General features: G+C 38.8%; 1 protein-coding gene across 1 annotated transcript; it reads right to left on the bottom strand.

The window, feature by feature from the left end:
• Positions 1–13,941: 13,941 nt before the first annotated feature.
• On the bottom strand, positions 13,942–85,969 carry sptlc3 (serine palmitoyltransferase, long chain base subunit 3). Its single transcript, XM_034017622.3, has 12 exons — positions 85,587–85,969; positions 69,234–69,425; positions 68,614–68,768; positions 67,441–67,589; positions 58,482–58,606; positions 54,491–54,584; positions 46,737–46,842; positions 45,664–45,883; positions 38,595–38,721; positions 20,191–20,326; positions 17,200–17,329; positions 13,942–17,086 (listed from the first exon to the last, which is right to left on the bottom strand). Exons 1-12 carry the CDS (start codon positions 85,701–85,703, stop codon positions 16,976–16,978), a joined length of 1,662 nt encoding a protein of 553 aa, XP_033873513.3. The 5' UTR covers positions 85,704–85,969; the 3' UTR covers positions 13,942–16,975.
• Positions 85,970–113,320: the final 27,351 nt, after the last annotated feature.

Below are 113,320 nucleotides of genomic sequence, written 5' to 3'. Positions count from 1 at the left end.
TTTTTTAGATATTTTCTTTAATTTAATTTTTTAAAGCACGGTTTAACCTACTGTAAGAGGATGTTTATAAACATTCTTCAAAAACAGTCCATAAAACTGTTTTGTTTTTTAATAGGTTACCAAAGATTACGTGTTATGTGAATAATGAACATTGCCATTCTATAATGTGAACACATGATCTTTGCTCCAGTGCACGAGTTTATATTTTTTAAATCCCCCTTAGAAAACAATATAGGGGGAAAAAAACTGGGAAAAGGCTAAACATGAGTGATCTCTTATAGTGACCATTATGCAAAACAATGCAACAATTAACTACAATGTCATTATATTGTGTTTGAGGGAAGTATGCCACTGTAAAGTGTATAAAGGACACAGGTTTTGTAAAGGGTGCAATATAATGTAATGTCCCTTTCTGTTACCCTTTCTATAGAATGAGCCAAAATATATTGTAAAATCTAAAGGTGACAGGGAAAGGCAGTGTTAACTGCCCCCATTTGGGCAGGATGCCGGATTAATCTAGCCACTTACCTCTTGATCAGTCATGATGGAGTGTTAACCATGAGGTCAGTGCCACCTTCTTGTGAGCTTCCATGGTGATAGATCTGGCATGACACAGTGGTGGAAGATCAAAGGCCCCTGTCTGATCAAGGTTGCCTGAATCATACGAGGCTGCATATCTAGCACACCAACTGGCATTTTAGTGCCAAAACTGCGCTGGTGTGAAAAGAGCTTTGTAATTCCCTTTACCACATGCTATCTTGCCAGACACTGCTAACAGGGACACAGCTGCATTACCTTGTGCTGGTCTCAGTGTGATTCATTGCCCAGATTTGTTTCCTTTTGGTCACCACAGATTTCGTACTATCACTCAGTCAGCTACAGTTTATAAACTGATTTTATCCAACCAGGGCCGGATTAACCTACTGTATATGCAAATTATGCTATAGGATAGGGCGTCCAGCAGAACTGGGGCTCACATAAGGTCGCTGTGTGTTTGGGACATTGTACAAAAACTGCATGGAGGCAGGCGGGCCCACACACACAGGAAGAGAGGTGCACAGAAGCTTGCTTTTGGTTAATTTTGTTCTTTTATGAAGGCTATGTATTTCTTTCTCGATTACAGCATACCTGGTCTCTGAGTCTCTCACGCAACAGCTTCCTGCTAATGTACAATACCAAATGCCCCACTCCCTCTACCTCCTGGGAGAGACCCGTCCCTACTCCTACTACAACAGGGGCATCAGTCTGCAGGATGAAATGTATGAATCAGGATCAATTTACATATTGATTTATTTCAGTTTTAAGGCCAATTTAAAAACCTGTCCTGTCTCAAAGGTGCACAGTACGCCTCTTTACATTTTATAAATGTTCCTTGTTCATTTAGGGTTTGGAATTTTAGAATACAAGGCGGGTAAAGGTAAACGTGTACAATGCGGGAGGCTGAAGGAAATTCAAATGTGGATGTCTGCAGCAGGCAAGAACGTTTTAAGTCCATAGTGTTTGTCTCTCGCTACAAAAGAAAACCCCAAAAGAAGTAAAGAACAGAAAAGTTATTACATTTTTTTGTTAAACTACATTGTTTTGTTCTGTTGAATGCAATGCTACTACTGGTCCGTAGAAGGAATCTACGAGGTTTGGAAAAAAAAACAACAACATTGTTTTTGTTTTGTTATATATATATATATATATATATATATACAGACGTGCTCAAATTTGTTGGTACCCTTACAGCTCATTGAAATAATGCTTCATTCCTCCTGAAAAGTGATGAAATTAAAAGCTATTTTATCATGTATACTTGCATGCCTTTGGTATGTCATAGAATAAAGCAAAGAAGCTGTGAAAAGAGATGAATTATTGCTTATTCTACAAAGATATTCTAAAATGGCCTGGACATATTTGTTGGTACCCCTTAGAAAAGATAATAAATAATTGGATTATAGTGATATTTCAAACTAATTAGTTTCTTTAATTAGTATCACACATGTCTCCAATCTTGTAATCAGTCATTCAGCCTATTTAAATGGAGAAAAGTAGTCACTGTGCTGTTTGGTTTCATTGTGTGCACCACACTGAACATGGACCAGAGAAAGCAAAGGAGAGAGTTGTCTGAGGAGATCAGAAAGAAAATAATAGACAAGCATGGTAAAGGTAAGGCTACAAGACCATCTCCAAGCAGCTTGATGTTCCTGTGACAACAGCTGCAAATATTATTAAGAAGTTTAAGGTCCGTGGAACTGTAGCCAACCTCCCTGGGCGTGGCCGCAAGAGGAAAATCGACCCCAGATTGAACAGAAGGATAGTGCGAATGGTAGAAAAAGAACCAAGGATAACTGCCAAAGAGATACAAGCTGAACTCCAAGGTGAAGGTACGTCAGTTTCTGATCGCACCATCCGTCGCTTTTTGAGCGAAAGTGGGCTCCATGGAAGAAGACCCAGGAGGACTCCAGTTTTGAAAGAAAAACATAAACAAGCCAGACTGGAATTTGCTAAAATGCATATTGACAAGCCACAATCCTTCTGGGAGAATGTCCTTTGGACAGATGAGTCAAAACTGGAGCTTTTTGGCAAGTCACATCAGCTCTATGTTCACAGACGAAAAAATGAAGCTTTCAAAGAAAACAACACCATACCTACAATGAAACATGGAGGAGGCTCGGTTATGTTTTGGGGCTGCTTTGCTGCGCCTGGCACAGGGTGCCTTGAATCTGTGCAGGGCACAATGAAATCTCAAGACTATCAAGGCATTCTGGAGCGAAACGTACTGCCCAGTGTCAGAAAGCTCTGTCTCAGTCGCAGGTCATGGGTCCTCCAACAGGATGACCCAAAACATACAGCTAAAAGCACCCAAGAAGGGATAAGATCAAAACATTGGACTATTCTGAAGTGGCCTTCTATGAGTCCTGATCTGAATCCTATCGAACATCTATGGAAAGAGCTGAAACTTGCAGTCTGGAGAAGGCACCCATCAAACCTGAGACAGCTGGAGCAGTTTGCTCAGGAAGAGTGGGCCAAACTACCTGTTAACAGGTGCAGAAGTCTCATTGAGAGCTACAGAAAACATTTGATTGCAGTGATTGCCTCTAAAGGTTGTGCAACAAAATATTAGGTTAGCGGTCCCATCATTTTTGTCCATGCCATTTTCATTTGTTTTCTTATTTACAATATTATGTTGAATAAAAAATCAAAAGCAAAGTCTGATTTCTATTAAATATGGAATAAACAATGGTGGATGCCAATTACTTTTGTCAGTTTCAAGTTATTTCAGAGAAAATTGTGCATTCTTCATTTTATGTGGAGGGGTACCAACAAATTTGAGCACGTCTGTATATATATATATATATATATATATATATATATATATATATATATATATATATATATATAATTCTGCTGCTATTGTATATATTAGCTGCTGGACTTTCTGGTAAACTAACAAAACCACTGACACATTAACCTCAGTGGATTGTTATATTATGCACTTGAAAATGCTTTTGTACTTTACTGCCTGGGACTGAAGCTTTTTTTAGTCTGTCATATTGCATTTTGTGTTCTATGTTCCCACGGATGTTTGAATGTTAATTAAAATGATCATTAATAACAGTGAGATTTAATTATTATCACTTGCATGTGATTTCTGTCGTATGGTACAAGGCAATAAAGGCATACACAGTTTAACAAGCCTCATGCCCAGCAAAGAAAAAAGCCGACATAAAGTGTTCAGGTAAGTTATCTAATTCAGTTCGAAGACGCTTCCTCAGATATTATTGATTGGTACTGAAAAAATGTGTGAACTGAAAATAAAGTAACAGTTAGGAAATATCATCTTGCAATTAACAGGTTCCTATGATGTCGTGTGCGGTGTACTCACCTGTTTCAAACTTTGCATATGATTCATATCAAATTAGCTTTTATGCTGGGCTTGTTTGTAACTAAATATCTGATAGGGAGCTCAAAGCAAACCATGAACACATATGAGTGAGTCTCTATGGGGCTGACGGACCACCCTGTAGTATATGAACTATCCTTAAGAGTGCAGAAAATATAAACCGTGTTCACGCTGTATTGGTGCCTAACTGTAGAACTGTATAAAAACAATATAGGCTATGTAATAACAGCAGACAGATGGGCACACGGATAACATTTCTCACATTTTTATATGGCAGCTCCACAACCGGGAGAATATATATTTTTCCCTCCATAAAGAATTATAAAGTGCAACACCAATCACATTGAATGTAAAAGCTTTTTTTTTTTTTAAATGCAATTCTCAAGTCTGCCTATTTTTGGTTTGAAACTGGAAAATGAATGGTTACCATGCACAGGCATGATGGAAAATGCTAGTAAATCTACTCCTGGTGGCTCCGCCTGTGCTGCTGCCTATCTAACCCTGCTCTGTGGATCTGGCTCTGGTTGGGAATCCACTTCCTGGAAAAAGTTATCTAGTTTGCTATTTTTTAATGGATTTTCCCTCATACTTTTAATTGTCAAGACACAATTCTCAATTGCTGCAACAGCTTGGGAAAGAATGAGACTATTTTGGAGTGTAAGGCTAAGCTTTGACACCTCTGGGAAGAGATCATGTAAAAAAATTGCAAAACCCTACAAAAGCAAGTTTTTCCACTTTCTGTACAACATGCTTTGCTCTTAATGTCTGTGTTTTTGGAAGTGGAAGCAAGGTACTCCATGTGGTGATGCACAGCAGTATATTGTCCCTGCCCAGTAGCAAGATTCTCATCATTTGATTGCAAAAAAAAAAGACAATGCACGAGAAACGTGAGGCAGCCAGAGCTGTGTCTTTACAGCCAAAGGTGTCTTAATTTATAGCCTAACTTGGCACCAATTGCTTTCAACTCACACTTACTTTCTGGATTGAAATGGTATGTTTTTCACACCAACTGCAGAAGGTCATACACTTTCTCAATCATTGAAACTGATCTTTGAGTACTTAACATTGCTAATTCAAGCCTATGGGGCAAGCAATTAAATTATATAATATGCTGTCCAATCTCACTTTTCAAGAGAGCACCTACCCCCCTGTAGCGCCCATATTGACACTGGCACCATCAGCTCCAAAAGCACCAGGCTTGTCTCGTCACCAATCTGAACATTCATTGTCAACAAGCAAATTCTTGGTTGAACATTCATTGTCAAGCAAATTCTTGGTTGCGTTTAAGATTCCTTGTGCATGACAGTGAACTAGTTCAGCTAAGCCTACAAGACGATTCACTACCACACCTGCAAAAACATGCCTACAGTCCACCATTACATTATCTCTCCCAGCTACATCTGTTGCACAGTCAGTCAGAATGGAAATGTAATTTGCACTGTTAACCCCTTTCTATTTAATAAGCAATGACCGCAATTAACTCAGCACATTCTGTATCATTGTCATGTTTTAGATACTTCCAAACCATTCCTCCTGATTAGCACAATCTGAGAGTGACATTTAGTGAATGGCAGTTCTTCTACTGCTATCATATAAGCTGCATTGAATTTCATTTTGAATTCCCTGTATGTTTTTTCTGCATTCAATTCAGCAGCATGAACCATTGCTCTGGCTATCGGTGTCTTGGTTGGTGTACACTTTGCAATAACGCAGTCCCTAGCATTTGTGTGCTTTCACTGTGTTTTTTCACAATCTCTTTGGTAATTTTTTGGAGTCCTCCCACGCAAGTTATTACGGTCTAAACTTGGTACAAAAAGCAAAAATACACATCATACACATGGGAGGAGTCATACACAAAAAAACACTCATTATTATAATAGATGTATCCCGCCCAACTCAACACAATGCGACCACCATGACAGTAAAAATAGACATAATGAAGCATTCTTACGTTTGTATAAGTTAGTGATCAGCAGATGTGTCAGCCGCATGAAGAGCACAGCGTGTGGTTTTCACTAACTCTACTGTGCAGAATAATTGATTTTTTTTCCTATGGGTAAATATCGAGACTTTGTTCCTGTGCATCAAGACGTGGAACATTTGCTAGGAAATCGGGACTGTCCTGACCATATAAGACTGTTGGCATGTATGTTAGTCGGGCTTAATGCGTCCACACACTATTAGAATAGTTTGGTTAGAGTTCCTAGCAGTGCAATTAACAGTGGAAATTAATACCCCACCATGCACTGTATTTTATTTTAAAATAATGTGTTATGTTTCATATTAAAGATGCATATTGCTAAAAAGAAATAAAAAAAGTAAATGCGTAAAAACATTTTCAGGTTTTATTTTTAATCAGGTGACATTAGCACTTTTAAGCAAGTTTAAAGGCAACTAATACGATTTAAAGGCATAAATCGTGTGGACAGGGCCTTAGATCGCATCAGGTAGTGTGGTTTGTCAGAAGTGTGGGCGCTTTAATACCAAACTAAATTTTTTGTGTATCCTCCAATATCCCAAAATACTTTCTGACATGTTTTGGTGCAGGGACTGTAATACAGTACTCAGAACAGGCGCCTGAAGGAATTGAGAACGACTATCAATACTGTTGTACCATATACAATTTCTGAGGCTTGTTGTAAAATGGTGGATCATGGAGCGAAGTGATCAGATGCAGAAATCAAGACACATTGATATCTGGGGCGATGAAATCGGTCAAGGAGAACTTCAGAGTTAAAAATGAAATGCACACATTATGATCAGACGTACATTGTGTTTTTAAGAAACAAAGCCATTACATTCATGCTAAGAAGTGTTATGTCTCTGTCGGCATGGGTTCCATATTTGTAGGATAATGTCATACTATGTCCCACAATCCATTGCGCTGCTAGGAACTGTAAGCTGACTTTAATAGTGTTAAGCCCAACTAAACAATGAAAAGGTACTTTAGTGTGGACTTTAGGGCCTAAGTCTTTCATATTCGATCAGATTGACCTTCTCACACTAGCTTAAAAGGCATGCGCTGGCTTCATAGCGCATTCATATGTATTCCATTCATACTTAGTGCACATAAAAAATAATGTGGCGTCACATATTAAAACACATGAGACACAGTACATATTCTAACTAATTATAAACAAGTTCTTGTGTCATGTTTTGTTTCTGCGTGCTTGCTGAAAATGTCTCCACCCTTTGAAAATTAAATGCCCGTCTCAGTGATGTCACACCAAAAAAATATGAATAATTAAGTTGTGAAGATGTCACTCGCATTAAAAGATTGATGAAAATTAACCTTAAAATTAACAAAAGTACCATCTTATAGACTCTTATTCTTTATTGAATTTTGTTGGAGGGGTATGTAAAACAATTCAGGCAACAAATAACTACAATGTCATCATCTTAATTTTTAAATCAATATAAGCTCCCTTTATCCTTCCTGCAGAATGAGTCATAATATACTGTACAGGGTTACATAGACTGCAGTCTGACTACTACTGATGCTAAATCTAGACAAGTGTGTTTACATGGCCAGTAATATTCCACTAGTATTTGGAATACTGAATAATCTGAATATACTGTATATTCCGCCATGTAAACAGCATATTTGGAATATGAAGAGGAATATTCCACCTCTGCATATTCGGAATATTGGAGGTGGAATATTCCACTAGTATGCGGAATACTAGTGAAATATAAAGCCATGTAAACAGCATGTTCCGACTATGACTCGTAACCCACAACAGACACGTGCAATAACAATTACTCACAGCAGTAAACATGATGGCACGTGTGAGAAAACAGCTACTTTTGGTCTGACGAGGAGACATCACGTTTATTAAGAAACAGAAATGTGCAGAAGTGTTTAAAAGGATGGTGAGAAAAATCATGAAGGGGGATTTGTGAGAACAGTGGATCAAGTTCGTCATTGATGTAAAGTTTTAAAAGCACAGTACTATAAAGCAGAAAGCAAAAAACAACAAAAAAACAGAAGTGGGGCGAATCTATCACATTTTCATTACTTCAACCTTATGAATGACATATTGGGTAATCACCCTGTGTCTTCACCGACCCGGTGTAGCATGCGAAAGTGCATCCCGTGAGGGGTCCAGGTTGCCAGATGCTACTCATAATATCCCCCTATTGGTGAACCAATTTCCCCCCATTTTCAGACATTTCTTCCCATTTGCACAATACCCATATTGGAAAGGGGGAGATGCATAGATAGTATCTGTCATCCTAGGATTCAAAAATAATTCAGGTATTGCTGTAATTAATTAAAATATTAAGCATCACTAAGAAGGTTTTCAAGGCAGTCCTTGCTGCTAGAAATGCTGTAAATTGTGAATTTCTGGAGTATATATGTGGTTGGCAGAAAGCTCCTGCAATCTTGTCCCCTCCACTGCAAGCCATATTTAACACCCAGGAGGCTTCCCAGTGTTTTAACTGGAAATTCTACATAACGTAGTACATCATTTCTCTGAAAATATTTTCTGTAAATCAAGAGCCATACAAAATGTACATGTTACCTATCTACTATATTCAATGCAGTGGAGGAGTGTGCGTGTGTGGATGGGGGAGGAGTCAAGTGTAAGGCGGGACTTATGGTAAAAGCCATGTATTATTGATTATTACAGGAGGCCATCACTGTCAGAAGGCAGGGTTCATATTTTTAAAAGATCATGAGCACTATAGGAAAGTACTAAGGAGCTCACCACAGAGGACATACAATCCCCCATTTTTAGCTGAAGCCCCCTATTTGAAAAATATTTCCCCCCACGCAACATTTCCCCCTATTTTTCCCCCAATGGCTTTGATTTCCCCCTACAAATCTGTCAGCCCTGGAGGGGTCATACTAAAAGGAAGATCGGGATGATTGGATGACTGGGATGATTGCCTGCAATTACGCTGACAGACACTAGAGGCCACTACAATAATGTCTACACTTTATTTACTGTAGTATGTTACTGTGTTTTGGTAGACACCTCTTTTAATCGATCTGTAATTGTGAAATACGCAGTTGAATATACATTTTCAGGAGAAATACTGTTATTAATACAGTCTGCAGTGGGAAAATGGCAAAAAACACAACAGGCTATTTTCTGCCAGTTCTTACTGATATGATGGATATTAAAATATATTTAAGTAATATAGCAAATCACACACATCACTGTTTTCTATCTATTTTTACTGGGAAGGTGGCTATTATTGATGTTTTTATTAGGGAACATGGCCAAGAAACCCTATCTAGTTATTCATATCACTGTCTTCTAGCAATTCTTACTGGGAAGATGTATAACAAAAGTTTTTATTAGGGAAGATGGCCAAGAAACACTGTCAAGTTACTCATATCTCTGCTTTCTAGCTGTTTTTAGTTGGACGATGGCTCTTATAAAATGTTTTGTTGAGGAAGATGCCAAACATATACTTTCTAGTTATTTAGCTCTCTCAAGTCATATCTGTTTGTTTTCACCTCCCTCTCAACACCACCCTCTCCCATAACCATTTACACTCCCTCTCCTCTACTCTCCCGACCATGACTAACTTTAATATCCCTGTAATCCTCTCCTCCCGCTACAAATCTAACTCCTCTAACCTGATCTCCCTCCCTCTCCCCCTTCCTCTGGAACAGGACTGCTCTCTCCCTCACTGCTCTTTTCTGTCCCCCTGCTCTCTCCTGTCTCTCTGTTAGCACCTTTGAGTTTCATGCTGTTGAACTCACCTACTTATATGCTCCTACTTCCACTCTATCATTCAGTCTTCTACTAACAATCCCTGTAAATGTTTCTCTACCTTCTCCTCCCCCCTTAGCCATCCCCCCTTCCACCCTTCTCTATCTCAGCTGATGACTTTGTCTCCTTCTTCTCCAAAATCACCAACATCCACAAACGCTTCAACACCTCACCTCTTTCTCCACCCACCCCCTGTCCTCTGCTCACTCATCCCCATCATTCTTCTCTTTCTCACCCCTCTTTGCTCCTTGCTCCAGAGCCATAAACCCACCATGTGTGCTCTGGACTCCCTTCCCACTCACCAGGCTGCTGTCCCTGCTCTGTTCCCTTTCATTTCCTCTCTTCTCAACACCTCTCTGCTCTCTGGCTGTTTCCCCTCTGCCTTCAAACATGTTTGCATCACCCCCATCTTAAAAAAAAAACCCTCCCTTGATCCCTCCAGAACTACCATCCTGTCTCCCTTCTCCCTTTCCTCTCTAAAACCCTTGAGCAAGCGGTACATCAACAGCTCTGCTTTCTTGTCAACACGATCTCTGCTCGACCCCCTCCAATCTGGTTTTCGCCAGGCACACGCCACTGAAACTGCTCTTCTCTCCGTCACTAACTCTCTACTCTCTGCCAGTGCTGCCTCCCTCTCATCTGTCTTAATTCTCCTTGACTTCTCTGCTGCTTTTGACACAGGTGACCACTCTATTCTCCTTTCCTCCCTCACTGACCTGGGAATCTCCAACACTGCTCTTGCCTGGTTCTCCTCCTATCTCTCCGATCACAAGTACAGGGTGTCCTGGTGTGGCTTACACTGCCCCTTGCTCTCTTTCAACAGGTGTCCCCCAAGGTTCACCCCTCCTGTTGTCTCTCTACACCCGCTCTGTGTCCCCACATCTCCTCCCATGGCTTCTTGTATCATTTATATGCTGATGATGCCCAGATCACCCTCTCTTTTTCCCCCTCTGACTCCGACATTTCCTCCCATATCTCTACCTGGCTCTTGGCCATCTCCTCCTGGATGCACTTGCATTATCTTAAACTCAACCTCTCCAAATAAGATCTCCTTTTCTTCCCCCATCTTCCTCCCGCACTGCTGATCTTTCTATCTCTATTCCTCTTGAATCCACCAATAACGTCTTTGTCACCCTCGACCCCTCCCTCTCCTACTCTCAGCACATCTCTACTCTGGTGTGCTCCTGTCGCTTGTTCCTCAGCAACATATGCAGAATTTGCCGCTTCCTCACAGACTACTCCACACAGTTCAGGCCCTGGTACTGTCCTGCCTTGATTACTGCAACTCCCTCCTGGGAGGCCTGCCTGCCTCTGCTATTCATCCACTCCAGCTCAGCCAAAACTGCTGCCTGCCTTGTCTTTTCCCTTCCTCGTTTCACCCACACTACAACCCTGCTCCGTTCTCTCCACTGACTCCCTATCGCTGCTCACATTCAATTCAAAACTCTTGTACTCGCCTAGCGCTGTCTCGACTTTTCTGCTCCCTCCTATCTCCAGACTATTATTTCTCCCTAAACCCCCTCTTGCCCCCTCTGCTCTTCCGCCACCGGCAGATTAGCTGTACTCCCCTCCCGTCCTCCAATTCCAGAGCCCGCTCCTTCTCCTCCCTTGCCCTTTAGTGGTGGAACAACCTACCCACGGATATCAGGACTGCTCAGACCCTGACCACCTTCCGGCGCCTCCTCAAGACACACCTGTTCCGACAGCATCTGTAAACCTTACAACTCTCGACTGTTCTGGACTATAAGGCACCGAATTGTACCAGTACTTGCATCAGCTTGTACTTGCACTGAACTGCTCCATACCTTGCCGTATTCTACTACTGCTCTTAATTATAACTATTCACTGTATCTTGTATTTGATTTTTTCATCTTAGATATCCATATTCAAGTTTTTGGTAACTGCTCTTATTTGAAATTGTTCTTATCCATTTATCGTACTTACTATGTGCTCTTAATGTGATTTTCTGCACTGTGATATTTTGGAAGGTGATACTTTGTACAATACTCACCATATTGCCCAGACAACCTTATGGTCATAATTTGCAGAAAGATCAGGTGCAGCACCTTATTGTTGCTGAATTCTGCATATGCTGCACTTTAGTGGCACTTGTGTCTCTGTTCAGATTAGGTTGAAGAGGTGAGTTTTAATAGTTGAGAATGCAGACTGCGTGTCCCTATGGTAGCTGGTACATGCACCTGTAATAGCCATCTTCCCCCTAAGAACTGCTAGAAAAGAGTGATATGAGTAACTGACAGTGTTTCTTAGCAATCTTCCCTGATAAAAACTTTTGTAATAGCCATCTTCTCACAAATTTTTTTTTTTCCCCCCAGTTTGCCTCATAAAACAATTTATAATACCCATCTTCCCAGCAAACAAGCTGGCAAATTCCCACATAAAATCAAAACATAATAAAAAATGAAATTAAAAACAAAAATCTTATACCCATGTTCCTAGTAAAAATAGCTAGAAAACACTGTTTTCAGTAGCTGTAGTGTTCTTTAGCATAAAACAGAAACTAGGCATTGCCATCTAGTGTATGGAGGATGTATTGCAGGCAATCATCTTCCCAATCCTCCTTTTAGTACAACCCTCCCGTGGGATAGTGCACCCCTTCAGCACAGCAGTGTGCCTTTAGCATGTGCACATCATGCGATGTAAGGGGAGACGATGGGAGTTTAACATTTTAAAACTAGAAGAAACAAGCACATATTGTACATTTTCCTCTTTGCAAGCTTTTCCCACAGCTGTACTTTTGCTATAGGTGTGTTTATTCACATGTTTTACTTGTATTACAAAATTGATGATAAGTATATAAAAAACTAGATGTTGTATTCAATGTTTTATTAAGTGTAGTGTTGTATATAACTAGTAAGTAGCAAAAATTACAAAACACAAAGGAAAAATGTATTTATTATGTAAGGGGTGCACTATCTCACAGGATGCACTTTTGCACTGGCGTGTTGTGGACATCGGGTTTGAAGAAGAAAGTTACCCTGACCAGCTGACTGACGAGACTGAAGGAAAATAATTCTATCAGTATGTCATCACATTATATTAGCCATCACATACATATTATCTATTTATTTATTTTTCAAAATTTCTAATACATAAACAAATATCAATACATGCTAGATCTGCAAATATACAACTAAATGTAAAAACAGCATACATTTATGTATTTATTTATATACAATTACAGCTCTCCATAACAGAAATGTAATCAAATGCTCTTTGAAATAGCAACTATACATATGATGACATAATGATGTATATACACACACAGTATTTGCTTTATTTATTTACTATGGTTATTATTCTACTGTACATTTGTTTACTGTAGGCTCTGTTGACAATGTGCTTGGCTAAACAGGAGCAACTCATCTTCAATCTCCTTAACTATATTAATAAAGACATAAGCGTGCATGTCTGCGTGAACACATTGCACTGAATTAAGACCCAAGCATCTACACAATCTCAAAATATCAGATTCCATATCTGAAAAAACAAATAACAGAAATATACATCCAAACCACCAGCTAAAACAACAAACAACTCTACTACAATCAGCACTCCTTTGGTTTGCAGTGGGAAGAAAAACATTCATGTGTTAATGGCATAAAAGGAATACAGTCAGCACTCGCACATCCAACCCTATAAAAATTTGACTTCAGTGACGGTTAAACGAGTGTGATGCATATCTTATCATTTCATCTGATTTGACGTGTATGTTGGTGAGCACGTTGTAACCTGCCCCCTACCACCCAAACAACCCCCCTGCCCTGCACACACACGTTTGAATTCCTTTATTTGTGGGGACTCTCACTATATTTTTATTGACTATTTCTAACTCCAGTCAAACAAAACTCCACACAGGGTGAAAGTCGACAACAAACTTAAATATTTTGGCACTTTTATTTTAGTTTTTGAAGGCATATTTAGTTCTTAAAAAGGTGTTTTACAAGGTGGGGACGTCCCCACAACATTGTTTTTTCAGGAGTTACTGTCTTTGTGGGGACATTTTATCAAATTTTGTCTGCACATTGATAGTAATACATGCCCCCCCCCCCCCCCCCACACACACACAGAGTATTCCATTGGTTTGTAAACAATGCCCGTGCTGATATTTATTTGAAAACAACATGTTGTACTTTTTAACTATTAGACAAAATATTTACAGAATACTTTAAAACTGCTGTTATAATCATGATTCACTTATTATTATTAGCGTTATTAAATGATACCAAATCAGTTTTTTTATTTACAATGAAGGTAATCTATACTGTGTCACCCAAAAAAATAACTAACAACTACAAACACAAATGATGCTTCAAACGTATTTATTTATAGCCTACAATCGTACATAATAAAATACATGCAAAAGTAGACAAAATAAATGTCAACCAATACAGCTTACCTCTGCCCCATCCAAAAAACAAATCAGCACTGTATATGTGAAGTTATCAAAATAAATGTACATTCTGCATGACAAAATGCACAATTTTAAAGAAGTTCACAAATTATACACAAAATAGATATTCACATTATTTCTGATGTAATTTCCATTTGGCTGCTGCTCGCAGGTGAGACAGCCGTCTCGCTGGACACTAGTAGTTTCCATAACAGAGAATTAAGCTTCCATTTATTTTTCTTGATCTCCTGAGACAGGAAGTGATGTACGTGACCTGCAACAATTAAGCTTTTTAATGAGAAATGCGGTCATAAATGACCTCATCGACTCAATTTCAAAGCATTAATGGATTGATTTAATTAACAAGTTTCGTTTGAAAATCACTTGCTACTAAAGCTCTTGTTAATATACCACAAGTATGATACAATAACACTGTTTTTTAAAAATCCTGCCCATAATGTTTAATTGGCACTGGGATGCTTCTATATCCTTTTATATAGTGCAGATGCAACTTTATGTAAAGCCTGTATGCACAGCACCCCATCTGGGTAATATAGGAAGTTGTGACAATTTAGAACACATCACATGCTGTTTAAACAAAGTTAACATGCTCAATATTGACACTCAGTGACTACATGTACAATGAAAATAGTGCACTATGACTGGCGTGCTATTATTCCTGAAAAGAAAATCTCTTGACTGTCCTTTTTTATTTTGACCCTTTCCTTTTTTATATCACAAGAACAGACCAATTATTAAATGTGCATTGCATTAAAAAGGGTGTTTACAACGACTTGTATGAAGGGTTCCAATTTTACTTACCTAATCGTGACCAACTGGGTTTACAACTGATGAAACTGGATCATTCTACTGATTATCTGGGTTTTTTTTTTAATCATCACTGAGGATGATTAAATATTTCCATTAATATTCCCTCATAGAACAAAAGGGATTCCTTAATGTGTTAAAGTTGTGCCAGCATGTTACCGCTACTACTAATTAAATTATGTTTATTTTCTACGTAACATAATATGTGCTTTCTGTTTTGGTTATTCAGAATTGCGACTATCAGAATTGCTACACTGTAGCATGAACTTCATTAAAAAAAACAAAAATGTGTCTGACAAAATGTGTACGATTCTTCACTTTAAATTAATTAATTTACAAGGGGAGGCTATAACTATTATTATACAGTGCCATGAAAAAGTGTTTGCCCCCTGTCTGATTTTCAGCATTTTTGCATATTTTTGACACTGAATGTTATCAGATCTTCAGCCAAAACCTAATATTAGATAAAAGGGACCCTGAGTGAACAAATAACACAAAAAATTGATACATATTTCATTTATTTATTAAAGAAAGTTATTCAACACCCAATGCCCCCGTGTGAAAAAGTAATCGCCCCCTGAGACTCAATAACTGGTTACGCCACCTTTAGCAGCAATAACAACCAAACGCTTCCTGTAGTTATTGATTAGTCTCTCACAGCGCCGTGGAGGAATTTTGGCCCACTCCTCCATGCAGAACTGCTTCAACTCAGTGACAAATGAAAGAATAACTTTTTTTCTCTCAGACTCTCTCTATATACTACTACAACCCACAAACAAATCTGACCAAATACAATGTGAAAAATGTGCAAAAATGCAGAAAATCAGACAGGGGGCAAATACTTTTTCACGGCACTGTAAGTTAACTATTTTGTATTAAATTTTTTCAACAGCAGGATCTGAGTCAATGACCTTAAGATCGTAAGCTAAGGGTTTATTGATTGATCTAAACAGAGAGCTGAACTTGTTGCTGAGACTTCAGTTATCCTTACTTTATCTCTTGAATTAGACAAATTTTTTATTGAACAATGTTAGTTGTACCAAATTGGCACTGGACTAACCCCTCCAGCCATTCCATTTCTAAAATTTAAAAAACTGTAGTACGATGACATAAAAATTATAGAAAACGAATGTTCCATTCTGGGTGCCATAAGTCATTGTAAACATAGCCAATTATACATTTCTGCAGGGAAAGCCAAATGCAACTTAATGTAAATTAGGTATGCACAGCACATACAACATTGAAACCTGTTCTAGAGCATCTCAAGTTTCTCAGAACACACATAAGATAACAAACTGAACCATTATTTATTATTATTATTATTATTATTATTATTATTATTATTATTATTTATTTCTTAGCAGACGCCCTTATCCAGGGCGACTTACAATCGCAAGCAAAAACATTTCAAGTGTTACAATACAAGTAATACAATAAGTACTTCCAGAACAGAACATAATCTTTGTTTATTTAATGGTATAGTGTTTTTAAACCACTAGTTTAAGCTTTACTCACAAAAAAAGATAATCACAGTGGAAGGTGAGTAAACAATCTTTAACTCATGAGTGAACGTTTTGTTAGCAAAGGCTTACCCATTTATATTCTAGCCTCTAAATTCTTAATTTTACCTTTCATTTTTCAAAAAAGGCACATTTATCATAAAGGCACAAACCTCAGAGACATATCAAATTGTCTTTGAGCATAGATATACATCTACATTTTAACAAAATTATTAAAATATGTCAAAAACAAACCATAAACCTGCAGTGTTTCAAGTCATAAAAATATTTGTTCTGTGCAGTTTCTGACGATTAAGCACGTCTTGTTTTTATGTGTACAGCCTAAAAAGGGCCCATCCCAGGCTTATATTTTATTCCTCTTTCCTGAAAGAGCCACACAACATAGATGTTTTTACAGAACTCCAAAATTCCATATGGATATTTCTGTGCAGCATATCCATTTATGACACATATACAGTATAATGTTGTGTTGCAGCCTTATTCCATTCAAGAGATGAGTTGATAAAAAAATATACAAATTCCCAAAAGCAGGAAGAAAACCATATTCAAATTCCTTCAGTCTTAGTTTTTCCCTGTGCTCCAAAAAAAATGGCGTCGTTTAATGATTAATCACTGAGTTTTGTCTTAGAGTTCTGTCCTGGGTTGACCTGCTATGGCGGGAATACTTCAGCGATAGGTAATCACCCAGATCATCCAGAGTGTTTAAAACCTGCAAACAAGGGGGGACTATATTAGTAGATTCTAAGAAAATGTTACATGTTTATAATCAAGCTTGACTGCCAACAGCAATTAAAACTTAGTATGCTGGTTTGTTAAACTCACCTTGTCCAGCATCCCGCGGGTATGAGCAGCAGACAAACAGAATCGAGCCCTGGACTCTGTTATGGGAGTGGCTGGGAACCCCACCACCACCACCCCAATGTTCTTCTTCAACATCTCCCTTGCAAAGGCCCTGAAAGGAATCCAAAATAAAACATATGATTGGTCACAATTGTAGAAATGGAAGACTGAACAAAACTTCCATGTCACAAAGTAAGGCAGGTCCCCTGGTTTAATACTTTAGTTTGACTTCCAGACCAAAGTGGCTCATATACAAAAGCAAGGACTGGGGTATAGAACTGTTATGTGGTCACTTGGACTGTCAACAGCAATTTCTTATTCTGATATCAGGCAGATCACCAAGACTTACTGTGTTTCTATATTGGTGCTGCATTAGCACTATGCCTGGGAGACACATTTAAAAAAAAAAAAAAAACATTTTGGCTGTATTACGAATAACAGAGCCCCGGCCTATATGCAGTGTACTGAATGCAAGTATAAGATTCTGTTGGGGTTCTTTTTCCTGTGATTTTTAACATTTTTATATTTCCTTTTTTCCAGGACAGCCCTGGAAAGCAGACTTTACTCTCAAAGATTCTTTCCAAGAAAACATTTATAACAGACAAACAAATAAATATTGAAAATAGCACAGGATAACTTTACCTGGGTGTCCTTAGTCACTAATCACTAACCAACAACCTGTCAGTCTGACAAGTAAGAATTAAGTATCAGTGGGTCACAGTTATACATGTGTAGCGTCAACTAATAAAGCACTCCCACATCGCTAACTGAAATCTAAACACAAGCTGCCACTTGTTGACCCTTCCTTTCATTTGTTTGTCTGTAGGCAGAAGATGTGGGTGTTAAAACAGTTGGTGGTGTACAAATGTAATGATGTCAGAAAGCCACAGTAAAGTATCCTAGTTTAATTCCATGGTAACTTCCCAGCTTGCGTTTTTTTTTAATTAATATTACAGTTTAAATTGGTATAGTTGGCTAAACTAAGCTGCAAGGGCCTAATGCTGTTTATAGCTGCCAAAGACTACATTTGTTTTTTGTGGGCCATTGCAACTGTCTTATTTAATCAAAACATTAAAATGGTCTATTGCTAATCATTCAAAAGACAGGCCTCTTTTGTCTCATGCCTCTACTGTACCACGTTTTGTGCAGATTAATGATGATATGCAGGTTCAAAAGTAACAGTGTACGTAATGGAAACAGATCTTAAATCTTAATACGCTGAAGGTATTAAAATAGACTACAACACATAGTTCACAAATAAAGGTTCAAACCAAGTGTTGCTTATATAGTTTCCAATTAAGTTTGTCTTACATTTTTAGTATATACAGTATCATTAGAATCCAAAATGAGAGGAAAAAAAAAAATGTTCAAAATGTGCTGCTACTCAAAAGTCAATGAAACATTTTGCTACACAACAAGGGCAAAAAGAGCTACTGTATTCGGCAGCTGCTTTAAAATTATTTAAAGACATAGGGCTTTGGTCATACTGTTTTGTACCCATTCCAGCATTCTGAAGTTTATATTAAAAACAGTTTAATCCATTCTAACACAACAGCTGCATAACGATATTTAAAACATACCGCTGAGAGAGAGTGGATGAGAAAAAGTAGAAGCTTCCAGTTTTGAAAGAAGAAAACAACAGCAAACAATGCGTACTGCAATCTTAAAATCCTGCAGCTGCTGTTACTTTTGCCTAACTTAAAAGTCTTTGAGGTGGTGAAATAACCAATTTTATCTGGGGGTCGACATCTGAACATGCATGCACATAAAATGAAGAGTCCTGGTGCTTTGATGACAAAGAACACTTTTTGTGAGGATTGCTGCCAAGACACATGAAGATTATTAATTGCAGGGTCTAGGTGGCACAGGAGAAATGAGTTTGGGGATCTTAACCTAGTCCCCAGAGGATATTAGCCCACAACATACAATTACCACCCAATTTGGTTTGAGAGACCCATAACTGTATGGCAAAGGGAGTTCAGGATAGGGAGGTGAAGGAAAGTGCTGCCAGCACCGTTTGACAGATTTCTACTATAGGCAGTTTACCCTGGGATATTACAACAACTTCTCTGTTTTTCTCTCCAGATATGCCCATTTATGGCGCCAGAACATAGCAGTCCATCATTTCCATTTGAGTGTTAAGTACAAAGGTCATGCTTTGGTCAGAAGAAGTCATCAGGAGTTACCTTCAGGCACATTCCCATTCCACATGTGCAAGCACCCACTGTCTATTATTGCTGCTTCTTGTGCTACCAAATTATAACCCTTTTTTAGTAAAAAATAATGACATTGGGGTATATTTAATTGATCTTAAACGTGGCAGATCTAAATCATTGTTTAAATCATTAAAATCATCTCACAAAGTGTGTGTGTGTGTGTGTTTTTGTCTTTAAGAAAGTAGAAATGACAGGTTTTGTACTATTTTGAATATTTAAACTAGAGGCAGTATTTAGATCTGCCACTGCTGAGATAAATAGAATATACTTATCAAACAATATAGTACCAGTAGCTAGTACTAGTGTGAACAACGTCTTTGGCAACTCACAGCAAAGCAACGTTCGATGTCCATGGCATGTTGCACTATCAACTAGATTAACCCTTTGCGGTCCATTTATTCACACGCGCAGTTTATATAGACGTGCTGTTTAAAAGTATTTTTTCACAGTAAAACAGGTTTAATACTATTACAATACCTGTTTTCCATTAAGATACGCTTTCCCCCATAGTCAACCACAATAATAACTGGACGGTCCACTCTATTTCTTAGGGTCGTATTCATAAGTGAATAGAATGCCAATAAATGCATTGACTAAAATTCACAAAAACATGCTACTGATTATTCAATATCATGTCTTTTAATGGACTTCCCTCCAAAACACACTATATTGAGATAATGCATTCCCTCTGATCTTCAATTCTAGAGGCCAGTTACACCAGCATCATTAATCCCTGAAGGGAAAGTTAAACACCTACCCTACTTTCCCAGGCATGTAGAGCAGCAGTGGAACCACAGGAGAGTCTTCATTCCCATATATGATGAAGCCCATCTCCTGAAGCCTCTGTCTGAAGTACCTTATATTTTCTGCTAGCTGGCGCACTCTCTGGATACCTGGAAAAGATAAGTCTTGAATTAAAAACAGAACCCATGGTGTGGCTAACATTGACGATGTGGATGAAAGAAAACCTTTGACATTTGAAAGAAATCCAGTTAAAGATATAACTGAGAACTACCTTCATGTACATTTTATATAGACTACACTCTTGTTGACTTCAGTATTGGGACACTATTCACAGCAGTTTACTCCAGCCTTTAATCAAAAAAGTTTTTTTTTTGTTTTCTTGCTTTTGTTATAAACTGAACACATATTTTTCTCCATTAAATAAATCAGACTAAAAATACAGACTAGATTACAAATTCTTGGCCACCCCGTCTCTCGTACTCACTGTAACATAAGCAGCACAGCTTAACAAAATAATAGAAGTGCACATTAGGCCAAGTCAAGCTTTGTTCAATGTTTTAAGATATTCCTATGGTAACCAGTTTAGAAGAAGCCTAGAACAACACTGATGATGGTTAGATTGAGAGGAGTGGGGGATCAGACAGGTTTTGGAACTGCCCAGCAGTTATCCTATTCCTGCTTCAACATGCCTGTGCTACAGCAATGATTTCCAGCTCACAATGCCATCATTCTCTCATCTTGGGAAAGCACCAAATCCCTTTCCCTCCAAAGCATGGCTTTATAAAGTAACACATTATTACACTTTCCATTTGAAGTTTGGACTTGATCCATGGCTGCAATGGCTCCTGCATTGTGGTATTAGAGGTAGCAATGCTTGTGTGAAAATGTAATAAAAAGAAGATGCTGAATGCAGTCACTTCAATCAAGCATACAATAAGCAGTGTGAGCTCGGCTTTCCAAAGTTATTATCAGTTCAAGCTGATTTAAAAACCAATATTTCTTTAAAATGAGCTTCTAACATTACTAAGGAAAATCTCAGTAGCATTTATGTAGATCAGACACAGTATTATCCTGTTGTATGCTATTGATTTTGGGATCTATTCATAAAAGTACTTGCCGATTTTCCTAGTTAAATCACATTTTGTTTAAAACTAACGAAAGTCATCCATATTGATATTTATAAAATCATCTGTGCAAAGGGGAGACTGTCACCAAGCAATTTATGAATGGGCATATAGTCGTTCAAGTACGAAATCTGCCTCCTTTTTATGACATCATCAGTTCCCCACCTTTTTAGAACTGGGGACTGACTTACAACATTTCAGTGGACTGGTTGTGTACAAGGATATCTGTATATAGTTTAATTGAGTTGTCTTCCATTTTACAATGTGTATTTTTCTATTACATCTTTAACAGCACAGAAGTAAGAACATTTTAAGAGCAGTATAACTACATGCATTAACTTTTTGTGCTGTCTACAGCAACACATAATTTAAATAATTTTGTATACATACAGTACTGTGCAAAAGTTTTAGGCAGGTGTGAAAAAATGCTGTAAAGTAAGAATGCTTTCAAAAATAGACATGTTAATAGATTATATTTATCAATTAACTAAATGCAAAGTGAGTGAACAGAAGTAAAATCTAAATCAAATCCATATTTGGTGTGACCACCCTTTGCCTTCAAAACAGCATCAATTCTTCTAGGTACACTTGCACAAAGTCAGGGATTTTGTAGGCATATAGTCAGGTGTATGATTAAACAATTATACCAAACAGGTGCTAATGATCATCAATTCAATATGTAGGTTGAAACACAATCATTAACTGAAACAGAAACAGCTGTGTAGGAGGAATAAAACTGGGTGAGGAACAGCCAAACTCAGCTAACAAGGTGAGGTTGCTGAAGACAGTTTACTGTCAAAAGTCATACACCATGGAAAGACTGAGCACAGCAACAAGACACAAGGTAGTTATACTGCATCAGCAAGGTCTCTCCCAGGCAGAAATTTCAAGGCAGACAGGGGTTTCCAGATGTGCTGTCCAAGCTCTTTTGAAGAAGCACAAAGAAACGGGCAACGTTGAGGACCGTAGACGCAGTGGTCGGCCAAGGAAACTTACTTCAGCAGATGAAAGACACATCATGCTTACTTCCCTTCGCAATCGGAAGATGTCCAGCAATGCCATCAGCTCAGAATTGGCAGAAAACAGTGGGACCCTGGTACACCCATCTACTGTCTGGAGAAGTCTGGTCAGAAGTGGCCTTCATGGAAGACTTGCGGCCAAAAAGCCATACCTCTGACGTGGAAACAAGGCCAAGCGACTTAACTATGCACGAAAACACAGGAACTGGGGTGCAGAAAAATGGCAGCAGGAGCTCTGGACTGATGAGTCAAAATTTGAAATATTTGGCTGTAGCAGAAGGCAGTTTGTTCGCCGAAGGGCTGGAGAGCGGTACACGAATGAGTGTCTGCAGGCAACAGTGAAGCATGGTGGAGGTTCCTTGCAAGTTTGGGGCTGCATTTCTGCAAATGGAGTTGGGGATTTGGTCAGAATTAATGGTCTCCTCAATGCTGAGAAGTACAGGCAGATACTTATCCATCATGCAATACCATCAGGGAGGCATCTGATTGGCCCCAAATTTATTCTGCAGCATGACAACGACCCCAAACATACAGCGAAAGTCATTAAGAACTATCTTCAGCGTAAAGAAGAACAAGGAGTCCTGGAAGTGATGGTATGGCCCCCACAGAGCCCTGATCTCAACATCATCGAGTCTGTCTGGGATTACATGAAGAGAGAGAAGCAACTGAGGCTGCCTAAATCCACAGAAGAACTGTGGTTAGTTATCCAAGATGTTTGGGCCAACCTACCTGCCGAGTTCCTTCAAAAACTGTGTGCAAGTGTACCTAGAAGAATTGATGCTGTTTTGAAGGCAAAGGGTGGTCACACCAAATATTGATTTGATGTAGATTTTTCTTCTGTTCACTCACTTTGCATTTTGTTAACTGATAAATATAAACTATTAACATGTCTATTTTTGAAAGCATTCTTACTTTACAGCATTTTTTCACACCTGCCTAAAACTTTTGCACAGTACTGTACATATATACAATAGTTTGTAGAATATATACGTATTTCCTGTATAAAGTTGTATTAGACTTATGGCAAATTATGAAAGAGGAAAGACAGTTATATTGCACACCTTTAACAATGGTAACTTTAATCGGTTTGGAAAATATTACCTTAAAATCACAGGAAGAGAAAAACAAAAATGTTTTGAACACACTAGTTTCTTGCAACATTATCCATTGTGGGTGTCAGTGGGAGGCTTGCGCTCGTTTGAGACCAGTCTCCTTAACTATGCCCAACAGTAATACTGTACATCTGGCACTTAATACTTTATGTAGCTCATCAGCGTTCATGTAATGTGATGAGCAAATTTAAAAGTAAGGATCACATTTCAATCAAAGAATGCTTGGAAAAGCAAAATTAATAACCACTTTAGCTCATTTAGACAGATTTCCAATTTCCTGCTTGACTCCCACTGTAGAGCAGCCAGCTTTTATCCTTAGTTAGGCACCCGAAAAAAGAAAAAGACAAACTTTGATAGTACGGAGCCATATGGAACTTTAAACTTGTAGTCAAAAATAAAAGAAAAACAAAGCACATGCCAAACACTAAAGGAGGAAAGCACACTTCAGTGTTACTGAAATTATAAAGGTATAGTAAATGGCTCTCTCACACGCATAGTAAATGGCAAGCAAAACTGACAAAAATAAAATAAATAGCCTAAATAAAACAAATCACACGTGCGATTATAAGTGTGATTATAAAGAGGACCTTTTTTAAATGTTCATATTACTTGTTTTGACAATGGGGATCACTTTACATTTTTAAATGAGGTCCGCACCAAGCCTTCAATAACACCTAGTTCTCGACAGCATTTTGCTGTCGTTCAGATTTATGATTAGCAGGTTGACGTTCAGAACCGATGAAAAACTTTATGCTAATGAGGTATTTGTTAACCATTATCTCAATTTGTTTAAAAAGTTCCATCGGGAAAGAATGTCCTTAGGGCTTAACGACACATGTCAGCTGTCCCTTATGAATAGCAATGGTTGTTAAAGCAGCTATGGCTGAAATCCGATCATGTACTGCTGTTTTCTAATTACGACAGCTGTTAACCCTTTATCAATAGACTCCTTAGAATTTTAATAATAATAGGTTTCAGCACTGCATGGATTAGTGAGGGTATATTACTTTATGGGTTACAATAAAATTCTAATTGAGCCTGGCATACAGTATGCCTGGCACAATAAAGCGAGATATGGAAAGCTGTGTTACTAGTTTACAGGCAGATTTAAGTAATTTACCGAAATACATATTCATGATATTTTTGACCAAAACAATTGTATTCATTTTAGCACATATGTGCAACAACACAACAAAGCCATGGAGTGGATTAAAACATTTTTTTTAGGATCTAAATTTGTGTCAGCTCAGGCCACAAGTAGCTTTTTAACTGCAGTAATATAACAATAACATCTGTGCCAGATACCATAAAACAGACACAGCAAGTTCAAACAGCCCAGTGATGGTACACCAATTTATAGAAAGAACAATGAACAAGATATTTTACAATTTAAGAACACAAGGGTCTAATCCAGTGATCTAAACAGTAACATATCTAAATACCTTTCCCTGCGTTTTACAACTGATACAGAGATACACCAATGAGACTCACTACACATATGTTAGATGTTTTCATTACCTTGGTACACAAAGAAACATATTTAAATATGTTTAACATTTGTGCTATTTTTATCTGATATTGTCTAAATCAACTGAAAAACCCCATTAAAAGTGAAGTGCTTGATATGGTTTCAAAAACATATAATTTTTTATATTTACCATAGATGTTTCCTTTATCAGTATTAAAAAAAAAACATAAGTCTTTTAAGTGGATGGTATCATACATTTAAAAATTATTATTATTATTTTTATATAATTGGAGGCAGGAGCAACAGTGGCAATACTGGCAGAGGAAGTGCTGCCAGTGGCAATGCTGATAGCAGCCAGGCTGGCTCCTCCAACACTGAAAGACCCCTGGGCGGTGACAAACAGGCATCCCCGGGCTGTGACAAACAGGCATCCCCGACTGGTGCGGGACAGGGAACCCGGGGCACTACAGACATGGCAGCCCTAGGCGTTGCAGGCTTGGTATCCCCAGGCGATGCAGGCTTGGCAGCCCTAGGCGTTACAGGCTTGGCAGCCCTAGGCGTTGCAGGCTTGGTATCCCCAGGCGTTGCAGGCTTGGTATCCCCAGGCATTGCAGGCTTGGCATCCCCAGGCATTGCAGGCTTGGCAGCCCTAGGCGTTGCAGGCTTGGTATCCCCAGGCGTTGCAGGCTTTGCATCCCCAGGCATTGCAGGCTTGGCATCCCCAGGCATTGCAGGCTTGGCAGCCCTAGGTGTTACAGGCTTGGCAGCCCTAGGTGTTGCAGGCTTGGTATCCCCAGGCATTGCAGGCTTGGCAGCCCTAGGCATTGCAGGCTTGGTATCCCCAGGCATTGCAAGCTTGGTATCCCCAGGCATTGCAGGCTTGGCATCCCCAGGCATTGCAGGCTTGGCAGCCCTAGGCGTTACAGGCTTGGCAGCCCTAGGCGTTACAGGCTTGGCAGCCCTAGGTGTTGCAGGCTTGGCAGCCCTAGGCGTTGCAGGTTTGGTATCCCCAGGCATTGCAGGCTTGGCAGCCCTAGGCGGTGCAGACTTGGCAGCCCTAGGTGGTGCAGGACAGGGCAGGAGCGGTCCCTCGGGAGGCGACGACAGGAGCTGACCCTCGGGATGCGACGGTTGGAGCTGACCCTCGGGAGGTGACGGCAGGGGCTGACCCTCGGGAGGTAGCTTCAGGTCCTCTGGTGGTGAGGCAGGAGCAACAGGTGGTCTCCCTCTGGCGGTGGAGGTGGGAGCAGCAGGTTCCCCCTGGTGGTGGAGACGGGAGCAGCAGGTAGTCTCCCCCTGGCAGAGGGGGTGGGAGCAGTGGGTAGTCTCCCTCTAACACTAGAGACTGGTGCATCTCTCCCTCGGTCGCTGGGGACTGGTGCGGCTCTCCTCTGGGCTCTGGCGTTGGACACGCCTACTGCCTGTGGAGCAGGAGTAGGTGTGGCTCCTCCAAATGGGATTGGAGATGTTGGGGCTCCTCCCATATTTGCAGCCAGATAGTCGAGGACCATGGCTGTGATGTCTAGGAGGGACTCTGGGCGATGTTGCTGCTCCCCGGCATCCCATTGCTCCCCATCTCTAGCCCACAGCAGGTCGACCGCCACAGGGAGGGCCTCCTTGCGGTTCCCCTCAGGATTCAGCAGCCAGCCCCATATCTCTCTTGAGGGTATTGGACACTCGGGCTCTCCCCTCATGGGTGCTGGAGCTTGCACTGGCTTCTTCCTCTTCTTCCAGGGACGGCCGTTCTTCCCCTTCTTAGTCTTCGCCGCAGGTGGCTGAAGGGGCCCGTGAACAAGGACGCACATGGTGGAGTGCTCTGGCTCGGCCCAGGCAAAGCACCACTCTTCCTATTAATTAGTGGCGTCATATTAAATTTGACAGTATCTTTAATATTTTTTTAAATTTTAATACCTTGTGCAGGCCATCTGAAGGGATAGTTTTGGTACTCTGTACTAAAACAATTTTTAGACAGGGGGATAGTTCCTGATTTTAACCAATTTACTTTATATCGTGAAACTTCACTGTATTGGTTTATTATCTCCATGAGGCATGGTAGGGAGAAACTAGGGTTCTTACAAGTAACTAAAATGTAATCTGCATATAGCATTACTTTACTTTTCACATTTTTATAACCAATTCCCTGGATACCTTCAGTTTCGTGATGAATATTTTTATCGATAACCTTTTGAAGTCTAATAGTTAAAAATGTTTATAGAATTTTGCAATCCGTTTGGATAAGTGAGACTGGACGATAGCTGCTACACTGTGAAGGGTCTTTATCTTGTTTTAGAATAAGACATATATGCTATTTTCCTTATTTAAAAAGGCATAGTTGAAAACATCTAGAAGAAACAGGGTTAATATATCCTTATGAGACTTAAACTCAGAACTAAAACCATCTTCTCCTGGCACTTTATTACTGGGTAAAGAGTTAATGGCTTCTTTTATTTCTGTAGATATAATCTGAGAATCTAGTAAAGTGGGCGCTGCCTAATCAGCATACTGACAATTGGGATTCTGCTTAAACGGGATACAACTGTGGGAGATGGTTCTTCCCAATGCTATTTATATCATTTAATTGGAACGTCACCTCATTTAATTGGGATACAGTATGTTCTAATGATGAACAGGAGATCGCTTTTTAGAGCAAGACAGTGCAGTGATTACGTGATTACGCTGTGACTTGCATAAATTGTGTAAACCATGTTGAACTCCTGAAGGAGCTGGAGTCTCCTGTGGTTTCTCAGGCTGCTGTTGCAAAGAAAGTTGGTGTGTCAACATCGCAGCTGCCTCGCCTTGTGATAAGATGTGATTTCATTGAAATGTATTTGCTTACGATTGTAAGTCGCCCTGGATAAGGGCGTCTGCTAAGAAATAAATAATAATAATAATAATAATTCTTTTTCATTTCATGTAGAAATAAAAAACAATGATTAATTTTATTTAGGAATAAAAAAAAAAAACAATTCAGATTTTAAATGATGTATTTAACATTTAATCATAATGTGATGTGATTTTATTATTTTTCTTTTCATTTAGAAACAAAAAAGTGTGACTAAGGTGGTCTCAACTGCCTCTCATTTAATTTGGACAGCCGTTTATTCTGGATATTTTTACTTCTCCCGAGGCTTCCCGATAAAGTGCAGCCAACTGTATTTTTTTTATGTAATGGCTAACTGTTTTAGATTAATTTTTTTCCAAGAAAATATATATTTCATCAATAGATTAGTTGGAGGAATATAATTTTTTAATAAGAGGCAAAGGTAATTTCAGGGTTGGTGATCATTTCTCCTGTTTCTATTCTAATTGCAGGAACTATATGGGAGTCATTAATTTTCTTAAGTGTATATGCTGAGACCTTACCTGACTTTTCACCATGTTCATGGTATTTCCTTCCAATTCTATTAATTTTGAATACTACTTTGTCAGATAGAATTTTATTTAGTTGATATTTGAGTTTAATAATTTCAGCATATGTTTTTGCAGAATATTTATTCTTCTTTGTTTATCCACTATTTTTATTTGATCTTCTAAAGTTAAAACTTTACCCATGTGTTCTTGTGCAGAAGTATATGATATAATTCTACCCAAGCTTTAAAAACATCCCATAGACTATTTGGATTAACTTCACCATTGTTATTTATTTTAATATATTCTTTCATTTCTTTTATCATATAGGAATTAAAGTTATTATCTTTGGTGAGAGAATTATTAAACCACCATCTCGCAAGTTTTATTTATATGAGCAGATGTGTAACAGTAATAGGGGTGTGATCCGCAAAATGTATGGTCTCAATAGTTGCATTAGCAACATCTTTAATTAATGATTTAGAAATTTTTAAATAATCAGTTCTAGAAAAGGTTTTATGTACAGCAGAAAAATATTTAAAATCTCTGCCTGTTGGATTTTTTATTCTCCACACATCTCCAACACACCTCTTCAGACAGGTTGTTCAATGCCAGAGTGGAGTTAGTGAAACATTTTTTTTAAGTTCTGTCGAGATAATTATCCATAACAGCATTACAGTCTCCACCAATAACTAGTGGAAAATTGTTCCATTTGGACAATTCATTAATTAAATAACTAAAAAAATCAGACTGACTGGAATTTGGGGCATACACACTGGCCAAGACATACTCACTTCCTCCAATTTTAATGGCCAAGAATCTTCCCTCTGTATCTTGAACGGTATAAATAAATCAATTTAATCTTGTAGTAATTAACATTAGAAATATTTACCATATAGAGTTATAACGTTAACTGTATGTATTCATCTTGTTTCAAAATTAAACAAAGCAGACGATAACTTAGAATGATCCCTACACCCAAATAAAATGAGATCTCAGAACACTGGGAATTCGTAACAACACTGAACACAAAATACACAAAAAACTGTGTCATAAATTCTAATTTAGTTAGTTTACCAGTTCCCGCTAGTTGAGACACCCTGCTACAGCTGAATCCTAATAACCTACGTTTTGCTGCTCTCTCCACTAGAAAAACTGGACAGCTGCTAGAAACCATGACAACACACCTTACATTTCACTGCTTTGAAAATAAAGAAGCAGTCCAATTAATACATTCTGTATGTTTCAGCTTTCTCCTACTCCAAAACAAAGTTATAGGGTAACCACTAGCTCTGGGGTCCAATAATGGCCTTGCAAGTGTTATTGTCTGGAGGGATGCCACGTATACCCTGGAGCACATCCAGTGTTCCAGAGGAGCTAACTCTGAACTTTATTGGAATGCAAGGGGGCTGTCCAAGAACAAATCCACCTGCTTTAATCTTTACCACCTGTTCCTCCAATGCCACTTTTGGCAACATAGCGAAGCTTTTGTGTATATATATATGTATGTATATATATATATATATTATATATATATATATATATAAAGGGTTAATTACACAGTTTTTGCCCCTAAAGCACTACGAACTAATGTGCGCGTGTTTGTGGCTGTAGGTCGAAATAATCAAGTTATAAGATCGTTGTACGTCATGGCCGGAGCAGGGGAGAAGGGAAGGGAATGCAAGCCAGCTGACCGCACGCATTTCTGTGTGTTCTGCTTTCACATTTTTTAAATGGTCAGTTTGAGAAATAAACTTTGTTCAACAGCTGGCCCTCCTTTAGTACAAAGCTCACGCTACATACTGTTTTACATAATGGTAACGTTGCTCTAAAATTACTGTGGCTGATTCTTTGGCTGGAGAGATATTATCAGCTCATCATCCAACCATGGAATCTTGTGCAATTAAATCACTTAAACTCCTGACGGTAAACAAGGTAACAAAATCTACTGGGATGCAAAGCGCAGGAGACGAAAAAAATCTATTCGTGTTGACTCAAAACTTTATTTAGGCACGCTACGATTTGACTGGCGAAAGATAACATTGGTTTACAATGCAGAATTTTTATGCCTAACCCTTGAAAAAGTTGTCAAAATGTTTTTGTTTTTTTTGTTTTTTGCATTTCTTACAATTTCACAGTCTGGATTATAATTCTCTGCATTATAATTTTTAATTTCTCTGAGCTTCAGTTGTACAAACAGATTGATACACGATGGTGTGATTGACAGAGCATTGTGTTTTGAGGAATCATATCATCATAAAGAACTGTCGACACGTACCCGTGGCAAGCCTGTCGCATATCAGTAAAGGTACGCGTACCAGAGGTTGAAAACCACTGATCTAGCCGGTCAAGTCAAGTGGCTCCGCTAAAACAGGTCGCATGGAAAACATTCGATTTTAGCAAAAAGGGATTCGAAGAGGAATCGAATCCTGAAAATGGATTCGGCTAATATCTGACCAGTGTGGTGAGTTATGGCCACCCGACCCCCCCCCCCCCCATGATGAAAGCACAGACAAAAACATGGCCCTCATTCCCCGGAGGCTGGATTGCTGCCAACCAAGCGCAGGGGCCGGTTAGGCATGAAGACAGAGGGTGCTAAGAATCACGGGTTACGATTTTAGGCTGTCAGAAAACACTGACCCTGGCCAACTGCAGATCTCTTTCAGGTGAAGCAAGACTTCAAGAGTTGGAAGAACTTGGTATAATCAAGTGGGACATCGTAGGACTAAGCGAAGTATGGCGAAAAGATGAAGGACTACTAGAACTCAAGAGTGGACATCTTCTCATCTACCGAGGCACTACAGTTGGATGAACAGGAGGCGTTGCATTCATTGTCCATAAGAGAATCAAGAATAATATAGTAGAGATTGACAGCATGTCAGAGAGGTCCGCAAGACTGATAATGAAAGTTTCAAGGAAGTATGAACTTCAGGTCATCTAAGTATATGCACCAACAAAAAGTTGAAGATTTTTATGAAGTACAAGAACTACACAAAAATGGGAAAAGCCACTTTAAGTTCATCATCGGTGACTTCAACGGCAAAATAGGAGCCCAGCAAGAAGACGAGAATTCAGTCTGCAAATTTGGACATGGTGACAGGAAGGAGAGGGGCCACAGACTAATTGAATTTGCAGAGAGAAATAACTTATTCATCATGAACACCTTCTTCCAGAAGAAACCCATCAGGAAATGGACATGGAGAGGACCCAGTGGAGTTAAGAATGAAACTGACTACATACTCACCAACAAGAAGCACACCGTACAAGATGTCTCAGTACTAAACAATTTTAACACAGGAAGTGACCACAGACTCGTAAGATGCAAAATATACCTAAACACAGAGAGCGAAATCCAACACAATCAATGTAGAAATGCTCCAGAAACAAAGCCTGGTGTTTCAACTGAAACTGAAGAATAGATTCAGCACTCTTCAAGATCTGCAAAAAGATGAAGCAATTGAGGTAAACAAAATCTATGAGGAAGTGACGCAAGTAATTGCAGAAACAGTAAAAAAAACTTTGCTGGAACACAGAGTACAAAATGCAACCAGAAGATCACGCAAGTGATAAAAGACCTCATGAAGAAAATAAGAGAAATGAAATAAACAGCAGCTTTTAAGTCAAAGATTCAATACACTGAGCTCTGCAAGTAAGAAAGCGCATTACTGAGGATACACGAGAGGATACAGGATGCAAGAGAGAACCAAATGTGTGAAATCAACAGAAGAGCAAAAATGGGCTGGAGTGCCTTTGGAAGATTAAGCATGGTTCTGAAAAGTGCTAAATTATGGATGCGAGACCTGGAACCGTGCAAAAATGACTAAAAAATGACAAACTACTCAACAAAGTATGGAAAGATGCATGCTGGGAATAACAAGAAGAGACAGGAAAAGAAAGGCATGTATAAGAGCGCAAACAAAAGTATGCAATGTTATTATAAGAGTGAAAAAACTGAAATGGCAGTGGGCTGGACATGTAGCAAGTAGAAAAGACCATTGCTGGACCAAGGAGATACTAGACATATCTCCCAAGAGATATAAAGCGACCAAGAAGACGACCTCCAGGAAGACGGCAAGATGAAATTAGGAAACACGCTTGTTTGTTCTTATTAGACGGCTAACACGTACTGGGAGCTGTCGCTTAAGGCCAGCACGAACCCGGATAACACTTCACCACTGTACACTAATAAATTGTATTTCACCACTTGCACATTAGCACTCACTCTGGACTTGATCGTGTGTGAGTCTTTGTGTGTGTTATACTGTGTTTATTATTTTGTCACTGTAACCCTTGTTTGGAACAGTGCAATACACATTGCTGTATATTGCTTGGGATTATTCTTTGCGGTCGCTGTGAACTTTGTTGTCTGTCTTCTGTCTTTCGTAATCACATCACCTCTACACCTGCGCACTGCAAACCACTTTGTCACAACCTGTCATACAGTAAGAGAAATAAGTTGTCAAAGTAAGGTAAAAATGTCCTTCTCCTTCTTTTTCTCCCAATGTATTTTTTATTTTTCTATTTAGTAGTCGCCAATTGTTTGTTTTTATTTTTAGGCTCAGCTCACCGCTACCACCCCTGCGCTGACTCGGGAGCGGCAAAGACGAACACACACTGTCCTCCAAAGTGTGTGCGGTCAGCTGACCGCTTCTTTTACACACTGCAGGTCCACCATGCAGCCACCTCAGAGCTACAGCGTCGGAGGACAACACAGCTCTGGGCAGCTTACAGGCAAGCCCGCTGGCGCCCGGCCAGACCACAAGGGTCGCTGGTGCGCGGTGAGCCGAGGACACCCTGGCCAACCTAACCCCTCTGCCCCCCCGCCCCCCGTTGGCGCGCGGCCAATTGTGTGCCGCCCAGTGGGTACTCCTGTCCGTGGTCGGCAGTGGAATAGCCCAGACTCGAACCGGCGATGTCCAGGCTATAAGGCGCATCCTATAGCCCTCAATGTATTTTTTTTGCAGACCCTACGCACATTTATCCACACATATGTATATTACAGGACATATGAGTTTAATGACAATTAACTTGTTTTGTCAACATGGAAAAATACTAGGGAACGCATTTATTTTGATGTCTGTATTAGGGGGGTACGTAGAGCCATTATCTGTATCTGTATTCGTGCCCATGCTATTAATATTCATATTTGTATTAGTTTATGATTTCGGGTATGTATTTGTTAAACCGGAAGTGGGCGGGGGCAGAAGTTGTTTAAACTTGTTTATTTACACTTATTTACACTGTAAAAATGTCCTGAGTGACAAAAAAATGCAACAATGTGCAGTTTTCTATGCAACACACATGCAAACTTCACTTATACTGTGTATGATATAATAGAGTTTTAATGACAATTAACTTGTTTTGTCAACATGGAAATATATTCTAGAGAACGCACTTATTGTGATATTGTGACTTATTTTATATTAAATGATTTATTTCTGTTTTAAAATGGAACATTTGACTACAAAATATATATATATATATATATATATATATATATATATATATATATTTTTTATATAAATATAAAAAAGGTCAGTGCTCCACGATTAGTTAAGACAAGCAGTATTTTGAAAGATGAAGTTAGCCAGCTGAGAATTCTTGGGACTTTGTTATATTATATAGATATTTTTCGAGTCACTTATCTTCATCATCATCATCATCATCATCATCATCATCATCATCATCATATCATTCTGAGATTCTGATCTTGAGCTCTGAAAAATTTTGCTAGAGTGCAACGCTCATTGTGGTCCCTATTGGCGCAAGGAAGTACGGTTCCTCTCGATACTGGTTGATGATTGATAGGAGGCTGTGTGGTCCAGTGATTAAAGAAAAGGGCTTGTAACCAGGAGGTCCCCGGTTCAAATCTCACCTCAGCAACTGACTCATTGTGTGACCCTGAGTAAGTCACTTAACCTACTTTTGCTCCGTCTTTCGGGTGAGACGTAGTTGTAAGTGATTCTGCAGCTGATGCATAGTTCACACACCTCTCTGTAAGTCTCTGTAAGTCGCCTTGGATAAAGGCGTCTGCTAAATAAATAAATAAATAAATAAATAAATAAATAACTAAATAATAATAATAATAATAATAATAATGAGAGTAACGCTATTCGTGGTCCCCACTGGACAAAAAGGAACGTACATTTTTCTGAGAATTAGGTATGCAGGTTAGCCTATATATTTGGTAAAAGTAAAACATTAATAAATATTGAAATAAATGAATACATAAATCAATAGTTAGACATTTATTTATTTATTTATCTATCTTGATATTTATTAATTTCTTTTTCACTATCATATAAACACTGCCATTTAATACTGTAGGAAACAAAAATAAATACTCAGCAATTCTTGTTCAATTGTATATTAGTGAAGATTTTTGTAAATAAAGGTCGTCATGCTTTCATATATTTTTACTTTCAAATTAAAAAATATATTGTAACGACCCGAAAAATTGCTTTGTTGCAGGACTTGTTGTTTGTTCAGTTTGTCTTGTCTGTCTTTTATATGTTAAATGTATTGTAAGGGGAACTGGTCACGTCGGTTCTTGGGAAGGGGGAGTGAGTAAATTGTGGGGAGAATGTGTGTTGCTGTTTTTGGGGGTTGCAGAGCATGGATGTGACTGGTTGATGAGCCGGACAGCGGCGGGAAACAACGGGAGGTTATATAAGGGGGTGCATGAGCCTGGGGACTGGAGACAGTCCAGCGCTGAACTTGAATGAGAAACTGTGGGTGCGACTGAGTGAGCGTGTGAGCTGTGACAGGAGACAATATGCAGTGAAAGTGCCAAGACTAAAACGTAGGGTTTTTATTTTGGTGCCGTAAATTCCAGCACTTGACAGGAATTCTCTGTAGTTTCAAATAAAACAAACACTTTGAGAGTTCAACACAGTCTCCCTGAGTACTACTTCCTAAACATGAAAACTTTACAATATATTAAATTAACGGATCAAGCTTATTATGATAGTTCGTAAAATCAGATGAAAGCTTTCAATATAAATCGGGATAATACAATCATTATTTACAAAATCTTGTTCGTCTCGGATTTGAACCCTAACTAGTCATACTTTCACTTCAACTACACAACCGCTATGCTACACAGATTCACATCTTAACCCTTTCAACAGACTACGGTACTATTTACATTTACCGTAAATAAACGGCAATACATTGCCTCAATATAGGTTGAACACTTTTATGTAATGTGTGTGTGTGTGTGTGTGTGTGTGTGTTAAGTGAAAAAAATAAGTGATATCTGAAACAAAAAAAAAAAACATTGGAAATGTGAAAAAAGCCAAGTTATCAAAGTGCCCAGCCATTTAAAATGGAGATATCAAAAACACAAGCCAAGTTTCAAGAAACCATTGGGGCAACCTTGGCAAGCACCAAGCAAATAGGCACAACTGTAAGTGGTGGGGGTCAAGGTTGCCCCAATGGTTTCTTGAAACTTGGCTTGTGTTTTTGATATCTCCACTTTAAAGAGCTGGGTACTTTTGATAATGTGTTTTTTTTCACATTTCCAATGTTTTTGTTTCAGATGATAATAAACACTGTAATACAATATAGAATAGTATTTCCTGCTATTCTGGTTTCGTTGTGGTAAAAATAATGATAATAAAATAAGGGGATAATGGCAATTGAAACATATTAAAGTTAGTTACAGTAAATCTTTTTTTTTTTAAACCTGAAAGAAAATCACTTGTATCGTACTTTCTAAACTACTGACCTGACAAAATGATCCGGTTTTGCACATTTGATTTGCAGATGTGCAAGGCTTTGTACTTCTTTTTTTTTTTTTTTTACTCTTTTCTGAGATGGCATTATTACGCATGGTAGAAATCCATGTGCTTGAAAGGGTAGTGTTTGCTGTTTCTTGTTTTTTTTTCCCCCGCTAATACGATTTAACCGCGAAATCATGTTAATGTTTGGATCCAAATCCAAACACTTCCTACAGGCATCTCTGCTGTAGCTGAAAGGGGACTGTGGACATAATTGCCGTGAATAGACATACATTTTGAGGGGCATTGCAGCAACTGAGAAGAGCATCCACGGCAATTGTAGCCATTAATCTCGAGCCCTGTAGTATATACAATAGATAGAAAGACAGACAGACAGATAGAGGTGGGATAAAAGTGTCCTGCAAAAACCTGGGTTGTCAGTTACTTAATGTATTTGTTATGATGCGAGGGTTAGAATGTAAATTGCTTGAATCCATAAATTAAGTTTGAATTTAAATAGTTATACATAGCATCACTAATTATACTCCCAACTTTCTGCAAATCTTTATCCGATATACTTCCTTCTAACAAGCATTAGGACACTTAGGATACATGGAGAAAGTGTGGGGCATGTGCTCCCTGTTTTACCTCACTCAGACCTCTTGCTAACCAAAAATAAATCTTATAATGTACAAAACCAGTAACAAATGACTTTGGCACACTTTGCAGTCCTCAAATAATCCTGCCAATTTTTGTAATGTTAAAAAAAAGCTTAATTTTACTTTACGCCAAAATGCAATTTGGTGTAAAGTAACACATTTCTGTCAAACAAATCCAGCCCTAAATATCTTGATAGATGAGAAAAGATAACTGTTCCTTCTTCCATACACAGAAAAATAATGAGAAATACGTTCCAATCCTAGTTGGACACCCCCCAAAAATATATTTTTGTGATGTATTGGGTCTAATGACTGTATGGCATACAAATGATTAATCACTGGCTGCCTTCATTACTCTGGGTTCTGGTAGAAGAACAGGGAAATCTGTTTTAAGGACTTGGCATGATACGTCCTTGGAAACGTATTGCTTTTGTCTTGATTACCTGGTAAAATACTGGCAGGTATTTCAAACAACACAAAAAAGACCTTATCTCAGCAAAACTATTCACGCAAGTTAGTGTTATTTGGATGAACTATCTATAAAAATAAAAGACTTTAATGTGTTTTACAAATAATTGTACAATAAATGTGTGAACAGGTGAAGCTGGCCTCAAATGAATCCACATGTGTTTAAGCCATGTATTGTTTTGTTGCCTGGTTGTTAATTGCCTGAATGTGTTTCTCTTTTATTAGAAGAAAACAAAACAAAACAAAACAAAACTGACAGCATTTATGAGTACCATGCTGAGGACCCAGTACTATTACCATGCTATAAAATAATTACATTTTCTGAACCTAAAAGCTACCATTATTTAAATTAGGACATATTTTAAAATCACAAGTAAAGGAATTACAATTATAATATTGTCAAACTGGGGCACTATGATGTTCATTTTTACCCCACAAGATGAACCACAGCTGGATCATTTTTAGACCATTTTACAGTACAAGGGAATCTACCTGGATTGTATCAAACACTTATTTATTTGTTTATTACGCCTTTATCCATAAATAAATATATTATATATAAATTAATATAATCTATTGATTTATGTATTCATTTATTTCAATATTTATTATCCTTAGTGGGTTCGGTCCAATGTGTCCTCACTATAAAAAAGTAGTTATCCATGACATTATGAAAAACTCTTTGTAACAAATGTCTTTGCAAAGTTTCAGAAAGTACTAATACAGACTTCAAAAGCTCAGCCAATCAGGTTTTTAAAATCTCACTGCCCATGTAGGGCTGAACAGGGTTGATTTGTAAGCAGTTCTAAAGATAACACCTTGAATTGTCCAACCACCTAGAAACCAGGACATGGACAGAAGATTTTGAAGGAATGTTACTTTGTTTCCTCACAAAATCGATGAGTGGTTCACAGACTGAAAATGCATGCTTGACATGATTAGATATAGACCTACGGAAGCCTCTGCTAAATTAATTCACTTTATTTATCCAGGAATCCAGCTGAGATTAAAATATCTTCAAGGGGGATATATATCAGTGTATGTTATATGGCTTGCGTGCAATCTCATTTTGACATTATTCAACCATAAATTAAGCAATATACCCTGATGAACTAAAGTTTCCAGTCCTGGACTTTCTGTTGACAGTGTGTTTTTCCCTATGTGATACACAACTAACTTAAAAAAAAAAAACGACTGGCTCTCAAAATGATTAAGGCACTAGCTCAATGACTGAACCTATTACAGCTGGTGAAATCCAGGTCTCCACGGATACATCTGAAACTTATTCTGAAGGCATTAGAGGTCACGTGTGCTGTGAATTAAACATTAGCCCATTCTCTGGAGTGTAAGAGTACACTTCAACAAGGGCTGTATTAACTTGCAATTTTCAAAGGGTCTATTTTCAAAATACTCCACTGATTTAATATCACCTCAAGGGTTTGTCTGAGCTCAGATCAGGCTTTGTTCAAGGCAAGTAACAACTGTTTTGAATTCTTACCCATTGTCGTTCCATCCTGTCCCATGATGCACTTCAAGACCCTCAGAATCTGTTTGGTGACAGGTGGCGACATGGAGGTAGCATAGACAGAGCTGTGTGAATGGGCACGCAAAAAGTCTACCAGCTCCTGCAAAAAAATAAATACATGTAATTGTTTATCTCTTTCATTTAAAGCTGTCAAGAGCACATGGCTGGATTAGTGTTTTGCCTTTTGCACAACTCTGGACAACAAATAGATTTACTTGAATCCTGCTATTTCAGGAACATTAAAAGAATGTCCAGCCTTTTAAGACTGCCAAAATATGTTTTACAGTTTTAGTTGCAAACAGTTACAAAACGAATTATGTGTATTCTGTGAAAGTCTGAAGCATGTCCAACTTTGTGAGCTGGTTCTGTTCATTGGGTGCATGTACATGCCTAGTTTGTCAGTTTATTATTAAAGAAAATAACAACTTTCAGGTGACAGTACTGCATGTGCATTTGGTCTGTAGAGCAGTTTAAGGATTATCCTTTTGAACTTGGAGAGCAATTTCCTAATTCCTTTTTCTGTGTTTATTGCATAGCTTATTCTGTGTCACAATGTCAGTGAAAACGTTTGTAGTGACAGCTTTATAAATGAATAAATTATGGCCACCTGAATATTACGTTTATTAAACATTAAATGTACATAGCTACAATCCCTTACCTTTCTAGACAATCAATTTAAATAGTTGTGTTGCTCTAATATTTAGATGTTTTCTCTTTCTAACTGGCTGCTCTCTTGTTTGCAAGGTTAATGTTTCAAAAGCAGAAACTGTAAAAAATGATTTTATTGTGAATATATACAAATGTAAATCCAGTCGATGGACAAGAATAAAGGGAGAGGGAATGACACCTCTGAAATGACACTTCTGATATGATATGAGGTAAAAACAAAACACATACAGCCCATTTACCTCTTAGACGTATGTAAAAAAAAATGAGCTGCGCTTAGATTCTGTGGTTATTTTTAGTCACTTATTCATAAAGCATGTTTATCTCTGGACATGGTTAAATAAAGTACAATATAATTTGTTAAGCAAGAGTAGGGCTTGTTTAAGTCTTGTTTTAAGCTCTTTCTGTAACATTTACGCAGAGCTAAAACAAACACTCTAACATTTTCTATAATGCTGCTTTTTTTTTTTTTTTTTTTTTTAGTAATTTAATAGTAAATTAACCCTTTGTCAGCAGCTGCATCCTTTACACCATACTTCTTATTACCTGCTACAGTACAGTGTTCAAAAATAGGATTTTATCATTTTTTCCATCTTTCGAGAGTTGTAAAAAAGGTGCAAGGAGAGATGTAGAAAAGGTATATCGCTTCTAAAATGATTGATATAGCCCGATACGGTCAATTTCCAACTTGAGAAGGATACACATATGAAACTGTATGGCAATATGTGTGTATAATACATTAGTTTTGTTTCTGTGTTCTTTACAGTATCCTGATTATTAACAGCTTCAGTACAGTACTGGAAAAATATGATTATTTTGTATTGTTTGTCTTCTGTGTGTTGCAAAAAAGAAGAGCAGCTCCTGTCGACTTGCTGAACTGCTGGCTTAGAAAGACAGCAGGCAATTTGGAGTAATGTTCCCTGTTCTACAGGACTTCAGGGTTGAAAAACCCCAGGCCACCTGTCTTGCAGATGCTACTGTGCCCTTAACGATAAGGACTGGTTGCGCTGCTAGCAGACTAGATCACTTGTGCGCACTGGGTGATCCGTTTTAAGCACTTTGAGAGGCTGAAACGTTAAAATATTGAATGTGCGTGGAAATTACCAAACTGAAATGGATGATGAAGATGAAAAAGAAAGTAGAAAATGAAAAAGAGCAACCTGATATAGTCAACGAAGAGCAACTTGTAGAAAGTGAATTGGAAGAAACGCAAGAGGGGCCAGTGAATAAAAAAAAGAAACGCTGTGATAGTGGGTATGTGGGGGGATATGTGGGGGGAAAAATGGCAATGGCTTTTTTTACAGCAAGAAATTGGGTGGTATGATGTGCAAGCTCAGCCAGAAACACAGAAAAGATCAGGGAGTAAATGGAGCAGTGCAGCCTGTGGATTAGGGTGGATTATTATTCAATATAAAACGGAATGCTTGGATCCTGCACGCTGATTCCTTTCGTCACATTTTATCTTTTTGGAGGCGTGACAGTAGTAAAGTGGCTAGAATTACAAGCAAAACATCCATTAAAAAAAAAAAATACAATTTTACAAAAGCAAGAGACACAAAGATCTATCAAGTCAACAACTTAATGAAATCGAAGAAAACCAAAATGCTTGGGCAGCTGGTGTTTTTATTGATTGGATGGAACATAAAGAAATGGTAAATCGACTTAAAAACAGTTTGTCTTAAAAAAGTGAGGGGGAACTCGCCTCCAATTTTATGCTGTAAGGGTCAAGCTCGAGGCCGCCCTTAGCACTCCAAACCCAGAGTTTTGTGGATCCATGACATTCAGTCTCTGACAGTTGCGCCCTGGAATAAAGCCCACGAAGTTGCCATGCCCTTGGTAGAATGGGCAGTGAGCTTCTCTGGAGGGGGCAAGTTGGCTTGTTCATATGCAGTCTGATCTGTATCTGTGATCCATCCTGATAGCCTCTGTTTAGACAGAGCTTTCCCATGGGACTTAGCCCCATAGATAAAAAAAACTGCTCAGACTGCCTCCAACTTTTGGTTTTGTCCACATAATACGCTAGTGCCCGCAGCTGGGGAGACTGAATCAATTTTAATATGACAAGCCAAAATGGCTGCCAAATAGACCTTTAATGTGGAGAGGGATTTCCCCTCATCAAATTTTTCTGTAAAAAATGCAGTACAACTGATATGGGACAGGTTGTAGGGTCTAATCCCTTAGGCAGGCATCACATTTGAAAAACGCCCCACTTGTACCCATACTGGGAACGTGTGGATTTGCGCTCTGGCATTCTGTAGAATGTCAATGACTCTATTAGAAAGCCCCAGACAGCTCAAATGGTGCCGTTCAGGGGCCACACCCAGAGCTGCAGGCGTTTCGGTAGACTCCACAGCTGGCCTCTCAGGAGCTGTATCAAGGTTGAAAACCACAGTCTCAAGGGCCAATAAGGGGCTATTAATAACACCCTGGCCCGGTCTTGCCTTATCTTTTCTAAGCACAGCGGGAGCATGGCGAGTGGAGGAAAGGCATACAGAAGCTGCCTCGGCCACTGGAACCAAAGGGAGCAATGGGTCGATTTTTGGGAGGCCGTCTGTGCTCTCCAGAACCGTTTCCAAATGAGGTTCACCTTGAAAGGGGACTGTCCTTGAAAGAAGGTCTGCTGCCCAATTTGTCACCCCGGGAAGATGTACTGCCCACAGTGAAAGGAGGTAATGGTGCACCCAAAGCAATAGCTTGCGGGCAACCCAGTGAAGACTGGGGGGCCTTAGGCCGCCCTGGTGGTTTATATATGCCCACCACAGTAGTGTTGTCCAACCGGACAAGCACTTGTCTGCCCTGCACCTCATGTAAAAAATTCTGCAAGGCTAGAAACATTGCCTGCAGTTCCAAAATATTTATATGGACACCCTGCCAAGGGGGTCTCCATACTCCTTGCGCTCCCCTGCCATTCCACATGGTGCCCTAGCCGAGACTGGACGCATCTGTCGTGACAGCCTCTCTCCTGGTAACACTGCCCAGCACTATGCCTAAGCATCGGTGAGCAGGCTGTGTCTACCAGGATAGTGCTTGCAGACAGTGCCGAGACAGCCGCGGTTCAATGTGGTTTGAAAAACCCTGCTCTTGAACAAGCCTTGGAGAGGGCACATGTGCTGAAAACCCAAGGGGAAGGTCTGGGAAGCTGCTGCCATCAAGCCCAGGAGCCGCTGAAACATCACTACTGTGAGCTTTTTGTTGAGCTGAAAAAGCTTCAGACAAGCGGCTATTCTCTGCACTCTGTCTTCCGACAGAGTGGACAACATGGTCCTGGAATCCAGACACAGTCTTAAATAGGAGGCTGTCTGTGAAGGTGTGAGCTGGCTTTTTGCATAGTTCACTGACAGACCTAACCGGAACAGATGATCTGTGACGAGTTTCGTGTGAGCCCTTGCCTGCGCTGGAGATTGAGCACAAATGAGCCAAGCTTCCAGGTAATTGAGCACTCTGATGCCTCGGAGCCTCAATGGGGCCGGAATAGCTTCCATGCACTTTGAAAATGCACGGTGGGCTAAAGAGAGGCTGAACGGTAGAACCTGAAACTTGTACGCTGTCCCTTGGAGAGTGAACCTGAGGTACTTCCTGTGCCCTGATTTTATTGTGATGTGAAAGTAAGCGTCTTTTAAATCCACCGTAGTGAACCAGCCACCTGGTCTTATTGACTGCAACAACTGCAGCATGGTTAACATTTTGAAACTCCGTCGACTCAGATAAGGGCTGACCTGTCTGAGATCGAGGATTGGTCTGAGGCCACCACCCCGTTTGGGCACCAGGAAGTATGTGGAGTAAATACCTTCTTCCAAGTGAAGAGGATGAACAGTGCAAATAGCCCCCCTAGTCACCTCCTGAGACAATACCAATGCATCTCACAGATCCATGACTATTGTTGTATTCATGCCCCGAAATGGAGGAGGACCGTGTTTGAATTGCAGAGAACAACCGGTCTGTACAGTATTGAGCACCCAGGTGTTCAAGGTGCACTGACGAGTGGCCCTGGGGCTGTGGCAGCAAATTTCTAGGGCTGCTGCTTTGCCTGAGGCTTAGCCTGAGGCTTTTGCCTTTGTACTTGATGGGTAAACTTGCTGAAGTTCCCCCTTTGCGCAGCCGTGGGTCGGTTGTGGAAACCCCCTCTGGCTTTAGCAGGAGACGGCTGTCAGTCTCTGACGCTGCTGGAACCTTGATCTCCAGTTTGGCACCGGTCTGCGTACTGGAGGCAGCCTCTTTGGAAGAAGGCGCACCAGTTCCTTCGTAGATTCCTGCGGCTGATGAGAGTGCTGCAGCATGTTATCTACCGCAGGAGTAATGGGAGCATCCAGCAATGGTGCCTTATCCCCATCCGCTATGCGTGCCTGAGACAACCAGAGCTGACATCCTGCAGCTACTAAAGCAGCCAGGTTTCTACACACTGCCTGCCCATTGAATTTTGAAATACAGAGCAGGTTCTTATTCACCAGCCAAAGTTCCTCGAGCTGCTGTGGTGTGGCTCGGCTCTATCTTTGTGAGCTGAAGAAGGGGGGGAGCCTTGTCCAGGTGGAATGGACAGAGAGAGCTCTACAGAGCTGCATGACTCTCGTTTCTCTAATGTACACTTAGAGAAGGACACACAAAACTCACAATAGTTGCGGTCGGCAAGTACCTCTTTAGCATGCTCTGGACCCAGACAAGCAGCACATCTGCCATGCCTGTTCTCTGTGGGGAGACCCGTCTTGCATACGTTGCAAGAATGAAACCCTGGCATAATGTAAGTGTAGTAGTGTGCAATGCAAACGATCTTTGATTGTAATTGCTATAACAGTATAGTATATATTACTAGTACCCAAAAGAGACTGTTGAACAACGCACAAAGCAATGTTACTATGCAGCTGGCAGGGCGACAACAGTGGTCAGTGACTCTAACCAGAGCTGACTAGATCAATGATGGTACAGTCTTGTATCGAATGCTTAGCACCTGCACTGTTTACTATAGTACAATGTACAGTACACACAGAACGTGTCTATAGTGCACAAAGCACAGTACACACAGTACAGTGCAACAGTATGGTCAGTGCACAGAGACGATGCATGGTATGCACAGTGTAGTACAGTATGGTGGGCAATGCACAGTTTACATAGTACAGTACAAACGGTATATAGTCAGTATATAGCGCACGGTACCTCTGATACTGTACGGTGTATGGTACAGTGCATGGTACGGTGTATGGTACAGTGTATGTACAGTGCACATGGTATGGTACGGTGCAGAGCAGGGTCCACTACCATTGCGGTAACCTCGTCACTAAGAACGGTGGTATATCAGTGACCTACAGTTACCGAAGAAGCAACATGCAGGGATGCCCACCTGTATAGTTTTTGGCTAAACACAACACAGCCCTAAGACTGGAGGAAGCCTGCTCCCGGCCATAATGCTCTGCCACCCAGCTATACAGAATTCCTGGGGAGAACCCTGGGACTTTGATAACTGCGCTAGTTGTATTGCCATTCTTTTTTTACTTTCCGAGGGTTTATACCTTTATTTTTTTATTATTGTGATAGGGAAGACCTGTGCTGGCTGTCAGGCGCATGCATGATCCTGCTGGGGGTGGTCGGGAGCCCTGTGGGATCCACCTGTCAATCACTGCAATGACACAGAGAGGTTGGGTGAGAGTGTGTCACGTCTCCCTCTCTCTGAGTGGTCGGGAGAAGGGTCTTGGGGGGTCGATCGACCAATAAAAATGACTCTTTGCTGTTCCTTCGCACTTGCCCGAGCTGCACCGGATAGCTGTGGGAAGCTGCAAGAAGCAGCACGTTTTGTTTGTAATTTTGTTATTGTGTTTTATTTTCCTTTTTCCTTTCGCCGTCTGTTTTGAATATTATTTTTAGCACCTGCGTGTGCACGATAAATAGTCTGACAACAGAAAGCATTGTCAGTATTTTTCAGCAAGCTGCCGTGGAAACGAACCTTACCACTGCTGGTATTGTTCGTCCGCGGTACAACAGTGCCCCCTTGTGCCTTAAATAAAAATTGGACGCCGGTGAGGCGATCTCTAAGAAACTTTGTCTCCTGTGTGTTCAGTGAAACCCCACACCCTTCCACAGTTAGGTATGCATGTTCTCTTAAAAGAGTACACATTTTCTCAGAAAAAATGTGGTAATGAGATATAAACTTTGCCAAACAAAAGTTTCGAAAATATGTCCTATAATATTTAAACTTTCAATCTCTTTTATATCGTTATATCAGATTTTCAATCACTGCATTTCCACTACTCATTTATACAATAAGTGGCACCTCTTAAATATCCAATTGATTTATTGTAGGATCACACTGCACTGAATAAATATAATTAAAATTTATTAAAGTAACATTTCATAAAACAAAGAAGACAAAAATACATTCAGGGATTACCTTTTTGCCAGCTATGTATCCCCCAGCTGCTCCAAAGCTCTTGGTGAAGGTACCCATCATTACGTCGATATCTGAAGGATCTAATCCAAAATATTCTGTGACCCCACGGCCCGTCTGCCCCACTGCCCCAATGCTGTGAGCCTCATCCAAGTACAGATAAGCTTTGTACTTCTTCTTTAAAGCTACGATCTCTGGCAGCCGCACAACCGAACCCTCCATGCTAGGAAAGCAATGAGAATTTCAGATAGCAACAATTAAACATGCTTTGTTGTTTGGGTTTTTATTTTGTTCTCTCAAGTATCTTCAAAGCCTTTTTCTCCATCTGTTTAGACAGATATAGTATTTTTGCAGACATGGAGAAGTCAGATCAAGTAAACTACCAAATTCCATCACCTAGCTAGCCAAATAATGGTAGATGTCTTCAACAAAGGACAGCTTTGAAGAGGAAGAGCATTTAACCATTGCCTCTTATGGTGGATGTTTTATGAAGGTTGTAACAGAAATTAAGTTTTTGACAAGCTAAATGTCAAACCACATAATGGTACACCATCTGTATTACTTCAAGAAAGCTCTCGCTAGAAGCCTTATTCAAGTAATAATATCCAATGCAGCAGGAGTTACCTGCAGCAAAATTAACGCTTTAATAGTGTATTTAAGGGTCGTTTATGTTTATTTACTGAACCACATTAGGCTGCTTGAAGCTAAGACAGTGTTTTCAAATTCTAAAGCCCCATTAGCTTTTGCAGTATACCTCTGAGGAAGCGACTGCTAAGCTCATGATGGGTTGTGAAATAACATGATGGGATTTATTCAGAGTTCAAAATCAATTTTATTTTCATACTACTCTTTCTAATTGTAGCAACTTGTTTTCAAAAATTGGGTATGCCTTAAAATTGGCCTCATTTACATGGTGGCTAACATATTATTACAACAATTCCACACTCCACAAAAGTATTATTTGTTGTAACATGCATAATAATTTACTGTTCAAAGTTTCTTTATAGTAGATCTATATTTTTTATAGTTTCACCTCAGCCGTTATGGCCGAGTGTTTAAAGTTGCAGTTGAATTACCTGTAAATGCCCTCAACTAGGATGAGGATTTTCTTCCATGGCCGGTGAGTTCGAGGCTGACCGTGCACAACGGCGTCTCGCAGTAACTTCTCTAGGCTCTGTATGTCTAAAGGAAATCAGAAAATGCTTCAGTACCATCAGGCAATCAGAAGCCCGCTGGAACATCACAGCAGCAACTGTGATTCAAACTTAAAATGAATCCATGCAATTACTGGCTTTTTCATTTTGACTTGCCATAATGAAAATTCATTTCACATCTATTGGACAACAAATACTAAGCAAAGACACTATTGGTTTCCAAATGTTGGCAAGTATGCTGAAGGTGTCAGGACTTTAGCACTAAATGCACTACAGACTAAAAAATAAAATAAATCTAGGAAATAGTACACAGCAACAGTGTTCCTGGTTTAGAGTGTACATGAGGTCGTAGTTATCATTATCGCACCAACGATACTGCAAAGCTTCATTGATCCTGGATTATACAGCTAATGCACTTCGGCCTGGTCTGACACATACACTTTCCACTCACCTATCCCCTAAGTAGTAAGGACTTTGAACTTTATGGTGACATAATGTCAACTTTCCTACATTGTGAAATGACAAGAACTGAAGTATTAATTTGAGTTGGTTCACACAGGTTTCATATTTTGCAATACTTTATTGCACAGCTATTAAGTTTATCATTACCTATCTGTAACTACTTGGGCTTGTTTCCAGTGCTGGTATTTAAGGTGTCTCTATACAGTAATTTACAATCAACAGAATGGAAACACCTTACAATGCGAGTAATCCTTTCCATTAACTTTCAAAGCTAATTTTCCTAACACTGCATTCTATGATCACAATCTTAAAATTACTGTTGTTTATTCTTAACAATAAAATATACAAATTTCTCTAGCTAAAATATTAACAAGAAATAAATAAGAACTTATGAGTCCGAGTAATGGATTTTCATAACAAAACAAAGACTACAGGTGTGACCAATTCCGGTCCTGGAGGGCTGTTCCACTCTTGGGTTATTGTGTTAAAATAGTCAGACTTTAAAGCAGTTAATAATTGATTGAATTAAATCATTTAGAATAATGTTAAAACAAAGACTTACACCTTTACCATGTGAGAGATTTGCAATTATTTTTTGATCCAGCAGATGGAGACATTTGAGCAATTTTGTCTGAAAGCATACATGTTGTTATGCACCAGTATTCTTGTCTTCAAAGCTTTAAAACTACATATTTTATCTACTTTGTGCTGTGTAAAAAATAACAATTATTTGTCTACTTCTGATACCCTCTACAGAGGCAGTTCAAGGAGGCATTTTTATCTTTCCCCTCTGTATTAAACTTCAGTTACCAAAAGTACATTTTTTTTTCTTTAAAAAAATACTTATGCAAGGCATACAGTGCCTTGCATAAGTATTCACCCCCCTTGGACTTTTCCACATTTTGTAGTGTTACAACCTGGATTTAAAATTGATTTAATTAGGATTTTTTGTCACTGATTAACACAAAATAGTCCATAATGTCGAAGTGGGGAAAAAGATCTACATATTTTTCAAAATTATTTACAAATAAAAAACTGAAAAGTCTTGACTGCATAAGTATTCATCACCTTTGCTGTGACACCCCTAAATAAGCTCTGGTGCAACCAATTGCCTTCAGAAGTCACATAATTAGTTGAATGGAGTCCACCTGTGTGCAATTAAAGTGTCACATGATCTCAGATTAAATACACCTGTTTCTGGAAGGCCCCAGAGTTTGTTAGCCCTTTGCAGTCCATTTATTAAGTGCGCGTAAGGCGCGTCAGGTCCAATTTATTTTCACACGCGCAGTTAATTTTAGACGCGCTGTTTAAAAGTATTTTTTTTTCACAGTCAAACGGGTTTAAAAGGCCCTGCATATCAACAAAGCACTCACTAGGCATCTCCAGCCCCACCCCACCCTTTCGTTCGCTATAGCTTTCACATATGCTAAGAAATAAATAATAATAATAATAATAATAATAATAATAATAATAATAATAGTCGTACATACCGATCAATCATCTCCTGATCACTCGTTTTATCACCAAACTCCTCAATAATGCAATCCAAGTCATTATTTTATTACTATAACATCTCAAAAAAGCTCTGCAAATGTCGGTGATAGTCTCTGTGCGCTGATTCAGTAACAGGCAGCTTGTTTCCTTATGGCCGCCCCTATATGATCCCAGGGGCAGGTATGACTAATCATGAGATACGCCTATTTTTTTTTTTATTTTTTTTTTTATCGGCTTGTCTCGGCTTCTGTTGCTCCCACTCGGCCATTGAATGGTTTTCTCGGCTTTTTCCGTAGAAAAAACGACTACAAACACGTTTTTTGCGTCTTTTTGATGATGTCGGACAGGGTCCGGCAATGGACAAGATAGGAATAATTGCTATGTCAGACCAGGTCCGACAATGGACCGCAAAGGGTTAGAGGGCATATCTAAACAAACAGCATCATGAAGACCAAGGAGCTACCAAAACAAGTCCGGGATAAAGTTCTGGAGAAGCACCAATCAGGGTTGGGTTATAAAAAAATATCCCAAACTTTGAACATCCCCTGGAGCACCGTTAAATCCATTATTAAAAAATGGAAAGAATATGGCACAACCGCGACTCTACCTAGAGAAGGCCGTCCACCAAAACTCAGTGACCAGGTAAGGAGGGCATTAGTCAGAGAAGCAACCAAGAGGCCAATGGTAACACTGAAGGAGCTGGAGAGATCCACAGCTGAGATGGGAGAAACCGTCCTTGGGACAACTATAACCCGGACGCTCCACAAAGCTGGGCTTTATGGAAGAGTGGCGAGAAGAAAGCCATTGCTGAAAAAAACCCATATCAAATCCTGTTTGGATTTTGCCAAAAGGCATGTGGGGGACACAGCAAACATGTGGAAAAAGGTTCTCTGGTCTGATGAGACCAAAATTGAACTTTTTGGCCTTAGCGCAAAACACTATGTGTGGTGCAAAGCCAACACTGCTCATCACCCTGAGAACACCATCCCCACGGTGAAGCATGGTGGTGGCAGCAGCATGTTATGGGGATGCTTTTCATCGACAGGGACTGGGAAACTGGTCAGGATTGAGGGCAAGATAGATGGAGCCAAATACAGGGAAATTCTAGAGGAAAACCTGTTTCAGTCTGCAAGAGACCTGGGACAGGGGCAGAGGTTCGCCTTCCAGCAGGACAATGACCCTAAACACACAGCCAAAGCTACACTGGAGTTGTTTAAAAACAAGAACATGAATGTCTTAGAATGGCCCGGTCAAAGCCCAGACCTCAATCTGATTGAGAATCTGTGGCAAGACTTGAAAATTGCTGTTCACCAACGGTCCCCATCCAACTTGACAGAGCTTGAGCAATTTTGCCATGAAGAATGGGCAAAAATTGCAGGATCCAGATGTGCAAAGCTGGTAGAGACTTACCCAAAAAGACTCACAGCTGTAATTGCTGCCAAATGTGCTTCTACCAAGTATTGACTCAGGGGGTGAATACTTATGCAACCAACAAATGTCTTTTTTTTTGTTTAATTAACTTTTGTGTCACAATAAAAAATATTTTGCACCTTCAAAGTGTTAAGTATGTTTTAATTCCAGGTTGTAACGCTACAAAATGTGGAAAAGTCCAAGGGGGGTGAATACTTATGCAAGGCACTGTAAGCAATATTCGTTAGGGGCAGTTTTTATTTTATTTCAAAGCCTATTTTGTTTTTAAATTACGTTTACAGTTCATGAAACATGAAACATGGTTTATTTAGATTTCCAGAAAGCTTTTGACAAAGTCCCGCATAAAAGATTAATTATCAAACTAAACGCAGTAGGGATTCAAGGAAATGCATGCACATGGATTAGGGAGTGGTTAACATGTAGAAAACAGAAAGTACTGATTAGAGGAGAAATCTCAAAATCGAACGACGTAACCAGTGGTGTACCACAGGGATCAGTATTAGGTCCCCTGCTATTCCTAAATCTACATTAATGATTTAGATTCTGGTATAGTAAGCAAACTTGTTAAATTTGCAGACGCCACAAAATAGGAGGAGTGGCAAACACTGTTGCAGCAGCAAAGGTCATTCAAAATGATCTAGACAGCATTCAGAACTGGACAGACACATGGCAAATGACATTTAATAGAGAAAGGTGTAAGGTACTGCAAAAATGTGCATTATAAATATCACATGGGAGATACTGAAATTGAAGAAGGAATCTATGAAAAAGACCTAGGAGTTTATGTTGACTCTCGGATGCTCGGATATATTGTGAGAAGTGTTGAATTTAAATCAAGGGAAGTAATGTTAAAACTTTACAATGCATTAGTAAGACCTCACCTAGTGTTCAGTTCTGGTCACCTCGTTACAAAAAGGATATTGCTGCTGTAGAAAGAGTGCAAAAAAGAGCAACCAGAATTATCCCGGGTTTAAAAGGCAGGTTGTAAGCAGACAGGCTAAAAGAATTTAATATATTCAGTCTTGAACAAAGAAGACTACGCGGTGATCTGATTCAAACATTCAAAATCCTAAAAGGTATAGACAATGTCGACCAAGGGGACTTTTTTGACCTGAAAAAAGAAACAAGGGCCAGGGGTCACAAATGGAGATTAGATAAAGGGGCATTCAGAACAGAAAATAGGAGGCACTTTTTTTACACAGAGAATTGTGAGGGTCTGGAACCAACTCCCCAGTAATGTTGTTGAAGCTGACACCCTGGGATCCTTCAAGAAGCTGCTTGATGAGATTCTGGGATCAATAAGCTACTAACAATCAAAAGAGCAAGATGGGCTGAATGGCCTCCTCTCGTTTGTAAACTTTCTTATGTTCTTTTAAACCGTTTTAGAAAAGGTTGGATTTTTTTCTCAGTTTTTAAAGCACAGTTTATTTAACCTAATTGAATGTTTCTATACACTCCTTAAAATAATCTTTAAAAAGTCCTTAAAGTTTCGTGAATTGGGCCTAGTATGTCGCCAGGAAAGTGTTAATTCAATGTAGGCGAAAGCTGCTTTAAAAATATCACATTGAAGTTATCGCATACTGGGATACAGTGTCAAACCTAAACTGTTGATCAAGATGAAACTCCTGACAAACATGTTTAACCACAAATTACATGATGTAACCATTTACATAAATGACTCACTGCTTCCAATCTATATTTTTTATTGTTCAGCTGTCTTACACAATGTTGGCTTATAAACCTGAACCTGAAACCAACACCTTGGTTTTGTACGTGATTCTTAATACAATATTGTAGCGATCCGGGGGCGGGGGGGGGGGGGGCGGTGGGGTCTCTCGTTTTCCACTGCAAACACACCTACCTCGAGTGAGTGATTCATGCATCTATACGCTGAGTGTACAAAAAATTAAGAACATCTTCCTAATATTGAGTTGCACCCCCCTTTTGCCCTCAGAACAGCCTCAATTCGTCGGGGCATAGACTCTACAAGGTGTCGAAATTGTTCCACAGGGATGCTGGCCCATGTTGACTCCAATGCTTCCCACAGTTGTGTCAAGTTGGCTGGTAGTGGATCTCTACTCCGAATAGCTCGTTCCATCTCATCCTACAGGTGCTCAACTGGATTGAGATCTGGTGACTGGGCAGGCCACTGCAGTAAGCTGAATTCACTGTCATGTTCGTGGAACCATTCCTGGACAATCCTATCCTTGTGGCATGGGGCATTATCCTGCTGAAAAAATCCATTAGCAGATGGATACACTGCTGCCATGAAGGGATGCACCTGATTGGCAATGATGTTCAGATATCCTGTGGCATCCAAACGTTGCTCCACTTTTATCAAGGGGCCCAATGTGTGCCATGAAAACACACCTCACACCATCACACCACCACCACCAGCCTGCAATGTTGACATCTCTCTCATCAGTGTGAAACAGCAGGAACCAGGATTCATCAGACCAGGCAATGTTTTTCCAATCCTCCAGTGTCCAGTGTTTTCGTTCCTTAGCCCACTGCAACCGCAGTTTCTTGTTTTGCTGAAAGAAGTGGAACTCTGTTAGGTCGTCGGCTGCCATACCCAATTTGTGTCAAGGTACGACGAGTTGTGCATTCTTTTATGGGTCTTTTGGCACCAATGTTGTACTGGACTGTCAGTTGACTAACTGTAGCCCGTCTGTTGCTCTGCACAATTCATGTCAGCCTCCTTTGGCCTCTTTTATCAATGAGCCGTTTTCGACCACTGGCCTGCCGTTGGCTGGATGTCCTTTGGGTGGTGGACCATCTTTGATACACACGGGAAACTGTTGAGCGTGAAAAGCCCAGCAGCGTTGCAGTTCTTGACACACTCAAACCGGTGCGCTTGGCACCTACTACCATACCCCGTTCAAAGGCACTGTAAATCTTTTGTCTTGCCCATTTATCGTCTGAATGGCACACATACACAATCCATGTCTCAATTGTGTCAAGGCTTAAAAATTCTTCTTTAACCTGTTCATCTACACTGATTAAAGTGGATTTAACAAGTTACATCAATAAGGGATCATAGCTTTCACCTGGATTCACCTCGTCAGTCTATTTAATGGAAAGTGCAGGTGTTCCTAATGTTTTGTACACTCAGTGTATATACACCACGTTATACCCTATTCACCAATACATACACACCAACAATAACACACCACATAAAACATAAAACACAAAAACACATACAGGAGTGGGGCACCCCACCACAATAAGTCAGTATTATTTGTATATGAATGTAGGGTTGTCAGTATATGTACATAGGAACAGTGTCAGGTTTATAACAAGCTGAAAATCTGGGTAACAGTCAGCCTTTCATCTGTATAGTCATCATCAAAAATAGCTAACATGTGAATATAGTTCGCTGAAGAAAGTAGAAATGTTGACTACAATTTTTTTTTTCTAGAATGTAGAATAAATCCAATCATGTTTGCTTGCATACAAGTAATGATAATGTACAAATCTGAATATAGATAAAGTCACTGCTGGCTCACTGTAAGCCTGTGTCTGCCTGTGTCTGCCTTTGTCTGCATTTCAGTTTCATTTTTCATGTCTAAAGACGGAGACGTGAGCCTAAATGTGTACATAGTGGCAACAGAAAATATTCTGTCAGCTACACTATCAATATCAATAAATTTATACAGATTTTTTAGCTTAAGGTTCAGTTCTGTATAAACAATATTCCCAAGCTAAGTAAGTTGACAGTAAGTTGTAAATGTACTATATTTTACTGTATAAGGGCCCTTCATTCACTCACTCTTTTCAATATGCAAGACAGATAGCACAATAAATCAGGAGCACAGGATATGTAATACATTATATTTTTAAAGAGTTCAAAAAGGTTTTGGTGCCACTGTATAATAAAAACACTGCCTTTAGATCTTGCCATTCGTATGATGGAATCATATTCGCGCACAGTCCGTACAGCAGACCTTGTTTTTTAATTAATATCTACCTTTGCATACCAGCTCTGTAAGGAACACACAGTACATTGCCTGTTGGGTGTGAGGCCAACATTCCCAGGGTGGGACAAGGCAGGGCATGCACAGACAAAGTCATCTTTCAAATCATGCGTATATTCTCAAAGACAATGTGTGTCCATTATTTGCCAGGTGCTTACAGGCACAGTACCAGTCATCAATCCCATTGCTCTGCTAAAAAGAACACCCACTTACAAGGCTTTGAGTATTTTTTGTTGCTTATCTGTCAATCTGATAGTCAAACAAAGTAAAATAGCACTGGCTCAAACACATGCAAATTGGTAGCTCGCTTACTGTTGTGCTTAAAAACGCGGATTGTGGATCCCGATAGTCTTGCTCCCAGGACAAGAGAGGTATGGTTTAACTCGTCACTTAAAATGAGGCAGCCCTGGAAGAAACAGTAAAAATCATAGTAAAATCATCCTGTTTTATACATTTAGAACCTTCTAAAACATGCAAAAACAACTTTTAAATCTACATGGGACACAGCAATTTTTTATTCTGTGAAAGGCAACACTTAGTTCCAACAGTCACAGATAAAATATTCCTCCTTTCTTGTTCCCTTGTCCCCCCATGAATGAAACCAGAACCTTGGTATGCATTTTGGTACAATTTTATTTACACTTAAATGCTATGTAGTGTCAGTATTTAAGCCATGTCTACATGCACACACTCTTTATATTACATTCTGATGTATGATTTTGAAAAATATAGGCCTATTGCTCGAGTACTTGAGCATTACAATTTCCAAGTACTTGAATCCAACGCCACTGTCCTCTACATACTAGTGTACATAAACCTCCCAAACATTGCCACAAGCCCAATTTTTAAATGCCACTCCAACACACAATCAAGTAATATATTAAGTAATGAATGTAATGTTTACCTAAAGTGACCAGATTTTGAAGTCCTTAAACTGGGACAATATGGAAATATTGTGAATAACTTCCAGGCTACGGGGAAGCTCTAGAGATTTTATTTTCATGTTGGCAATGTTTGATCTTCTTATATCATATTGAAAGTGAATGCAGAGACTCATGGTGATATTCAGTGTTTACTTTAAAAAAAAAGTGAATAAATTATCTTATTGTCTTTGTAATTTCATTTCTACACAAGTATAGTTATTATTTTACACAGTAGCAATTCAGTACTATCAAATTCGGAGATTCTGTTTTATTGCTGATTACTGCTGCAAATCTAGTACCTTTTCTGCTTAAGAAATTTCATCTTCTCTAAGCTATCCTCCAGTGTCCAATCTGCAAACCAGGCCCTTCTTGTATGAAAACATTACATATCTCAATATTTCTATTTATTAAATGGCTACGTCATAGAATCTATTTTTTTCAAACTATTTAATTTCTTACCATTTAATATAACATGGTATTTGTTCTGTATATTTTATTTCTATTGCAGTTTCTGCTTGGATCATTAGTGTACCATGATTAATAGTTTTTTTTTCCATCCACTTTCTACTATTAAACTATTACTATTAAAAGGAGATGAAATGTGTTAAATATCCTATATTTTGACTGTGTGTAATAAATGAAGCCCACTAATCAGATGTTCTGAGTTTTGTTAAGAAGCTGCCCAGATCGCACAAAAGGGAATTCCCTTTAACATGCTGTAAGCTGACGGGCATCACTTAAAATGGAAAGGAATCTGTTAAAAACGTGCTAATTGTATGATGAAATTTCCTGCCTATTTCTGTTTTAAATAACTACGTATTTTACGAAGGCTAATTTCTTGCCTGGAATTAATTTTTTTGAGTCAGTATAGGCTGACATATAGATCAAGGTGTAATAAGATTAAATCGTATTCCTTTTCTGATCAAATGAAATGTTGTCATGTCTTTACTTATGAAATAAATACTATTTAATCGTCCTTAATATAAGCATAAGCATTAGCCTATGTAAAATGCGCAGATAAATTTTCAGATTGTCAGGAGACGCTTACTCATTATCATTGATTGGTAGTGAAAAACTGCAGGCAGGACATCTCATCATACGATTAACACTTTAACAGGTTCATTTCTGTTTTAAGTGATACCTGTCAGCTTAAAACATATTAAAAAGTATATTTGGGAAAAAAAGATTTGAGAAACTTAAAAGGGAAAAGTATTTTTTCGTGCCGTATTCTGTGAGATTTATATAATATAATATAAGTTATTATGATTAATGTGACAGGTTTCATCGTCTTTTGTGAGATGTAGTGACTTTATTTGTAGAGGACAAAAAGTTGTATTAAAAATATATATTTATTTTACAATTGATGGTTACTGGGATAATCTTACGATTATAACAGATTTCAAAACTGCTGCATTCATGATTCGCAAGTACTGTCCTTCTCATAGGGGATAATGTGATCGCATCCTGTTCCGCTCACTCTATGGCAAATGTTGTTATGGATATTTGCTTTTTACTGCCATCAGGAGCTCCATTCACAGTAATTTTAGATTAAACTTTAACCCTTTGCGGCCCCATGTCGGACATTGCAATTATTCCTATCCGGTCCAATGTCGGACCCTGTCCGACATCATCAAAAAGACGCAAAAAACGGGTTTCTAGTCGTTTTTTGTCCAGAAAAAGCCGAGAAAACCATTCAATGGCCGAGTGGGAGCGACAGGAGCCGAGACAAGCCAAAAAAAAAAAAAAAAGGGCGTATCTCATGAATAGTCATACTTGCCCCTTGCATCAGATAACGGCGGCCATAAGGAAACAAGCTGGCTGCTATTGCATCAGCGCTCGGAGAATATCACAGACATTTACAGAGCTTTTTTGAGATGTTATAGTAATAAAATAATGACTTCGATCGCATTATTGAGGCATTTGGTGATAAAACGAGTGATCAGGAGATGATTGATCGGTATGTACGACTATTATTATTATTATTATTATTATTTATTTCTTAGCATATGTGAAAGCTATAGCGAACAAAAGGGTGGGGCGGGGCTGGATATGCTAGTGAGTGCTTTGTTGATATGCAGGGCCTTTTAAACCCGTTTGACTGTGGAAAAAAATACTTTTAAACAGCGCGTCAAAAATGAACTGCGTGCGTGAAAATAAATTGGACCTGACGCGCCTGACACGCACTTAATAAATGGACTGCAAAGGGTTAAACTTGTGGTACGCCAGTTTTGTTTGGCATAATTTACATACCACGTTTTTTTCGTCCGGTTCCTCAAAATACTTAAACATTGCTTCGCCTTGTTTCGTTGTTTAGAGATGGTATTTTATTAAAAAATATAACAAACATCAGAAAAAACGTGTGTCATTAACTCTCTTACCACAGACTGGATACCATACCATGCCTACTACAACATGAACAAAAAGTGCGCCACTGAAGTGCCAGATCGACCGAGGATAACACCCGCCCCAGTATCAATCCTTCTGTTGCACCAATAAGAAAAACTACTTGGAGGCGATTGCCAAACCCCTTCCTTTTTATAATATCCGCCCTTACTCTGGCACCACTGCAGTCGGATACTGTACATGATAAATTACTAAAATGAATACATTAAAAAAATATGCATTTGATAAAATTTGTTACAGGACTGGTTATACATCTAGCATATTATTAAACATTTGACCGCTTCTTTATAGTTTATATGTTTAAAATTCCCATTCCTAAACCTTGGAGTTCCATATCTTTATTAGGGCAGTCCATCTACAACAATATTTTTAGTTTGCAAAAAATATAATTAAAAAAGGCATGAAAATACTTTGCTTTTGTTTTTTGAAGAATGATTGCTGTTTTGCATGTTTGTTCTATGGCCATTTTGTATACCTTTGTAAATGTTCTACTTGGGTTGGTTTTTAAGGAAGTGGACAAAAGCTTGGTAAGTTAAGGTGGGGGTCATTCAGTTTTCACAGCCAGATAATTCCCCCTTCTCTAAATGTGCGTTGCTGAGTTTCTATGTGTTTTTAAGCATAACAACAGCATGACAAAAGTATGCTTAACTCTAAATCAGCCAAAGACCGAAATGTCTTGTAACCACTTGACCGTTTATTTTTCTATACCTGCAAGTCCTAAAAAAAAAAGGCAATTTTTAAGGTGAGGTTTGAATTTATTAGCTTTATATCCTATTGTAATTGTAGTTTGAAATACAATACACAAAGTAATTACCAGTCTCAGTCAGAAAACTCATTACAATAATAAAAACAAATAAAATCATCAAATTATACCAATAAACTGGTGACACTGTTTCAGTTTTTTCTTTCTTGTGCTCACAGTATCTTTGGTTGGTGTCAAAGCTTAAAACTACATTTTAAGTATGAATAGCCCTTACCTTGCCAACTAGTGCTGGAATGTTCATGGAGTTGGTAGCAAAGCCCATTCCAAATGTCATAGAATCTTCTACTCCCAGAAACGTTGCCACCAGGTCTTCCAGTTCATTGTGGATGTCAAGGTTGCCTGTAAAGAATTGAGAATTGGAAGCCTTAGTTTTCAAAACATCCTGCCAAACACTTTCAGTGCCAATAACAGGAAACCTGGTCATGGCAACATGAGGCAACATTCATTGTCCTGCCTTATATTGTTAAAATTAAATGTCAAATCAGTATTACTGTAGATAAACATTGACTTATGGTATCATGATGGTATAACGAATTGATGGAAACTCAATATATTACCAAGACTGCAGCCACACCTGTTGGGTATTGCTTCTAATATCCTTGGCCAAATATACTCCACATTTACAGTAATGTTTTTACATTTTAAAACAAATGCGTGACATAATAATCTCTCCAATTTCATTTTTTAATCTTTCTGTAAGAGATTCTTTACCCACAGTCCATCCCAATTGTGTTTATTCATGGACATCTTGCATGTAAGTGCAGTCAAACCTTACGAGGGAGCTCATTGCACAACCTTTCATTTAAATAGACACCCAAAGCAACCACTACTTCAGTTAGAAAATGATTCATAATCAAGATTAACAAGTAGTTCAGCTAACACACATGACTCGTTGTGGTTGTAAGACATTGTTACATTGGTTGAGATTCTGAATAGGGTGGAGGAGGCCTTTCTAAAAGCAGGAGAGGAGTATTGTGCAATCCCAAAATGTTTTAAATGTGTGAAGTCAGAGCTTATGAAAGGTAGGGAGCAAAGGCAATGGCTGCAGACAGAGCCCTGGTGCAGGAGGACACCACGAGAGGTTCCCCTCAGTTACAGTATGGGCCTCTCTCTTGAAGAGACTAGGGGGCTAGGTTAAGACTATTCAATTCACTTGTGACTTTTTGAAACCAGACCTGAAGGCAGATTTTTGTGAGGGATTAATATATACAGGATTTGGCCAAAAAACACTTAAAGACCAGTGATATGTAGCCCATACATTTGTATACATTGGGTGTCCCCCAGTAATGTGTTATGCAAATGGAATACCACACATGTATTATGTTATTCTGAGATTACCCAGCACAAAACTGGTTAATGCTACCTACTTCTAGAATTATTGAGATAATCCTATAATTAACATAGTTCTACTGGACCATTACCAATTAAAAAAGCGGCAGCTCCCAGTTTTAGTCTTAATAGACAAGCCAGACTTTGAATGTGGGCTGATAGTAGGCCGTTGTTGGAAGATGCTTCCATATCTTAGACTGCATAAAGTGGATTGTCTTCACTCTGCTGGAACAAACTACAGAAGTCCAGCTCCAAAACCCTGATTGAATTAGAGGAGTAAATCAAGAAAAATTCAAACAAATTCATCCGGTCTAATCAGTGTCACCCTGGCTGTCTGTGGTGGCCGTGCGCATTTAACTTGCATGCATGCAGTTGTTAACAAATCCAACGCCAATTAAAACTTAGCTCTGCTCTGCCTAATCAGCTGTTGTATCCTTACATCAAGCTCTGCATCTGTTTAGCAATCTGGAAAAGTGAGATTCGCCAAGTTCAACGCTAGATCTCTTAGCACATGTTGTATAAAACTGATTACTGTATAAAGGTTTTAAGAAAGAAAAACAGTCAAAGTAATTAAATGTTGAATAGCTGTTGCTCATCAAGTGATTTACTTGACTGGTTAAGTGTTACCAAAGGTATTGAAACAATAAGGTAAATAACGAGTTTGTTTGGCCGAGGATACCAAATTCAAGCTGTGATTACCAACTCAGTTTTAAATACCACAGCTTGTCCTATTTACACTTTATATAGGCTAAACATAACACAGACACCCTTTGCAGCAGGAACTGTCTACATTTGTGTGGTGATAATTCAGAATTAGACAAAAGTACACATGGCTAAATATACCACAAATGGAAAAGTTATTCAAGAATCTGAAGGTCAATATCCTTATAAAAGTAAAAGCATAGCAAGTGCAATAAAGCATTGGAAGCTTTGTAAAACCAATAGAGACATTTTAATTTAAGCAACACACCAGGGTAAAATATGGTAAATGCACAAAATAAGACAAACTGCACAATTTACTGTGGAAAATGTTCCAAAGGGTAATTGATCTAAGTTTTAACAGTAACTTCTTGTCATTAAAGTCATTGAAAATAGTCAACAGTGAGGTGCTGATAAAAAAAAAAAAAAAAGAGCCAAGCAAAATGTTTTTTTTTTTTTTTACTTCATAATTAATATAACATGTGACAAGCTGGCTTTAGTGGTTATGTCAGAGCAGAAAGGAGTACACAGACAGACAGAGGTTGCAGTGAATCTGAGACGCTGCGGCGCTCAGCGTTTTATGAACACACAGAAAATAAAAAAGGATGAACAAAACAGAAGACAGGACACGGCACTTTACGCCAAAATAAATAGACAAACAAAACGGACTAACACTTAACAAACGGTGGACGGACAGACACACAAACACAGTGAGTCTAAATAAACAAACAAGTACCGTGCTGGTCCTACCAGCACGCAATAGCAATTGTTATATCTTTAGCTTTACTTTACTTTCCTCCTCTCTCCCATTCTCTACTCACCGAACACCCAACCCCGAGTGAGTAAAACGTGCATCTATATATACTGTTGTGCCGGGATTCAATTCCTAATTAATTATTCACTTGAATCCCAGCACGTGAATTAATTATGTGCAACCCCGTGCTCACATATTAAATACTTTAAATGCACTTGAAGTGAAGTGCAATCCCTGTGTCTAAATACAATTAACATTTTAAATACTCGTGCTCATTGCCCACATTATATCCCGTGTACCAACTACAATACACCAACATTAACACACGTAACATACCACATAAAACACAAAAATACACACAGGGGCAGGGCACATTGCCACAAACACAAAAAGACAACTTTTCCAAATGTCAAACCTGATAATGAAGTAATTCGTCTTGTCACATCTAATCCAGACACACTGTGTACAAAAAACCTTTATTCTACTGCTGCACCTCTGTGGTTTGCCAAGTTACATGTGCTCAGTTTGATATGCCCCATGTAAACAAATGAGTACCATCAACCACTCCAAACCTGCAGCTTTCCCTGCGACTCACTGAATGTTCTCATTTTGATGGTTTTAATACTGAATCTGCTGCGGTATGTCATAATGCCAGAATTTCAAAGCTTTAACTGATACAGTTTCATGAATATCAATCAATATTTTATTCTTAAACTCTCTCAAAGTTAAAGCTTATAGTCACTTACAAGACCTTGTTTGTTTCCATACCCATTGTACATTTCTGCATATATGTGGTTGTGTGTGTATAATTATATATACACTCAAGCACAGTACAGGCCAGTTTTCTATTGTTAACATTAAATGTTACTTCTTATAATTATAACCAACTGCTATATCCAATGGAATTTCTTAATTTGCCAGACAGACATACAGTGGTAAATACTGCAGGTCTACCAAAATGATGTTATCCTAAGGATAAATAAATACAATTTAAAAAAATAAAGAAAAAAAGAATTGAGCAATTGAGACTGTTACCACTATTCATTTTATGATTCAGATAACACATGGGGACATCGGCGCATAGTTTGATTCTTCATATAAGTTCCCTTGTAACACAACATTCAAAATGCTCTTTATTTAAACAATCTTATCTCACACATATGAAGCACAAGGTCCACTGTCCACTGACAGCATAAAATCTTAACCTTCATATCTCTCAGTACCAGGATCTCTCAGCACCATTACAATTTAAATCACTTCAGTTTAGTTAATTATTCACTGGGGTTCTGTTTATTAATAACCGATGACAATTTCGAACGTGAATGAGTTTGGCATTCAGTAAACTCTGACACACCCAAAGTGTGAATTTTTTAACACCCCCCACCCACCCCCCAAAAAAGAAGAAGTACTACCTTTTAACCACTTCAAATTCAGATGTAAAAATGAAACCCCTTCCCAGGTACCAGATTTTGAAAATAATAATAATGTTTTCAAACCTGTAATTGCTATAAAATGTTAACATATGATAAATAAAACACAAATAAATGACTTAAACTGTGTTTTTCATTAACCCTTTATGCTGCTGTGTACTACATACCCATATTCAATATAGAGATAAAAACGTTTTTTTATTATTTTTTTTTAACAATGAAAACAAAAACACTAATAGAGATAATAACAATAATAATCAGTAAACAGTAATTATCATATAAAAATCAAACAACATCAAAACGTGTGCCAGTATCGACTTGCTCGGTGCCATTTATTGAAATGTTCAATACAACAGAACCCGGGGTTGCCTTCGCAACCACTGCACATTTTTCTTTTGTCTTTTCTTTTGTTTTAATTTTCTTATCAGACCCAGTACCTTTTTTACGGTGTCTGCTTCGCTTGTCACAAATGTGTGTACACAGCTACTTTGCGCAGGCATTGTGATGTATCTGGCTTGTGCATTGCCTGTACCCAGTGCTGTGTTTTGATAGTATTTCGTCACAGCACTGCCATTTCAAACAAAACAGCTTCCTGTTTGCAGCTGGCTTATCTGTAAAGTAGCTGCATGCTCTTCTGTTTGTACAGTTTGTATTGTTCTTGGCTCCAATCCTCTTCATCATAATCGCTGAGTGATAAGTTAGCATCACTGTCGCTGGTATCGAAATCCTCCGAACCATTGTCACTCCCATTGCTCGTTATAGAAAGACCACATACGTTGCCATGTTTAGCTTTTGCAAAAAACTATATCAAACTATAACTAAACAAGTAAAACTAATAATAAATCAAAAATAATAATTTAAAACACTATATATATATATATATATATATATATATATATATATATATATATACATACACACACACAGTGCCTTGCAAAAGTATTCAGACCCCTGACCAATTCTCTCACATTACTGAATTACAAATGGTACATTGAAATTTCGTTCTGTTTGATATTTTAAAACACTGAAACTCAAAATCAATTATTGTAAGGTGACACTGGTTTTATGTTGGGAAATATTTTTAAGAAAAATCAAAAACTAAAATATCTTGCTTGCATAAGTATTCAACCCCTGTGCTGTGGAAGCTCCCAGTTTACACCGATGAAAGAAATTGCCCTAACGAGGACACAATTACCTTACCATTGGCCTCCACCTGTGAACCATTAAAGTTGCTGTCACATTTTCTGGATAAAAACCCCACTGCTGAAGGATCATTGGTCAGGCTGTGAATCTGAAGGAAAATGAAGACCAAAGAGCATTCTACAGAAGTTAGAGATAAAGTAATACAAATGCATAGATTAGGGAAAGGGTACAAAATAATATCCAAGTGTTTGGATATCCCAGTGAGCACAGTTGGATCAATAATCAGAACGTGGAAGCTGCATCACACCACCCAGGCACTGCCAAGAAAAGGCCTTCCCTCAAAACTCAGCGCTCAAACAAGAAGGAGACTTGTGAGAGAAGCCACAGAGAGGCCAACAATCACTTTGAAGGAGCTACAGAGTTCAGTGGCTGGGAGTGGAGTAATGGTGCACCAGTCAACCATATCAAGAGCTCTGCATAACACTGGCCTGTATGGGAGGGTGGCAAGAAAGAAGCCGTTACTCAAAAAGTACCATCTGAAAGCACGTCTGGAGTTTGCCAGAAAGCATGATAGTGACCCAGCTGCGATGTGGGAAAAGGTTTTGTGGCGCAAACCTAACACTGCCCATGCCTCAAGACACATCATCCCTACAGTGAAGTATGGTGGTGGCAGCATCATGCTGTGGGGATGCTTCTCATCAGCAGGGACTGGGCAGCTTGTTAAAATTGAAGGAAGAATGGATGGAGCAAAATACAGGGAAATACTGCAAGAGAACCTGCTTCAGTCCACGAAAAAACTGAAGTTTGGGAGGAAATTCACCTTTCAGAAGGACAATGCACAAGGCCAAAGCAACATTGGAGCGGCTCAAGAACAAAAAGGTGAATGTCCTACAGTGGCCCAGTCAAAGTCCTGATCTCAATCCCATTGAGAATCTGTGGCACTATTTGAAAATTGCGGTCCACAAGCGTCGTCCAACCAACCTGAACAACCTGGAGCAAATCTGCCAAGAAGAATGGGCCAAAATCACTCCGACACTGTGTGCAAAGCTGGTACATACTTACCCCAAAAGACTTAAAGCTGTTATTGCAGCGAAAGGTGGCTCTACCAAATATTAATGTGTGGGGGTTGAATACTTATGCAAGCAAGATATTTCAGTTTTTTATTTTTCTTAAAAATATTTCCCAACATAAAACCAATGTCACCTTACAATAATTGATTTTGAGTTTCAGTGTTTTAAAATAAAATATCAAACAGAACAAAATTTCAATGTACCATTTGTAATTCAGTAATATGAGAGAATTGGTCAGGGGTCTGAATACTTTTGCAAGGCACTGTATATACTTGTAAAAGCTGAATGGCTTCCTGCAATATATCTCAGCCTTCTAAACACCCACAGCTACAGACTGGAATTGCTACATGACACACAATTGGATAAAAATGTCACCTGACCCTCCCCCAACTTTCACTGCACATTCCACAGTACTAGCACTGCTTTAGAGAATGAAACCTGAAACGTTAGACTGAGAAACCCATCATAGAATACAATGGGAAACTTGACGAATGCAGGTACGGCATGGTACTGTAAGTGGGTTTTCAATTGACATACGTGCGTACGTCATGGTGTTGAAGTGGTTAAAAGGAAAGTCATTCCTAATCAGCATGGATGCCAAACTGCTTACTCCAGTCTAACAAGATATGTATTGCATTTAGACCTGGCAACCAACCCACTATCAGGACAACAAAATGCTGCACCTCATAGGACTATCCTGGTGGTCAAATTCAAACTCTAAATATATTGATCATTAATTAAATTCCTTCCCAGATCACCTCTTGACTCGCCATTAAATCAATTACAAAATGTCTTGGTGCCGGATAGCTGTTTGTACTTCAATATTAAGTTGATAAATTATACCAATGCATTCTAGCACATATACAGATTTGAAAGATTAATTAGAGTAAATGTAATAGAACAACAGCAAAGCACTGTAGGGGGAGGTCATGACATAAGCACACCCAAGTGGGATTTGATGAGACTCTTGCCACTGCTTTATATTTAGGGCTACTGATTTTCGGTTTTAACCGATAAATCCCGATACAAAAAAATGAAAATTGGTGGATAGCCAATAAACACCGGAAAGCACCGGAAAAACTGTGGAAATGGTTAATCAATTCACGTTGACCCTATTCCCATACAAAAATAAAACCTACAACAAAAATAATAATAAATACATTTCCCAGTGCTGCTGGGCAATGTCCCGCCTACCTGACTTGCATCTATCATTGATTTGTTCTCAATACTTTAAACCCGCCCCATCTACTGAGTGACAGCACATTCCTACATTTCTATTGGAGACTCCGCTTGCGAGATTTAAAATGAGATTACAATCAGGATGGAGGCTTGTTAGCGGGATTTCAAGCTGTTTTACAGTTAAGATACAGAGGATTTAAAACAGAATTGTGGCGAAATGTACAAAAATGCCTACACACAAAAACCCCAGAAGAATGTGCCTGTGACCATAGGGATTTCGTTGTGGAAGACAGCAATGGAAAGAAGGTACAACTTAAGTGTGCAAGTACTGTCGAGTTACTATACATATTTTGACACAAAAAAAAAAACGCTCACGCATTTTGAAAAGTAACCGAAAACACTAATTTCATACAGTATATCAAAAACGAAAGCCCCGAAAAAAAATGATTTACATAAAACTCGAAAACAGCTAAAAGTAAGCACCGAAAAATACAATTAATAAAACCTGAAAAACAGAAGCCTTATTTATAATGTAACCCTGGGCTGTGGTTACAGTATACCATGGTATTCAACACCCCCAAGTGCATTATTGCTTAAGTATACATGCTCAACCTTTTAATGAATAAAGACTATGTTCTTTTGCCAAAGGCTTCCCCCACATGGAAAAAAAAGAGTTTAATTGCTAACACTGTATTTGTGCCTGAACATTTGTAGTCTGTTCATGAGATGAACTGCCATATACCTCAGCACAACACAACAAAATAAGAACAAACTTTCACCCAAATCCTTGTTTATACAGCAGTCAAACCTGTTGATTTGCTGTCATTAACAAGAGTCTGGCAGGATTTACTTTATTTTAACCCTTATCCCTAGTATATGTCCTTGGTGTAGGTATGAGAGAATGTAGAAATGTGATCTTCTCCCTGAATTTCATAATATTTGGGGATTTCTGCTTTCCTATTTTGAAAAACTGTGTCGAAAGAGAGGCTGTGGGCATCATTTTTTAAATACTTGGGATGGCTTTGTGGATTAAGTCATATTTCTTTGTAAACAATCAATTGCAATACTATGAAAACGCTTTAGGTATGTGACACATTATTAATTGGATTCTCCCTTGCACAGGAAGTGGGGTTAATTTATTTTTTGGTATTATATGTTTTTTAATTCAAAATAACGTTTGAACACCATTACAATACCCTGACATAATCTTAGTAGAACTGTTTAATTTAACATACCACACAGCACTGTCAGCACAATGACAACTACCTGAATGTGGAAGAAATAATGCACACTGGCCCCTGTGCCTTTGTTTCTTTATTTGCGTTATTCTTTATGTGTTAATAAACGTGCGCATTAGTGCTTTCAAGGCAGCTTTCCTGATTTCGAGTCTCATTCTTGAGGCTATCCTGTCACATGTGGTGTCAGGGTGGGATAGTGCTCCCAGGAGACTCAGAATCTAGAAAGCTGCAGTAAAAGTTGTGTTTGATCTCCTTGTCTGTTTGATCTTGGCTGCCTTCAACCCCATATGAAACCATGGCAACTCTTACCCACTCAATGAAACCCACTTACCCATTTCCTGCCGGGTGCTGCAGACTCCGACGCCATACTGTCTTGTTGTGTCTGCCACAGTCGTCAAGAAGTTGGCGTTGTTTTCTGCGAAGCCCAGGTAGTTGTACGAACCCATATTAATTACATTTTTGATAGTTTTTCCAGTGTTTCTGAAAGAAAAAGTACATTAAAATCTAATCATCCTTTCATTATGATACAGCTACCAGTGAGGAAATTGATCATCTACCTAGTTTGTCAGTACTGTTTCAATACCTGCTAGAGAATAATCTATATGTTTAATTTAATTTGGCTATAAATAATGGTTCTGCAGATTTACTGCTACTCTGTTTTAATACTTATTACCTATAATAAACAGAGTACATTTTTACTTTGTAGGAAAGATTATCAAACCTTTTGCTCATTAGTAGTCCAGTTGTTTTTTTAATGGGTTTTTGTAATTGTGCCAATAACAATTTGGCGCAAAATCTGGAATCTATTTCAAATGGTGTCAAATATATTAATATATGTCCACTTTATAAATTATTTTTCAGTAGAAGACAATTATTAAATTGGGTAATCCTAAGATTTTTTCTGTAAACATATTTCTCGGTGCCATTTATTTTTGTTTAAGTGAGTTGATTAGATAACTTGTACAGTACACATTTCCAATTTAGGGAAATAATCCTCATTGTATGATTTTTCAAGGACAAAATCTGTCATATTTATTGTTTTGAAGGTTTAAAAAGGGAAAAAAAGTATTAAATCAGAAGACAAACATTTCATAATAGTAAACTTACTTCAGATGCCACTCATTCTATGAACAACTGTCTTTTCCGTTGATTTCCATTCCTCAACAGAGAATTAGTGGTTGATATCAGGAGAAGTTACCGATTACAGTGCATCAAAACCAATACAGCTAATTTTGACAATATTTTAATGATTGTTTAGTTTCTGTGACGAGACTGCTTTCTAACAGAATGCTAGTGGACTGAGTCAGAGTGGATGGAATGCATGCGTGTTGAATGAAAAGCAGATACTGAGTACCGGTGAGGACCTATGAATATGTAACTTCATATTTTGTTAACCACTCATACCAAAGATCAAAAGTGTGTTTTACTTGGTTTGCCTGAAGTATTGGATGCTCAAGATCAGATGCCAAAAAATGAAAATATCTTCATATGCAGACTAGAGTACCTGAAAGTCCAGTTGTAGTCGTCAGAAACACGTTCCACCAGATCAAACTGTGGGCCTGGAAGACTGCAGATTGGCCGGTTCCAGTTATCTCGCACCCTCATGTACAGATTCCTTGTGTAAAAGTTCTCAAAATCTTGGTAAAGTGGTACAAAATCCTATTATTCAGGGAAAGAGGTTAATAGATTATTAGCATTCTTGATATCTTCCACTTTCTCTTCTTGATTCTCCAACATTTCAAATAATTTTGCACCAAGGGATTCAAAGGCCAAACTTGGTAAAACAACAGCAAAATAGGAAACAACAAAGCCTTGAAATGAAGTGCCTTTTCATGACGAATAAAGTTTAGGATTGGGATGTTAATTACATACAAATTAAATAATGAATGAACAAAATAAGTTTCAAATATACTGCATCACACTGGCCAGTTTCAAAAGGTTATTTTTCAAGCTGTATCCAACAGAACATTGTGGCCATAGTTACACAGGATGAAAAGAACCAAAGTTCAAACACAACACATTAGCTACGCCAACAGAAAGCTTTGTAGAAAAAAAAGCTTTGTACTTTCTATTTGAGAACTCCGCTTATAAAAAATATAAACAAAAGAATGACTGCCAACATACCTTTTGTTCCTCCCTTTCTTGCGCAAGGTTACATTTTTCTAGGCCACAGGCCCTCAGAAAGTCCCTGAAGTACCCAAACAGTGTAACGACTCCGAATCCCACATATGTTAGAACGGCAACATACAGCGGAGCCTGGTCAAAGGATTCTTTAAATGGACGTTTGTCTAAGCCTCCATTTGCTTTGCCGTTGTGCTGTAAAAGTGAAAAATGTGTTACTACGAGTATTACACAGATCATATATGAGACTGTGAGCCTCATTCACGAAAGGGCACTAAACATTATGGTGCACCATAATTGCAATTGGTGTGCACGTTCATGATTTCCGTATTTACTATTGCAATTTTATTCACTATCGCGCAAAATAGTGGGCATATTATGGCGCACACTGATTTTATTGTGCCATACTATGGTAATGCGAATGAATATGTGATTTGAATGGTAATGCATGATAATGTATTCAAATGAGGCATCCTGCTCTGAATAATGAGATGAGTTTTATTCACACTGTATTTACTAAAGGCCGATAGTCGTAGTGTGCACCTTAAAGTGAGCGATAATTAGTTTGTTTGGAAACCAGGCTTTAACCACCGATAGGCACACTATTTAAATCTATTTTTCTGGGCTGAAATCTACCTGGCATCATGGAGGCATTACTTGCATTAAAGTTTTCCTATTGAGCAGTGAAAATTACCTGTAAATAAGGTTATATTAAGTGTGAATAAACGTGAATTCTTAGATTTTATTTTATAGTTTATTACACTGGTACACGTAATAGAGTAGTTAAATAAAACACTGGACCAAACAAGGTATTATAATTTCAAACAACCTCCTCCACTAGAATATCTAACTTTTGGTTTGCGTTGCCTCTGCCTGTCTGCTGCAGAGGGCTGCATCGCTCACCTTTCACAATAAGCTACTGACCAAAAGATATGCCTGGACTGCTGGGGCTTTTTATATCACGGTGGTCACGGGTAAGTCTTGGACATTATCGTGCACATTAAATGATAAATTATAAGTAAATGGGGCAGTAAATTTAGATTTATGGTGCACGTTAGGCTCACTTAATGTGCATGTTACAGCTACATTTAGTGCCCTTTCGTAAATTAGGCCCTGTATCCAGCATTTGTTAAATATCCACATGCATGTACACAGGCCTTCAGCATGTATTGTGAAAGATTAATACACACTAAATAACTGGAGGTGGGGCAGTGATACCTCCAAATATTTGATCCAGGAATTCAAAATTTTGGAATGTAGGAAAATTCTTTCACAAACATTTCAACAGGAAGACACTGATAAAGAAATTCTTATTGAAACATTTGTTAAATAATTGTATTTGTTTTTTTATTAGAATTTAGGAAGAAGGAAAAAAACCTCTCTCCCTGACTCACTACACATTTTCCTGAATAGATAATCGTCATGCAAAATATTTTATATCACAATATCGCAAGTGCAGTGGTACCCCAAATAGTATTCATTTATCACCAAAACAAAATGACTAGGTGGAACATTTGTTCTTCAAAATGGCAGACTGCACTTAAAACCTATACATTTGCATTGCAAACATGCCTGATATGTAGTAGCCATCACATGCAGTTTGAAAGCTATATAGAGACCAAGTATTTCTAAAGTACAAGTGAGTGCTAGGTACTCTAGGTTGATCCACTACCTTACCTGTAAAAGGGCTGATTCCTCACTGCACAAAATAAAGTAACCCTTTTGTTGTAAGTATTACATATAGTATATTTTGTAGTGGTGGGCAACGATATGAAAATTGTATATTGATATTGTGCACGTATTTCGATAGATAGTATGGAAGTCTTGCCAAACACAGAAAAATATAATAACACAATTGACGTTAACAGATATTTACATATGAAAAGCAATAACTTACTCTGACTTAGTGGTGCTTTGCTTCACAATATCCATGGAGAAAAACAAGGTCTTGTTATATTGTTTTACTATTCCATCATCAGCCACCTCAAAACCGAAATATTTCTATACTTCACTGCACACAGACTTTCTAGCCAATCTGGAAGCAATTGAATCTTTAGCTGCTCTGTGTGTAAAAGCTGACTCACAATGCCTCCGAAAGTATGAAGTACGGTGTCATGCCACATTTTGCAATATTTTGAGATGCATTTTTATGTTTAAAAGTACATCTAACTTATAATACCGAAAGTTCACATTTTAAAAATACATGACGCATGTGCATATCAAAAAAGAATGCAAAATGGATGGCTAATAGTGCTTAATGCAGCATGCAAATAGTGTTTGGTACCTAAATGCCAATCAATGGAATAAAATGGTTAAATAAATTTAGTGTGTGGTGTTCGTATACAAGACTGACAATGATTGATATGCACCGGGTTTGATGTATCTTAATATAAAATAAACTTAATTATACTGCGTTTGTATTGTAGCAGTATTATCAATACAAAGTATGTGTGACTGTACAGGAATTTGTTTTTTAATCCCACGATATCGCGATATGGAAATTATTATCGATATCGAACAAAGTTATACTGTAGGCGTTCATTGACCTCGCCCCGCCTTTTTAACGTTGCAGGTCTCCTTCCTGTTCAGGTATTTTAGAAATGTATCAATACAAAGCCTTTAGGCTTGTCCAAGCCTTAACCTTAACAATGATCTACAGTCTATTATCTATTATTTGGAAACAAAAAGTGCAAAACATAATCTGATAATAGAAATTTTAATTTGACTTCACCTGTACTTTTCATGTTTGTAGCCTACGAGTGTAACTTAAGCCTGATTCGACCACGCCAGTGTTATGTTGGAATTGATACAGCATTTCCGGGGTATTCGCCTCAAAGCAACACCAGACTACAATAAACCATAATATAATATTAAAATTGCTACGATCTGTCCCAAGATTCTATAGTTCAGTAAAACGCAATGATTGGACATCGCAGAAAATACAAACCATAATTGGAGTACAACTGCAAAGGGGCAGATCTTGAAAAGGCAACTTAAAAAAAATTAATTAATTGTTTATAGAAGTTCAGTGTTTTATTTCTAGGTGGTTTTCTTGAAACACTTCTGAAGGTTCAACACTGCATAATAAATCAGACCTCTTGCATCTTACTCCACTTGTATTGGTATCCCTCAGTGCTCTCTATCCAGGTCAATGTCCAATTTGAAAGACATATTGAAAGCAACTGGATGTCACACAGTTTACAGGAAGTCTAAATTGCATAGCATGTGTTAATTAGAGTTCTAACTAGAAAATACACTACCAGTACAGCAAAGAAAAAATAGGGGATTCTAAAGGCCTGGTCACAAGCGCGACTTTTGTCGACAGCAACAAAGGGACGACAGCTGTTACCGGCTTCAGGACAATGTTCTATTTTTCAGGCGACACGAGGGCAACATTTTCAATACTAGCCAATCATATTTGATAGTAGTGTCACATGATAATAAAATGGTGATGTTGATTGGTTTGAAAAATAATTACATTAATGTTATATTAATAAATAAAAAAAAGGTTCCTGTGGAGGCCATATTGCGTTTTCTTTATTTACATTATTTTTTTTACAATAAATGAAAACAAAAGACAAAAGATAAATTTTGCTGACAAGATAAAAAATGAAAAGGATGTAACGGTTGCGTTTTTTGTAACAGTTTACAAAAACAAAATGACTACTTGTTCCCACATTGTAGAAAAAAAATGTCATAAGGCTTGTTTTTTGTGCAAGTTTAAAAACAAGTGATACAATATTTCATAACTCAGGGTCGAACCCCAAACTTTTTTTTTTCTACTTCCTTATCTAACATTGCTGTTAAAGCAGCGGCAGGAGCTGTTCTTTGCAGCATGTTTACGTCTCGTGACAAAAACGTGCATTATATTTGGTTTGCATTACATTTACATTACTGAATGCTTGTCTCTTGTGTGACCACCGCTAAATGCAAGGCAACACGCAGGCAACAAATGTGTTCCTCTTGTTGCCGTCAACAAAAGTCGCCTGTGTGACCAGGCCTTAACAGTTAAGGGCCAGCATAAGTATAGTGTAAGTAAAACCTGTTTTAAAAATAAAAACCTCAAACTCTTGTCAACTTAAGGCACTGAAAAGTCTGAAGAGTCTTTAGACTATACTAGGGCAACATCTGAACTACATTAAGGTAAACTTACTGCTGGGCACCAAAGTGTACTACTAAGATGCCTGTAGCAGTACAGCAATACAGTATGCATTTGTCAAAAATCTGCTTTTCCACATAATGAAATCAAAATTTTTTACACTTAATTTGGATTGGATATGATTTATCACTCAATTGATGTTTTGTTCTATTTCAGTTGGTGTAAGGCAGTGGTGAGCAAAGTGTGGGGGGCGCGGAGGAAAAAAACAACAACATTTTTTAAAGGAAAGAAATTTTTATTTAAATACATAATTGACAGCTAATTAGTCCAAGTTTTTACCTTTCAAATGATCAGTTGACGATCACTCTAGGAATTGCAGTTGTATGTATGTTTAGCATAGGAGGCTGTGTGGTCCATTGGTTAAAGAAAAGGGCTTGTAACCAGGAGGTCCCCGGTTCAAATCCCACCTCAGCCACTGACTCCTTGTGTAACCCTGAGCAAGTCACTTAACCTCCTTGTGCTCCGTCTTTCAGGTGAGACGTAATTGTAAGTAACTCTGCAGCTGATGCATAGTTCACACACCCTAGTCTCTGTAAGTCGCCTTGGATAAAGGCGTCTGCTAAATAAACAAATAATAATGTTTAAAGTGGCGAGTGTCATTGAAACTGCAGTGAACAGAGCCGAAATGGCGGCTTCCATGTATGGGACGACAATTGTGAAAAAAAGCACTGTTTTAATAGGTGTTTTTGTCCCCCGTATTTAATGTAAATAGCATATTTCTTCCTAGATTTAACCAAAAAAAGTCCAAATTTAGCTAAATACATAAATGTTAACAAACACATTCTTAAAAGCCAGAGTGTAAGCGCAGCTCTGGAGCATACAATGCCAAATCAAACATGTCAATGGGCGTGGGCTTGCATGTTAACCCTTTGATGCCTAGGTAGAATGACCATATTTGGGCTTGAATATGACCACTTTGTGTTTAGCACTTACAAACTTACATCAGAAATTAAAACCCAATATATCTATAAAAAGGCCTTTAGTAGCTGTTTCCAATGATATAGTGTATTTTACTGCAGAATGTATTATATGTTAATACATATATATAAAAAAAATATGAGATGCTGGTACAGTAGTAGTTTTGTCTCTCTCTATGTATCTATTTAGACTAAAGTAATCTCCTGCAAGCACGCACGCACACACACACACACACGGAGGATAAATAAACCCAAAAACATTCAACACGCTTTTTTAACCCTTTGCGGTCCTATGTCGGACCAGGTCCGACATTACAATTTTCCCTTTCCAGTCCGACATCATCAAAAAGACGTAAAACACAGGTCTCTAGTCGTTTTTTCTCTGGAAAAAGCCGAGAAAACCATTCAATGGCCGAGTGAGACCGATAGGATCCGAGAGAAGCTGGAAAAAAAATATATATATATAAAAAGGGGCGTATCTCATGAATACAGACAGCCCCAGCACCACAGAGATAACACGGACATAAACAAACAAGATAGCTGCTTCTGCATCCACGCTCAAAGAATATCATCTGCAGAGCTTTTTGAGATGTTATAGTCATAAAATAATGACTTGGATCACATTATTGAGGAGTTTGGTGATAAAACGAGTGATCAGGAGATGATTTATCGGTATGCACGATTATGAACAAGTATGTGAAAAATATAGTGAACAAGGGGTGGGGCGGGGCTGGAGATGGAGTACTGAGTGTCCTGTTGATATGCAGTGCCTTTTAAACCTGTTTTACTGTGAACAAAATACTTTTAAACAGCGCGTCTAAAATAAACTGCGTGTGTGAAAATAAATTGGACGCGCTGAATAAATGGACCGCAAAGGGTTAAAAAGTAGAATAAAGTAAAAAAATAAATAAATACAGAACACGACAGCTAGTTAGTCCAAGTACTCACCTTTCAAATGACCATGGCATGATTCTTCAATAAACTCACTGTAAAATGGTAGAGCCTGATATGATACGTCCCACCCATCCTAGCCCTAAACCAATTATGTGGAGACATGGCCCGTAGTCATGGCTATGACCCACGCAAAAAAAAAAAGATTGGTGATTGGACGGCTGAGATATGACATGAAAGGTCATCGATACTATATATATCGATTTTAGAGCGCTCCGGCAGCTAAAGGATAAAAACTTCAAAATATGCGCTGGTAGACACGTTTCCTGTGCATCACTTTGTTGACGTGTATCATCAAAACTTACACATAGGGATACAGTTTTTTTTCCTAGTACCTAGCCTTCTTCAATGACAAGGCTCAGAAACACTGATTTGTTTGCCCCATGGCTTATTTTTGCCGTGACACATCTCGGAAGAGAGAGCGCGTCATCTGTCTTTAAGCACCGAAATTAGAATGGCTTGGTGCCAAAGGGTTAAAGGCTTATGCACACCAGATGCGAGTGAATGAAAAATAATTAAAACTATTTATTTAAATGTAATGCACACCACAAGCGAAGTGAGCAGCACAAATGAAGCGAGCAAATATAGAAATAAATGTGTTATTATGGCCTTCAAGCCAGTAATCTGTGACACCTGCATGGGAAATCCGAGAAAAAGTGTGTGTAAAGTGCTGCAAGATCCAGGACTTGCTTCAACGAGTAAGTATGCTAGAAACAGAGCTGCACGAAATAACAGATCAACAGGAGTTTGCACACCCGAAATTCTTGGAAGTTTGCACCCCTAACAGACAGAAATTTGACCCACTTCAAAATTTAGATGATCAAAACCAGCATCAAGATAACAACATCCAGGACCCCATAAAAGATGCTGGCCAGGCAGCAAAAAGAACAGAGGTCATGATTTGTCAGGGACTCCATATTGAGAAACACAGAAAGTTCAGTGCGCAGTCTGGACTCTCTTACAACAACAATGTGCTGTCTTCCAGGAGCCGTTGTCACACACATCACTGAGAACGTGGACAGAATCCTAGAACGAACAGGAGATGACCCGGTTGTAGTCGTCCACATCGGTACAAACAACATTGGAAGAGACAGGCCAAGATCACTGCAAAACAAATTCAGAAAGCTAGGAAGGAAATTAAAAGAGAAGACCAAAACTGTGGTATTTCCTGGGATACTGCCGGCACCTTGCAAAGGAGCATACGGACAGTTGGAAATAAATAATCTAAATGCATGGCTGAAATCGTGGTTCACACGGGAAGGCTTCACCTTCCTTGAACATTGGACCACATTCTACAAAAAGGACTATCTATATAGGCAGGACAGACTGCACTTAAATAAAAAAGAAACCAATCTAATTGGGGGAAAGGATCCTTGAGGAGGTTCAGAAGAATTTAAACTAGAAAGGAAGGGGAGAGAAATCAACAAAAAAACAGAAGGGAGACTACATCAAAACAAGGGCAACAACTCGGGTAAGATAGCCATTAAATGTATTTATCTAAATGCTAGAAGTCTCAAAAACAAAATGTTAGAATTTGAAGCAACTGCACTAACAAGGTGTTACAGAAACTTGGTTATCTGAGAGTGATGGAGACAAACTTAATATTAGTGGGTATACATTGTATAGGAAAGACAGGCAGGACAGAAAAGGCAGAGAGGTAGCACTATACATCAAAAATAGTCTTGAAGCCCAGGTGTAATCTGGAAGAAAAAAACAACGCAGAATCAATATGGGTCACAATAATCAACAAATATTCAAAGGGTATAACAATAGGGGCATGCTACTGACTGCCAAATTCAAACACTGAACAAAATAATCTGTTATACAATCTCATGGGGCATTTCAACTTCCCCCATATAAAATGTGAAAACCCGGTGGGGAGCACGACAGACGAAATTGAAATGGTAGAAATGACAAATGACTGCTTCCTAACGCAATTTGTCAATGCACCAACTAGAGGGGAGGCATGACTTGTCTTTTCAAATAACAAAGACAGAATAACTAAAACAGAGGTTAGAGAACCATTGGCAAACTCAGATCATAACATGGTCTCATTTGAAGTGCTAGTTAAAACCCCAAAAGTAACAACTAAAGCTAAGGTTTATATTTTAAAAAGGCAAACTATGAAGGAATAAAACAGGAGACTAAAAGGAGTAGATTGGAGTTAAATAGAGAAAACATCCACAGAAAAAGGATGGCTATTTTTCAAAAATGTAGTACTAGAGGCCTAAAATAATTACATCCCAAAAGTAGACAAATCAAAATCTAAAACAAAATGGCCAAAATGGTTTAATAGATCAATTAAAAAAAATATTCAGCGAAAAAAGGCACTTTACAGAGCGTTTAAAAGGGACCAAGAACAAAGGCCAAGAGAGAGATAGAAATGAGCATTGCCAAGGGGGCTAAAACCAATTCCAAAAAGTTTTTTCCAATATTATAATAGCAAAAGAACATTCAAGGAGGAAGTAAAATGCGTAAGAGATACAAATGGCAAAATCATAGATGAAGAGAAAAAAATAGCAAATATATTAAATGGTTACTTTTCACAAGTTTTTACAAAGGAAGATACGGACAACATGCCCCACATGCCGACCTGTTCTTATCTAGTTTTAAATAACTACAAATTTACAAATGTAATACCGATCCACAAAAAGGGAGACAAAACCGAACCAGGTAACTACAGACCAATAAGCCTGACTTCTATTATATGTAAACTTATGGAAACTATAATATGAGCCCAAATGGAAAATTACCTATATAGTAACAGTATCCTGGGAGACAGTCAGCATAGTTTTAGGAAAGGGAGATCGTGTCTAACTAACCTTTTTTTGAGGATGCAACATCGACAATGGATAATTGCAAAGCATATGACATGGTATATTTAGATTTCCAGAAAGCTTTTGACAAAGTCCCGCTTAAAAGATTAATTATAAAAACCGAGTACAGTAGGGATTCAAAGAAATGCATGCACATGGATTAGGGAGTGGTTAACATGGAGAAAACATAAAGTACTGATTAGAGGAGAAACCTCAAAATGGAGCGAGGTAACCAGTGGTGTACCACAGGGATCAGTATTAGGTCCTCCGCTCTTCCTAATCTACATTAATAATTTAGATGCTGGTATAGTAAGCAAACTTGTTAAATTTGCAGATGACACAAAAATAGGAGTGGCAAACACCGTTGCAGCAGCAAAGGTAATTCAAAATGATCTAGACAGCATTCAGAACTGGGCAGACACATGGCAAATGAAATTTAATATAAAAAAGTGTAAGTTTCTGCACGCAGACAATAAAAACATGTATTATAAATACCATATGGGAGATACTGAAATTGAAGAAGGAATTTATGAAAAAAATCTAGGAGTTTATTGACTCAGAAATGTCTTCATCTAGACAATGTGGGGAAGTTATAAAAAAAGGCCACATGCTTTAGTAAGAAATGCATTAGTAAGACCTCATCTAGAATATTGTGTTCAGTTCTGGTCACCTAGCTACAATTAGGGGTGGGTTAGAGTACTCGAAATAATTATAATTACTTGAGCACTAATTTAGTACACGAAAAAATGTAAATAATATCTCTTCATGAATGTAAGTTCAATATATTGTAGCGACCCGGTCAGGTCAGGTTGGCAGACTTTTGTTTCATCTGGTCCTGCGCATTCACATGATCTGTATTGTTCTGGGGTGGGACCATACCATTAGTTTCAGTAGTGTGGTGGTGGGTGTGTGTGTGAGCTGCTGTTGGGTGTGGAACATGTCATCTAAACACCCTTGCTCTGACCCCCCCATAAGAGTAGTGGTCCGCTCTCTTCTCTGTGTGTGAGGGGACTGATAGAGCCGGAGCCTGTGTGTGTGTGTAATAGAGCGAGCGAGAAAGTGAGCGAGTTTTTAGGATAGAGACAGGAGGAAAGATTTATTGTTTTTGTGGTGTGTTCCTGACTCAAACACGGACCCTGTTTAATTAATAAAGTATTTTTGTTAGCACCTGAATCCCGTCTTCGACTCCTGCTTTGAGCCTCAAGACCAGGGGTCGTTACAATATTTTATTCAAGTATACCACCTTACCACTAGCCATGGAAGCCATTTTGAAGGGTTGAGGTTTTCAAATTTAAATTGCTCTGCGTGTCTGAAAGTTATGTTGTTGTCCGTTTATGACTTTTCCTAAATAATTACCCTGACGGTGTTTGAAAGGCAGGATCACGAAAATAAGGAAGTTATAAGCTGTGACAGGGTGCTCCTGTCACGTGTGTGGGTAACCACTGCTTAAGCAATACAGAGAGACATGGGAGGTGGAGTTGAAACGCCAGCGTAGGATTTATTAATGCAAAAGTAAATAAACAAAGGGGTCATGTGACGTTACCAGCGACACATACAGCAATCTGTACAAAAGGCAAAATAAAACACCGTACAAAAACTACAAATAAAAGGTGCCACACAGGGCGAACGCTAGCCTTATAAATGAAGCGTCCCGCTCCAGGAACCAGCTACACTACGTAACCCTCGCTATACATCACATGGGATCACTATCCCCTAAACTAACCTACTTATGAGCCGGTATTCACACAACGACTCCTGCTGCTTCATACAGCCTTAGCTGGGCATTGCCTTCACAAGTACTGCCAATCATCCACTACCCCTCCTCTCAACCAAACCCAGCAGGCAGCAAAGTCTCAATCGAGCACCCGTCTGAAAACAATCTATTAATCAAACTCCAAAAAGACACATAAAATAAACCCATTTCCCCATACAAGTTACACCAACACTAATTTCCCATTGTGCAGGGCAAATATTCTTTATATTTACATATATGCTGTATGTTATGGACCGTTGCCGAAATCAGCCCGGCGGGCTGCAGCGGGCAGATGTAGAATTAGCTTCAAATTTGATGTCATTTCAGCATCTGCCCGGGCAGTTCATCAACTGCCCACAGCCACCCGGGCTGATGGTGAAGAAAGACTTTAGTGCGTCCTGTTGTAACAAATGAAAGGCTAATGGACAGTAACACAGCAGTGTTCATCCTCTGGGTATCTACTGCAGTTCTCAATAATAGTTTGTCAGTCGAATAACTTTATTTAATCATTAGACCAACTGAATCGTTTATATTTATTTTTATTTACTTATTTTAATGAAATGCTGAGGCAAATGTCTAATTGTCTGAGATATGATGTCATCTAATGTTAGACATGAAATAATACTGTTTGAAAGTGTAAAAAATATTTTCTACAGAACCAAAACTAAACTTTTTATAAGAAAACATTTTCTTCCGAGTCAAATTGTTGTTCATATTTCTAAATATGAAAAATACAAACTTTATGCTGTCGATTAATGATAAATTAGTTTTGGCACTGTGTTCTTCCTCAGGTAACTATATTTACTGGGTGGATTTTACACGTTTAAACTTAACTGTGATTATTAGTCTCTTGCTGATATTGAATGATCTCTCATTCAAACAACACAACTCTGCTTAGAAATGTGTATTGTATTACTGCAATATGTAAGCAATAAGGCACGACAGGGTGTGGGATATACTCTATTATCCACACGCCCCAGGTCCGTTATAAGTCATGAGGCGAAGCCGAGTTAGAAACTAACAGCAATACAAAATAAACAAAAAACTAAAAAAAAACTAATAAAATCAGCATCTGCTCTGACAAGCACATGAAACAGGGAAAAGAACTTCAAGCCTAGAAAAGAAAGCACTCTCTGAGATAAAACCAGGGAGTTTAAGCCTTGATTGTAACTCATTCCAATCATGAAGAGCTGCATGAGTTATGCCCAACAGCAGTAAAAACACGAGGGACAATTAAACTAATCAAATTGCTGAATCGAAGGTTGTAATAGGAGACCGATATAGTCAACAATTCGCTTAAATAGAGGGGTGATTTCCAGATTAGGGTTTTATAAATGAGTCTGAACCAATGACATAGCCAACGTGTTTGAAGTGAGGGCCAGCCAACCAAAGAGTAGAGATGACAGTGATAAGAGACTTGCAGACGCCGGTTTTAGGTATGAGTATAACCGTGGCGGCTCTAGTGTAACGTGGCAATTTTTGTGGCAAATATAATATTGTCTGGCATTAGGTTTGAGTACTTTTTAACGCTCGAGTACTCGAGCACTAAATTACTCAAAATTCCCACCCCTATTGACAATGTTGACCCAAGGGGCTTTTTCAATTTGAAAAAAGAAACAAGGACCAAGGGTCACAAATGGAGATTAGATAAAGGGGCATTCAGAACAGAAAATAGAAGGTGCTTTTTTACACAGAGAATTGTGGGAGTCTGGAACCAACTCCCCAGTAATGTTGTTGAAGCTGACACCCTGGGATCCTTCAAGAAACTGCTTGATGAGATTCTGGGATCAATAAGCTACTAACAACCAAATGAACAAGATGGGCCGAATGGCCTCCTCTCGTTTGTAAACTTTCTTATGTTCTTATTTGCGCTACGCACTGTTTGTGTTGCAATGGACTAATCAGAAATAAGATCAAAAGGTAGTGGCTGCCAGACACTGTCTTGCTCATGCAGAGATTACCACAGAAATAAAAAAAAAGACATCAACAAAAATTGATTTATTAAAGTAACAAAAATATAATGTTCTTTATGATGCCAGTGTCAGTGGTTATAAAGACAATAAAAAGGACACCATATGGCAAGAAATAGCAGAACAACTGGAAATTGATGGTATGTCTATCTCTCTTTATTTCACCTTAATTTTAGTCAAAGTGACGGGGAGCACCACACACTGGTTTCGTATTTCTGTAAAACAACGCTTCTTTTTTTTAATAATGTTGACCAATAATAATAAGAATCACATTAGCTCTTTAACAAGCCGGTGTTATTCCCTGAACTGTTTCCTTTGTTTTAGTGTGTGGTGTAGCCATACTCTATTGCTTTGTGTTTTATTTATTTATTTTACTTCGTCTCCACAACAGTAGCCAGTCTTTTCTTGTCATGACTATCTACAGTTGTCAGTTTTTTTTTTTTTTATGTACTCATGCTGTATTCGTGTCGCTCACTCCCGTGGTGCATACTTTATTTGCTCGCTAGCTCACGTCCACAGATTTATTTGTTAGAAATATTAGCTAAATGTTGACTTGGGGGGTGCAACAAAATGTATGCTAAAAATGGGGGAGCAGCATTTAAAAAGTTTGCACACCACTGGTGTAAGGTATCATAGGTGGCTTGCACTGTTTAGAGAATATCTTAACTTACAGGTAAAACTCTTCCCAATGTCATATTCATTGTTATAACCCCCTGTTAAGAATACTTTTTGCTACAGCTGAAACTGCTTTTAATAGGTGTAGCTCCTAAGATTTCGAAGTACTGGTGATATGAAAATGACACATTTTGGTCACATGGTTTGGTGGCCATATTGATAATTGTAAAAAAACTTTTGCAACCCATAACAAGAACACCATTGCACTTATGCTCTTCAATGTCAACACAACTGCACAGACCATTGGAAAGTAATAACTGCTGAAGATTGAAACAGATTGCTCACACGGCAGGGCGGCTATATTGGAATTTACGTTGAAATTTTATCTCCTAGGGCGTGCCGACAGGGTCATACTTATAATGGAACACGTATAGGAAGTCATATGTGCTCTATGAAAAAATGTCATCACCTGCGACCTTTGACCTCTCCTAAAGGTCAAAAGTGATGCATGACATCATCAACATACGCAACTGGCTATAAAACTGCCTATAACTTCTTATCGGCTACACCAAAACGCACGGAATTTGACACGGATGTAGAGGACTATGAGATATTGTGCCATGGTCAATATGGCGGCCTTTGGTCACATGGTGTGGCAGCCATCTTGGATTTAATGAAAATTGAGCAATTTTCAAGTCTTCTTCTCATGAACGGTAAATACCACAGCTGTGAAAAATGTTGTACATAGTGCGCTAACCAATGCGCTTAAATTTCACGATAACTGCTTGAAAGCCTTTATAGTTGCTAGCAACTCTAGTTAATGATTAGACCTGGGAGGATCTCAGTTAAATCAGTTCTGTGCTGCTGCTGAATCAGCATCCTGCTTTTCGCCATGCTCATGCTTAAACACTATCTGGTGTCTTTGCTTCCAGTGAGAAAGCCATCCATCGCTTGATTCAAACTCTGTGTGCCCCATCTATACAGCAAGGTCCCAAGCTTTTAATTTAAGCATTGGCCCTGATATACACGCTCCTTTGACAACAGCCTGCTGAAACTAAACAAAAAGTGTACCCTCTACATTCTCCTTGCATTTCCTTTTCATTACGGGAGTTTGATCACCACTCACCCAGAATAGAATCTCTGTTTTTGCTAAACCTCCCTGCCTGGCTTTTGGAGAAGTGAAATTAAGCAGCAACAGAGGACAGAGACGATGTGGGGTTCTGCAGAGCTTCCAGAAACTTTACCCTGTCAGCAAGTGACAGTTTGTTTCTCTGCTGAGACATTTTTGTACTGAAACTTTTACTGAAACTGCTGTTCAACTTTCAGAGTACAGGCAAAGTGCAACACTGGTGAGAAGACCGCCAAACGTCCCACTAAAGTGATTTTTTTTTATCGTGCCTATGAACCGAAGTTGACTTGCACATTAATAGAGGAAAATCGGTTCCCATTAATGCGTCTCACATAAAGCTATCATATTTCAACACTGATGGCAAAATACAGTATACAAACTTCTATCTTAAATATCTTTAATTACAATATACATATTAAATAGTTAGCAGTAGCTAAAGGTTACACCCAAAATGGCCTGCAATAGGTTTTACCTTTACCCTGATTTGAATATGGTTTCCCTATAAATTCAGAACCTCTTCATGGGATGGATGGAATGAGAGGTCATGCTGCTGTCAATTTTTCAATAGCACACTGAACTTTAAGCTAATTATAACCTATAGGAATGTTCCAGCTCAGGATAGTTTATGATATGATTTACGCTAACTGGGTCTTTATTGATGCTAAAATATTTACTGTATAAAGAGTCAAGTCAGTTTAATTGGAATTTGTTTTCATTATCCTGCTATTAAGCAAATGAATTAATGGGTAAGTAGTGTTTTTCATTTAAACTTGCTGGACTGTTTAGGAATGGCTTTAGCTATTTCTTGTTCCACGTTTAGGTAAAATATAATTTGCCATGTTTTTTCTGTCACATTTTAGATCGGATTACTGTAGTAATAACATATACTGTTTGTCATACCTTAATGGGACTGGACAACCTGAATCACCTGCTTATGTAGCACATTTGTGTAAATGTGCTTTCCCTCCCATTACTGACTAATTTGTAAATGCAAATGTCATCCCTTACATGTATTCTGGAAATAACTTAAAGTAGTCACTTTCAGTAAGGTGGGAAAGATATTTAAATAAGGACTAGTCTCTGAAAACTGAAATTCACACTTTTGATAAAATATGTTAATAGAGGTAAGTATGTTCTTGAACAAAAAGCACTTTTTAAAATCCCAACAGATCTTGGTGTACTGGAGTTGGAAAATTGAACAACTATTTACTGGAATCTTTACACACAGGGCACACAGCATACATAAATCGAAGCCGATGTTTGGAACACATTGATTAAGTTAGTCATTTTTTTTCTTGGACCAACTGGCATCACCTCGACCATAACATTTAAAATTTAACAACGTTTACTGAACTAGAACGAATGGTTAACAACCAGCAAAACCTTCAGCTCTGACCAACATTCACCTACATTTTTTTGTTTTGTTGTGACAACAACAACAACAACAATAATAATAATAATAATAATAATAATAATAATAATAATAATAATAATAATAATAATAATAATAATCATTATCATCTAAAGCTATTTTCATTAGTCTTCATAGAAAGAAAGAGGACACATGCAGGTTGAATTATAGTAAAGTCCAAACCATAAACTAGTATAAACTGCAATTCGAATAAGAAGCGTAAACACTGAACATATAAATTACTTCCTCATAGTTACACGTCCCGGGAGCTTAGGTTACCGATGACTCGCAGCGTTACTAGTACAATACAGTATTTCTCCAACTGAAATCTTAAAACCCTCAGCAACAGGTGTAATCTGCCCTGTAAAACGATTTATCAAAGTAGCCTGCCCCGTACAATGAAATGACTAGAAGCATTACTTTTCGATGGGAACCTGCCTCGGCTTTAGACGTTTAAGGTGTACATTTCGTTTGGTATTTAGATCGTTATGGAAATGTGTAGCCTTTGCCACCGTTTTAAATTTTAACAAATAAATGACTGACACTATTTTCTAAAAACAAAAGCCAGATTGAAAACTAAAACTAAAAAGATGCCGGTAACTCAAAAGGCGGTAGCCAATGTAATCAACACTTACCTTACTACAGTGGTTACTAAATCCGCTTCTCACATAAGCATCACTTTTAAAGGTATTGATGTTTTGGTTATGTCGATGTATGTTTCCATTGCTGACTAGATTGGCAGTAGTAGCCATTTCTGCGCAGTACTGTGACTTTCTGGTTTTGATATTGTAGGTAGGAAGTAAGTCAGTGAAAACGATTTTTTCAAACCATCCAAAGTATCCAACCCGTCAGTCAGGAATAACCAGAGCAAGTTACAGCCTTTTTTTTGTTTCCTCATAGAAACTAAAACAAATACCTAAACGGTTTGGTCATTCTTTACAATTGATCATTTTTTTTTTCTACTCAAACGTTTCACGGCAAGGCAGCCAAACAAGAAAAAGCCAGCGCATGTACTCCAATGTTTACCTGTTTGGCATGACTTAACAGTTTAGTCAGGTCAAATCACTTCATTGACACCCAGGGAGGCGAAAAAAGGAGGGGCACAACATTGACATTTTAATTTATTGTTGGGTTAAAGGTGGAATGCAGCACTTGAGAAAGCTGCTTTTTCCAAATTGTTATTGAGAAAACGTATTATTTATTTATTTACTTATAAAATGCAGCATAATGCTAATAAGCATATTTTATATATAATTTTAATGTTGAATATCGGCGGTATATAATAATACCCTTATGCAAAAATTCTGAAGTATAACTTAAATTACACACCAACATAATTTAATTAACATCTCATTAGGTATTTCAATGCCTGGGAAGTCGCTCTTTTGGGATTTCAAGTCTAGTCATATTTAAGAGAGACTATCAGGGGCCTCACTTTAAATCCATCCTGGGTTTACAAATTATTATTATTATTATTTTGTGTGTGTGATCAATTGCTTTTATTTTGATCCAAAACATAAAAACAGTTACAGGTACAATTACAACAAGAACTATATACATAGTCTCAGAGCTTGCAGGAACCCTTCTAATATTATGCCTGGTTAGCTAGTGTAAAAGTGATCAGACCCCAAGCATGCAGTGTGGAGGGGCAAGCCTTGTTCAGTTGAGCTGTGGTATGCTCTAATCGGACAATGTCTCTTAATGCACCCAACCACATCTGCCGTGGAGCAACATTAGGGGTGACCCAAGAGCAGGCAATCGCTTTTTTTGAAGCTGCAAGTCCTGCAAATAGGACTTTCCATTGATATGTGGAAAGAGGTAGAAAAGAGTCATAATTTAAAAGAAGCAGGGATGATAATTGGATATGTCAGTTTTTAAAATGCGAGACAATGTAGCACATACATAGGACCATAACCCAGCAACTTCGAGGCATTCCCAGAACATGTGCAACATGTTACCCAGTGCACCAAGCTCACAGTTTGTGCAGGGGGGGTCTAAGAGAAGTTTCATTTGGTAGTGCTTTAAAGGGATGGCATAGGCACTATGAATAACCTTAAACTGTATAAGCTGCTGAGCTGGGTTTTTAGAGGACATAAACGTATTTACTCGTATCGTGTTTCAATCAGGAGAGCATCCTAGGTCCTTTAATTCCTCTTCCCACAGCTTAAAAACCCCAAGGACATTGCACTTCTGAGTAATAAGATTTTCATAAATATTGGACACAAAACCACGTGAAGGTCGATCTTGTTTAAACACATTACAATGGGGTGTGAGGAGAGCTCTACACTCCTCGGCACGCCATATGCTTGCAGTGCTGACCTAAGCCTTAAGTACAAGAAACCCGGGAGAGAGTAGGTATCTTTAAGATCCTGGAATGTGCGAAAACCGGTTTCATTAAATATATCATTAAGAATATGAATTCCCCTATGTGGACCAGGCTGAATAAACACAAGGCTGGTTATTAGTTAACAGATTATAGTTGAGGAGGCTGTGTGGTCCAGTGGTTAAAGAAAAGGGCTTGTAACCTGGAGGTCCCCGATTCAAATCCCACCTTAGCCATTGACTCATTGTGCGACCCAGAGCAAGTCACTTAACCTCCTTGTGCTCTGTCTTTCGGGTGAGACGTAATTGTAAGTGACTCTGCAGCTGATGCATAGTTCACACACCCTAGTCTCTGTAAGTCGCCTTGGATAAAGGCGTCTGCTAAATAAACAAATAAATAAATAAAGTTGGTTCCAGACCCTCACAATTCTCTGTGTAAAAAAGTGCCTCCTATTTTCTGTTCTGAATGCCCCTTTATCTAATCTCCATTTGTGACCCCTGGTCCTTGTTTCATTTTTCAGGTCAAAGAAGTCCCCTGGGTCGACATTGTCTATACCTTTTAGGATTCTGAATGCTTGAATCAGATCGCCGCGTAGTCTTCTTTGTTAAAGACTGAATAGAGTCAATTCTTTTAGCCTGTCTGCATACGACATGCCTTTTAAACCCAGGATAATTCTGGTTGCTTTTCTTTGCACTCTTTCTAGAGCAGCAATATCCTTTTTGTAACGAGGTGACCAGAAATGAACACAATATTCTAGGTGAGGTTTTACTAATGCATTGTAAAGTTTTAACATTACTTCCCTTAATTTAAATTCAACACTTCTCACAATATATCCGAGCATCTTGTTGGCCTTTTTTATAGCTTCCCCACATTGTCTAGATGAAGACATTTCTGAGTCAACATAAACTCCTAGGTCTTTTTCATAGTTCCCTTCTTCAATTTCAGTATCTCCCATATGATATTTATAATGCACATTTTTACTGCCTGCATGCAATACTTTACACTTTTCTCTATTAAATTTCATTTGCCATGTGTCTGCCCAATTCTGAATGCTGTCTAGATCATTTTGAATGACCTTTGCTGCTGCAACAGTATTTGCCACTCCTCCTATTTTTGTGCTGTCTGCAAATTTAACAAGTTTGCTTACTATACCAGTGTGGTGGGTTATGGGAGGAAGTGATGTGACACAGAAGTGATGGAGACAGGAAGCACGTAGTTGGGGTTGGATTTTTATTTATAACTCCCACAAGAAAAAAAAAACACAAAGTCCCGAGCAGAGGGTTCCAACACAATTGCAGCACAAGAAACTGCCTCTGTTACCAGCTATGGTAAGCAGAGGCTTGAAATGAAAAACAAATAGTCCAAACAAAAGAGAAACACTGCCACAGGGTTTTCCAAAGATCCACACCACAGCAGGTGGCTCGGGCTCCCTCTTCAGGACAAGTAATTCCTGCAGCTTCCCAGGATCTCAGGGAAAGTCCGGACTCGAAGGCAGCCGGTCTGGGAATCCTCAGTCTGAATATATGCAAAACAAACAAAAGAACAAAACTCACAGAGCTCACGCAGCACAACTGTCTCAGTCCAGGATAGGGAGACCAAATGGCAGAACCCCACAGCCTAAATAGTGCCGAGCCCTGCCCCTACAATCAGTGCACTGCCCCACCTCAGCCAATCGTCGAGTGCAGCACAGCTGATTGCAATAATGGGGCTCAACCATGAGGTCCTGCCCCAAGTTAAGATGGCCGCCCCCACTGTGGCTTCTGCCCCAACCATGACTCAGCCATTCTCCTGTGTCTCGGTCCTTCCTGCACAGCGCTGCCAGTAGTCGGGAGGGCAAATTACAAGATGGACTCCTTTCACTCCTGTCACAACAAGAATCTAAATCATTAATGTAGATTAGGAATAGCAGTGGACCTAATACTGATCCCTGTGGTACACCACTGGTTACCTCGCTCCATTTTGAGGTTTCTCCTCTAATCAGTACTTTCTGTTTTCTACATGTTAACCACTCCCAAATCCATGTGCATGCATTTCCTTGAATCCCTACTGCGTTCAGTTTGAGAATTAATCTTTTATGCGGGACTTTGTCAAAAGCTTTCTGGAAATCTAAATAAACCATGTCATATGCTTTGCAGTTATCCATTTTCAATGTTGCATCCTCAAAAAAGTCAAGTAGGTTAGTTAGACACGATCTCCCTTTCCTAAAACCATGCTGACTGTCTCCCAGGATATTGTTACCATATAGGTAATTTTCCATTTTGTATCTGTGGCGGAGTGTCCCGCCCCTATGTATTATTATTTGTATTTTTGTTTGCGGCGCGGGTAAAAGCGCCGCGTCTTTTATTTTATATTTAAAAACCCCGTGAGGATGCATGGCTGATCAGCTACTGATTATTTAACTAGCTGACAGTCATGCATCCTTACCAAACGCGTGCAGACTCTGGCCGAGGGATAATAAGATAATTACCAACTAGTTAATCCCTCGGCCAGAGTATATAAACCTGCAGCTCTCTGCACTTGAGGTTGGGTGTACAGAGGAGAGTACGGGGAGCGGAGAGAGCGAGTCACATTTAAAAAAACAATTGCTAAAACGTGCTGGATTCTCCAGCACGACACTTACGTGTTTGTTTGTTGATTCGTTTGGCCCTCGTGCCCTTTTGTTTTGTGTTTTGTTGTTTTGTTTAAATCTTTTGTTTGTTTATTAATAAATACGCTGAGTGCACGAGCATTCAGCTTCACCCGCCCATCCACTGTTTTTGTGTCAGTAACTTCCTGGTCCGTGACGTCATCACACTCACCACTGCCAGCCAGACTGTCACAGTATCTTATTATAGTTTCCATAAATGTACATATAATAGAAGTCAGGCTTATTGGTCTGTAGTTACCTGGTTCGGTTTTGTCTCCCTTTTTGTGGATCGGTATTACGTTTGCTATTTTCCAACTGTCGGTACAACCCCTGTGTCAAGAGACTGTTGTTGTTGTTGTTGTTGTTGTTGTTATTATTTATTTCTTAGCAGATGCCCTTATCCAGGGTGACTTACAATTGTTACAAGATATCATATTATACATTATATCACATTATTTTACATACAATTACCCATTTATACAGTTGGGTTTTTACTGGAGCAATCTAGATAAAGTACCTTGCTCAAGGGTACAACAGCAGTGTCCTCCACTGGGGATTGAACCCACAACCCTCCGGTCAAGAGCCCAGAGCCCTAACCACTACTCCACACTGCTGCCCCTAACTGTTGCATGATCTTGGTTAGCGGTTTGTAAATAACTTCTTTCATTTGTTTGAGTACTATTGGGAGGATCTCATCTGGCCCAGGGGATTTGTTTATTTTAAGAGCTCCTAGTCCCTTTAACACTTCTGCTGGAAACAATACGTGAGATGATAATGTTGAAAACCACTGGTTTAAAGGCAGTAGGACAAATGAAAAAAATCACACAAAAAGCACAACATTTTTTTGTTCTTTTTCCTTTTCCCACAATGCTAGTCGGTTTGAACAGTACGTGCCTCACGTGTTGTCGAAGGCTGAATCAGGTGTAAAAATTACACCACAACTAGATATGTGTTTGACTGTTTTTTTTTTTTTTTTAAGTGTGCATAGGCGGGCAGTGAAACAAACAGCTCACGGGTCAGAGCTTACATTGGTTGGGACAGGGGTTTACAGTGTTGCAGATGGCTGACATTTTTTTCTCTCCCATATTTTATGAAGGCGTACTTGAGGTTACTTATAGTTTCAAGAAAATGTTATGCTTCAATGCAAAGTCGGCGTATATAGGTGCATTTTTTCTTTTGCTTTTTATTTTAAAAATATAATTCCAGGGGCCTGATTTTGATAATACAGGAGGAAGCACAAGGGCAATGCTCAACGTCATTGCAAATAAGAAAATATATGTGGCAAATGCTATGGAAAACACTTATTTACATCATTTTTGACACTCACTGCAGGTTCAGTTTTCCCATACAGGATGTACATTTTATTGTTGGTTTTGTGAACTGCATATGTGGAACAGGGCCAAGGTTCATTGATTATTTTATTTATTTATTTTTTTAAAGAGCTTAATTTGGTAGAAGAAGAGGACAGCGAGCGATTAAAAAAAATGTATGGAAAATCATCTAGCGAGTATATTTCTTGCGAATTACCTGAAAACGTAGCGACGCATGCAATTAAATACTCAGGCAACATACAGAATTGTAATAATTTCAACGCTACATTTTGTGCAGCCAAACAATGCTGGTTCCTGCACATATGCAGCGTCTGAGGTGCTCCATTTCCATCTGCCCGCTTTCCTACAAATGTCAATCATCTCTCCTCATTGATTCCACTCCCAACAACATCCCCGTCTAACCCCAATCGCAAAATGATTTCCTACCTCATTGCTGGACTTTCCAACGGATTCTCTACCAGACTAAAACATATTCATCCTCCTTTCATTGAAAAAATCTATAATCTGCACAAAAGGAACAAGACATCGACTCCCTCATAGCTTCAGAGATTGCAAAATGTTCATGGAGGGCCCCTTCCTTGCTCCCCCTTCCCTCAATTCCGAATCAGTCCTATTGGGGTTGCCACAACCGGGGATCCTGGCTAGCCAAAACAGACATTTCAGATGCATTCAAAGTCATGCCCATTAAACCCTTCCCTCCACCATCTCTTGGTGTTGGAAGGGGCAATTTTATTATTTTTTTTTTTTTTCAGTATTTGGCTGCCGCAGCAGCCCCAAGGTTTTTGCTCAACACATACAGTGTACTCCGGAATGTATTTGTTCCTTCATTCAATCCTTTCAAATCAGCCGCACCATTCAAAATGGAATTCCTTTCACTTCCGGGACACTTTTACTTCACGTCTTCTCGCTCTCTCTACAACAGCAAAAATCTCAACTCCAATATTAATATTTCTAAGGAAATATAACAGGATGTGGACTTCCCTGCTGTAGCACTAGAATGGCCTTTCTATGTTCTACGATGATTTCACATCTGCCCCCCCACCATCTCTCTATCGGCTTCGGCGGTATTTGCACAATAAATGGTTCTTTAGTGCATGGCCTCAGAAATCTATCCCCTTTGTCAAAATCCACAGCCCTCCTCGGGCCCCCTATTGTCAATCAACCTAATTTTCAACCATATTCACCCCTCCACAATCTCCTTTCAGCAGCTCAAGAATACAGGGCCACCGCCCTTGCTCCTTCTACCCGCTCCTCCTACGCAACTGACTGATTCCCTTCACAACCTTCTGCAAGCAAAAATTGGATTTCTCCTCTCATCGTTCGCCTCCCATCTGCTCAAGAATACATGGCCGCCGCACCTGCTCCTTCTACCCGCTCCTCCTATGTAACTGGCTAGTTAGCCTACTCAGCCTTCTGCATACCAATTACTACCGACATTCTATTTTCCTAATCACAATCCGTTAGTTATTTATAGTCTCTGTAAGTCTGCTAAATAAACTAATAATAATAATAATAATAATAGTAATAATAATAATAATAATAATAATAATAATAATAATAATAATAATTTCTCTCCTTTCAACAATCTAGTAGCCTATGGAGCGACCGCTCCTCCCCTGTCCCGCACCGCCTGGGGTTGCCTGTCCCGCACCGCCTGGGGCTGCCACGCCTGCAAATCCTAGGGCTGCCACGCCTGCAACGCCTAGGGCTGCCACGTCTAAGCAAAAGTGCACCACACCTGGAGACCGCAGGTTTGAAACTCTCAAGACCCACTTGTTCTCTCTTGCTTTCAATGCTCTTTAAGCCTGATATCCTTTATTAGCTGCTGTCTAAATTACTATTTCAGGTTTTTCACTCTGTCTTATTCGTATGATTCTGTATAACACACGCATCCACAATGTTTGGAATTCACATCCTAGCCTTGTATCTAATGTATGATGCCTGTATGTAATGTATTTGCATTTTTTTTTTTACTGTTTGTATTTAATGTACTATGCCCTGTATTTCACTGTATTTAATGTATTATGCATTGTTCCCCACTATCTTGTTACTCGCTTTGTGATGGTGGTCGGTCCACTATGACAGGCGCTATATAAAATAAACATTGATTGATTGATTTTAATTAGCAAAATTCAATTCTCCTTCCCGTTTTAAATTATAATTTCTCTACAAAAGATTTCTAATGTGCTATAAAACTCCTTTTAATTCATATTATTAATAAAACCAAGTTCAATTTCTTAACTTTGAATCATTCAAGGAACTACATAATGAATACATATTATTATTATTCTACACTGTACTTTGAAACCTTGCGTAGTCCTTTTGCTCTTGTTTTTGGCTTGCCATGGTAAACGCAGACAAACTTGATGTATGCAAAGGGCCATTTTTCAACATCAATGTGTTTCTTCTTCAGCCTTTTAATTTGTGCTTCTGCTGCTGTTATCAATCTTCCAGACTGAATGTGATTCAATTTTATACGTATCAAAACTGGCACTGAATTCACAAAAACTAAAGAAGCGGCGTCCCTTCATATTTCATCATCTGGAAGCTAAAGAAGCAGGATTTGGACTCTGAAATGCAAGTGCAAGCCAAGGAAGGTATGTGATTGGATGAAAATCTGGTCTGTGATTGGATAAAAATCTACAGGGACAGTAGTTCCGGAGACTCGTTTTCTTTCCCTGCATCTGTGGGGACAATAGTCACTCCCCTTAATTTAACATATATAGAGAATAGATAATGTAGTGTAGCGTTATATTAAATAATTCTATTGATTCTACCCCTTAGAATATAAATAACAGAAATGGGTTTGGTGCACAACTTGCTGAAAACCTAAATTAAGATAATATTTAAAATGATCAATTTAATAATACTCAGTAATTCAAGATCACCATTATCTATATCAGGGGTGTCAAACTCCAGTCCTCGAGGGCCGCAGGGTCTTCTGGTTTTCATTCCAACTTAAGCTCTCAATTAACATAATTGATCTAATTAGTAGTTCAATTGGACATATTTCATATGTTTCAAGGTCTTTTACACTTGAGGATTTAAAAAATGCACTTGATTCAAGGTACACTACCTGTGAAACATTTTGAGGCCAGAAGAGAAGTGTTAAATGTGTCCAGTTAATCAAATAATTAGACCAATTAAGTAATTGAGAGCTCGGGTGGAACGAAAGCCAGAAGACACTGCGGCCCTCCAGGAACGGAGTTTGACACCCCTGATATATGCTGTTTGAAATTCTCTGCTTGCTTATGGGTTAGGGCAGGGCTTCCCAACCCTGGTCCTGGGGACCCCAAATGTCTTCTGGTTTTTATTCCAACTGAGCTCTTAATTACTTAACTAAACCCTTAAGTGAACTAATAATTTGCTTAATCAGACCTTTTTACTTGTTTTCAAGTAGCTTTAACATAAGTAACTTTAACTCTGCAACTTTTTAGGAGAACAATTAAAAAGGTCTAATTAGACGTATTATTAGTTCAATTAAGGGTCTAGTTAAGTAATTGAGAGCTCAGTTGGAATGAAAACCAGAAGACACTTGGGGTCCCCAGGACCAGGGTTGGGAAGCCCTGGGTTAGGGTAAGCAAAACTGCAGGGCTTGTTCCTGACCAGCAGGGGCCACTGAAGCCCTATGAACTGAACTCTCCCCAGTGAAACAAGCTGAATCAATTAAGTCACCCTGGCATTTATAAGTGATAAGTTCATAAGATCTTTGTGGATTGGTGTAAAATGTTTGTGATTTGATTTTTAGAATGTTACACAAACCTGTGCCAGGTTAGCTTCTAAGAAAGACATCCAATTAAATGTCTCCTGTTTGTTTGCAGATGCCATGCACCTGAAGATGAGGATAGGTAGGCCCTGACTGACGTTTGACCCAAAACTCAACAAGAATAAAAAACAAAAAACACAACAAAAAGAAACATATTCAAGATTTATTTTCCAGGTTGTACACAAATTAGGCAACAAACAGGCTTGTTGCTGTTGAGCCCGACTATTGGCATTTTAAAACTGTACAGACACACCTAACAGACAGCAGACCTAGCCAATGCAAAAGGAGTTCAGAGTCTTCATAACAAGATATATACAGTAATTATACAACAATGTATTAGACTGCCCTATTCGATACATAACACAGTATATGCGTGATACACCTTTAATCTTAACACATATTACAGTTGCACGTAAAAGGAACATACCATTGTTTAAATTGACCTACTATATCGTACATTATCCTGCAGTTGAGAGATGTGATTTTAATAACATAATCATTTGCAAGTCTTGCTATTTTCAGTAATGAAACAATGGGGGGAAAAACATAACCTGAGCTTAAAATAAGAATAACAAAATGTAGCTTAATTTATTTGTGAATTTCAACAGCTCTCATTACTTTTAACCTCCATCTAAATTGGCAACACTACATATTGCTCTGGGATGGAACGTCCCTTTGAGGATTACAAATGATGTGTTGATTTAGGCCATTGGAGCCCACAAGGATTGCTTATGTCATTAATAATATTTTTTGAAGATCTTGACACCAGTTGTTGATGGCTTATTTCCCCAATTACATGACACTTTTGTCAAAATAATTACACTCAACTTAATAATTGCAGCTGAATCCTGGTAGGACGTTGTCATAGTACCCCTATTTTTCTGTTCGGCTGTCAGCATTAATTAGGAAGAATCAGTTGGGAATTCCAAAAAATAGATTTGATGTGCTTCGAGATTTGATCATTATTCTGGACACCATATTTCATCATTTGAATTCTGCATAGTACAGTAAGTGCTGCTGTGGTACGGTGGAGGACCACATTAGCCCAGATCTGTCAGGCCCTATTAAAAATGATAAAGCATAACACTTCTGCATTTCAACTTTCTTTCCATAGCCACTTTCATAAAACATGTCTTGCAGCAAGTTTACACTTTGACTGCTTGCATGTATATTTAGTATGTGCGTGTTTGATGGAACATGGTTTGTAGTTCCATTATGTGAATGTGTAAACAACCTTGGAAAAATAAAATAAAAGTGTGACAGGGTGCTCATGTCACGTGTGTGGGTAACCGCTGCTTAATCAACACAGAGAGACATTGGAGGTGGAGTTGAAACGCCGGCACAGGCGCGCAGGATTTATTAACAAACAACAAGAAAATAAAGGTGGTCATGTGACGTTACCGGCCATGGTAACGCACAGAGGACACATACAGCAAGCTGTACAAAAATACAAAATAAAACACAGTACAAAAAACTACAAATAAAAGGTGCCACAGAAGACGAGCGCTAGCCTTATACAACGAAGCGTCCCGCTCCAGGAACCGGCTACACTACGTAACCCTTGCTGTACATCACATGGGATCACTATCCCCTAAACTAACCTAGTGATGAGCCGGTATTCATACAACGACTCCTGCTGCTTCATACGGTCTTGGCTGAGCACTGCCTTCACAAACACCGCTTGCAGTCTCAGGGTTGCGTAGCTGTCGTTCCTGCAGAGCGGACCCTCTCCTCCCGAGTATACGCCGCTCCCCTCTGGCATGGCATTGCAGTCGCCCCGAGCCATCTCCCGCGGATGTTTTTGAACTGACGGACACTCGGTCTAGACCTGCCCACCTGCTGATTGAGGACCAGCACAGCCAATCACTTGCTGCCCTTCCCCTCAACCAAGCCTAGCAGGCAGCAAGTCTCAATCGAGCGCCCGTCTGTAAACAATAATCATACAAATCAACTCCAAAAAAGATACACAATAAACCCATTTCCCCATACAAATTATACCAACACTAATTTACACACGTGCAGGGCAATCGCCCTGCTACAAAAAGACATTTTTTTAGAAGTAATTTCAATTTTCACCCCGACATTTTTATTATCCAAATTTGACAAAAGCCCAGTTTTGAATGTTGCTTCACCCCTGCAACCCTCTTCTGGACAAATGAAGATCAACAGTCTACTGTCAAGCCAATAACCTGTTTTCACTCACCCAACTGGTTTTCCTCCCCAACCCATGGGAGTGCAAAGCCCAATACAGCACTCATTCAGGACCCACATCTAGGATGGTCAACTCAACATGATCAGGATTCAAACCAGCAAGCTTGTTATTGTATGTCCTTACTGGATGAGCCACCAGTGACTCAAGTAGGGTGTCCTAATATATTTAAGTTAAGAAAATAATATGTTACTGCGCTTCTAAAGATTCCCATATCACTTTTTTGGCACCATCACAACATACTGAAACATAAACTTAAGGGCAACAGCACAAACCCTGTAGCATATTGTTGTTGGGAAAATGATGTACAGTGTTGTGCTGTAAGAGCTGAATGAAAAATGTTTTGAATTTAAAAAATAATCTTCACTCTGTGCCTAGACACAGCCTCTTTTATTTGACAAGGCTTTTCTTTGCAATAGTTTATCTGTAAGCGCTGTGAGATGCTTGCACAAGAAAAGCAGTTACACAAGAATAATTATTTTGAGTTGGGTTGTACTATGTACGGTATTCAGATTTCATCATAATCACTTACCTTATTGCCTCCATATTACAACTAAGGATTGATTGACTACATTGTCAGAAGTTTGTACCACGCACCACAATGCCTGCAGGGCAGGGAAGGAATCTGATCGACTATGACAAGCATTCAGTCCAGGTTAGGTTTCACAACAGAACAGCCTTCTCCTGAGTTACAGTGTAATGAAACATATGGGTATTTCTGAGCTCAAGAAAGCAGACAAGGTTTGGAGACTGCGGTCCAGCAGCAGCAAATGCAATGTAAGCCTACTGTATGACAAATTGCCTGAGGGAAAAAATTGAAACACTGTAAAACTAGCTCAAACTAGGCACCAGTTCCAAACTGACTGGACAAGGCTTCAATACAGCTCAGTGCACATGTTTGTATCAGAAAGCATGGATATCCATGGAGTCAATTCGAAAGAGATGAAAAGACAAAACTTTACAATGTTTGATATTTATACCTTTGTAAACAATTGTTGACTCCCCTTCAACCCGACTGGTTTCTGTCCAATAATCGAGGTAGTCATTCTCTCATCATACACAGCGAGCCTACCACATACTTCCTCTGTGGGAAAGGGGGCGGTGCTCTCTGACCTTATGGTCTGCCACGTGCTACATTGAGCAGGGCACATCCCTTTTGTCTTTTAATGTACCTTCCCCCTGTCTCATGGTCAGCCACGTGCAATGTGACATGGCATCCATTTTGTCTTTTAGTTCCCCTCCCCCATCTCACACTATCTCCTTTTGGCGTTTAGCTCAGACACCCATCTGTGCTTTGAGTCGTGTTACACTATGCAAAACTGCACGTAGCTGGTTTTGCCGATGGGAAATGAAAAAAATTGAAACTTACACAATACTGTATAGAAACTTAATATAAAAGCATATTAAAGCAACTGACTTAGTAAGCACATTAAAACGACTATAAACAACACATTCCCACACAATTTAAACATAATGATTAAAAACAACTTAACTATAAAAGACACACACATACACATAATGCAAAACTTATAATTAATAGCATAATTAATACCTCATGCAGAAAGCCATTACTACATTCCCCTAGGTTTCATTCCAAGTACCTGTGTGCATTGCCATGAGGGGTATTCTATCAGTGTCCGTTCTTGATACATGACCGAACCATTGCAATCGCCTTTCTTGAATTTTCTGCAGCAGAGTTGTTTCCTGTTACAGCTGATTTTTGATTATCTCATTCTTTATTTTTTGCATCCTAGAGACACCTAGTATAAAATAACATGTCACACATACAACTACCACAGACAGACCATTTAAATAACAGTATACACATAATAATACAAAAGCAGCAATTGTAAAGTTACATTAAAACCCACTAAGATAAGAAAGCCTTTTTTTTTTATAAAAGTGCGAAACCAGACTGAAACTTCTTGAATATACCATAAAGAGTTAGAAATTGTTATAATTGAATTGCAACAACTCTCTCTAGAACCTTATCTATGAATGGTAGGTTGGAGATTAAAATAACTATAGGCCTCAAGACGTCCTTGAGTCAAGTCGTCCTTGAGGAAACAGTTTTTCTGTTCATGCAAGCCAATCCGGAAGTGCCAGTTTTCCATACTGAAAACTTATCGTGATTCTTTGATCTGTATTTTTGTTCACATTTTCTGTGATTTTGTTTGATTTGTTTGTTTGATAATAATAATAATAATAATAATAATAATAATAATCACAAGGCTTTTCATAATAAAACCATACAAATAATAAAACGCCTGCATGATGGGACTCATCAAAGTGCTTCACAGTAAAACAAATAAAACAGAAGTTAAATAGTTGGATTCTGTAGCTTTAAGAGCTTTAATGCCCTGAGGCTTTGCTTCCTGATATTGCTCATAGAGAACATTAACATCTTGCCTTGGTGATTAACTGTTATTGTTTTGGAGATGGCATCCATATGGCCCCAGGGACAGTATGCCCACCACTGTTCTTGAGACATCAGGCATTTATAAGAAGCTAAGATAACGAAAATCACGTCAAATGAAAGGGGTGTCAATCATATTGGATGCTTTCCTATTCTTGACTTTTGATACCATCCCATGGGATCCCTAACTTTTGTTAGTTGTCACACTTTATAAACTACCAACTATCAAGCAGTAATGGCCGGTGAAGTATATGAACCAGGAAGTAATACCAACAATAATGTAATCTTTTGAACTGGTTCTACCACTCTATTGGGAACCTGATTCACAGAGAGGTTCTGTAAGGTTTATAATAGTAGAGATAGATGTTTAGTTTTTTACAAACCCCTCAGTACTGGGGCCTTCAGAGCCGAGTCTCTGTCGAACAGGTTCAAGAGACCAGCAAATTTGAGCTATATTTATATTTGCCTTGGGGGACCATTAAATCAGTCTGATTCTTCATCAATTAGGTTTGGCCTGATTTCTTGTCTGCAAAAGGGGGGTGTATTAAAAATGAATTGTGGACAAGCTGGGTAGATATTTTGTGCTTGCAACATGTTTGTAGGCTGTATTAAATCTTTCATAGCTGAACCCAGTTTACTGTGGGGAGCGAATCACAAAAAAAAGAAACAACAGCAGCAACTATTCAGTCGGGATTGTGCAAAAGAAGCACTGCAGATTCAATTAAGAGTATTAATATTTAAGACAAACTTAATTAATGAAATGCCTTTCACTGCGCTCAAGGCGCTAGAGTTATCAAAATCATAAACACTTGAAAGTTTTAACTTGCATGTTTTAAGTTTGATCTTCATGAAACGGTTAGATTCTTGTTGGTTTCTTTAATTACAGTCTAGTAAAATAGATGTAAAATAATTATATATATATACTGTGTATATATATATATATATATATATATATATATATATATATATATATATATATACACACACACATAACTGTCACGCATAACTACTTAACAATAAAGACAATAACTAAGAATTGCCCTTTCAAACAGTACGCCTCCAGGTCTTCTTTAAAACCAGACTGAGAGAAGAAAACCCGATACAATGTGGCAGGGAATCCCAAAGACTCGGACACAATTATGAAATGCCCTTTCATGCAAGGTGCAAGCAGGGGGAAAAGGGGACAGCAAAGATTTTAATACAACAATAAACTGCCATTTTTACCGTGGCACAGCAGGAGCACTGGCATTCTATTTTCATGGCAGTAAAAAGGTTATATTTAAGATGTATATTAACTTGAGCGAGAAAAAATGAATTGTTTTGCAGGGCAATACTACACAACACCTATAGCTATAGCTATGGTATAGTTTTGCACTTAGTGCCCCGTCTGGGAGGTTTTGTCTTCGCCCAACTTTCACCCACTCCCCAGATAAGGTGAATGCTGTTTCAACTGTTCTAAGGGATTGTAACAAAGAACGAATGAATCCAAGTCAACGACCTGTGAGGGCGCTGTGTAACAGGAACAGTGTGCCCCGTACTGGATGGTTTGGCAGTTCATTCCAGGGTCAGTCGGAAGCCGGCCATCCAGGAAGGGGGCGGAGCCACTATACCAGAAGTCATCGCCTTAATTTCATGCAGTAGGCGATGTGTCAGTCACGGACTGGAGGATACGTGATTGGCCGCACCACCGAAAGAGGACGTGACCGAGGGTATTTAGGGGAAGTGGCCGAGCTATCTGTTCCTTTGTTGTGGTTACTGAAAGGACCCGTTTAGGAAACAGAAGTAATTAATTATCGTGAGTGTTTCGTGTTTTGTTTGTTTGATTGTGCTAACTGTTTGTCTTTTGTCACTGTTAGACAGTCTGGAGAAGTGACCGTATCTGTATTTAGTGTTGTTATAAAGTGTTGTATTATTTCGGAACTGAAACCCTTGTTTTGCACGGAGCGATACACATGGCTGTGTAGAGCCTGTGCTTATTATTTAATTGTTGTTGACACGCAACCCAGCCAAATAAAGGAGCTGTTTTATTGAACTTCCACTGTCTTGTGTGTGTTATTCCTGAGCACTGCACCAACTACACCTATTCACTGCAAGCCACATTGCCACAGGTATATACTGTAGATGATATTTTAAAAAAAGATGTTATGATTTGAAATAAGGAAAAACTTCTCAGATATGAAAATCCGCCAAATTCACTGGTGGAGGACCTGCCTCAGAGCTGGTCACTTTAACAAAGAAAGTGTGTTCCAAACAATTCCTATAGAGGTGGGAGCGCGCCGGGCACAGCTAAACCATCAGTGCCACCAACATCTGTTTTTGAGACTACCAAACTCTTTCCCTTGTGACATGAATTGGTTTTGAACCCAGGCCACCAAAGACTAGTGAACTAGACCACTGTACCAACAGAGATGTTTTGCACTTAAATATTGTCTCTTCCAACAGGGTACGAAGTGACCAAATGTTGTAAATGTGATTTATTTAAATGCAGTTTTAACATAGCATACAGTACTGCTTGCTGCCATATATTGTAAGTGCAGAATCTTAAAGGGGAAGTCAAAAAACCTTTTATGCATACTGTGAGCTGGATGCTCAAATAATTGGGGTATTCTGACCAATCCTTGCACAAATGAGACCCGGATACTGTAATTTGATGAAATCAAAAGGAAAGTTTATTTACAATAAATAAACAAATGGCGCAAATACTGAAAATATAATAATAATGAAAAGAAAACCTAACCCAATTTCGGGTATTAGCTAAACTCACTTCTTGAGCCCTTAGTATTCTGTTCACTAATAAAAATCAACAAGATAACAAGGACTTGAAACATAAAAGTTCATTCAGGAAATCTTCAAGTGATTTCCCCTTTAGATTCTTCTCCAGGTAAGTATCTGTGTACAGTCCTTGTAACAGTTATAATCCACTGTTTTGTGTTGTCTCCTTTTAATCCACCTCTTTCTTTCAGGCCTGTGGATCGACAGGTAAGTTCACAGGTTTTGCTTTGCTCTCTGCTGGAGACCACCAGTACTGCAGTCTGTGGTCCTGGTACGTTCCAACCTCGGACTCCCTCTGCTGGACCACCCTGTGACTCGGTACAGTTTAATAAACCTTTGTTCCAAACTTCAGTTTGTCTTTGCCAGTTTTTCTTTTAAAACAGTTTGTACACAATGGAGATTGTTTGCAGCCAGCACACCAGATAAACAGTTCTGTGTTAAAACCACCTCAATGGCGTCTGCTAGTGTGTTTTCCAGCCTTTATTCTGTGCTTGCTTGTAAGTCTTCTGTTCCGCGTCTCTGCACACGAGACCGCAACAACACAACTAATACTTCTGTATGCTCTACTTGCACAACTCGTTTCACACTCTTAACTTGACACTTTGAACTCCCTTACTGTGGTAGCCTGGCCTCTTTTAAAACTGATCAGGATGAGTTTGCAACTTTCAAAGGCCTTTATAGCTCTGCAACAATTTTATAGCTAGGGCTCTGGAAAGTAATGGGCAAATCAATAAAACATAATAATAATAATAATAATAATATTAATAATAATAATAATAATAATAATAATAATAAAAATAATAATATCTTTATTTTTTATATAGCGCCTTTCATAGTGGACCACCATCACAAAGTGCTTTACAGAGGTAGGCTGTGAACTGCACATTATATTGTGAGAGTGTAGTCCTGGGGGGGAAAAAGGACTACATCTTCCAGAAGGTCACAGGCTGAAAAGCCTTCATTTGTTTAATTTAATTTGTTTAATTGTTTGATTAGTAATTATCCCCTGCACCTGGCTATCATTGTAAATTAGAGCCAGGTGCAGGGTATTTAAAGAAAGCAGCCAGTCTGTTTGGGGCTGCTGATGAAGGAAGAGCCCGGTCATGAACCGTAGAGAGAAAGGTATTTAAAAGGTAATCATGCTTTGCAAACGTAGTACCGCAAAGTGTTTGTTTGTACATTTGTGAATTGTTTTTGTGTTTTATTTGTCAGGTAAACGGCTTAGCTGTCCTGCGTGTTAGTCAGGGACCTGTGCAAAGTTTAGTTTGTGCTCATCAGAGCTAGGTGTTTATTTTATTATTTTTTTATTTTTGTTTGTTTATTAAAAACAGCGTGTCAACGCTTTGAAAATCCATTTCTGTGTCCTGGGTCTATACTTTTAAAGGGGCAACGAACCAAAAGTAGTAAGGTTGTGTTTCAATATGCAGAGTCACTTACAATAGAACATGCAGAAGTAGTATAGAAATACGACAATACTTCTGTAACTGGACCACAATTTTAATATCTCATCAATCTATACAGTGTAACGGTCTGCCTAAACCTTTAATCTATTAAGAATAATATGCAATATATAGAAATATATAGAAATATTGCGTCTTCAGTAATAATGTCAGTATTATAAGGTGTGGTATTTCTGTTAGAAACTAAACCAAAATAAATCGGACACATTGTGAGACTGCTATGCAAAGTTGCTTTTGAAGTGTCAGAAGACGCTTTTCTGGTTGAAACTACATGCTCAACAATAAAATATACAGGGATGGCCGGTTAACAGTGTTCGCTTGCTCACTGAACCCCCAGTCTCTTTATGAATTGCGGGGGGAAATGAAATTGCGTTTCATTTCCCCCTCTCATGTGACAGTGGCACATCAACAATGCCGTTCATCCCATCTGTTTAATGGGCTGAAGCCGGGCTGTGCTCGCTCAGAAATGCGAGCATCCAAATCCGCCGTGCAGTAGCAGCAGCCGTCAGTCAGGACTGGCCATGATTGACTTAAATGTCTGGATGGAGCGCAGCCGGTGAGCGAACACGGTGATCAGGCAATCTGCGCGCATGTGCCAAGACAACAAAGGCTATAAATATGAGCAGCACGACTTTATCTCTTCTTCCCAGTCTTGCATGGTGTGTTACTTTGCAGAAAGAGAGAAAATGTTTAAGCGTTTAAATATTAAAATAAAATTCACAAGTCTAATTATCTTTGTCTAACTTCATCAAAATTAATGTTATTTGTCTTTTTTGTTCAACTTCAGCAGTGCTTTACCTTAAGCTCAGTAATATCTTGCTGTATTTGGCCATGTTGCTTTTTTTTTTTTTTTTTTTTTTTTTGTGTGAATTTACCTACCACTACTGTGTTTGGGATAATCGGTTATTAAATATACCATACAGTATATTTGTATTTTAATATTTATATAATATTTTATGTATATATATTTTGTAATCTTGTTGATAGCCGCGTCAGGCTTTTTAAATTACAATTTTTTTTACTGTTTGTAGCTGATCAATCTTTTATTAGGTGTGATAGAAATACAGTGTGTCTTGGTTTTAAATCTCCCTCCCGACCTGTGAGGGCGCTAAGTAGCAAGAACAGAGTTCTTTTGGACGGGCTGGTTTGACAGTTCTTTCTCCGGGTCAGGAAGTCGGCCAGTCTGGATGAAGGCGAGACTCCATTGCAAGAACGCATTGACCCGGAAGGGAAACAACGTGGCAGCCACAGATTGGAGAGGCGGTTACACTTGTTTACCAAGGGTTCATGTGTGACAGCATAAAAGGGGGCGGAGAATCGCAATCTGTTCCTTCGCTTGGTTTGTGGTTTTTAAACCTAGAAGGACGGTGAGAGACCCCAAGGACTTTAACAGTATCGTGAGTGTTTTTTGTTTGTTTGTTCTGTCTGTTAGTAATTGTCTTGTTTGTGAATCACCAGACAGCTAACAGGATTCCGGAGCTGTCTCCTTGGGCCAACACAAAGCCGGAACAGCACTTCACCACTGTCATGAAATAAACTGTATCACCCACCACAAGCACTACAGCACGCACCCAGGACTGGTGACTGTGTTAGTATATTGTGGGATGGATATTTGTGTTTATTATTTGGGACTGCAACCCTGTTATATACTCTGTGCACTACATATTGTTGTGTATTTGCTGGGGATTATTATTTGGTCACCAGACCTGGATAAAAATAAAAACTGTTCCAAACCGGATTATAAATCTCAGTGTGTTTCATTACTGCACTGCATCACCCTTGCACCTGCACATACCACTTACCACTTTGCCACAGGTCTATATAAATTATCTGCTGGTTCCTGAAAAAAAAAAAAAAAATCTACTTAATTGTTAATTAGTGGTTTTGTTTTTTGTTTTTCCTTTGGCCTTAACTGTGACTTCCATTTAAGGTCTTATTTTTTTCCTGTTCTTGTCTTTGAACTTGGGATTGATTTAGATTCAGGGACAACTTAAATTTAAATAATAAAGTAATCGAAAAATTTGCCACGGTAAGACATCGCAGAGCAAACTTTTTGTATCGCTTCCAACAAGAAACAGATGGACAGTGATTCTACCACTGAGGTTGCCCCCCTGGACTCGACCCCCCCCCCCCCCCCCCCCCCCCCCCAGACCCCAACCCCTCACCTGCATCTGAGATGTGAACACCCAAAAATTTGGGCCACCAGCTGCCACTGAAAATATAAACTACAATATAAACATCTTTGAGATGTCATCAGCCACAAGTAGACTGATCTGTGGGATGTTTGCCATTTCTTATGGATGCGTGATGCAGTGTATCATTGGTTCCAGGTAGTGTGAAGAACTGTGTAGGATCAATGCTTTGGGGTGAATGATTCAGTCAAGTCCCAGTTAAAATAAAATAAGACTTCTCTTTATTCACAGCTCAATAGTGATAAGCAAAATACAGTATCTATTTCAACCCTGAAAACACATAGCAGTTGGGAAATTATATTAGCACTGTTGTGCTAATGGTAAAGTAAGAAACATACATTTTGCTTGCAACCTTGTTGCTACCCCAAGCATGTCCCTCTGCTGGTCAATTCAGTATTAAAGTATAAAAGGGATATACCTTAGTAAAGGAATCATTTACAGTAACTTGGATTATTTCACAAATAAATAGCAACATTTCAACAAGAAAACAATGTATGTATTTTTATTTGAAAATAAAAGGTATTTTCATAAATTTAATAAAAAATAAATATAGGTCTGGAGGCAGCTGGCCTAGTCTCTGTGACAACCAGAAAGATAAGGAATGTAGACTTTTATTCTTTGTGTTTTAAACTTATTTTTAATTGTACTGAATCTGCAAAATTGTTATAAAAGAGGTAAAAGGGAGTGAGCCTAGCTCGGTAACCATAGCTACACCGATAAGTGAGTCCCACTGGCTCGACCAAGTTTGACTTCCTAGAATTGCCAGGTGCTGCAGCTAATTCAATGTAGTTATTGTGAGCAATGCGAGATATTGTAAGTTTGGAAATCTTCAAGGGCAACCAAGAGGCTGTCTTTGCTTTAGAGTGAGTTTTGTAAAGTCAGTCAGACAAAGGAAAGAGCAGAGGTAACATCTTGAACTGCAACGCTGCTATCAACATCAAGCAAGGAAAGTCAGAAAAAAGGAGCTTGCATATAATATCTTTAACCAGGAGCTCCAAACGTGAACAAGTAAGTCAGAGAAAAAAGGAGAGCTTTTAATAACTAGACTGCAAGCTCTGAATATCTTCTAGAAACCACCCAATAATTAATAAACTTGAAGAAGACTCAAAAATTGTTTAAAGGACATTAACATACAAATAAATTCACTACCTGGGATCATGATTAAAGAAGAGGACAACTAATGACTTAAAGACTGAATTGACCTACTGGAATGGTGAGTTTTACTAAAAGTATTTATGTTTTGTTAAACAAAGACTGAACGGGGACACCACTCTACAAGACGTCACGCATGCTCAACAATGCGAAACAAACTGAGTATTCTCAGTTAAGAATTAAGAATAGAAAGGGTTACAGAAACTATTCTTGGGGAATTAAATACATTTATATTTGCAGAAAAGTTGATCGTGGTGTAATGTAATAAGGATTTGTGTGTTATATTTTGTTTTCTTACAAAAAGAAATTCTAGTTTGAATCTTCCATTAAGTGAATTACAGCTAACAGCTATAATAATTGCAAGACGATATATGCACTTGAATAATCAATCAATCAATCAATCTTTATTTTATATAGCACCTTTCATAGTGGACCACCATCACAAAGAGCTTTACAAGATACAGTAAAAACAAGAAAACCCATAATACTTTAAATACAGAGAAATGCATAATACATGATAGTAGCATAATACATGAAATAGTACATTAAATACAGTGGAAAGTGCATAATACATGAAACAGTAGCAGCAACACAGTAGCTAATAGCAGATATCAGGCTTAAAGAGCATGGAAAGCAAGAGGGAACAGATGGGTCTTGAGAGTTGATTTAAAGTGAGCGACGGTGGGAGCATCACGCACCAAAGCTGAGAGATAGTTTCAAAGAGTCGGAGCTAAACGAGCGTTCTTTTTATTATTTATTTCTTAGCAGACGCCCTTATCCAGGGCGACTTACAATTGTTACAAGATATCACATTATTTCACATACAATTACCCATTTATACAGTTGGGTTTTTACTGGAGCAATCTAGGTAAAGTACCTTGCTCAAGGGTAACAGCAGTGTCCCCCCACCAGGGATTGAACCCACAACCCTCCGGTCAAGAGTCCAGAGCCCTAACCACTACTCCACACTGCTGCCCTGTGTGGTGCACTTTTGTGGTGCACTTTTGTTTGGGGATAACAAGCAGGACAGAGTCAAAGGACCTCAGCTTGCGGGCAGGGACATAGCGGGTCAGCAGATTGAGGAGGTACTCGGGACCTGTGTGATGAATGGCATTGTAGGTGAACAGGAGAGTTTTGAAAATAATCCTGAACTTTAGCCAGTGCAGCTGGGCAAGATGGTGGGTGATGTGATCATGTTTTTTACATCTGGTAAGGATCCTGGCAGCGACATTCTGAACTAGCTGCAGTCAGTTTATGGTGCGTGCCGGGAGACCACCATACAGAGAGTTGCAGTAGTCGAGTCGAGAGGAGACAAATGCATGACAAAGTATCTCTGGGAGGGAAAGGTAGGGACAGACTTTGGAGATGTTTTGAAGATGGTAGAAGGAAGATTTGACCACGGAGGAGATGTGGGCATCAAAGGAGAGGTTGCTGTCAAGAAGTACACCAAGGCTTCGTACTGTGGGGGAAGGCAGCAGCAGACAGTTGATTCTCAAGTTGAGTTTTAAATCCTACTAGAAGGAGTTCAGATTTGCTAGTGTTCAGCTGAAGAAAATTGGCAGACATCCAGGCCTTGATGTCTTGAATGCAAGCTGAGAGTCGGACCATGGCAGAGTGGCTTCCAGGGTCGAATTTTAAGTAGAGCTGGGCGTCGTCAGCATAGGAGTGACACATGAGACTGTGTTGGCAGATGAGGTGACCCAAGGGAAGGATGTAGATGTTGAAGAGAATGTGCCCAAGAACCGATCCTTGGGAGACACCATAAGTGACTGGGTTTACAATGCCATTGCATCCAGCATAGAAAACAGATTGCATGTGTCCGGATAGGTAAGAGGACATCCAGGAGAGACAGATTGCAGAGATTCCAGCATACTTCTGAAAGCGGTCAAGAAGAATGCCATGATCTATGAATCTTATTTTCCTTAAAGAACAGATAATGGGAGTTAAAATGTTTTTGTGCCATGATTCTAATTAAAGGATATATGTTTAAAAATTGATTGATAAAGAATTAAGAACAATGTTGGAATATCTTATTAATTAGAATTCGCGGAATTTATATTCATTTATTTATTTAGTTTCATATTTACTCAAACAATTATCCTGCTTGCATATTCATATTATTATATTTACTTAAGAATATAATTAGTTCTTACAGAATAGACAATGATAGACAATTAATGTATTGCTTTCACTTGTAATTGACATTTACACTGAGATTTTCCGCTCTAACCGAGGAGTTTAAGTGAGTCAAGGTCCTACTGGAAATTACATTAGTAGAGTCACGCGACAAATGCGTAAGGGAGGCAGCACCTGTGTTGAAAACTGGAAGAAAGTGGGCGGCAAAGAAAGCTGTGGAGGATGCAAAGGCTGCCCTTCGAATTGGCGATATCATGGGACAAGTTCAGCATGGAAGAGGGGGTCTTGGTCTCAGTTCAGCTCCTCCTACATGGCACAAGGCAGCCCCAGCTCAACGGAGGAAGCTGGTAGTCAACGAGGTGCAAAAGCAGGAGGAGAGGATGAGGTGTATAAAGGCCATTTCCCAGGCCAAGCAGGGAGAATGGATGAGATGGGAGAGTGTGGAACAACGCAAGATTGGTTGGCAAGACCTATGGTCAATGGAACGGAGCAGGATCAGTTTCCTCATCAGGTCAACATATGATGTTCTCCCATCACCACAGAACCTAAACCTCTGGGTAGGAGAGGATCCCTCGTGTCCTTTGTGTTCATCACCTGCAACATTAAGGCACATTTTGACAGGATGTAAGGTGGCTAAGGACGGTTTACTTGGCGCCATGACCAGGTGCTGCGATGTTTGGCCTTAGCATTGGAAGACAAGCGTAACATGACCAATAAGTTGCCACCTGTTCCATCAAAACATTACATACAAAAGACAACATTCCTCCGCCCAGGAGAGCAACCACCAAAAGGTGTTAAAACCAATCCTCGCCCAGGACAACTGGAAGCTGCTAGAGACTGGAAAATGCTGGCAGATGTTGGTCAACGGCTTATTTTTCCACCTGAGATTGCCACCACTAACCTTCGACCAGATATGTCTTATGGTCTGGATCAGCACACCTTGTTCACCTGGTAGAGTTAACAGTGCCATGGGAGGATGCTGTAGATGAGGCGTATGAGAGGAAGAAACTGCGGTATGCCCAACTAGCCACTGAAGCGGAGCAGCGAGAATGGAGAGTCCGGGTTTACCCAGTGGAGGTGGGTTGTCGAGGATTTGTGGCACACTCTACAACCCGGTTTCGCAGAGACGTCGGATTCTGTGGCCAAGAGTTGCGTCGCACAGTGAAGAATTTATCTGAAGCAGCAGAGAGGAACAGCAACTGGCTGTGGTTGAGACTGAAAGATTCTGGCTGGGGATCTCAAGCACAATAGAAATAAAGAAACGCTGATGTACGGGTAAGTAAGCTGGGCTGAGTTGAGTGGGGGACGGAGGGGGGTGATGCTGGGACGCCAGAATCACCGTCGAGCCCTCTTGAGGTGTCGTGGGCTAGTCGACGAAACACCGAGGATGGAAGGTGCCCACTTGAAGACCCCAGAGATGTACCCTACTTAGCTCAATCCAGACGGTTGTCATGCTGATGCGCTGGGGAGACCACACTGTGGTTGATCCCCGGAGCCAGCATCGCAGACGTTGCGTGTGCTGATGCGCTAGGGAGGCAATAAGCTGATCCCTGGAGCCAGCATTACACTTCAGCCATCAATACCAGACAGAAGGACAGATGGATCACATTAGTTTACTGTAAAGCTACGTCTTAGTTGGTGCTTATCTTGGCTAGAGCTGAGTTCAAATCAGCATGAAGTTTTAACATCTACTCTCGTGTAATGGAAATCATTTTTGACTAACGTGCCTAATGCACTGATTTATAATATGTTGATATTAATCTTCTTTCCGGCTTTTGTACTGCATTTTATTTACAAACTTTTGATGAATGTTATAAAAGATGTAACGTAATGCAACCCAGTCATAATGCACGTTTTTGTCACGAGACGTAAACATGCTGTGAAGCTACGATATAAAAATGTACCAATTAATTACATTAATAAACCCTTAGTTCCTTCTTAAATAAAAAAGTGTACATTAGTAGAATTATTTAGTTAGTAGGTCTACATATTTAATATGCCAAACATAATACATATATCGGTATTCATAAACAATGTTTTCAATACTGTACTTTTAATTCTAGGCTTTTGATAGCAAGAAGGAAGACCTCAGATTTTCTAAAACAAATTTAACTTTGTTTACTTTTAAAATGAATTATGTTATGATTGGGAATTAATGCAGGAATGACAGGCATTCTGCATACACAGCAAATTAATTTAAAATAAAACATATTTTTAAAAATATGCTACACATGGCATATTATTGTAAAATACATTTATTCGTAGCTTAGATATGTTCTTGTAATCGTGGACATTAACATTTGCTTATCCACATACACACTGTATTGCAGATCTATAGACTATAATGAATTGGAATGCAGGAACCATCTTTACTGTGAATTAAATAATAAACCTAAAAAATGACGTTTTTTATATACCTAGGGGCTGAAATAGTAAATGTAGATTTAGTGCTTCATGCATTGCATCGTCTTCACATGAAAGGACATTAAGTCATATTCAGCCATGAGAATAAGTCCTTTCTTGCACAATTAACTGTTTGGGGCCTGAGCGACATGCTTTTCTTTAGCCACAATTAAGTTCCAAGATGGTCTGACACATTTACCCGTGCATTCATTAATCTTGTCAGGGCAATGGAGGAGATAATGAAGACTTACGAGAATACCTAGAAATGTCTTGGAAAATGTTTCTTGCCATTGCAGTACAAGAATCTTCAGTAGTTCCCAATACTCCAGTGTCAGAATCAACAAAAGGCATGTGTTTGTATCAGAATGGCTGAGTAGTGACGTTCCCAGACCAGAAAGCTGAGACTCATAGGTACTTGCGGTGTTGAAAGCGCTGGTGCACGTGTATTTATTGAACAAAAACAAACCAAACAGTTTTACAAAAACACACAGCTCACCGAGCCAAAATAAAAGGTTGAAACAAAAACAGGTCACGAACAACTATCTCCCTCCACCCAAAACAAGTACTGACCATCTCCAGATTAGCAATAAATTAATCAATTCATCTGGAGATGGTCATATTCTGCACAGGGTTTTTAATATCTGCGTGGTCGACAGCAACTTTAAATTAATTGACAGAGACAAGCTGCTACCATCGCCTCTGCCAGACCACATCCAAACCAAATAATAATAAAGAAACCATTGTGTTTTAAATAAACACAAAATACATTTAAACACAACAAAAATAACATCACTTGTTTAAATAAACACCAAACAATATATTTCGTTTAAATAATAATCCAATAAACACAGTACATTTATTTACATGCCCCCTCTAATTATTGGCAGGGCTTTTCTTCTGTCCTGCCACAATTACGTGATACTTTGTTCCCAAGATTTAGCCTTCAATAGTTCAGTCAAACTCTGATAGAGTATTGTAGCAGGGCGGTAGAGAGCCCTGCTGTGTAAATATATTTATTTATTTTTAGAACAGGGTTTCCCCCTCCGCCCCTGTGTTATTTTGTATTTGTTTTGTATTATTATTATTATTATTATTATTGGTATGGATTTATGTATAGATGACGGCGAAGCGCCGTGGGTATTGTTTTTGTATTTATTTATTGTTTTGTAAATATGACGGCGTAGCTGTTCGTTTTGTTTGTTATTGTTTTATTTAAAATGTGTTCTGGCAGAGGCGAGAGTGGGTACTCGTCCTCTGCCAGGAATAATTAAAAAAACCTTGTGCAGAAGGTGGCCATCTCTCGAATTAAGTGATTTAATTTGTTGCTAATCGGGAGATGGTCAAGCAAGAGAAAAACAAAACTAAAAATTAAATACAGGATCAGTGAAGGCTGCTGCCCAGCCTGACCGGTATTGTTTATACTTTGTGTTCGTGATTTTGTTTTGTTTACCTGTTTTATTTTCGCTCTGTGTTTTTGTGTTTAAATATTTTATTTATTTTTGTATTATTTGAATAAAACGGCGCACGCCACGTCTTTGTTTTGCAACTGCAGTTACCTGTGTGTGTTCTTCCTGCTTCTGGCC

This window comes from Acipenser ruthenus, chromosome 6 (genome assembly GCF_902713425.1).
Source record: "Acipenser ruthenus chromosome 6, fAciRut3.2 maternal haplotype, whole genome shotgun sequence".
NCBI lineage: Eukaryota > Metazoa > Chordata > Actinopteri > Acipenseriformes > Acipenseridae > Acipenser > Acipenser ruthenus.
Note: the sequence above shows the minus strand (reverse complement) of the source record. Positions and strands in the feature narration are given on the sequence as shown.

Coding starts and splice junctions, on each gene's coding strand:
- sptlc3 (XM_034017622.3), bottom strand. CDS start 85,703: ATGGCTACTACTGCCAATCTAGTCAGCAATGGAAACATACATCGACAT. Junction 67,590..68,613: donor GACTACAACTGGACTTTCAG/GTACTCTAGTCT, acceptor TTTTTCTTTCAG/AAACACTGGAAAAACTATCA. Junction 54,585..58,481: donor TTCCAGCACTAGTTGGCAAG/GTAAGGGCTATT, acceptor TGTTTCTTCCAG/GGCTGCCTCATTTTAAGTGA.